General features: G+C 46.2%; 3 protein-coding genes and 3 non-coding genes across 11 annotated transcripts; 5 read left to right on the top strand and 1 right to left on the bottom strand.

Moving 5' to 3' along the window:
- The first annotated feature begins 33,477 nt into the window (after positions 1-33,477).
- On the top strand, positions 33,478-58,374 carry DDX27 (DEAD-box helicase 27). Its single transcript, XM_008014525.3, has 21 exons — positions 33,478-33,650; positions 36,429-36,575; positions 38,073-38,132; positions 38,373-38,538; positions 40,383-40,426; positions 40,547-40,633; positions 41,863-41,968; positions 43,825-43,998; positions 45,293-45,443; positions 48,102-48,201; positions 48,364-48,505; positions 49,733-49,886; positions 50,642-50,723; positions 50,826-51,003; positions 53,476-53,582; positions 53,763-53,865; positions 56,498-56,592; positions 56,688-56,811; positions 57,201-57,288; positions 57,928-58,002; positions 58,125-58,374. Exons 1-21 carry the CDS (start codon positions 33,558-33,560, stop codon positions 58,141-58,143), a joined length of 2,295 nt encoding a protein of 764 aa, XP_008012716.3. The 5' UTR covers positions 33,478-33,557; the 3' UTR covers positions 58,144-58,374.
- A 1,825-nt stretch (positions 58,375-60,199) lies between these two features.
- On the bottom strand, positions 60,200-92,409 carry ZNFX1 (zinc finger NFX1-type containing 1). 5 transcript variants are annotated; one of them, XM_037982653.2, is made up of 14 exons: positions 92,304-92,409; positions 90,090-90,190; positions 84,265-86,073; positions 80,889-81,020; positions 79,485-79,633; positions 77,890-78,039; positions 75,064-75,178; positions 71,689-71,936; positions 70,089-70,228; positions 69,075-69,229; positions 68,248-68,393; positions 66,975-67,085; positions 65,784-65,879; positions 60,200-64,006 (listed from the first exon to the last, which is right to left on the bottom strand). In XM_037982653.2, the coding sequence occupies exons 2-14, from the start codon at positions 90,148-90,150 to the stop codon at positions 61,562-61,564; spliced, it is 5,757 nt and encodes a 1,918-aa protein (XP_037838581.1). In that variant the 5' UTR covers positions 90,151-90,190; positions 92,304-92,409; the 3' UTR covers positions 60,200-61,561. The 5 variants fall into 5 exon arrangements, with proteins under 5 accessions (XP_037838581.1, XP_037838577.1, XP_037838580.1 ...); XM_037982649.2 differs by having other exon boundaries at positions 90,090-90,198; positions 92,304-92,404; XM_037982652.2 differs by having other exon boundaries at positions 90,090-90,238; positions 92,304-92,384.
- Positions 92,410-92,460: 51 nt separating this feature from the next.
- LOC103244571 (uncharacterized) lies at positions 92,461-102,447 on the top strand. 2 transcript variants are annotated; one of them, XM_037982655.2, is made up of 4 exons: positions 92,461-92,998; positions 93,390-93,494; positions 94,725-94,810; positions 102,228-102,447. In XM_037982655.2, exons 1-3 carry the CDS (start codon positions 92,610-92,612, stop codon positions 94,765-94,767), a joined length of 537 nt encoding a protein of 178 aa, XP_037838583.2. In that variant the 5' UTR covers positions 92,461-92,609; the 3' UTR covers positions 94,768-94,810; positions 102,228-102,447. The 2 variants fall into 2 exon arrangements, with proteins under 2 accessions (XP_037838583.2, XP_037838584.2); XM_037982656.2 differs by lacking the exon at positions 94,725-94,810.
- LOC119618691 (small nucleolar SNORD12/SNORD106) lies at positions 93,222-93,312 on the top strand. The gene has a single exon (XR_005235061.1). It is a non-coding gene; the product is annotated as a small nucleolar SNORD12/SNORD106 (small nucleolar RNA).
- On the top strand, positions 94,558-94,648 carry LOC119618689 (small nucleolar SNORD12/SNORD106). Its single transcript, XR_005235059.1, has one exon. It is a non-coding gene; the product is annotated as a small nucleolar SNORD12/SNORD106 (small nucleolar RNA).
- Positions 94,925-95,014, top strand: LOC119618690 (small nucleolar SNORD12/SNORD106). The gene has a single exon (XR_005235060.1). It is a non-coding gene; the product is annotated as a small nucleolar SNORD12/SNORD106 (small nucleolar RNA).
- Positions 102,448-127,995: the final 25,548 nt, after the last annotated feature.

The raw sequence follows: 127,995 nt of genomic DNA, 5'->3' as shown, positions 1-127,995 counted from the left end.
GAGATGGGGTTTCGCCATGTTGGCCAGGCTGGTCTCAAACTCCTGACCTCAGGTGATCCAACCTCCTCGGCCTCCCAAAGTGCTAGAATTACAATCTTGAGCCACAGCACTGGGCCTATAATTTTTTTTTTTTTTTTTTCCCAGTCAGAATCTTGTTCTGTTGTCCAGTCTGGATAGCTCGATCTTGGCTCACTGCAGCCTCAAACACCTAGGTTGAAGCAAACTTCCTGCCTCAACCTCCCAGGTAGCTGGGAATACAGGTGCACACCACCACCGCCAAGTCATTTTTTTTTTATTCTTATAAGAGATGGGGGGCTCACTATGTTGCTCAGGCTGGTCTCTAACTCCTGGCCTCAGGAAATCCTCTGGCCTCAATCTACCAAAAGTGCTGGAATTATAAGCGTGAGCTACTGTGCCCAGCCATATCTGGAATATATTAAGAACTCTTGAGGCTGGGCACGGTGGCTCAAGCCTGTAATCCCAGCACTTTGGGAGGCCGAGATGGGTGGATCACGAGGTCAGGAGATCGAGACCATCCTGGCTAACCCGGTGAAACCCCATCTCTACTAAAAAATACAAAAAACTAGCCGGGCGAGGTGGTGGGCGCCTGTAGTCCCAGCTACTCGGGAGGCTGAGGCAGGAGAATGGCCGTAAACCCGGGAGGCGGAGCTTGCAGTGAGCTGAGATCCGGCCACTGCACCCCAGCCTGGGCGACAGAGCAAGACTCCGTCTCAAAAAAAAAAAAAAAAAAAAGAACTCTTACAGCTTAGCAATAAAAACAAATGGGCAAAAGATCTGTACAGACATTTTGACAAATAAGTTTATAAAAGTATATGAGTGGCAAATAAGCATATGAAAAGATGTCATTAGGAAATGCAAATAAAACACACATATACATACATGTGGGAGATACCATTACACATTTATTAGAATGGCTAAAATTAAAAATAAAAATAGGCCAGGTGCGGTGGCTCACAACTGTAATCCCAGCACTTTGGGAGACCGACGTGGGCAGATTATGAGGTCAGGAGTTCGAAACCAGCCTGATCAACCTGGTGAAACCCCGTCTCTACTAAAAATAGAAAAATTAGCTGGGTGTGGTAGTGTGCGCCTGTAATCCCAGTTTACTCGGGAGCCTGAGTCAGGAGAATGACTTGAACCTGGGAGGTGGAGCTTGTAGTGAGCTGAGATCATGCACTGCACTCCAGCCTGGGCAACAAGACCATCTTACAAATAAAAAAAATAATGAAATAATAAATAAAAATAAAAATGGGATGGGTGTGGTGGCTCATGCCTGTAATCCCAGCACTTTGGTAGCCCAACACAGGCAGATCACTTGAGGTCACGATTTCAAGACCAGCCTGACCAACATGGTAAAACCCCATCTCTACTAAAAATACAAAAATGGCCAGGCGCCATGGCTCCCACCTGTAATTTCAGCACTTTGGGAGGCCAAGGCAGGCAGATCACAAGGTCAGGAGATCGAGAACATCCTGGCTAACACTGTGAAACCTTGTCTCTACTAAAAATACAAAAAATTAGCCGGGCATGGTGGCATGTGCCTGTAGTCCCCGCTACTTGGGAGGCTGAGGCAGGAAAATCGCTTGAACCCAGGAGACAGAGGTTGCAGTGAGCCAAGATAATGCCACTGCACTCCAGCCTGGGTGACAGAACAAGATGAGACTCCATCACCCCCAACAACAACAACAACAACAAAAATACAAAAATTAGTTGGGCGTGGTGGCGGGCACCTGTAATCCCAGCCACATGGAAGGCTGAGGCGGGAGAATCACTTGAACCTGGGGGGCAGAGGTTGCAGTGAGCTGAGATCATGCCACTGCACTCCAGCCTAGGCAAGAGAGAGAGACTCTATCTCAAAACAAAACAAAACAAAACAGACAACACCAAATAGGAGAATGCAGAGCAACTGGAACTTTTTGGACTAAAAGTGCATACCACCATGACTGGCTGATTTTTTAAAATTTTTTATTTATTTTATTTTATTTTGAGATGGAGTCTTGCTCTGTTGCCAGGCTGAATTGCAGTGGTGCGATCTCAGCTCACTGCAACCTCTGCCTCCTGGGTTCAAGTGATTCTCCTGCCTCAGCTTCCCGAGTAGCTGGGACTACAGGCATGCGCCACCACGCCCAGCTAAGTTTTGTATTATTGGTAGAGATGGGGTTTCACCATGTTAGCCGGGATGGTCTTGATCTCTTGACCTTGTGATCCGCCCACCTCGGCCTCCCAACGTGCTGGGATTACAGGCCTGAGCCACTGCGCCCAATCATGTTTTTTTAATCTTTATTTTTATTTTATTTTTTTCTTTTACTTACTTACTTTTTTGAGACAGAGTCTTGCTCTGTTACCCAGGCTGGAATGCAGTGGTGCGATCTTAGCTCACTGCAACTTCTGCCTCCCAGGTTCAAGTGATTCTCCTGCTTCGGACTCCCAAGTAGCTGGGATTACAGGCACCTGCCACCACGCCTGGCTAATTTTTTTATTTTTTAGTAGAGATGGGGTTTCACCATGTTGGCCAGGCTGGTCTTGAACTCCTGACCTCAGGTGATCCGCCCACCTCGGCTTCCCAAAGTGTTGGGATTACAGGTGTCAGCCACTGCGCCTGGCCATATTTTTTATATTTCGTAGAGATGGGATCTCACTATATTGCCCAGGTTGGTCTGCAACATGTGGCCTCAAGAGATCCTCCCACTTTGGCCTCCCAAAGTGTTGGGGTTACAAGTGTGAACTGCTGCACCCAGCCAGGAACTCTTATTCATTGCTGATGGGAATGCAAAATGGTACAGCCACCTGGTATGACAGTTTGGCAGTTTCTTACAAAGCTTAACATATTCTTGTCATACAACCCAGCAGTCCCAGTCCTAGATGTTTACACGACTTAATTAAAAATTTACTTCACGGCCAGCGCGGTGGCTCAAGCCTGTCATCCCAGCACTTTGGGAGGCCAAGACGGGCGGATCACGAGGCCAGGAGATCGAGACCATCCTGGCTAACCTGGTGAAACCCCGTCTCCACTAAAAAATACAAAAAACTACCTGGGCAAGGTGGCAGGCGCCTGTAGTCCCAGCTACTGGGGAGGCTGAGGCAGGAGAATGGCATGAACCCAGGAGGCGGAGCTTGCAGTAAGCTGAGATCCGGCCACTGCACTCCAGCCTGGGCAATAGAGCAAGACTCCATCTCAAAAAAAAAAAACAAAAAAACTTACATTCACACTAAAATTTTACACTCATGTTTATAGTAGCTTAATTCATAACAGCCAAAACCTGGAGACAACCAAACTGTCCTTCAACATATGACTGGACGAACAAACTGGTACATTTGTACAATGGAATCCAACTCAGTAATAATAAAGAACAGGAGCTGTGTCCATGAAACAATATGGATGAGCCTTAATTGCATCTCTCCAGGTGGAAAAAAATTAGACCCAAAAGCCCCCATATTGTTTGCTTCCATTTCTATGACATTCTGGAAAAGGTAAAATTATAGGGGCGGAAAATACATCAGGCCCGATGCAGTGGTACTTTGGCAAGCCCAGGAGGAAGGATCACTTGAGCCCAGGAGTTTGAGGCTAGCCTGGGCAATATAGTGAGATGCTCTCTCTACCAAAAAACCCTCAAAAATTAGCCAGGTATGGTGGTGCACTCCTACAGTCTCAGCTGCTCAGGAGACTGAGGCAGGAGGATCGCTTAAGCCCAGGAGATTGAAGCTGCAGTGAGCCGTGATCATGCCACTGCACTCTGCACTTCAGCCTGGGCACAGAGTAAGACCCAGTCTCAAAAAAAAAAAAAAAAAAAAAAAAAAAACAGAAAAGAAAAGAAAAGAAAATAGATCAGTGAGATCAGTGGTTGTCAAGGGCTGGGGAAGGGAAAGGAAGTTGATTGAACTGTTCTCTATGCTACTAAAATGATAGGTACATGACTGCATATTTCAAAACCTTTATGCAGTAACCTTTAGTGTACACAAATATTTAAGAATCAACAAGGATATCTGAGGATACGAGGATGGAATGAAAATTGTGACAAACTAATGTCACTGATGAGGAAGGGAGGAAAAAACCATCACTGACTTAATTAACTTTGGAAAATGTGTTTTGACTGACTAAGGCAAAAGCCAAAAGAACTGCACATTGACACTGTACTCTAGTTGGTAAATTTGTCTCTCACAAAAATGGGGAATATTGGCCTGGGTGTGGTGGCTAATGCCTGTAATTGCAGCACTTTGGGAAGCTGAGGCAGGAAGATCACCTGAGATCAAGAGTTCAAGACCACCCTGGCCAATATGGCAAAACCCCATCTCTACTAAAAATACAAAAATTAGCCGGGCATGGGGGCAGGCGCCTGTAATTCCAACTACTCAGGAGGCTGAGGCAGTAGAATTGCTTGAATCCGGGAGGCAGAGGTTGCAGTAAGTCGAGATAACACCACTGCACTCCAGCCTGGGCAACAGGGCAATACTCTGTCTCAAAAAACAAAAACAAAACCAAAAACAGTTGGTGGGGGGAGGACATTAAAATATCGTGAACTGAATGAAGACAAAATTACATGTCAGAAATTTGGGGATGCAGCTAAAGAAATACTTAGAGAGGGCCAGGCCCAGTGGCTCACGCCTGTAATCTCAGCACTTTGGGAGGCGGAGGCTGGCATATCACAAGGTCAGGAGATCAAGACCATACTGGCTAACATGGTGAAACCCCATCTCTACTAAAAATACAAAAAATTAGCCGGGTGTGGTGGCAGGCGCCTGTACTCCCAGCTACTCGGGAGGTTGAGGCAGGAGGATGGCGTGAACTCAGGATGTGGAGCTTGCAGTAAGCCGAGATGGCACCACTGCACTCCAGACTGGGTGACAGAGCGAGACTCCGTCTCAAAAAAAAAAAAAGAAAGAAATACTTAGAGGGAAAGTTGTAGCATTAAATGCTTGCATTAGAAAATAAGAAATGCCTCAAATCAGTAATCTAATTTTCTACCTTAAGAAACTAGAATAGGCTGGGACAAGGGGCATGATGGCTCACACTGTAATCCCAGCAGTTTAGGAGGCCGAGACAGGCGGATCTCTTTTTTTTTTTTTTTTTTGAGACGGAGTCTTGCTCTGTCGCCCAGGCTGGAGTGCAGTGGCCAGATCTCGGCTCACTGCAAGCTCCGCCTCCCGGGTTCACGCCATTCTCCTGCCTCAGCCTCCCGAGTAGCTGGGACTACAGGCACCCGCCACCTCGCCCGGCTAGTTTTTTGTAATATTTAGTAGAGACGGGGTTTCACCGTGTTAGCCAGGATGGTCTCGATCTCCTGACCTCGTGATCCACCCGTCTCCGCCTCCCAAAGTGCTGGGATTACAGGCTTGAGCCACCGCGCCCGGCCCAGGCGGATCTCTTGAGGTCAGGAGTTCGAGACCAGCCTGGCCAACATGGTAAAACTCCGTCTCTACTATAAAACATAAAAATTTGCCGGGCTTGGTGGTGCACGCCTGTAATCCCAGCTACTGGGGAGGCCGAGGCAGGAGACTTGCTTGAACCCGGGAGGTGGAGGTTGCAGTGAGCAAGATATACCACTGCACTCTAGCCTGGGTGACAGAGTAAGACTCTATCTCAAAAAATAAAAAAATAGAATAGGCTAAAAGTGGTGGCTCACGCCTGTAATTCTAGCACTTTGGTAGGCTGAGGCAGGAGGATCGCTTTAGCTCAATAGTTCAAGACCAGTCTCAACAACATAGGGAAACCCCCGTCTCTACAAAAAAAAAAAAAAAAAAAAAGAAGAAGAAGAAGAAGAAGGAGGAGGCCAGGCTCCGTGGCTCACGCCTATAGTCCCAGCACTTCTGGGAGGCTGAGGAGGGTAGATTGCTTGAGGCCAGGAGTTTCAGACCAGCCTGGCCAACATGGTGAAATCCTGTCTCTACTAAAAATACAAAAATTAGCCAGTATGGTGGTGCTCCTGCCTGTAGCCCCAACTACTCGGGAGGCTGAGGCATGAGAATCGCTTGAACCCAGGAGGTAGAGATTGCAGTGAGCTGAGATCACGCCACTGCACTCCAGCCTGGATGACAGAGGGATGCTCTGTCTCAAAAAACAAAAAAAAGGAAAAAGAAATTAGAATAAGATCAAATTAAACCCAAAGTAAGTATAAGAAAATAAATAATAAAAGACAAGAGTACATATCAATGAGGGGCGGGCACAGTGGCTCACGCCTGTAATCCCAACACTTTAGGAGCCTGAGGAGGGCAGATCACCTGAGGTCAGGAGTTTGAGACCAGCCTGGCCAACGTGGTGAAACTCCATCTCTACCAAAAATACAAAAATTACCCAGGCGTGATGGTGCATGCCTTTAGTCCCAGCTACTAGGGAGGGTAAGGCAGGAAGATCACTTGACCCGGAGAGGCAGAGGTTGCAGTGAACCAAGAACAATAGAGAAAATCTGTGAAATCAAAAGTGATCTCTTTGATGAGGGAAAATCAATAAAATTGATAAGTTTCTAACCAGGATGATCAAAAAAAAAAAAAAGCCAGAATATTTGTGACAGGTCCAGAGCATACATATATGCTTGGTAATGAACATAGCTCCTCTGGATTTTAAGGCGACGATTCAAGAGGAAAGCTTGGGGATGAGAGAAGAAAGAACACTTTCATTGAAATGCCTTTTAGTATTCTTTTAAATATGCACATATAATTACATATGCAATTATTCGGCTGGGCACGGTGGCTCACGTCTGTAATCCCAACACTTTGGGAGGCCGAGATGGGCGGATCATGAGGTCAGGAGTTCAAGACCATCCTGGCCAACATGGTGAAACCCTGTCTCTACTAAAAATACAAAAATCAGCTGGGCATGGTGGTGCGTGCCTGTAATCCCAGCTTCTCGGGAGACTGAGGCAGAAGAATTGCTTGAACCAGGACCCGGGAGGCAGAGGTGGCAGTGAACTGAGATCACGCCACTGCACTCCAGCCTGGGCTACAGAGCAAGACTCCATCTCGGAAAAAAAAAAAAAAAAATCACAAATACAATGCTTTATATATTTATTTATTTATTTATTTATTTTTTTTTTGAGACAGAGTCTCGCTCTGTCTCCCAGGCTGGACTGCAGTGCCCGGATCTCAGCTCACTGCAAGCTCCGCCTCCTGGGTTTACGCCATTCTCCTGCCTCAGCCTCCCGAGTAGCTGGGACTACAGGCGCCCACCACCTCGCCTGGCTAGTTTTTTGTATTTTTTAGTAGAGACGGGGTTTCACCGTGTTAGCCAGGATGGTCTCGATCTCCTGACCTCGTGATCCGCCTGTCTCGGCCTCCCAAAGTGCTGGAATGACAGGCTTGAGCCACCGCACCCGGCCTATATTTTTATTTATTTAATTTATTTTTTTGAGATGGAGTCTCGCTCTGTCACCCAGGATGGAATGCAGTGACACAATCTCAGCTCACTGCAACCTCCACCTCCCTGGTTCAAGAAAATCCCCTGCTTCAACCTCTCGAGTAGCTGGGATTACAGGCCTGTGCCACCACACCTGGCTAATTTTTGTATTTTTAGTAGAGACGCGGTTTTACCGTGTTGGCCAGACTGGTCTCGAACTCCTGACCTCGTGACCCACCGCCTTGGCCTCCCAAGTGCCAGGAAAACAGGCGTGGGCCACCTTGCCTGGCCAGGGGGTAGTAGTTTTAAAAGGTATATTTATCCATTAATTTAATAACTGGTGTTTATTATTTCTATAACACACTTTTTTTATACTAACAGAGTACTGCAAATGAAGGTTTTCTAAAACAATATTGTCTTGTGTATTTACTTTTTTTTTTTTGGACAGTCTTACTCTGTCACTCTGTTACCCAAGCTGGAGTGCGGTGACATGGTCTCTGCTCACTGAAACCTCCCAATCCCAGGCTCAAGCAATCCTCCCACCTCAGCCTCCTGAGTAGCTGGAGCCACGGGCCTGTACTACCACGCCGGACTAATTTTTGTATTTTTTGTTGTGTACTTTAAAATTTTATGTAAATGACATCATGTTATTTGAATTCTTCTAGACTTGCGTTTTTTCTCTTCAACATTACATTCTGAATGGTTCGCCTATATTTATACGCATAGTTCTATTTTGTTCATTTTCAGTGCTGTACAGTATTCCAACAAATGGGTATGTTATTTTATATTTACCTAGGCTTGTTCCGTGGGTCTTAGGTTGGTGTCCTTTGTTGCTATAGTAAACAATGTTGCTGTCAACATTCTTGTATATCTCCTCATGCAATTGGTGGATTTTACATTTTACATATATATACACATATATATACACATATATATATTTTTTTTCTTTCTTTCTTTTTCTTTTGAGATGGAGTCTCACTCAGTCACCCAGGCCGGAGTGCAGTGGCATGATCTTGGCTCACTGCAAACTCCACCTCCCAGGTTCAATGATTCTCCTGCCTTAGTTCCCGGAGTAGCTGGGATTACAGGCGCCCACCACCATGCCTGGCTAATTTTTGTATTTTTAAGTAGAGAGAGGGTTTCCCCATGTTGGCCAGGTTGGTCTTGAACTCCTGACCTCAGATGATCCACCCGCCTCAGCCTCCCAAAGTGCTGGGATTATAAGCATGAGCCACCAAGCCCGGCCCATTTTTTATATTTTTTATTGGCTTCTTCCCAAGGCACCCATGACGTACCTTTTAGTAAGGGCTATCTTACCTGTTGATTTTTTGTAGATCTGCTAATTATAGATATAACTTATGATAACTTTATTCACATCCTTATAGACCTTGGGAAAGTGGGGCGTTACAGTCACTCACTTAGTCACATAGTAGGTAGATGTTACTGAGCCTTAACTATGTCAGGCACTAAGAATACTGAGACAAACAACACAGAAAGGACCTTACTGTCAGGAGGTTACATGAAGAGCCTGTCTCTTTTTTACTCCTGGTCTTTTTTTTTCTTTCTTTCTTTTTTTTTTTTTTTTTTTGAGATGGAGTCTCACTCTGTCACCCAGGCTGGAGTACAGTGGCACAATCTCAGCTCACCGCAACCTCTGCCTCCCAGGTTCAAGCCATTCTCCTGCGTCAGCCTCCTGAGTAGCTGGGATTACAGGCACCCACCACCATGCCTGGCTAATTTTTTTGTATTTTTCGTAGAGACAGGGTTTCGCCATGTTGGCCAGGCTGGTCTCGAACTCCTGACCTCAGGTGATCCATCTGCCTCAACCTCCCAAAGTATTGGGATTACAGGCGTGAGCCACAATGCCCGGCCCACTTGTGGTGTTTTTCTCCACACACTGTCATAAAAAAAATTCACAAGATTTTGTACAGAAATATTATGGGATCAAGGGTAATTGAGGAGAGAAGCAGTGATCATGAGTTCATTTTAGGTCAACGAGATAGCCCCTGTTGGCTTAACTGACCTGGTTATTCCTCAAATTTAATACCAAGTAACCCAATGGGAAAAGCAAATCTCTCGCTATATAATATTTTCATATTATACTCGAGGCAGAAGGCTAAAGGGAATCATTCTCCTCATAATGATGGAGAGTGTTTTGGTCATGCAAAATAGCTTTTGGTGGCCTTGTGCAAGTTACTTCTCATTATGCACACAAGTGCTCTTGTTATATCCACATATAGCGTGGTCTCTAGATAATTTCTATGCTTCATGACAGTTTTTAAAATTAATTTTCTTTTTGAGATGGAGTCTAGCTCTGTCGCCAGGCTGGAGTGCAGTGGCGCCATCTTGACTCACTGCAACCCGCGCCTTCCCCGTTCAAGTGATTCTCCTGCCTCAGCCTCCACAGCTGGGATTACAGGCAAATGCCACCAAGCCTAGCTAATTTTTGTATTTTTAGTAGACATGGGATTTCACCATGCTGGCCAGTATGGTCTGGATATCCTGACCTCGTGATCCGCCCACCTCGGCCTCCCAAAGTGCTGGGATTACAGGGGATTACAGGCGTGAGTCACCGCGCCCGGCCAAAATTAATTTTCTTTTTCTTTCTTTCTTTTTTGTTTTTTGAGATGGAGTTTCACTCTTGTTGCTCAGGCTGGAATGCAACGGTGCACAATCTTGGCTCACGGCAAGCTCCGCCTCCCAGGTTAAAACGATTCTCCTGCCTCAGCCTCCCAGGTAGCTGGGAATACAGGCATGCACTACCACACCCAGCTAATTTTGTATTTTCAGTAGAGATGGGGTTTCTCCATGTTGGTCAGGCTGGTCTCAAACTTCTGACCTCAGGTGATCCGCCTGCCTCAGCCTCCCAAAGTGTTGGGATTACAGGCACCCGGATCCTCCCCTCCCCTCCCCTCCCCTCCCCTTTTTTGAGGCAGAATCTAGCTCTATCACCCAGGCTGGAGTGCAACTGCATGATCTCGGCTCACTGTAATCTTCGCCTCCCGGGTTCAAGCGATTCTTGTGCCTCAGCCCCTCAAGCAGCTGGGACTACAGGCACTCACCACCACACCCAGCTGATTTTTTTGGTATTTTTAGTAAGTACGGGGTTTCACCATGCTGGCTAGGCTGGTCTGGAACTCCCGATCTCAAGAGATCCACCCACCTCGGCCTCCCAAAGCGCTGGGATTACAGGCGTGAGCCACCGCACCCGGCCAAAATTAATTTTCTTAATCAAAGTAATATGTGTCCATAGTTTAGAGAATCAAATAATTTTAAGAAGCTTATCATAAAAAACAATGTCCACTCAACTCTTCCTCTTAGCATCTTCCGTTTTTTTTTTTTTTTTTTTTTTTTTTTTGAGACTGAGTCTTGCTCTGTCGCCCAGGCTGGAGTGCAGTGGTGTGAAATTGGACCACCGCGCCTAGCCATCTTCCGTATTTTTTGAGACAGGGTCTCACTCTGTCACCCGGGCTGGAGTGCAGTGGCATGGTCATGGTTCACTGTAGCCTTGACCTCCTGGGCTCAAGTGATCTGCCAAAAGTACTGGGATTATAGGCATTAGCTACCATGCCTGGCCAACATAGCAAGACCCTGCCTCTATTTTTAAAAAAAATAAATATTTCAAATGAAATTTTTAAAATATATATTTTTTGAGACAGAGTCTGGCTCTGTCACCAGGCTGGAGTGCAGTGGCATGGTCTCAGCTCACTGAAATCTCTGCCTCCCGGGTTCAAGCGATTCTCCTGCCTCAGCTTCCCAAGTAACTGGGATTAAAGGCACAAGCCACCACACCCAGTTAATTTTTGTATTTTTAGTAGAGACGGGGTTTCACCATGTTGGCCAGGATAGTCTTGATCTCCTGACCTTGTGATCCACCCGCCTTGGCCTTCCAAAGTGCCTGGATTACAGGTGTGAACCACCACACCTGGCCAAAAAAAATAATTTTTAAAAAATTAGCTAGGCATGGTGGTGCATGTGCCTGTAGTCCAAGCTACTTAGGAAGCTGAGGTGGGAGGATCACTTAAGCCCTAGAATTTGAGCCTGTAGCCAGCTATGATTATATCACTGCATTCCAGCCTAGGCGACCAAGTGAGACCCTAAAAAAAAAAGAAGTCAAAAGTTCCCTGGGAGAGGAATAGTCCCTTATAAGCACCTACCAAGTCAGAGTGCCCACCCTGCCACTTTTCTCTTACCTCCACTGCCCACTTCTGTCCTGGAGGAGCCAGGGGCCGACTCGTGAGTAGAGGAGGGTTAGTGGAAGGCTTGGGTGGAAGAAATAGGAACAGTCTTCCAGGCAGCCCTCTTTTTCTGTCTTCGTGTGGCCAGTCCAAGCAGGCTGAAGTGGAAGAAGGGAATTTAATTAAATTTAAATGAATTTTGAAGTTTTTTTGTTTGGTTGGTTTGTTTTTGAGATGGAGTCTCGCACCGTTGCCTGGGCTGGAGAGCAGTGGCGCAATCTGCGCTCACTGCAACCTCCGCCTCCCAGGTTCAAGCAATTCTCCTGCCTCACCCTCCTGAGTAGCTGGCATTACAGGCACCTGCCACCACACCTGGGTAATTTTTTGTATTTTTGTTTGTTTGTTTGTTTTTGTTTTTGTTTTTTTTGTTTAGTGGAGACAGGGTTTCACTATGTTGGCCAGGATGGTCTCAAATACCTGACCTCGTGATCTACCCGTCTCGGCCTCCCAAAATGCTGGATTATAGGTGTGAGCCATCACTCCCGGCCCCAAATGGGCTTTTAAATTACTGAACCAAGACTGTTTGGGGGTTGTAAGCGACCAAGATAATTTTATTTTATTTATTTTGAGATGGAGTCTCTCTCTGTCACCCAGGCTGGAGTCCAGTGGCTTGATCTCAGCTCACTGTAACCGCTGCCTCCTGGGTTCAAATGACTCTCCCATCTCAGCCTCCCAAGTAGCTGGGATTACAGGTGTGCACCATCACACCCAGCTAATTTTTTGTTTGTTTGTTTGTTTGTTAGGCTGGAGTGCAGCCATCTCAGCTTACTGCAACCTCCGCTTCCCGGGTTTAAGCAATTCTCCTGCCTCAGCCTTCCAAGTAGCTGGGACTACAGGCATGTGCCACCAAGCCTAGCTAATTTTTGTATTTTTAGTAGAGACGGGGTTTCACTCTGTTGTCCAGGATGGTCTTGACCTTGTGATCTGCCCGCCTTGGTGTCCCAAAGTGCTAGGATTACAGGTGTGAGCCACTGTGTGCGGCCTATTTTTGTTTTGTTTTGTTTTGTTTTTTGTATTTTTAGTGGAGATAGGGTTTCACCAAGTTGGTCAGGCTGGTCTTGAGTTCCTGATCTCAAGTGATCCGCCTGCCTTGGCCTCTCAAAGTGCTGGTATTACAGGCGTAAGCCACTACGCCTGGCCCAAGAAAATTGTATTACCTGAGAGTCACTAAGAAAGCAATGGCTTTGGGAGGCCAAGGCAGGAGGATTGCTTGAGGCTAGGAGTTCAAAACCAACCTGGGCAACATAGTGAGATCCTGTCTCTTTTTTTTTTTTTTTTTGAGATGGAGTCTTGCTCTGTTGCCCAGACTGGAGTGCAGTGGCACGATCTCGGCTCTCTGCAAGCTCTGCCTCCCGGGTTCACACCATTCTCCTGCCTCAGCCTCCCGAGTAGCTGGGACTACAGGCACCCACCACCACGCCTGGCTAATTTTTTTTGTCTTTTTTAAATAGAGACAGGGTTTCACCATGAGGTTAGCTAGGATGGTCTCCATCTCCTGACCTCGTGATCTGCCTTTCTCAGTCTCCCAAAGCGCTGGGATTACAGGCGTGAGCCACTGCGCCCAGCCGATCCTGTCTCTTTATTTTAGAGAAAGTGTCTCACTCTGTCACCCATGCTGGAGTGCAGTGGCGTGATCTCGTCTCACTGCAACCTCTGCCTCCCAGGTTCAAGTGATTCTCCCACCTCAGCCTCCCAAGAAGCTGGAATTACGAGCACATACCGCCCCACCCAGCTAATTTGTGTATTTTTAGAAGAGACGGGTTTCACCATGTTGGTCAGGCTGGTCTCAAACTCCTTGGCTCAGGTGATCTGCCCACCTCGGCCTCCCAAAGTGCTGGGATTACAGGTGTGAGCCACCGTGGCAGGCCCCTGTCTCTATCTAAAAAAAAAAAAAAAAAAAAAGCCATGGGACTTTCCCTAGGTTTCATTCAAGGTATGGGGAAGAACTGGCTTCCCAGAGACAAACTGAACATGCAAAGAATAAACTTGTTTTCTGTCTACACCCTATGCATGAGTCCCACCTGATCAATAAATTGGCTGGACAACATAGTGAAACCGCATCTCTACAGTAAAAAAAAAAAAAAAAAAAAAAAAGAGGAAGGTCAGGCATGGCACCTCCCACCTGTAATCTCACACTTTGCACGAGGCCAAGTTGGGTGGATCACATGAGGTCGGGAGTTCAAGACCAGCCTGACCAACATGGTGAAACCCCGTCACTACTAAAAGTACAAAATTTAGCCGGGCAAGGTGGCAGATGCCTATAATCCCAGTTACTTGAAGGTTGAGGCAGGAGAATCACTTGAACCCAGGAGGCAGAAGTTGCAGTGAGCTGAGATCATACCATTATACTACAGCCTGGGCAACAAGAGCAAAACTCTGTCTCAAAAAATATATATAATAATAATTGGCCAGGTGGCTCATGCCTGTAATCCCAGCACTTTGGGAGGCCGAGGTGGGCAGATCACGAGGTCAGGAGATCGAGACCATCCTAGTCAACATGGTGAAACCCCATATCTACTAAAAATACAAAAAAATTAGCCGGGCGTGGTGGCAGGTCCCTGTAGTCCTAGCTACTCAGGAGGCTGAGGTACGAGAATCCCTTGAACCCAGGAGGCAGAGGTTGCAGAGAGCCGAGATAGTGCCATTGCATTCCAGCCTGGGCGGCAGGGCGAGACTCTGTCTCAAAAAATAATAATAAATAAATAAATAAATAAATAGGCTATGCTTAGTTTTCTGTATACTTATCTCTGATTGGCATGGTTTCCTCTCCAGACCAGTTGGGCAGCTGTGGCATTGTGTCTAGCTTTAACCTCTTTCCTGGGCTGGATCTCCTATTTCCTCAATTCCATGAGTTCCTTTTGCATAGTTTTCTGTCTCATGCTCCACTCACTTCCTGTCGAAGGGGTGGACACTACATATCTGGAAATGTCTTTCTGTTCTCACACTTCATGGATAATTTAGCTGGGTATACAATGCTAGGTTAGAAATCATTGTCCTTCAGGAATGGTGTTCTTTCTCATTCCAGGGGGCAAATGTGTTTCTTAGCTACTTTACACATGGATGGGAAACCAACTTTTTTCTTCCTCCTCTTCTCTCTCTCCTTTTTTTCTTCCTTCTTCTCCTTGTTTCTGGTAGTGGCGGGGGAAAATTCTACATCACTAGGTTTTCAAACTCTAGAGCTGTCAAAAAGCACACAGCTGTTTTCCTAACACAGACTTTATTTACATAGCAGAAAAAGGACTTGGCACTTACACTTTGCATATTGTTTGAATTACTGTTAACAGGGAGAGCAGGCTTATGTAATCATGTCTGGCTTTTCTTGGTAGAAAAACTTGTGCTTGTATCTTCATAAATGGTAAAAATGACTTTTCTATCATCCCCAATACTGCAACTCTTCCTTTTAATTTTTTCTTTTTAGAAATTATATATTGAGATGAATTCACATAATATAAAATTAGCCATTTCACAGTGAACAATTCAGTGACATTTAGTACATTCACAATGTTATGCAACCATAATCTCTATGTAGTTCCAAAACATTTTAATCACTCCAAAAGGAAACCTGCATTCATTAAGCAGTTAGTCCCCATCTCCCAATTCCCTAATCCCCCACATTTCTGGCAACTACCAATCTGCTTCCTGTTTACCTAAATAGGATTTACCTATTCTAAATAATCAATATGAAGGGAATAAAATAATATGTAACTTTTGGTGTCTGGCTTCTTCTACTTAGCATAATGTTTTTGAGGTTCATCCACAATGTTGCATGTATCTCATTTCATTCATTTTTATAACTGAATAATATGCCATTATATGGATATACCCCAAATTGTTTATCCATTCATGTATTACCATGATTGGCTAATTTTTGTAATTTTGTATTTTTTTGTAGAGATGGGGGTCTCATTATGTTGCCCAGGCTCATTTCTCTCTTTTTTTTTTTAGACAGAGTCTTGCTCTGTCACCCAGGCTAGAGTGCCATGGCGCAATCTCGGCTCATTGCAAACTCCATCTCCTGGATTCAAGCAATTCTCCTGCCTCAGCCTCCTGAGTAGCTGGGATTACAGGTGTGTGCCACCACACCCAGCTAATTTTTGTATTTTTAGTAGAGATGGGGTTTCACCATGTTGGTCAGGCTAGTCTCAAACTCCTGACCTTGTGATCCACCCGTCTTGGCCTCCCAAAGTGCCGGGATTACAGGCATGAGCCACTGCACCCGGCCTCAATTTTTTTTTTTGAGACGGAGTCTCGCTCTGTTGCCCAGGCTGGAGTGCAGTGGTCGGATCTCAGCTCACTGCAAGCTCCGCCTCCCGGGTTTACACCATTCTCCTGCCTCAGCCTCCTGAGTAGCTGGGACCACAGGCGCCCGCCACCTCGCCCGGCTAGTTTTTTGTATTTTTTAGTAGAGATGGGGTTTCACCGTGTTAGCCAGGATGGTCTCGATCTCCTGACCTCATGATCCACCCATCTCGGCCTCCCAAAGTGCTGGGATTACAGGCTTGAGCCACCACGCCCGGCCCCGGCCTCAATTTTTAAATTGTAATAGACTCCTTTACTTTTTGAAAATCATGTGTCCATATAAAAAATAAAAATAGCCTGGCATGGTGGCTCACACCTGTAATCCCAGCACTATGGGAGGTCAAGGTGGGCAGATCACCTGAGGTCAGGAGTTCAACACCAGCCTGGTCAACATGGTGAAACTCCATCTCTAGTAAAAATACAAAAACTAGCCCGGCATGGTGGCATGCGCCTGTAATCCCAGCTACTCATTCCGCTCTGACCCTGCTGTCCTCTTCCTACTTCCTTCATGTATTTTGGCATCTGACTCACATAATTCCCTTCCATCCATCATTCTTGTGACCTCAACATTCACACAGACAGCCAATCCAAGACCTGGCCATTCAGTTGTAGGCCGCAATCCTTCCACATTCAATGACTCACGAAAACCCTTCTTCTAGCTCATTAGATCTCCAGTCAATTTTCTTATCTAGGCCAGATACAGTGGCTGATACCTGGAATCCCACCCACTTAGGAGGCTGAGGTGGGAGGATAGCTTAAGCCCAGGAGTATGAGTTCGAGACCAGCCTGGGTGACACGGCAAGACACTGTCTCAAAAAAAAAAAAAAAAAAGAGGGCCAGGTACAGCCGCTTATGCCTGTAATCCCAGCACTTTGGGAGGCCGAGGTGGGCCGATCACGAGGTCAGGAGATCGAGACCATCTTGGCTAACACGGTGACACCCCATCTCCACTAAAAATACAAAAAATTAGCCGGCCGTGGTGGCGGGCGCCTGTAGTCCCAGCTACTCAGGAGGCTGAGGCAGGAGAATGGCGTCAACCCGGGAGGCGGAGCTTGCAGTGAGCTGAGATCGCGCCACTGCACTCCAGCCTGGGCGACAGAGCGAGACTCCGTCTCAAAAAAAATAAAAAATAAATAAATAATAATAATAAATAAATAAAAATAAATTGAGATGGGGTCTCGCTATGTTGACCAGACTGGTCTTGAACTCCTAGCCTCAAGCAGTCCTCCCATCTCAGCCTCCCAAACTACTAGGATTAAAGACATGAGCCACCGCATCCAGTCAATTCATAATACCTGTTCTAAGACTGTAAATGTCAGATATGGTATTTAAAAGTTGGTGCAGCTACAGGAGGAACTGACAACAAGACTTGGAAGAAGGACGTTTATTATATTCACAGGTCCCAGAGAGGGGATCTCTGCATGCCCTGAAGGACAACAGGGGAAGCACCAGATTTTGGTCAGGTGGCAGAAAATAGGAGTAAGGGGGAAAGCCTGAGCCAGACTCTTATTGGGGTTAACTTGGGAATGTCAAAACATCATAAAATACCTTTTTTTTTTTTTTTGGAGACAGGGTCTTACTCCATTACCCAGACTAGAGTGCAGTGGTATGATCTTGGCTCACTGCAGCCTCCAAATTCTGGGCTCAAGTGATCCTCCTGCCTCAGCCTCCCAAGTAGCTAGGACTACAGGAATGCATCACCACCCCTGGCTAATTTTATATATATTTTTTGTAGCGGTGAGGTCTCTCTATGTTGTCCAGGCTAGTGTCAAACTCCTGGCCTCAAATGATCCTCCCTGCTCGGCCTCCCAAAATGTGAGATTAGAGAAATGAGCTGCTGTGTCTGGTGCAGAAAAGAAAAAAAAAACATGACTAATGCAACACCTTCCAGGGAATGGCATTACTCTTTCACATATTCATGTGTTGTCCTGATATTTTCCATTAAATATTAGAAGGATGGCTCATGCTTAGGGACCAGGCAGACAGACATTGCATGAAGCAAGCACATTACATCACAGCTACAGCAGTTGAATGCCTAGATCAAAGAACAGGGATGGTATTACTTAGATTAAATATCCTTCATACTTAAACGAATAGTACAATCCAAGGCAAACAGAGTAGACCTGTGAAGCAAAAGCTTTTGGATGGTGTAGGCATGAACTGGGCTTCTGAAAGGAGCAGCTGGCTTGACAAGTTTTTGTTTTATAAGCCTTAGAAGAACACAAAAGGAAGTAACTACTGGTAGGTGAGCAAAGGAACATCCCTTGGTTTTCATCAGCACTTAGGAGAAAAGAGGGAGAACCATGACTCAGTTACTGTTATGATAAAGTGTTGCCATAATGAGGAGCTCAGGTTTTGGTTTCAGATGAACTTGGGTTCAAATCCTGCATTGACCACTCATTGTTTACTTTGGACAATTCCAAATGCTAATACATAATATTTGTGGAGCATTAAGTATGCATCTGGCACTGTTTTTGCTTTGTTTTGTTCTGTTTTGTTTTGTTTGTTTGTTTTGTAACAGGCATCTCGCTCTGTCACCCAGGCTGGAGTACAGTGGCTTGATCATGGCTTATTTGCAGCCTTAACCTCCTGGGCTCAAGCCATCCTCTCACCTCAGCCTCCTGAGTAGCTGGAACTACAGGCACGAGCCACCACACCTGACTAATTTTTGTATTTTTGGTAGACACAGGGTTTTGCCATGTAGGCCAGACTGGTCTCAAACTTCGGGTCTTACTCCATCTTCCTGCATCAGCCTCCAGAATGGCTGGGACTACAGACATAAGCCACTGCAACTGGCTTAACACGAACCTTCTACATGATACGGCCATCAAAATAAAAATTAATATGATACTTTACTATCATCTAGTCTTTTTTTTTTTTTTTCTTTTTTTTCTTTTTGAGACGGAGTCTCGCTCTGTTGCCCAGGCTGGAGTGCGGTGGCCGGATCTCAGCTCACTGCAAGCTCCGCCTCCCGGGTTTACGCCATTCTCCTGCCTCAGCCTCCTGAGTAGCTGGGACTACAGGCGCCCGCCACGTCGCCCGGCTAGTTTTTTGTATTTTTTTAGTAGAGAGGGGGTTTCACCGTGTTAGCCAGGATGGTCTCGATCTCCTGACCTTGTGATCCGTCCGTTTCGGCCTCCCAAAGTGCTGGGATTACAGGCTTGAGCCACCGCGCCCGGCCTACTATCATCTAGTCTTTAGACTTCTTTCTTCTTATTATTATTTTACTATTATTATTATTTTTGAGATAGAGTCTCACTCTGTTGCCTAGGCTGGAGTGCAGTGGCGTGATCTTGGCTCACTTTAACCTCTGCCTCCTGGGTTCAAGCGATTCTTGTGTCTTAGTCTCCTGAGTAGCTGGGATTGCAGGCGCATGCCACCACACCTGACTCATTTTTGTATTTTTAGTAAAGACAGGGTTTTGCCATGTTGGCCAGGCTGGTCTTGAACTCCTGACCTCAGGTGATCCACCCACTTCGGCCTCCCAAAGTGGTAGGATTACAGGCATAAGCCACCATGCTTAGCCCTTTTTTTTGTTTTAGATAGAAGTTCACTCTATAGTCCAGGCTGAAGTGCAGTGGCACAATGCAGGCTCACTGAAGACTCAACTTCACAGGCTCAAGTCATTCTCCTCTCTCAGCTTCCAAAGTAGCTGGGACTACAGGCATGTGCCACCATGCCTAGCTCTTTTGGGGGGCTGGTCTCAAACTCCTGGGCTCAGGTGATCATCCTGCCTCGGCCTCCCAAAATGCTAGAATTATAGGTATGAGCCACCCTGCCCAGCCAGAACATTTTCATCACCCCAAATACAAACATCATGCCCATGAAGAGTCACTCTGCTTTCTTCTCTCTCCCAAGCCCTTGGCAACCACTAATCCACTTTCTGCTTCTATATATTTGCCTCCTGTACATTTCACATAAACAGAATCATATAGTATGTCACTGGCTTCTTTCACTTAGCACAATGTTTTCCAGGTTCATTTTGTAGCATGTGGCAGCAGTACTTAATTCCTTTTTATTGCTAAATAATATTTCATCGTATGGCTATATATCACATTTTCGTTATCCACTTATCAATTGATGGACATTAGGGTTGTTTCCACTTTTTGCCATGAATATTCATGTACAAGATTTTGTGTGGAGATATATATATATATATTTTTTTTGGAGACTGGGTTTTACTCTGTCACCCAGGCACCCAGGCGCCCGGGCCTGGCCTGATTTTCATATGAAGTAGAAAGTATGGGTCGAGGCCAGGTCTGGTGGCTCACACCTGTAATCTAGGCACTTTGGGAGGCCGCAGCGGGAGGATCACCTGAGGTCAAAAGTTCAAAACCAGCCTGGCCAATAAGGTGAAACCCCTTTTCTACTAAAAAACACACACACACACACACACACAAATCAGCTGGACATGAAGCCGCATGCATGTAGTCCCAGCTACTCAGGAGGCTGAGGCAGGAGAATCATTTGAACCTAGGGGACAGAGATTGCAGTGAGCCAAGATCGAGCCACTTCACTCTAGCCTGGTGAACAGAGTGAGACTCTGTCTCAAAAATAAAATAAAATAGGCCAGGCATGGTGATTCACGCCTGTAATCCCAGCACTTTGTGGGGGCTGAGGCAGGCAGATCACGAGGTCAGGAGTTCAAGACCAGCCTGGCCAAGATGGTGAAATCCTGTCTTTACAAAAAATTCAAAAATTAGCCGAGCACAATGGTGGGCACCTGTAATTTCAGCTACTCAGGAGGCTGAGGCAGAGAATATCTTGAACCCAGGAGTCAGAGGTTGCAGTGAGCTGAGATCGAGCCACTGCACTCCAGCCTGGGCGACAGAGTGAGACTCTGTCTTAAAAAATAAAACACAAAATAAATAAAGTAGGTGTCCTATTTCAATTTTTTTTTTTTTTTTTTTTTGGCACATAGATTTCCAGTTTTCCCAACACCATTTGTTGAAAAGACTGCTCTTTCCCTGTTGAATGGCCTTGGAACCCTTGTTGAAAATCAGTTGACCATATATATATATAAAGGTTAATGTCTATACTCTCTTTTCTGTTTCATTAGTCTATATGTCCGTTTTATGCCAGTACCACACTATTTTGATCATGATATCTTTGTGGTATGTTGTGAAATCAGGAAATATGAGACCTCCAATTTTGTTCCTTCTTTTTCAAGATTATTTTGTTTGTTTGGGGTTCCCTTGAATTTTAGCATAAATTTTAGGATGGATTTTTTTATTTCTAGAAAAAAGAAGTCATTGGAATTTTGAGAGAAATTGCATTGAATTTGTAGATCTCTTTTGGTAGTATAGATATATATATATATATTTCCCAAATACCCAGACTTCAAGGAGAGGGTAATATAGACATCTTAACAATATTAATTGCTCCAACCCATGAACATGAGATGTTTTTCTGTTTATTTATGTCTTTTAAAATTTCTTTCGAAGGCGGGTGGGTGTGGTGGCTCACGCCATAATCCCAGCACTTTGGGAGGCTGAGCTGGGGCAGATCACTTGAGGTCAGGAGTTCGAGACCAGCCTGGCCAACATGGTGAAACTCATCTCTACTAAAAATACAAAAATTAGCAGGATGTGCTCGCTTGATCCAGGAGGTGGAGGTTACAGTGAGCTGAGATCGTGCCACTGCACTCCAGCCTGGGCAAAAGAGAGACTCTGTCTTAAAAAAAAAAAAAAAAAAAGAAAAAATTATTTCATGAACATTTTGTAATTTTTATTGTATAACTCTCTTTCTTCCTTGGTTACATTTAGTCCTAAGTATTTTATTCTTTTTCATGCTATTATAAATGGAATTCCCTTTTCAGGTTGTTCATTGTTAGTGTACGAAAATGTAGCTGATATATGTATGTTCATTTGGTATCCTGCAACTTTACTAAATTCATTTATTAGTTCTAACAGGTAGGGTTTTTTTGGTGGAATCTTAGGGTTTTCTATATATCTAATCATATGATCTGTGAACAGAGAAACAGAGATAATTTTACTTTCTCTGTTTTTTTTTTTTTTTTTTTTTTTTTTTTTTTGAGACAGGTTCTCACTCTGTTGCTCAGGCTAGAGTGCAGTAGCACAATTATGGCTCAATGTAGCCTCAACCTACTGGGTTCAAGTATCCTCCTGCCTCAGCCTCCTGAGTAGCTGGGAGTACAGGTGCTCACCACCACACCCAACTAATTTTTAATTTTTTGTGGAGATGGGGTCTCACTATGTTACCCAGGCTGGTCTCAAACTCCTGAGCTCAAGTGATCCTCCTGCCTAGGCCTCCAAAATTACCGGGATTGCAGGAATGAGCCACCGTGCCTGGGCTAGTTTTACTTCTTTCTTTCCAATCTTAATGCCTTTTCTTTCTTATTTCTCTTTCTCTTTCCTTTCTTTTTTCTTTTCTTTTTTTTTTTTTGGACAGAGTCTCTCTCTGTCACCACCCAGGCTAGAGTGCAAGAGTGCAGTGGTGCGATCTCGGCTCCCTGCAACCCCCGCCTCCCAGGTTCAAGCAATTCTCCTACCTCAGCCTCCCAAGTAGTTGGGACTACAGGCATGTGCCACCACACCTGGCTACTTTTTTGTATTTTTAGTAGAGACGGGGTTTCACCGTGTTAGCCAGGATGGTCTCGATTTCCTGACCTTATGATCCACCTGTTTCGGCCTCCCAAAGTGCTGAGATTACAGGCATGAGCCATTGCGCCCGGCTCTCTTTTCTTTTCTTTTTTTTGAGACAGAGTTTCTCTTTGTCACCCAGGCTGGAGTGCAGTGGCACGATCTCGGCTCACTGCAACCTCCACCTCCTGGGTTCAAGCAAGTCTTGTGCCTCAGCCTCCCGAGTAGCTGGGATTACAGATGTGCACCACCACGCACGGCTATTTTTCGTAAAGACTGGGTTTCACCATATTGGCCAGGCTGGTCTTGAACTCCTGGCCTCATCTGATCCAATCACCTTGGCCTCCCAAAGTGCTGAGATTACAGGAGTGAGCCACTGTGCCTAATTTGCTCTGGCTAGGACTTCCAGTACTGTATTGAAGAGCAGTAGCAAAAGTAAATATCTTTGTTTTGTTCCTGATCTTAGATTTCCTCTAAGGATTTCTTAGAAGGATCTTAGATTTAGAGGAAATCTAAGATCAGGAACAAGACAAGGTTTTGGTTTTGTTTTATTTGTTTTGCATATCCCATCATACTTTGAGCACTTCCTTGCTTTCTGGCCCAACAAGATGTTCCAGAATAATCATGCACTTTTCCTGTCCCAACCCTGGAATTAGTCATTTCTCCAAGTGACTCTGGTTCCTGTTAGTGTAGGATGGTATTTTAAAAGCCAAGATCTAGATGCCAGACAGGTTCATTGCTACTGGGAGTCACTATTTCCAGATCCTCTAAGTAAACATGCCTTCAGTGGTATGCTAGGGAAGCTAGGCAGTGATGTGCTGATAAATGTAATTTATCAGGGAAATGGGCAAGGGGAATTTGTAATGTTTGGTAATGTTTGCTGATTTCTATGGTATAAATACTTGCATCACGGCTAACTCAGACTACCAACATGGCGTCAGTGAACATGACATTGGGGAGACACTCCCATGATGACTCTCTTAAGCAGTATGATCTGATTCCAGCACATCACTGAATGTATTACACACACACACACACACACGCACACAGACACATATTCACACATACGCATTTGCATCTATACTTATTTCCCTATATACTGAAAGCCATAAGTGAGCAGCAATACATCTGATCCCTACCTAACACCACAAAGTTCTTTCCAGTTTTCTCCCTTTTCATATCTTTTCTTAAAAAGTTTTCTGGCCGGGCGCGGTGGCTCAAGCCTGTAATCCCAGCACTTTGGGAGGCCGACATGGGCGGATAATGAGGTCAGGAGATCAAGACCATCCTGGCTAACACAGTGAAACCCCGTCTCTACTAAAAAATACAAAAAAAAAACCTAGCCAGGCAAGGTGGCGGGCGCCTGTAGTCCCAGCTACTCGGGAGGCTGAGGCAGGAGAATGGCGTGGACCCGGGAGGCGGAGCCTGCAGTGAGCCGAGATCCGGCCACTGTACTCCAGCCTGGGCGGCAGAGCAAGACTCCGTCTCAAAAAAAAAAAAAAAAAAAAAAAAAGTTTTTTTATTATCTTTATTTTAAATTTGATTTACTTATTTATTTATTATTTTTTGAGACGGAGTCTCACTCTGTCACCAGGCTACAGTGCAATGGTGTGATCTCAGCTCACTCCAACTTCCGCCTCCCAGGTTCAAGTGATTCTCCTGCCACTGCCCCAGCCTCCCGAGTAGCTGGGATTACAGGTGCGTACCATCACGCCCGGCTAATTTTTTATATTTTTAGTAGAGACAGGGTTTCACTGTGTTAGCCAGGATAGTCTCGATCTCCTGACCCTGTGATCTACCCACCTTAGCCTCCCAAAGTGCTGGGATTATAGGCATGAGCCACCGCGCCCACCTCCTTTTAAATTTTTTAAAGAGACAGGCCGTTAGTTCAGTGGCTCAGTCATACCTGTTGCCCAGGCTGGAGTGCAGTGGCGTAATCATAGCTAACTGTAGCCTCAACTTGCTGGTCTCAAGTGATCCTCCTACCTCAGCCTCCTAAGTAGCTAGGACTACAGGCACATATAACCACACCCGGCTAGCGTGTGTGTGTGTGGCCTGTGTGTGTGTGTGTGTGTAGATGGGATCTCACTGCGTTGCCCAGGCTGGTCTCAAACTCCTGGTCTCAAGTGATCTTCCTGCTTTGGCCTCCCAAGGTGCTGGGATTATAGGTATGAGCCACTGTGGTAGGCCTATGGTAAACTTTTCTTAATGAAAACCTCCTCCTTGTAGAAAAATTTGAAAATAAAGATAAATTTAAAAGAGAAAACAAAATTTCCTTTTATTTAAAAACTTTTAGTACACAAATAATGAATGTTGATTAGAACAAAATTTTTAAATGTGGAATAGTTGGCTGGGCACAGTGACTCACACCTGTAATCCCAGCACTTTAGGAGGCCTAGCTGGGCAGATCACTTGAGGTCAGGAGTTGGAGACCAGCCTGGCCAACATGGTGAAACCCCGTCTCTACTACAAATACAAAAATTAGCCAGCTTGTAATACCAGCTACTCAGGAGGCTGAGGCATAAGAATTGATTGAATTCAGGAGGCAGAGGTTGCAATAAGTCAAGATCACACCACTGCCCTCCAGCCTGGTGACAGAGTGAGACTCCATCTCAAAAAAAAAAAAAAAAAAAAAGAAAAAAAAGATATTACCTTGCCAGGTGTGGTGACTCATACCTGTAATCCCAGCACTTTGGGAGGCGGAGGTAGGTCGATCACCTGAGGTCAGGAGTTTAATACCAGCCTTGCCAACATGGTGAAACCCTGTTTCTACTAAAAATACAAAAAATTAGCTGGGCATGGTGGTGCACACCTGCAATCCCAGTTACTCGGGAGGCTGAGGCAGGTGAATAGCTTGAACCCAGGAGGTGGAGGTTGCAGTCAGCCGAGATTGTGCCACTGCATTCCAGCCTGGGCAACAGAGCTAGACTCCATCACAAAATAAAACCAAACAAAAAGAAGGGCTGGGTGTGATGGCTCACGCCTGTAATCCCAGCACTTTCGGAGGCCAAGATGGATGGATTACCTGAGGGCAGGAACTGGACACTATCCTGGTCAACATGTCGAAACCCCATCTCTGCTAAAAATACAAAAATTAGCTGGGCGTGGTGGCGGGTGCCTGTAATCCCAGATACTAGGGAGGCTGAGGCAGGAGAATTGCTTGAACCCAGGGCGTGGAGGTTGCAGTGAGCCAAGATCGAGCCACTGCACTCCAGTCTGGGTGACAGAGAAAAACTCTTTCTCAAAAAAAAAAAAAAAAAAAAAGAAAAGAAAAAGAAAATAAACCAAAGACAACAACAACAACAAAACAAAATATTACCTCTAATGTCACAACCAGAGATAAGTTCTATTAACATTTTATGGTATATCCAAGCAGACTTTTATATGAATATTTCATTGCTGGAAAAATGGCATTATGCTGCACATATTGTTCTGTTACTTTATGTTTTCATCGAACAGTATGTTGCAAATATATTTACAAGTCAATAAATACACTTTTACAATACCACTGTCAGCTGCTGAGTGTATTTTATTGTATCTAGTCTTTCTTTTCTTTTTTTTTAAAGTGAAGTCAAGTTTACTAAGAAAGTAAATGAACAGACTGTGTGTGGTGGCTTACTCCTGTACCCCAGGAGTGCAGTGGCACAATCTTGGCTCACCGCAACCTCTGCCTCCTGTGTTCAAGCAATTCTCTTGCCTCAGCCTCCCAAGTAGCTGGGATTACAGGGGCATACCACCACGCCCGGCTATTTTTTGTATTTTTAGTAGAGACAGGGTTTCACCATGTTGGTCAGGCTCATGTCAAACTCCTAATCTCGTGATCCACCCACCTCGACCTCCCAAAGTGCTGGGATTACAGACATGAGCCACCGCGCCTGGCCTGCTAATTTTTTTTATTTTTATTTTTTGTGGAGATGGGATCTCACTATGTTGTCTAGGCTGGTCTCAAACTCTTGGGCTCAAGTGATCCTCCTGCCTTGGCTTCCTGCAGTGCTGGGATGACATGTGTGAGCCACTCCACAAGGTCAACAATGCCTTTTAAGGGTGAAGAATTGTTAATCAGGTGAATTTGCCCTGTTTATTTCTATAAAACAAATTATGTGAAGCTTAGTGGCTTCAAATAAACATTTTAATACTATTATCATGATTTTGAGACAGGGTCTCACTCTGTCACCCAGGCTGGAATGCAGTGGTACTACCATAGCTCACTGTAGCCTTGACCTCCTGGGCTCAAGTGATCCTCACACTTCAACTCCCAAGTAGCTAGGACCATAGGCGGGTACCACCACACCTGGCTAATTTATCTGTTTATTTTGTGTAGAGATGGGGTCTCACCATCTTGCTTAGACTGGTCTAGCACTCCTTGGCTCAAGCTATCTACCCACCTAGGCTTTCCAAAGTGTTGGGATTACAGGCGTGAGTCACCACACGGTAAAACAAACATTTTAAAATAAAACAAACACTTATCATCTGTTTTTGTGGGTGAGGAATTCAGAAATAGTGGAGCCGTGTGCAGGATTCTATTCAGTGTCTCTCATGAGGTTGTGGCTAAGATGGCGGCAGGGGCAGGGGCTGCAGTCATCTGAAGGTGTGACTGGGGCTGAGGGATTCCCTTTCAAGGTGGCTTCCTCATGAGGCTGTTAACAGAGGCCTCAGTTTCCTGCTGGCTGTCAGCAGGGGGCCCCAACTCCTCATTACATAGGCCTCTCGTACGTTGTTTGAGTGTCCTTAAGACAAGGCAGCTAACTTCTCCCAGAGCATGTGAGTCAAGAAAGAGAGCAAGGTAAAAGCCAGCTTTTTATGATCTACCCACAGAATTCAAACTCTGCCATATTCTTTAGAAGCAAGTCACTAAGTACAGCAAACACTCAAGAAGATAATTAAGCTCTACCTGTTTTATTTTTTTTTATATTTTATTTTGAGACAGTGTCTTGTTCAATTGCCCAGGTTGAAGTACAGGGACATTATTATGGGTCACTGCAGCCTTGACCTCCTGGGATCAAGTGATCTTCACACATCCGCCTGCTGAGTAGCTGGGACCAGAGGTGCAAGCCACCAAGCTCAGCTAATTTTTTTTTTTTTTTGAGATGGAGTCTCGCTCTGTCACCCAGGCTGGAGTGCAATGGCGCGATCTCAGCTCACTGCAACCTCCGCTTCCCAGGTTCAATAGATTCTCTTGTCTCAGCCTCCCAAGCAGCTGGGATTACAGATGTGCACCACCACACCTGGCTAATTTTGGTATTTTTAGTAGAGATGGGGTTTCACCATGTTGGCTAGCCTGGTCTCGAACTCCTGACCTCAGGTGATCCACTCGCCTCAGCCTCCCAAAGTGCTGGGATTACAGGCCTGAGCCACCGCACCCGGCCTCAGCTAATTTTTTTTTTTTTTTTGAGACGGAGTCTCACTCTGTCTCCCAGGCTGGAGTGCAGTGGCGCAATCTCAGCTCGCTGCAAGCTCCGCTTCCCGGGTTCACGCCATTCTCCTGCCTCAGCTTCCCGAGTAGCTGGGACTACAGGCGCCCACCACAGCGCCCGGCTAATTTTTTGAAGTTATTAGTAGAGACAGGGTTTCACTATGTTAGCCAGGATGGATCAGCTAATTTTTTTGTATTTCTTGTAGAGACGGATTTTGCCATGTTTCCTAGGCTTGTCTCGAACTGCTGGGCTCAAGCGATTCTCCCTCCTTGGTCTCCGAAAGTGCTCAGATTGCAAGCATGAGTCAACGTGCCCGGGCTTAAGTTCCACCCCTTGAAGGGAGAACATCAAATAATCTGCAGACATATTATAATATATCTTGCATAATATGTCTTATATGTCTTGCATAATAGGGCCAGGTGCGGTGGCTCACACCTGTAATCCCAGCACTTTGAGAGGCTGAGACCGGAGGATCACCTGAGGTCAGGAGTTCGAGACCAGCCTGGCCAACATGGCAAAACCACATTTCCACTAAAAATACAAAAATTAGCCGGGCGTAGTGGTGGGCGCCTGTAGTCCCAGCTACTTGGGAGACTGAAGCAAGAGAATCGCTTGAACCCAGGAGGCGGAGGTTGCAGTCAGCCAGGGTTGCACCACTGCACTCCAGCCTGGGCAACAGAGGAAGACTCTGTCTTAAAAAATTAAAATGAAATAAAACTAAGTAGTTTAGAGAAAGGATCCTATGTGGAAGGAGCTCAGATCTCCAAAGAGATGGTGCTGATATCTCAGCCCAGAGGTTCCCATGGCGCTGGGACCCAAACCTTGGAGAAGGAGCCGCTGCTCAGCTGTTGCTGGTGCTCTGCCTGGGTACAGAAAAGCTGGTTCTGTGAGTGTTAAAAAGAAAAACAAACAAAATCCCCCCGCGCTGCCAACTGGAATGAATCGCTGCTTCCAGGGAGAAGTGCTGCTGAAGTGACACAGGAATGCGAAATAGAACAAGACCAAGTTTCCACTTCCTACTCCAGCGCTCCGTTCTCTCTCACACGCGCCCCCCGCTGGCAGATCCTAACAAGGGACTTGACGGCAAAGTACAAACATGGTTCCCGGAGTCCCCGCTCCCCCCCCCCCCCCCCCCCCCCCCCGCGCCCCGGCACAAGAGCCAGATATAGAAGGGTTAGTTTGAAGCTGACAGTACCTTAATAACGGGCACAGCTTATTAATTTGAAAACTATTAGATGAAACTACACAAAGAACCAAGAACAAAAACTTGTGTTCCCCAATACCATTTTGCATCCTTTGTATCCAGAGTTTTTCTTTAGCTGTTGTATATCCTTCCTAACAGTGTCCTTATTTTATAAATAAGCAAACTGGAACAGAGAAGCTAGGAAGTTACCCAAGGCCACATAGTAAGGAGCAGAAGCAGATTTGAATCAAGGCTGTGTGACTCCAAAGCCCATCCTTTTTTTTTTTTCCTTTTAAAATGTACATATATATATTTTTAGGCCAGCAGCAGTGGCTCATGCCTGTAATCCCAGCTACTCAGGAGGCTGAGGCAGGATAGTCGATTGAACCCCGGAGGTGGAGGCTGCAGTGAGCTGAGATCGTGCCACTGCACTCTCACCTTGGCGACAGAATAAGACCCTGTCTCAAAAAAAAAATTAAATAAATACAATAAAATAATATATATATTTTTTTGAGATGGAGTTTCGCTCTTGTGCCCAGACTGGAGTGCAATGGTGTGATCTCAGCTCACCACAACTTCTGCCTCCTGGGTTCAAGTGATTCTCCTGCCTCAGCCTCCTGAGTAGCTGGGATTACAGGCACACACCACCATGCCCAGCTAATTTTTTGTATTTTTAGTACAAACAGAGTTTCACCATGTTGGTCAGGCTGGTCTTAAACTCCTGACCTCAGGTGATCCACCTGCCTCGGCCTCCCAAAGTGCTGGGATTACAGGCGCAAGTCACCGTGCCCAGCTGGCAATATATTTTTTTAATTCACATTTTCCATCACTCTTTCAAAGCCCAATCTTTTAACCACTATGCTATAGTTCCTGTGTACACAAATCATAGCTCCTATTCTATGGACATATCTTTCTGCAACTCCTTTTTCACTCATAATCATGTTTTTGAGATCTATCCATGTTGATAGCTATATTTTTAGTTCTATCATGTAAACTGCTACTCACATTCTAATATTAACCACATTTTATTTATCTACTCTCCTATTAGTGGACATTAGATTTATTTATTTAGAAACAGGGTCTCACTCTGTTGTCCAGGCTGGAGTGCAATGGTGCGATCATAGCTCACCGCAGTCTTGAACTTCTGGGCTCAAGCCTCAGAGGATTCTCCTGTCTCAGCCTTCTGAGTAGCTGGGACTACAGGCATGAGCCACCATGTCTGGCTGATTTTTTTTTTTAAGTGATGGGGTCTGACTATGTTGCCTGGACTGGTCTCAAACTTCTGGCCTCACGTGATCCTCCCACCTCAGGATGAAAATGTTTTAAAATTATACTGTGATGATGACTGCACAACTCTGAATACACTAAAACCATGAAACTGTCCACTTAAAATCAGTGAACTGTATGATACGTAAATTATATCCCAATAAAGCTTTTTAAAAAATTCATTTGAGATGGAGTCTCACTCTGTTACCCAGGCTAGAGTACAGTGGCATGATCTCAGCTCATGGCAACCTCTGCCTCTCAGATTCTAGCGATTCTCCTGCCTCAGCCTCCTGAGTAGCTAGGCACCTGCCACCACCAATTTTTGTATTTTTAGAAGAGATGGGGTTTTATCATGTTGGCCAGGCTGGTCTCGAACTCCTGACCTCAAGTGATCTGCCCACCTTGGGCTCCCAAAGTGCTGGGGTTACAGGCGTGAGCCACTGTGCCCAGCCTAAAGCTTTTTTTTTTTTTTTTTAAGTAAACCTTTTATTAGGATACAGTGAGGCTGATGCATTGGAACGGAGTAGGAGTAGCAAGCTGATAAGGACGAAATTGTTTCTCCCTAAAATTCACACATTGAAGTCCTAACTCCCAGCACCTCCAACTCTAACCATATGTGGAGATAGAGCTTTTAAAAAGGTAAGTAAATTAAAATGAGGTCATTAATGGGGTACTAAGCCAATATAGGGTACTAAGCTCACACCTGTAATCCCAGGACTTCAAGAGGCTGGGATGGGATGGGAGATGGGAGGACCTCTTGAGCCCCAGAGTTCGAGAGTAGCTTGGGCAACATAGCAAGACTCCAATCTCTACAAAAAACTTAAAAAAAATTAGCTAGGCATGGTGTCGTGCACCTATAATCCCAGCTGCTCAGGAGGCTGAGGTGGGAGGATTGCTTAAATCTAGGAGATTGAGGCTGCAGTGAGCTGTGATTGTGCCACTGCATTCCAGCCTGGGTGACAGAGCAAGACCCTGTCACACACACACAAAAAATAAATAAAATAAAATAAAAAAGAAAAGGACTTAGGTCTTATGCACACAGAGAATACCAAGTGAAGACGTAGAGGGAAGATGGCCATCTCCAAGTGGAGGGGGAGCCCTGAGAAAACCAACCCTGCTGATACCTCGATCTCAGACTTCTAGACTACCGAACTGTGAGAAAATACATGTCTATTGTTTAAGCTACCCGAACAAACTAAAATGTTTCTAGGGCCCGCAGGAAGCATAAATGTGTGAAGAGTGTGGTGTTCCCAGGGTGCAGAGAGATCTAGGATGAGAGGATGAGCTGAGAGTGTGGATTCTACTTAAAGCAGCAGGTTCTCAACCGTGATAATCAGGAGACAATTTAGGTTATCACAATGGGTGAGAGGGGTGCCTCTGGCATTTAGTGGGTGCAGGCCAGGGATGCTGCCTACCATCCTACCATGCACAGGGCAGCCCCCACAGCCAAGACGGAGAAATTCCTGATTTAAAGGAATTAAAATTGTTTTGATGTCCCTGATTCTACATTGGTCTTTGATGTTGTGATCCTTAAACTAGGTTTTAAATAAAGGAGTGGTTGGATCTCATTTGCATTTTATTATTACTTTTTTTTGTATTTTGTATTTTAGTAATTTTTTTTGTACTTAGTAGAGATGGGGTTTCACCATGTTGCCCAAGCTCGTCTCAAACTCCTGAGCTCAGACAATCCTCCTACCTTGGCCTCCTTAAGTGCTAGGATTACAGGCATGAGCCACCGCACTTTTTGCATTTTAAAGAATTTGTTCTGGCTGCTTTGAGGAGAAGAAAGTGGAGGGAATAAGTCTAGAAGACCTGTGTGGTAGTTACTGGCCCATTGAGAAAGGAAGGACGGCAGTGAGGGTGGTGGGGAGGTCTCCATGTATTCAATACAACACATATTCATTCAATAAAGGGTCTCGCTCTGTCACCCAGGTTGGAGGGCAGTGGCGCGATCATAGTTCACTGCAGCCTTGACCTGGGCTCAGGGGATCCACCTGCTTCAGCCTCCTGAGGAGCTGGGACTACAGGCGTGTGCCACCATGCCCAACCATGCTCTGTCGCCAGGCTGGAGTGCAGTGGCACGATCTTGGCTCACTGCAACCTCTGCCTCCCAGGTTCAAGCAATTCTCCTGCCTCAGCCTCCCATGAGCTGGGATTACAGGCACGTGCCACCATGCCCAGCTAGTTTTTGTATTTTTAGAGACGGGGTTTCACCATATTGGCCAGGATGGTCCCGATCTCTTGACCCCGTGATCCGCCTGCCTTGGCCTCCCAAAGTGTTGGGATTACAGGCATGAGCCATCGCGCCCAGCCAACATTTTTTTTAATTAAAAAAAAAAAAAAAAAGATATATATATATGAGATGGGTCTTGCCATGTTGCCCAGGGTTGTCTGGAACTCCTGAGCACAAGCCATGCACCCACCTGGCCTCCTAAAGTGCTGTGACTAAAGATGTGAGCCACCTTGTCTGGTCTTGATTTTTATTTTCTTCTGAGATTTTTCTTCCCCTATAATAAACATTAATTTTCATTAAAAAGTTTCGGGCTGGACGCAGTGGCTCATACCTGTAATCCCAGCAGTTTGGGAGGCTGAGGCAGGAGGATTGCTTGAGCCCAGGAGTTCGACACCAGCCTGGGCAACACGGTGAAACTCCGCCGGGCATGGTGGTGGCGCCCGTACTTCCAGCTACTCAGAAGGCTGAGGCGGGAGGATCGCTTAAGCCCGGGAAGTCGAGGTTGCAGTGAGCCGTGATCTCCACTGCACTCCAGCCTGGGGGACAGAGCCAAACTCTGCCTCAAAAAAAAAGAAAAAAAAATTACTTAGAATTTTACCACCGAGAAACAATCACAGCTAACTGCTTATTGTATTTTCTTCTACATTTTTAAAATATAAATATCCACATCTAGAGTTTATAAATGCAGCTTAGACTCTTTCACCCCTTGCACCTTCCTCAAACATTCCCACCATTGAGGCCGGAGACCGTGGAATTTGCTTACATAAAAAAGCCCCTCCCCTTGATGTCGTCATACGAAACTACGCCCCAGATTGCCGCATGCGCACTCTTAAGAGGTCGAAACGGGGCGACGGGCAGGGGCTCTCGAACGGAAGTGACGCATGGTACATGCGCAATGACGACGAGGAGGTTGCGAAAAGTCAATTGCTGGTCCGCACGCTGTGCTCGCTTCCGGAAGTGGCTTCTGCGACAACATGCTTGCGGACCTTGGCTTAATCGGGACCATAGGCGAGGATGACGAGGTGCCGGTGGAGCCCGAGTCTGACTCCGGTGACGAGGAAGAAGAGGTATGAGGACGGTTCTGGTCTTTGGGTTTCCTTGACTGCTTCTCTTCCCCGCGATTCCTCAGGTCCCTGTCCCCGAATCCTCATCATCGCCTGCCAGCCCGGGAAGTTTCCCTAAAAGGATCTTGCCGGGATCTCAAGATCTTCCTCAGTTTTCCGGCGACTAGGTTTTCTCTACGTCCGCCTGCTTCTTTGGCCGTGTCGTTCCCTGTCTCCTTGCTGAACTCAGTATCTATTCACTGAATTGATATTTAACCACGCCCTGTGTAAGAGACATGCAGGTCTCTTACACCTTGTAAGAGGTGAAGTCAGCCCTGGTTCCTGCTCAAGGAGCCGTGGTTAGCTGTCCATTCATATGTTCATCGAGCCAGTGTTTATTGCATACTTATGTGTGCTAGACCTAGTGTTAAGCGTTGGGGACGTAGCAGTGAACAAGGTGAGTGCCACTCTCCTGAAGCGTATGGTGGTGTGGGGGCTTGCAGATATTAAGCAGTATGGCAATTAAAGAGGGATCGGTGTTCTGAAAAGGATGCTTACCCTTCAAACATTCAGCCCAGATGTTGTCCCCTCAGCAGTCTCATCTGTCCGCTTGATACATTTATTCAGATGTCCCATGGCCTCTACAAATTCAACTCCTCCAAAGTTGAACTTGTGTTCGCTCTCATCCTGTTCCCTTCTCAAGCCAGCAACCTTAGAGTTATTCTTGACAGTTTTTTCTTCCTCAGCGCCGCCAGTGCTCTGCAAGCTAGCTCATGAATCTCTCTTAAGCTTCTCCCGCCTCTCTCCATTCACACTGTACCCACCCTAGCTCCGGCCACTACTGTCTCATGCCCGCACACCAGCACACCAGCACACCACCAGTCCAAACACACTTCGTCTTCCTCTCTTTATCTTGAGCACTTCCAGTGTATTCTTCGCTTAGCAGCAGAAGGATCTCTTTGTGATACAGTCACGTTAGAGACCTCCCTTGCTTAAAACTCTCCAGCCTGCTGGTAGAGAGCCCCAGGCCTGTCCACTCTGCGAAGACTCCTCAGGCAGCCTGTGGGTCCCGCACACTGCCCCCATTTCCCTGATGCCCCCTGTGGGCGCGGGCAGCCGCCCAGGCCTACTGGCTGTGGCCCCCTCTCGGCCAGGCCTGGGCTCAGCCCGCGGCGTGGGAGGTCATGGGCCAGTACCCCAGGAGCCGGGCCCCTGCACAGGCACACAGTGCCTGGTCACACCCATGATGCCGGGCTGACCTCCAACCCTACGGACCGCGCCGGGCACCAACTCAGTGTTTGGTGTTTGTCTGTTTGTTTTTCAAGAAGTGATTCAAATTGCTTAAAAAAAACAAAACCAAAAAACAACTCTCCAGGCTGCTTTCATGTGGCTTTTAAGGTCCTTCACGGTCTTGTCCTTTCCACCTTGACTTTCATCTCTCACAGCTCTCCTCTTCACTTCATGACAAACACTCCAGTTTCATTCACCTCTTTTTTTTTTTTTTTTTTTTTTGGGACAGTCTTGCTCGGTTGCCTAGGGTGGAGTGCAGTGGCGCTATCTCCGCTCACTGCAGCCTCCACCTCCCAGGTTCAGGCAATCCTCCTGCCTCAGCCTCCCTAGTAGCTGGGACTACAGGCATGTGCCATCACTCCTGGCTAATTTTTTGTATTTTTAGTAGAGACAGGGTTTCACCATGTTGGCCAAGCTGGTCTCAAACTCCTGACCTCAGCTGATCCTCCTGCGTTGGCCTCCCAAAGTGCTGGGATAACAGTTGTGAGCCACCCTGCCTGGCCCAATACATGGTTATTAACTGTAGTCACCATGCTGTGTATTGGATCCCCAGAACTTGTACGTTGCAGAACTGAAGAGTGTGTACCCTGTGACCAACATCGCTCCATTTCCACCACACCCGAGCCCTTGGCAACCGCCATTCTACTCTCTGTTTCTATGAATTTGACTTTTTTTGTTTCCATATGCATTTTGTAATGAGAAATGCAGTGTTTTGTATATGTTCATTGGGATGAAGTTTTTTAATTGTGCTGTTCAAATTTTTTGTAGACTTACTCATTTTTGGTCTGCTTGATCTATCAGTTGCTGAGAGAGGTGTGACCCTCATTTCTTTCTTCCTTTCTATTTTTTTTTTTTTCTTGAGACCGTATCTTGTTCTGTCACCCAGGCTGGAGTGCAGTGGTGCAATCTTGGCTCACCACAACCTCTGCCTCCTGGGCTTAAGCAATTCTCCTGCCTCAGCCTCCTGAGTAACTGGGATTATAGGCATGCGCTACCACGCCCAGCTAATTTTTCTGTATTATTATTATTTTTTTTGAGATGGAGTCTTACTCTGTTGCTCAGGTAGGAGTGCAATGGTATAGTCTTGGCTCACTGCACCTTCTGCCTCCAGTGTTCAAGCAATTCTCCTGCCTCAGCCTCCTGAGTAGCTGGGACTACCGGTGCGTGCCACCACACCTGGCTAATTTTTGTATTTTTAGTAGAGACGGGGTTTCACCATATTGGCCAGGCTGGTCTTGAGCTCCTGACCTCGCGATCCACCTACCTCGGCCTCCCAAAGTGTTGGGATTACAGGCGTGAGCCACCATACCTGTCTTTTTTGTATTTTTAGTAGAGATTGCATTTCATCATGTTGGTCAGGCTGGTCTTGAACTCCTGACCTCAAATGATCCACATGCCTTGGCTTCTTAATGTGCTGGGATTACAGGTGTGAGCCACTGTGCCTGTCCCCTTCTTCCTTTCTATTGTTCTTTATCTCAGCCCCAAAGTCACTCTGTCTCTTACTCTTCCCAGGGGCCTATTGTGCTGGGCAGACGACAAAAAGCCTTGGGGAAGAACCGCAGTGCTGATTTCAATCCTGACTTTGTTTTCACTGAGAAGGAGGGGACTTATGATGGCAGCTGGGCCCTGGCTGATGTCATGAGCCAACTCAAGAAGAAGGTGAGTCTGACAGTGATGGACAGTTCCAGACCTTGGACTATTAAGATTGGACTGTGGGTTTCAGGGCCTAGTCCTGACCTGACTGACCATCTGTTTACATTCAGCAGATACTAGAACTCCTTTGAAAATAACTGGTTAAAAAAAGAAAAGAAGGCCGGGCGCGGTGGCTCAAGCCTGTAATCCCAGCACTTTGGGAGGCCGAGACGGGTGGATCACGAGGTCAGGAGATCGAGACCATCCTGGCTAATACGGCAAAACCCCGTCTCTACTAAAAATACAAAAAACTAGCTGGGTGAGTTGGCGGGCGCCTGTAATCCCAGCTACTCGGGAGGCTGAGGCAGGAGAATGGCATGAACCCAGGAGGCGGAGCTTGCAGTGAGCTGAGATCTGGCCACTGCACTCCAGCCTGGGCGACAGAGCGAGACTCCGTCTCAAAAAAAAAAAAAAAAAAAAAAAAAAGAAAAGAAAAGAAAAGAAAGTATCTGGTATACTTTTGATGAGATCACAAATGACTCACTGTCTTTTTTTTTTTTTTTTTTTTGAGTCTGCTTGCTGGGGAAGACTCGTCTTGATTAATACCAAATGAAGTATGAGCACTTGCCAGGTGTCTCCTGTGGTCACTGTGCAGTGTCCCTGCCCACACAGCACAGCCAAAGCTACCACAGATGTCATTGTCATCTGCTTGTTTGCCAAGATCCCATGCCTTTCTGTGAATCTGGTTAAACTAGAAGATGCATCCAAGTTATTTACCATTTCATGTGCATCAGAGAGAAAGATTGCCTGTCCAGAACAGTGTAATCCAGGCTTTGCTGGTCCTTATTCTGATTGAAATAAACCAGCATTGCCTTTTCTTTTTTTTGAGACAGAGTCTCTCTCCGTTTCCCAGGCTGGAGTGTAATGGCGCTATCTCGGCTCACTGCAACCTCTGCCTCCTGGCTTTAAGTGATTCTTGTGCCTTAGCCTCCCGAGTCGCTGGGATTACAGGTGCCCACCACCATGCCCAGCTAATTTTTTGTGTTTTTTTTTTGTTTTTGAGATGGAGTCTCACTCTGTCACCCAGGCTAGAGTGCAATGGTGCGATCTTGGCTCACTGCAACCTCTGCCTCCTGGATTCAAGGGATTCTCCTGCCTCAGCCTCCTGAGTAGCTGGGATTACAGGCATGTGCCACCATGTCCAGCTAATTTTGTATTTTTAGTAGAGATGGGGTTTCTCCATGTTGGTCAGGCTGGTCTCGAACTCCCGACCTCAGGTGATCTGCCTGCTTTAGCTTCCCAAAGTGCTGGGATTACAGGCATGAACGACTGTGCTCAGCCTTACCAGCATTGCCTTTTCAAGATCATCTGGAGAGGATTTTAAAATTTTTGTATATATAATATGTATATATATTTTCAGAGAATGTCAACATTTTTTCTTTTTCAAATTAATTATGAAGAATTTGTTCTCTTATTCGATGTTTCAATGAAAATTTCTTTTCACCTCTTTATTTTTATCTGCAGAGGGCAGCCACTACATTAGATGAGAAGATTGAGAAAGTTCGAAAGAAAAGGAAAACAGAGGTGAGAGGAAAAGTGGCTATTTCTCGTTGTTATGCCCCACACTTTACTCTCACCGCGACCCCAGCATCTCTCTGGAAGCCCTTACAGACCGGGGCATGGCTGGGGCAGGCACGCTCTTCTGTGCGTTTGCTGTGCATCAGTACTGAGAATCCCCACAGCCGGAGAGCTTCCTGTTGCTCTACTTAAGTCCTGGATCTGTAGAAGTTTGTCATCACCCTCGCTTTAATTTTTTTTTCCCAGGTTAAAGAAGCCAAGTCTGGGAAGTTGGAGAAGGAGAAAGAAACAAAGGAGGGCTCTGAACCAAAAGAGCAGGAAGACCTTCAAGGGAATGATGAGGAAGGCTCAGAAGATGAAGCCTCAGAGACCGACTACTCATCAGCTGATGAGAACATCCTTACCAAAGCAGGTAGACGTTACGGCGGAGGTGTCAGCAACGGGGACAGGAGATCAGAAGGCATCCTCCTTTATTTTGTAGGGTTTCCTTCACTCTTCTGCACAGTTTAAGATATTCTGCCTACTACATTGAACTCCATTGAACTCCTTTCTGTTTTTTTTTTTTTTTTTTAAGAGATGTTGGCTGGGCACGGTGGCTCATGCCTGTAACCCCAGCACTTTGGGAGGCCGAGATGGGTGTATCGCTTGAAGCCAGGAGTTTGAGACTAGCCTGGGCAACATGGTAAAACCCCGTCTCTACTAAAAATACAAAAATTAGCTTGATGTGGTGGCATGGACCTGTAATCCCAGCCACTCAGGTGGCTGAGGCATGAGAATCACTTGAACCTGGGAGGTGGAGATTTCAGTGAGCCGAGATTGTCCCATTGTCCTTAAGTCTGGGCCACAGAATGAGACCCTGTCTCAAAAAACAAAACAAAGCAAAACAAAAGAGATGTGGTCTCACTCCATCCACAGGCTGGAGTGCAGTGGTGCCATCATACCTCACTGGAAGGCTTGAATTCACTGGCTCAAGTGATCCTCCTGCCTTAGCTGCCCAAGTAGCTGGGCCTACAGGTGCACGCCCCTGCACCTGGCTAATTTTTTTTCATAGGGATGGGCTCTTGCTTTGTTGTTCAGGCTAGTCTCAAACTTCTAGGCTCAAGCAGTCCTCCCGCCTTGACCTCCAAAAGTGCTGGGATTACAGGAGTGATGAGCCACTGTGCCCGCTGAATCCTTTCTTTTAGGTTCTCTTTTCTCTTGGGATTTTGTTTGGGTTGTTGTGCTTTGTGGGTAGTTTACTCTTTTTCCATTTAGCCCCGTGCGGCTGCCGGATGCCTCTGTGATACAAACTCATTTGGGGTGACATACTCAGATGGGTCCAGCCACATAGTGGGTGCTCAATATGTTTTTTTTTTTTTTCTTTGAGATGGAATCTCACTCTGTCACCCAGGCTGGAGTGCAGTGGTATAATTTTGGCTCACTGCAACCTCTGCCTCCCGGGTGCAAGCAATTCTCCTGTCTTAGCCTCCCAAGTAGCTGGGACTACAGGCACACACCACCACACCTGGCTAATTTTTGTGTTTTTACTAGAGATGGGGTTTCACCATATTGGTCAGGCTGGTCCTGAACTCCTGACCTCAGGTGATCCATCTGCCTCGGCCTCCCAAAGTGCTGGGATTTTAGGCGTGAGCCACCGCTTCTGCCCTCACTAAGTATTTCTTGCAGAAATGTGTGCTAAAGCATCATAATACAGTGTAGTGGTCGAGAGCCTGGTCTCTGTACCAGAGTCACTGGGTTAGCTTTCTCTCTGACTTTATTTTATTTTTTTATTTTTTTATTTTTTTTTTTGAGGCGGAGTTTTGCTCTCTCGCCCAGGCTGGAGTGCAGTGGCCGGATCTCAGCTCACTGCAAGCTCCGCCTCCCGGGTTCACGCCATTCTCCTGCCTCGAGACTCCCGAGTAGCTGGGACTACAGGCGCCCGCCACCTCGCCCGGCTAGATTTTTGTATTTTTTAGTAGAGACGGGGTTTCACCGGGTTAGCCAGGATGGTCTTGATCTCCTGACCTTGTGATCCGCCCGTCTTGGCCTCCCAAAGTGCTGGGATTACAGGCTTGAGCCACCGCGCCCGGCCTCTCTCTGACTTTAGGCAAATTACTTCATCATGCTGCCACAAAGTGTCCTCATCTGTGAAATGAGGTTGATGATGGTCACCCCCCAGAGGCTGATGTGTGGTATTGGCACTTAGGACAGTGTCCAGCACAATGCAAGTGCTTTGTAAGTCTGAGTCGTGGTCATCAGCTAAGTTTTTCTCCATAGATACACTCAAAGTAAAGGATCGGAAGAAGAAGAAGAAAGGACAGGTGAGCTTGGGGCTGCAAGACAGGGTGCAGCTCGCTGGCAATCCGAAAGGAGTTTAAGGTCATTTGGGTTTCTGGGCCCTTTTGTTGAATTCTCATCTCTCTTTTGGTTTTCTGGCGTAGGAAGCAGGAGGATTTTTTGAAGATGCATCTCAGTACGATGAAAACCTCTCGTTCCAGGACATGAACCTTTCCCGCCCTCTTCTGAAGGTAGCAGCTTCTTGTAAAAAATTTTCTTTGCAGAAGCAGGGTCTTGCTATGTTGCCCAGACTGGTCTCAAATTCCTGGCATCAAGCAATCCTCTTGCCTCAGCCTCCCAGAGTGCTGGGGTTTGAGCCACTGCGCCTGGCCAGTAGTGGCTTATTTTGGCAACCATGGGATTATTGCAGCCACCCCTAACTGGACTTTCTGCTTATCTCTTTGCCTTCCTCAACTCTCTTGTCTACACAGTTGCCAGAGAACTCTCTTAAGCAATGAGTTCCATCATGTCCCTCTTCTTCTGTAAGCCCTTCACTACTTTATAGTCTCACTCAGCTTAAAAGCCCAAGTCCTTATATTGACCTACAAGGCTCTGCCCCTTCTGGCCCTCTCTGATGACACCTCTGCACTCATTCTCCTCTGGCCACACTGGCCTCCTTGCTGGCCCTCAAACAGGTCAGGCCTCCTCTTCCTCAGGACCCTTGTACTTGCTGTTCCCTCTGCCTGGAAGCCTCTTCCAGAAACCTTTTTTTTTTTTTTTGAGACGAAGTCTGGCTCTGTCGCCCAGGCTGGGGTGCAGTAGCCAGATCTCAGCTCACTGCAAGCTCTGCCTCCCGGGTTCACGCCATTCTCCTGCCTCAGCCTCCCGAGTAGCTGGAACTACAGGAGCCCGCCACCTCGCCTGGCTAGTTTTTTGTATTTTTTAGTAGAGACGGGGTTTCACCGTGTTAGCCAGGATGGTCTCGATCTACTGACCTCGTGATCTGCCCATCTCGGCCTCCCAAAGTGCTGGGATTACAGGCTTGAGCCACCACGCCTGGCCCTCTTCCAGAAATCTTTTGGGGTGCTCTCTAGCTTCCTTCAGGGTTCAACTCAGTATCCCTTGCTCAGTGACACCTTCCCTGGCAGCCCTACTGTGAACAGCACTCCCCCGCTGCCCCTCTGACCGCTGCATTGTTTTCCGCAGCATATCTCCATATGACATGTGTTTGGTTTTGGTCTGTTTCTACCAGACTGTAAGTTTCCTCAGGGCAGGGTTTTTATTTCTTTTATTTACTGCTGTGTCCCCAGTGTCTAGAACACCACCTCACACGTAGTAGGCGCTCAGTTCAGTGAATGTTTATGGAATGAATGATTGGTGGGGATTGGTGTGGTCCCCACTTGTCTGGAAACCTGCCCTGTTTGCGTCGTGCTGAGACTTCCCCTGCTCAACCCTGTCTGACTCAGTCTTTTTTCCTCAGGCCATTACAGCCATGGGCTTCAAGCAGCCCACCCCGATCCAGAAGGCGTGCATACCTGTGGGTCTGTTGGGGAAGGACATCTGTGCCTGTGCAGCCACTGGGACAGGTGAAAAGGATAGGGACCCGGGGTAGGCGGAAGGGTGTTACAGCCAGGGCTGGGCTCTAGGTTGACTTACCAAAAGGCTGATTTGCTAAATAAATACTCTTGGTTTTTTGAACTATTTTGTTTTTATTTTTTATTTCGTAGAGATAGGGGTCTCACTTTATTGTCCAGGCTGGTCTCGAATTCCTAGGTTCAGGTTCAAGTGATCGATCTTCCCATCTTGGCTTCCCAAAGTGCTGGGATTACAGGCATGAGCCACTGTGCCTGGCCATAAAATTTTTTTAACACACAAAAGATATACTGGTGCAATTGAGAGAGTAAAGGACTTTTAAATTTTTAAGCATTTTATTTTGAAGTATTCGTAAATCAATGGCAAGTTGCAAAAATAGTGTGTAGGGTCTCTCGAATCCTTCATCAGTGGTGACGTGCCACATAACTGTAGGACAAAATCAAAACCAGGAAATTGACACTGATATAACAGTGTTTCCTAGACTGCAGAGCTTATTCAGTTTACTGAAGGATTCATGTTTTGTTTTGAAATGGAGTCTCACTCTGTCACCCAGGCTGGAGTGCAGTAGCACAATCTCGGCTCACTACAACCTCCGCCTCCTGTGTTGAAGTGATTCTCCTGCCTCAGCCTCCTCAGTAGCTGGGTTTACAGGTGCCTGCCACCACACCTGGCTGATTTTTGTATTTTTAGTAGAGACAGAGTTTCACTGTGTTGGCCAGGCTGGTCTCGAATTCCTGACCTCAAGTGATATACCCGCCTCAGCCTCTCAGAGTGCTGGGATTACAGGTATGAGCCACCGTGCCTGGCCTACTGAAGGATTAATTTTGTAAGATAAACAGTGCATGAGAGGATGTCCCGTCTAGTAACGGGCCACAAATTTCAAAGGGTCTGGTGAAGGTCATTTTCATTTAATGCTCTTGCGGTATCCTTGATCTCTGTGACCATGGCTTCCTGGCCCTGTCATGTCAGAGGACTAAAGTTTTTTTTTGAGACAGAGTCTTGCTCTGTTGCCCAGGCTGGAGTGCAGTGGTGCAATCTTGGCTCACTGCAACTCCACCTCCCGGGTTCAAGTGATTCTTCTACCTCAGCCTCCTGAGATGCTGGGATTACAGGTACACACCACCATGCCCAGCTAATTTTTGTATTTTTAGTAGAGATGGGGTTTTACCATCTTGGCCAGGCTGTCTTGAACTCCTGACCTCGTGATCCACCTGCCTCAGCCTCCCAAAGTGCTGGGATTATAGGCATGAGCCACTGTGCCCGGCCATATTATTATTATTATTTTTTTGAGGCAGAGTTTTGCTGTTGTCACCCAGGCTAGAGTGCAGTGGCGCATTCTCAGCTCACTGCAACTCTGCCTTCTGGTTTCAAGCGAATCTCCTTCCTCAGCCTCCTGAGTAGCTGGGATTACAGGCGCCTACCACCACGCCTGGCTAATTTTTATGTATTTAGTAGAGATGGCATTTCACCGTATTGGCCAGGCTGTTCTCGAACTCCTGACCTCAGGTGATTTGCCTGCCTTGGCCTCACAAAGTGCTGGGATTACAGGCTCCTGCCACCATGCCCAGCTAAGTTTTTTGTATTTTTAGTAGCATTGGGGCTTCACTATGTTGGTCAGGCTGGTCTTGAACTCCTGACCTCAGGTGATCCGCCTGCCTCGGTGTCCCAAAGTGCTGGGATTACATATGTGAGCCTGACCATATGATTTGAAAGCAGAAAAAATATTCTATGAAAAATTAGTTCCTTTATTTTCCCCGACCAGACGTGGTTTTTCTGTGCTCTGGTGAAAACCTAACCCTGGAGGGAACTGAATGTCTTCTTATTGCTTCCTTGCTGCCCTTTCCTCCAGGTAAAACTGCTGCCTTTGCCCTGCCTGTCTTGGAGCGTCTGATTTACAAACCCCGCCAGGCTCCAGTCACCCGCGTGCTGGTGCTGGTGCCCACCCGAGAGCTGGGCATCCAGGTGCACTCTGTCACCAGACAGCTGGCCCAGTTCTGCAACATCACCACTTGCCTGGCTGTGGGTGAGTTTCTGGCCAAGGGTTGCCAGCCCCTCAGAGACTGTGGTGGGGTGGAGGATGGATGTGCCCTGCCATCTGTTGGTGTTGGTGCCAGGTGCCAGGATAGGCCTTTGTGTTGATTGAATTCACTTAAAACCTGGAAGACATGTTTTTTTGTTTTTTTGGGATGGAGTCTTGGTCTCTCACCCAGGCTGGAGTGCAGCGGCGCGATCTGGGCTCACTGCAAGCTCCTCCTCCCAGTTCACACCATTCTCCTGCCTCAGCCTCCCAAGTAGCTGGGACTACAGGTGCCCGCCACCACGCCCAGCTAATGTTTTATATTTTTAGTAGAGATGGGGTTTCACTGTGTTAGCCAGGATGGTCTCGATCTCCTGACCTTGTGATCCGCCTGCCTTTGTCTCCCAAAGTGCTGGGATTACAGGCCTGAGCCACTGTGCCCAGCCGACGTGTTTTCATAGTGCTTTAGGCAGGTGGGATTTGACTGAAACTTAACCAACCTTGACAGATGAAACCTGACAACTATGAACATTTTTTTCTTGGTACTGAACAAATTTGGAATATAATTTTTGCTTTGTGAGAATAATAAATATTATTTTGAACAGTGTTTTTCCAATGATGTTATATGATAGTGTTATCTAGCCTGCATTTTGTCCTCCTTGTGCAATTGAAGTCAGAAGTGATCTTTGTCTCCCTGTAACAGAGACTTCATCACTTTCCGCAGCTGCTTCTCTTAGTCCTTGGATGTTTCAGCATTCTCTTTTTTTTTTTTTTTTTTTGAGAGGAAGTCTCACTCTGTTGCCCAGGCGGGAATGTAATGGCATGATCTTGGCTCACTGCAACCTCTGCCCCCTGGGTTCAAGCGATTCTCCCACCACTTTCAAGTAGCTGGGATTATAGGCGTGCACCACCATGCCCAACTAATTTACATATTTTTAATAGAGATGGGGTTTCGCCATGTTGGGTGGGCTGGTCTCGAATTCCTGACCCCAGGTGATCCACCTGCCTTGGCCTCCCAAAGTGCTGGGATTACAGGCGTGAGCCACCGCGCCTAGCCCATGCATTCTCTTCTGAAGTGCTTTTGTGTCATCTTCATTGTTGATTTTTGCACTTAGCACAATTTTAATGACATGATCTGTCTTTCCCAGTGTGTTGGGAAATCCATGTGCTTGGGCCTGTTAGTCTTACTTTCTCAGTGGTTTCCTCTGCATCTGGCCTGAGGCCTGGTGAGCGGCTGGTGCTCAGTCAACACCCATGAGCAGCTGACCTGGCCGCCTGGTGGGGCTCTTCCTCTTTGCAGGCGGCTTGGACGTGAAGTCTCAGGAAGCAGCTCTTCGGGCAGCACCTGACATCCTCATCGCCACCCCAGGCCGGCTCATCGATCACCTCCACAACTGCCCTTCCTTCCACCTGAGCAGCATCGAGGTGCTCATCCTGGACGAGGCTGACAGGTGCTCCTCCCAGCGTGGGGCCCAGGGCACTGTGGGGTTCCAAGGCCCACAACCAGGATGTGGACCTGCCACACTGCGTTGTTCTTTGCGGCTCTGGGCCATGGCCTTTGGTGTGCGATACGAGATCAGCCACTGGTGCTGGGGCCTCTGTCCAGCCTTAGCCTGTGTTTTCCTGTTTTTTCTCTTTCTCTCTCTATTATGGTGGTTAAGTGATAAGGCCGGTCAAATGTTGGCCCTGCCACTTCCTAAAGGAGATCTGGAAACATTTAGATTCTCAAAACAAAATTTTTTCTGATTTGTAAATGGGAGATAAGGACATATGCACATCACAGTGTCGAGGAGCTGAGGAGGGAGGAAGAGGAAGGCCAGTGTGGCTCCCACAGGGCCTCTGTGACTGCAGCGGGGACTCCCTCTCCCCCTACCCTGCCCCCCAGCTCTCTGTTCCTCTCTTACATGTGCCGTCTGCTCACCTCTTTGCTCTGGGACTGAACAGAAGGAACTCTTCCTGAACTCTGGACTGAGGCTGGAGGTGGGGCAGGGGAAAGAGCTCTCAAACAGCCCCAGGGCATGCTAAGGTTACAGGCCCTTAAACCGCTTCTGATCCTGACACTCCTCCCTGAATCTTCAGCAGCTTGGGGAATGGCAGCTCCATCCTTCCAGCTGTTCTGAATTCTCTGCGTGTTCTCCTGTTTTCACACCCCACAGCCCGCCTGTCGGCACAGACTGTCCACATGCCTCCACTTTGTGTCTTCTGTGTTTGCCGTTTCCTCAGCCTGGAGCCATTTCCTGCCCCTTCAGGTTTCTGTTCCAGTTGTCACCTTGTTAGTGGGGCCTTTGCTGGCCACCCTGTGATGGTCCTGCCCTAACTTGCTCCTCCCGTCCTGCCTGCATTGTCACTGGGGGTTCATGGAGTGCCACGTCTCCCCTGTCTCCCTAGGATACAGTATTCATGAAGGGGCTACATGCATAGGGGCGTGTCTAGTATATAGCACGCACTCAGTAAATACTTGTTGAATAACCGATTGGCTGACTCCCCCAGAACAAAAGACCCATTCCTAAGGCCTAAAGGATGAAAAGGAGATCATTTTAAGTCAAGGGGACTTGATCTGGTTTAAAGGGGGAGGGAAACTATTCAAGTATGTATCTCAAAAGACCAAAAAAGGCGGAGGAAGTATTTGAGATTTGGAAGATCAGAAGACAGCTCTGTGTGACACCTGGACCTAGACTGCAGCCTGCACTAGGAGAGAAATGCTATAAGGGGTTGGGCTTGCTGAAAATATGGAATCCAAGGAATCTCACAGATTACTATTATATATAAAGAGAAAAAGAATCCTTTACAGTGGAGCGATCTGGCAGACACTATAGCCAATGACCAACCTCACATCCCCGGTTCTGGAACAAACCGGCCGTCAGTGTCTCATGATGGAGCATGAATACAGGGCACAGCTGCGCCCAGCAGTGCTGTCCCCCTGAGAATTTCTCTGAATCCAGTTACTGGGAAATAATTAGATGAATCCAAAGTGCGAGAAGGATGAGGGGCCTTTTCGTTCTTTTTTTTTTTTTTGAGTCAGGGTCTTGCTTTGTCACCCAGGCTGGAGTGCCATGGTGCGAACACTAGCTCATTGCAGCCTCTACTTCCTAGACTCAGGTGATCCTCCCGCCTCAGTCCCCCCACGTAGCTGGGACTACAGGCACACGCCACCATGCCTGGCTTATTTTATATTAAATAAATAGAGACAGGGTCTCACTGTGTTGTCGAGGCTGGTCTTGAACTCCTGGGCTTAAGTGACCCTCCCGCCTCAGCCTCCCAAAGTTCTGGGATTATAGGCATGAGCCACCTTGCCCGGCCCCAGCGCATTTTTGTATTTTTGTGGAGACGGGGTTTTGCCATGCTGCCCAGGCTGAGGGGCTTTTCTAGATGCAAGAAGACTAGAGACGTGGCAGCCAGTTGCAAGGCAGGAACTTTGGTTCTTGTACTAAAACAAAAGGTAACTATAAAATAACACTTGGCCTGGCACGGTGGCTCATGCCTGTAACTTCAGCACTTTGGGAGGCTGAGGCAGGCGGATCACCTGAGGTCGGGAGTTCGAGACCAACCTGACCAACATGGAGAAACCCCATCTCTACTAAAAATACAAAATTAGCTGGGCGTGGTGGTGCATGCCTGTAATCCCTGCTATTCGGGGGGCTGAGGCAGGAGAATTGCTTGAACCTGGGAGGTGGAGGTTGCAGTGAGCCAAGATTGCGCCATTGCACTCCAGCCTGGGCAACAAGAGTGAAACTCCGTCTCAAAAAAAAAAAGACACTTGGAGGCAGCTGAAGGAATGTGAATGTGGCGTGTACTTTAGATATTCACCCACTTGGAAGTCTTGGGCGTGTTGATGAAGTTGTGTTTCTGTAACAGAAGGCCCTGGTCCTTAGGAGTTGTGTGCTGAAATATTTGGGGTCAGGTGTCATGACATCTGCGACTGACTTGCCACAAAAAGACAAAGCAAATGTGGCAAAATGATAATTCTTGGTGAAAAGATAAAATAATAAAATGGATGAGTCCTAAATGTAACCAATGACAACAAACAGCAGCCAGTATGCGATCCTGTGCCCCTCACTGTGACCGAAGGGCACTCTCCCCAATTCTGACATGTCTTTCTTTGCTCCCAGGATGCTGGATGAGTACTTTGAGGAGCAGATGAAGGAGATCATCCGAATGTGTTCCCACCACCGCCAGACCATGCTCTTCTCAGCCACCATGACAGACGAGGTGGGCCGAGGGACTTCTCTGTGGTGGGTGGCAGGTGTGCGCGGAGGGGGCTGTGCAGAGGACCCTGACTGGGGTTGAGGGGGTTTGCCTGGGGTGAGCATTGCTGCCTCCTTCCCCACTACCCGGTTGTGAGCTGAACAAACCCGGCTTTGTGCTTGGCAGGTGAAAGATCTGGCTTCTGTCTCCTTGAAGAATCCTGTCCGGATATTTGTGAACAGCAACACGGATGTGGCTCCCTTCCTGCGGCAGGAGTTCATCCGGATCCGGCCTAATCGGGAAGGAGACCGGGAAGCCATCGTGGCAGGTGGCAGCTGAGGGCGAGCCTGGGCAGGGTGGGCTGGTCAGCTTCCTTGAGCTCACGGTGTCCATGCCGAAGTGTTTGGTTTTTCCCCGGCGCCTCTGCCATCCAGTCTTCCCCAGCACAGAGGCTGCACTGCACTAACGATGATCCGCTGCCTCACTTCTCCACAGGTCCTTCCTCCCTTTGCCTTATCGCCTCACCAATCCTCTCTGTGTCCTGTTCAACTCCCAACCACTTGGCATCAGCTGCGGTTGTACCCATTAGTCCAGACCACTGTTCTCTGTCGCCTGGATTGTTGTGCAGCCTCTTGCTCGAGCTCCCTGCTTCCACTTGGCCCTTTGTGACTGCATTGCAGAGCATTTATGATGATTGCTTGCAGAAGACATTTGTACTTGTTACATCCTCATTTGAACACCCTGCGGTGGCTTCCATTGGTTTTAGACTAAAATCCAAACATCTTAGTGAGTCTTTTAGGACTCTTCGGGCCTGGCCCTTACCTGCCCGGGGTCCCCAGCCATGTAGGCTTACTCATGGCTCCAGCCACATTCGCCTGCTTGCATTTTTCTTTTTTTTCCTTTGAGGCAGAGTCTTGCTGTGTCGCCCAGGCTGGAGTACAATGGCACGATCTTGGCTCAATGCAGTCTTTGCCTCCTGGGTTCAAACGAGTCTCGTGCCTCAGCCTCCCGAGTAGCTGGGATTACAGGCACTTGCCACCACTTCTGGCTAATTTTTGTATTTTTAGTAGAGACAGGGTTTTACCATGTTTGCCAGGCTGGTCTTGCACTCCTGGCCTCAAGTGATCTGTCCTCTTTGGTCTCCTAAAGTGTTGGGATTACAGGCGTGAGCCACTACATCCGGCCGCCTGCTTGCACTTCTCACTATAAGCTCGTTCCTTCCTCTGGGCCTTCATGTTTGCCATTTCCTCTGTCTAGAATCTTCCCCTGGATCTTTCCATGGATCATCTGCCTTGTCATTCAACCTAATGTCACCTCTTCAGAGAGGCCAGCCCTTAGCTGCTTCCCCTCCTCCCTGCACTCTCTCTTACAACATTTTTCACCCCCCAGGAATTGGTTTCTCTGTATCCACCCTGGAATTTGAGTTCCACAGGACAGGGACAATGCCTGTCTATCCAGTGCCAGGCACAGTGACCATACTTTGTGGATGAGGAGGGGGTACATGTTGAGTAAGAGCCTAGAAACAGCTGCCAGCTCAGTCCTCTCTTCCTGCCAGCCTTGTTGACGAGGACCTTCACTGACCATGTGATGCTGTTCACGCAGACCAAGAAGCAGGCCCACCGCATGCACATCCTCCTGGGGCTCATGGGACTGCAGGTGGGCGAGCTCCATGGCAACTTGTCACAGACGCAGCGGCTGGAGGCCCTCCGGTAACATTTGGGGTGGGGACTCAGGCTCCCACCATCCTTCTGGAGCAGAGTAGATAGAGGGAAGAAGAGGACCCTGAGCATTCTATTAGAGCATTAGCAGGGGACACATAGGATGATCTTGGCCTTGAACATTTTAACCCAACCACTGTGAGGTCATGTCTTAGATGCATGTAGAACTCCGACTTCATGGTCAGAGATGACCCTCATGCCCTTGGGTGCTTGTCCCTAGCATGGGAGCTGTTGTGTGGGGCGACAGAGGAAGCCGACTTGGAAAGGCAGCACATGGTCTCTTCTCTGAAGCTTTCTGAGAGTGGTGAACATTCCTGGGTCTAACTGAACAAGATTTAGAGTCAAAGTCAGCAGCCATTACTTGAGCATCTACTTTGCCAGGCACTGTGCTGTGTGCTTTCCACGTGATTTCTTGTTTAATCCTCAGAGAATGGCATCAAGGTGGTTGGCATGGAGGAACCCGTTAGAACTCTCCACCTAACCCTGTTCATCAGAGGGTGCTGAAAGGTGTTTGTTAAAGATAGGCTGATTTAAACTGAGACAATTGCCCATGCTGTTAGCAGACGCAGAACTACGCTTGCTCTGTGTGATGGGTTGTTGAAGGGTGGGTGTAAACATCCCATGTGCTCACATTTAGAATCTATCCCCATTTTAATGCCCTGTTCTGTCCTCTGCTGGCTCAGGCTCTTGTGGAGCATTATTAGGGGAGGGTGTCTGGATGAACAGCTGTTTGTGACTGTTTCTAGGCGTTTTAAGGATGAACAGATTGACATCCTCGTGGCCACTGATGTGGCAGCCCGTGGACTTGATATTGAGGGGGTCAAAACGGTGAGCAGACCCTGTCTTCCTTGGACTTTTGGTGGAAGTCTTTTTGCCTGTTCGCACCCCCCTTCCCTTACCAGGCCTGACTGATGTTCATTTTTGACCTAGGTAATCAACTTCACAATGCCTAATACTATCAAACATTATGTCCACCGGGTGGGGCGAACAGCGCGTGCTGGCAGGGCTGGGCGCTCAGTCTCTCTGGTGGGAGAAGATGAGCGGAAGATGCTGAAGGAGATTGTAAAAGCTGCCAAGGCCCCTGTGAAGGCCAGGATACTTCCCCAAGGTGAGCAGGCAGCCCTGTGGCAGTGCAGAATGGCTTGGGTGGGTGGGGCAAGGGCAGAGTGTAAGGGCTTTGCAGTTCAGAGCCAGATTTGAATTCCAGCCCTGCTGCTTCCTTGCCGAGTGACCATGTACAGGTTTTGCCTCACCTCTCTGAGCTTGCCTCCTGTGTGTAGAAGGGAATTATGACAGAATTGTAAACACAGTGCCCCATTTAGGTGGAAAATTAGGAAGAGAAGGTCGCTTGGGGCAAAATTCTCACTAACCTCCTCTTTCCCTTACTATTGGTGGGGGGAAGAGAGAGATCAGTACTCATTCTTTTTGGGTCCTTTCATTGCTTTTGTTCCTCTGATCTGTGGGGGTCCTATAAAGCACAACCTCTTTCAAGTCTTTTTTAGGTTTGTTTTGTTCTTGAATTCCTAGGCTGAAGCAATCCACCCACCTTCTGCCCCCAAAGTGTTGGGATTACAGTAATGAGCCACCATGCCCAGCCTTAAAAATTTTTAAGTTATAAAAATAATACATATTTAGTCTGAGCATGGTAGCTCTTGCCTTTGTAACCCAAAGTAACCCAGCACTTTGGGAGGCCAAGGCAGGAAGATTGCTAGAGGCCAGGAGTTCAAGACCAACCTAAGCAATGTAGTGAGATGCCTGTCTCTAAAAAAAAAAAAAAAAAAAAAAAAAAAAAAAAAAAAAAAATTAGCTGGGCGTGGTGGTGTGTGCCTGTAGTCCCAGCTTTTCAGGAGGCTGAGGCAGGAGGATCGCTTAAATCCAGGAGGTTGAGGCTGCAGTGAGCTATGATTGCGCCACTGCACTACAGCCTGGGCAAAAGTGCAAGACTGTCTCTAAAAAATGAAATAAAAAGTACATATTGATTGATGGAAATTAGTAAATAAAAAAACAAAAATGTAATTCTGTGTCAAAGAGCTCACCACTGGTAGCATTTAGGTGTATGTCCTTTCAAACCATTTTTCCTTTCTTAAATGTCCCTTTTATTTTTTTCATTTTCATAGTCTTTATTTAATCAGTGACTAGTTATTGAGTCCTGCCGTGGGCCTAGTGCTATTTATTATGTTCTAGGTGCTGGGGATACAGCAGGGAATGAAGCAGGGCTGTCGTTCTGGTGGGAGAAAGAGACAATAAATAAGCTAACAGTAGATGTGATTGAGAACAACAGGAAGAGTGCCTCATTAAGCTGTTAAGGAAAGACCTGCACAGCTGGCATTGGAGCTGAGTCCTGGATGATCGGAATGAGGCAGCCAGGAGAGGTCTGAGGGCAAAGTGCTGAGCTGAGAGAACAAGGGCAAAGGCCGTGAGGTAGGAACGAGCTTAGTGTGTGAGAACAAGAGAAAGGTCAGGAGGCTCAGGCGTGGTGAGCAGGGACACACAGAAGATCGGAGCAGTAGGCAAGGGCCACTCTGAGTTTGGGGGATATGAAGCAGAGAAGGCATACATTACAAACACCATTTCCTATGTCAGTAAATGCACAGCTAAATTATTTTCATCAGCTACATAGTACTAGTAGTCACCCGTATTTTATTTATTTATTTTTGAGATGGAGTCTTGCTCTATCACCAGGCTGGAGTGCAGTGGTGCGATCTCGGCTCATTGCAACCTCCGCATCTCGGGTTCAAGTGATTCTCCTGCCTCAGCCTCCCAAGTAGCTGGGACTATAGGCGTGTGCCATGATGCCCAGCTAATTTTTATATTTTTAGTAGAGACGGGGTTTCACCATGTTGTCCAGCATGGTCTCGATCTCTTGACCTCGTGATCCACCTGCCTTGGCCTCCCAGAGTGCTGGGATTACAGGCTTGAGCCACCGCCTTATTTTTTTTTATTTTAAGATAAGGTCTTGCTTTGTTGCCCAGGTACAGTGGTGCGATCATAGCTTACTGTTGCCTCGAACTCCTGGGTTCAAGCAGTTCTTCTCCTCAGCCTTCTGAGTAGGTGGGACTACAGGTGCGTGCCACCATGATGGCTAATTTTTTTTTTTTTTTAATGGAGTCTCTCTCTGTCGCCCAGGATGGAGTGTAGTGGTGTCGTCTTGGCTCACTGCAACCTCCGCCTCGTGGGTTCAAGCAATTCTCCTGCCTCAGTCTTCTGAGTAGTAGCTGGGATTACAGGTGTGTGCCCCCACACCCAGCTGATTTTTGTATTTTTAATAGAGACCGGGTTTCACAGTGTTGGCCAAGCTGGTCTCGAACTCCTGACCTCAGATGATCCACCTGCCTTGGACTCCCAAAGCGTGCGATTACAGGCGGGAGCCACTGAGCCACTGTGCCTGGCATTTTTTTTTTTTTTTTTTTTTTTTTTTTTTGGTAGAGACACAGTCTGGCCATGTTGCCCGGGCTGGCCTCAACTTCCTGGGCTCAAGCAGTCCTCCCACCTCAGTCTCCCAGAGTGCCGGGTTACAGTTGTGAGCGACCATGCCTGGCCTACCCTTATTTTTAAATCCTTTTTATTTTCTCCCGTTGAGATGTCATCCTCAAATTCCGGGACAAGATTGAGAAAATGGAGAAAGATGTGTATGCAGTTCTGCAGCTAGAGGCGGAGGAGAAAGAGATGCAGCAGTCGGAAGCCCAGGTGAGGCTGCGAGGTGGGATCTTGTTTACGAGGCTGCTCAGTGAGCAAGCTGCTGCATCCCTGCCAGTGCTGCCCTTCTGAAATGTTTCTCCCATCAGAGCCACAGGCATTTGCAGGCTGTGGCTTCCTGTGTTAGTAGATACAGGTTTCACAGCAGGCATCCTTTTGTTATCTCTACAGATCAATACAGCAAAGCGGCTCCTAGAGAAGGGGAAGGAGGCAGTGGTCCAAGAGCCCGAGAGGAACTGGTTCCAGACCAAAGAAGAGAGGAAGAAGGAGAAAAGTAAGTCAGGGAGGTTCTGCAGAAATGTCAATACAGAATTACCCCACAGGACTCAGCAGTTCCATTCCTAGTTCTATACTGGAAAGCAGCGGTCCCCAACCTTTTTGGCACCAAGGACCAGTATTGTGGAAGACAGTGTTTCCACATTTGGCGTGTTGGGGGGTGCATTAGATTCTCATAAGGAGCACACACCCTAGATCCCTCGCATGCGCACTTCACAGTAGCGTTCATGCTCCTATGAGAATCTAATGCTGCTGCTGATCTGACAGGAGGCCGAGCGCAGGTGGCAATGCTTGGTTGCCCAACGCTCACCTCCTGCTGTGCAGCCTGGTTCCTAATAGGCCATGGACTGGAACCGGTACGTCAGCCTGGGGATTGGAGACCACTGTCATAAAGGACTGTAAAGAGGGACTCAAACAGATACTTAGATGCCAGTGTTCTTTGAAGTACTGTTCATAATAGCAAAAAGGTGGAAACAAACTATGTCCATCAACAAGTGAATAGATAAACAAAATTTGGGGTGTGTGTATATATACACACAATGGAATATTATTCAGCCATGAAGTTCTGATACATTCCATAAGGATGAACCTTGAAAATATTAAGCTGAATGAAATGATCCAGACACAAAGGGACAGATACTGTCTGATTCCACTTACCTGAGGTACCTAGCTGGGCAAATTCACAGAGATAGAAGTAGATTATGGATTACTTGGGGCTAGGGGAAGGAGAGTAATAGGAAATTATTAGTGGTTGTAGAGCTTCTGTTTTCGATGATGGCAGTGAGTAGCCTCCTGGTAGGAGTTTTGGAAACAGTTAGTGGTGATGGTTATACAATGTTGTTAATTTAAGTAATGCCACTGAATTGTATACTTAAGATTGGGTAAAATGGCAACCTTTGTTTTATATATGTATATATAACCACAATAAAAATAATTTTTTAAAGGTCAGGATATATTTAATATAGATTTCCTCTCCATCTTCCTTTAAAAAACACCCAAAACACTTATAAGTTCATATTGTTCTATGCCCTGCCATTTCACTTAATTTTGAAGCTTAGAGATATGTTTTATATAGGCCCACACATGGCTGCCCTTTTTGTTTTTTGTTTTGAGACGGAGTCCTGCTCTGTCACCCAGGCTGGAGTGCAGTGGCACAATCTCGGCTCACTGCAAGCTCTGCCTCCTGGGTTCACCCCATTCTCCTGCCTCAGCCTCCCAAGTAGGTGGGACTACAGGTGCCCGCCACCACACCCGGCTAATTTTTTGTATTTTTAGTAGAGACAGGATTTCACCATGTTAGCCAGGATGGTCTCGATCTCCTGACTTTGTGATCCACCTGCCTCCGCCTCCCAAAGTGCTGGGATTACAGGCGTGAGCCACTGCACCTGGCCCCCTATTAGTTTTTTTGAGGCCTCCCAAAGTGCTGGGATTACAGGCGTGAGCTGCCACGCCCGGCCCCCTGTTGGTTTTTTTTTTAATGGCTTCACGTTCCTCCATCATATGAGTAGATTGTTGAGGGACACTGAGGTTGTTTATAATCATTTGCCATCCAGCCTGGGCAACATGGCAAAACCCCATCTCTACTAAAAATAAAAAAATTAGCCAGACATAGTGACACATGCCCGTAGTCTAACTACTTGAGAGGCTGAGGTAGGAGGATCATCTGAGCCTAGGCAGGCCAAGGTTGCAGTGAGCTAAGATTCTGCCACTGCACTGCAGCCTGGGCAGCTGAATGAGACCCCGTCTCAAAAGAAACCACCATCACCAACAACAAAAAACCCAAAACACAATCATTTGTTATTATAAACAACTGATGTAGTGAGTAACCTTGTACATATGCCCTTTTACAATTAAGCAAGTATATATTTGCCTTGCAGGATTCATTCCTAAAAGTGGAATAGTGGGTCAGAGGATATTTGTATTTCTAGTTATGTTAGAGGTTGCAAAATTACCCTCCTAGAGGGTATACCAGCAGTTTTAGAAATACTGTCTATATTTGATGGGACAAAAAAGGGTGTTTATAAGTTAAATTTCTGATAAAAATAGAGTCATAACTGTGTTGGTGGTAAAGTAGTGTAAGTGACCTAAATCTTCATCTTTCATAGCAGGAGGTTTGTAATGAGTATCTTAAATGGATTGAGAAATAGTCAGAAAAGCATGTTATTTAGTGAGATGGAGGTAGTCAGTGGAAGAAGTGCTTGCGGCTTTTTTTTTTTTTTCTTCTTTGGAGGCAGGGTCTTGCTCTGTCGCCCAGGCTGGAGTGCAGTGGCGCGATCTCAGCTCACTGCAGCCTCCTCCCAGGTTCAAGCAATTCTGTCACCCCAGCCTCCTGAGTAGCTGGGATTACAGGGGTACCACCATGCCCGGCTAATTTTTGTATATTTAGTAGAGTCAGGGTTTCACCATGTTAGCCAGGCTGGTCTCAAACTCCTGACCTCAGGTGATCCACCCACCTCAGCCTCCCAAAGTGCTGGGACTACAGGCACAAGCCACTGCACCCGGCCAAGAAGTGCTTGCCACTTTTCATTTTAATTGGCTAACTTACCAATTTAAAACATGTGTACTTCTTATCATAAGCTTAAAAAAAGATAAAATCATCCCTGAAATCTTATGCTTTCTTCTCATCCCAGTTGCCAAAGCTCTGCAGGAATTTGACTTGGCCTTAAGAGGAAAGAAGAAAAGGAAGAAGTTTATGAAGGATGCCAAAAAAAAGGGGGAGATGACAGTGAGTGGCCTCCCTTTTGGAGTTTGGACCCACTCGGTGGGGTGGGTCAGAGTGGCCTGGTGTGTTCCACACTCATACCTCCCCACTCCCCCTAGGCAGAGGAAAGGTCCCAGTTTGAAATCCTCAAGGCGCAGATGTTTGCTGAACGGCTAGCGAAGAGGAATCGCAGAGCCAAGCGGGCCCGAGCAATGCCTGAGGAGGAGCCAGTGAGAGGTCCTGGTAGGTGAATGGGGAGCCCAAAGGAGCTTGTAGGAAGGTTTTCCCTGAAACCTGTGCTTTGGGTCAGGGAGAAAATCTGAGGGATGACGACGATAGCCCACATTATTTGAGTAATTAGTATGTACCAATGTGTACAGCTATCCCTCCATTGGTGTAAGGGGTGCAGTGATCTTGTGGTTGGTAAGAACTAGGATTTGAACGCCAGCTTTTCTGACTCCAGAACCTAAGGCCTTACCAGCTGCTACTTGGAGGATCTGGTGAGGACAGAATGAAGATAGTCTTTGGATGCCAGAGCATCCACTGAACTTGGAATCATTACCTTGAACTTAAGGGGATTTAGGAGCTTGGGCCAAAGACAACCATATGTAACCCATTCTCTCTGTGCACAGCCAAGAAGCAAAAGCAGGGGAAGAAATCTGTATTTGATGAAGAACTCACCAACACAAGCAAGAAGGCCCTGAAACAGTATCGAGCTGGGTAGGATTTTAAGTCATCATGGAGCCCTTGGTATTCTAATGGAAGCTATGAGTCTTCTCCCTCCTTCCCCGTTCCCAGTTCTCACATACCTATAGCTTTATACTATGTAAATTCAAGGGTACCTGTCTGTTCTTCACCCCCCACCCCTCTCAGGGCCACCTGAGGATCCCGAGATGAGACCAGGAGACGGGTGTTCAGTTAGCACTGTTCCTGCCTTGGAGGAGAAATAGTACATTGTTGGGTTCAGAAATGGAGCTTTCCTTCAGGGGAGTGATAACTCTTTCATCTCAAGTTCCATCCTACAGAACCCCAAACAGAGAGTCCTGGCTTGCTCTTAGGCATATGTTGTCCCACGCCACTTTCCCCAGCCCAAGGTTGGGATAGGGGCAGACTAAGCTTCCCAAGTAGTTGTATATACTTAAGAAGGGCCTCTTTCAACCTTGTTTTAAAGTTGGGCCCTGACTTCCAGAAACACACGTTATCAGGTGGAAACACATAAAGGCTTAGAACTTAGGGCCTGAAAATGATGCATCCCAGAGATGCTGCTGCTTCGTGTAGGAGCTGGGTAGGGTGGGGGTGAGACAACACCCATTTGTTCAACAGCTTGCTCATTTCAGCATCTCATCTTCTCTTTCACAGCCCTTCTTTTGAAGAAAGGAAACAGTTGGGCTTGCCCCACCAGAGACGAGGAGGAAACTTTAAATCTAAATCCAGGTGATACTGGCTGTTTTGGAGGGGCATAGGTTATGGCTGTTTGGGATTAGAGATAAAAACCTTTCATGGAAAAGGAGCTTCTCCATCCTCATTCTGGTCTTCACTCTCTGATTTTCTTACAGATACAAGAGGAGGAAGTAGCTGTTGTGGCCTGAAGAAATTCATGGGGGCAGCCCTTAAATCCCTTCCCTGTGGGAAGTCATCCTGGCTGGTCTGTCTTTTCTCCATTTGTTCAAAAAACAAAAAAAAAGTTTGGTGTGGTGGTATGGTATGTAGCTATTTTCCTAAGCATGTCTATCAATCTCCTTTCTTGCTGATTAGCTTTCACATAATGACTATATTAAATGGAAGTATTTTTGGAAGAGAAACCAATCCAAGTATATATCTTATTACTATCTCGTCCTCAATGGCAAAGTGTGCCCACAGTCTACTAGCTTGGTATCACCATATACCATTGGAATGCATCATCTTTATGCTTATAGAGGAACTGGGTATGGAGTGAGGAAATTCTTGGTAGAAGTTCTCTTCTAGCCTGGGGAACATAGCGAGACCCTGTCTCTTAAAAAAAAAAAAAAAAGTTCTCTTCTGTTGATATTCTAGAACTAAGAGCTAAATGATAGCTGAAGATAGCTAAATGATAACTCTTAGTTCTAAAACATCAACAGAAGAGAACTTTAGCATGAATGCCAACCATGCACCAGATATTCTGTGTGCTGAATATAATCCAACTCACTGCACTCCTGTGAGGCAGGCAGTGATATCCTCATTTTCCAATAAACAGAGGCTTGGAAAGACTATAAATTTCCAGAGTTGCACAGCTAGGAATTCAGGTTTTTAACCAACATCTACTTGAACCCACACCCTACCTCTTGCTGCTGTACTGTGGAAATGCTGCTGGAGAAATGGAAGCCCAAAAAGGACAGGAGTCTTGACACCATGAATTAGTTACTTGCTGCAAAAACCAGAGTCTCTTGCCCCCAGGCTAGAGTGCAGTGACACAATCTTGGCTCATTGCAACCTCTACCTCCTGGGTTCAACTGAGTCTCCTGCCTCAGCCTCCGAATACCTGTGATTACAGGCGTCCGCTACCATGCCTGGCTAATTTTTGTATTTTTAGGAGAGACAGGGTTTCACCATGTTGGCCAGGCTGGTCTTGAACTCCTGACCTCAGGTGATTCACCTACCTCGGCCTCCCAAAGTGCTGGGATTACAGGCATGAGCCACCGTACGTGGCCAAAAACCAGTTTTGATCCTGTAAGAATGTCGGTTCTCATCCTTTTCTGACTCAGAATGAGATGTAAGCTGTAGGGCCCCACCTGGGAAAACTGTATAGTTTGTTATAATTTCAGGGAGTACTTAACCACCCTACCCCCAGCTTAAAAATTATAAGTTATCCAGTAGCACATACCCTAGATACTAAAGAGTGTGTTCAAGGCTATTCATTCAGGCTGCACCTAAGTCACCAACAGAGGGTCCAATTCAGAAAATGATGGCACAACTGTGTGATAGTTCAGACTACTGTCAGACTACTGTTTTGTTTCAGACAGTTCAGACTACTGTCTTGCTGGATTTTACAGAAAGTAGGTTATTAAGCTAAAAATCCAAGTGCAGAACTGTGTACTTTTCCTTTTCCTTTTTTTGAACCTTTTTTCTCACTCTTGCCCAAGCTGGAATACAGTGGCTTCACTGCTCACTGCAACCTCGACCTCCCCAGGCTCAGGTGATCCTTCCACCTCAGCCTTTGGAGTAGCTAGGACCACAGGTGTGAGCAAGCACAACTGGCTTATTTTTGTATTTTTTTTGTGGAGATGGTTTCGCCATGTTGCCCAGGCTGGTCTTGAACTCCTGGGCTCAGGCGATCTGCACACTGTGGCCTCCCAAAGTGCTGGGATTACAGATGTGAGCCACCATGCCTGGCCTAAGGGATATGTATTACATGTGCATAAGCTCTCTCTGGGAGGACTCAGGAAGTGCAGGGTTTGCCTCTGGGGAAGGAAACTTCAAGTATACCCTTTGTACAGGTTGAAAAATGTTCTTTTTACCATGGGTAAAAATGATTCATTCACCAGGTAAATAAAAATCCTGTATCACAAAAACAAAATCACAGCCTCATTGTGGACAGTGCCTGCCTTGTCCCTGTCTTCACTGTCTTTGGCTGAGTTGCTTCTGAAAATTGAGGATACACATGGACCACTGATTTTCTCAATCATCGTTTTTAATTGGCTTTATAAGCTAAAGTGCATAGTAAAGACAAAAAAAGGAAATGCATACATAGGAAAGGGACACTTAGAAAGGACCTGAGATACCTAAATGTCTGTTCTAAGGAACACTGGAAGGAGGGAATGCAGATGCAGGCAGCAGGCCTGGGTCTGGCTTCTGGCCTGGGTTTGGAGCCTGCAGAAGCTGCTGGCATGCTAGCCCTACCCAGGCAAAAGCTCCAAGAGGGAGTGTTGGGATGAAGGATCACACTTGGGATAGGTGCTGCTGGTACCAAATGTGACTTTAGCTCCACTCAGGGCCCAGGGTTAACCAGCAGTGCCACCAAACCTGTCAGACAGCAGGTAAAGAAATTTCCACCATCCCAAAGTGCAGGTTACAGGAAAGGGGTCACTCCTTAATGACGACCTGGGCCTGCTGCATAAGGCCCATCTTATGCAGCATGTGGGCTGTCCCATCTTCCCCACTCTCGGTGACTATGTAACTGGGTCAGGGTGAGTTGGTGCAGTCTTTGTCTTATTACATGCCTCCATCTCCTGGAGGCAGGGTGCCCAAGGAGGGCAGGAGGGGTTCTTGTGCTCCTTTTAAGAGATAAGCAGTTCATAAACAACTCTGGGCCTCTGTTTATTATGAGAGTTAGTTTGCAAATTAGGGCCTGGCAATTAGAATCAGTCTGCATCAATGAGCTCATACTCTGTTCCTGGGGAACATAGAATAAACATTTGACCAAGTAAAGACCCAGAGATACCACTAGGTGGCCCTAGGTGGAAGCCCCAAACATATTCCAGGAGTCTGTCCACTAATTTGCAGGAGAGAAGAGGTGAGATTTGTTAACTTTGCTCTCAGTTCTGGAGATAAAGTGCTTACTCTAGCGCAGGGATAAATCTAGAAACAAATGTGGGTGAGCCCTAAAAGTGGATCCTTAAATAGGTGCTAAGACTAAAAAGGATGATTTTTTTTTTGTTTTGTTTTTGAGACAGAGTCTTGCTCTTGTCGCCCAGACTGGAGTGCAATGGCATGATCTCAGCTCACTGCAACCTCTGCCTCTGGGGGTTAAGCGATTCTCCTACCTCAACCTCCCAAGTAGCTGGGATTACAGGCGCCCACCACAACGCCCAGCTAATTTTTGCATTTTTAGTAGACGGAGTTTCACCATGTTGGTCAGGCTGGTCTCGAACTCCTGACCTCGTGATCCGCCTGCCTCAGCCTCCCAAAGTGCTGGGATTACAGGCGTAAGCCACCGCGCCTGGCCTAAAATAAAAAACAAACTTCGGTTCCTTCATAAGGGAGCTGGCCCCAGTCATTCGGTGGCAAGGGCAAAAGGCAGTGGTGTACCATCTTCCTACATCATTCTCTGGATCTCCTCAAAGTTCATCAGGTTGTTGGCCGTGTCAGACCAGGCAGCATGCTGGGCTCCATCCATTTCAGAAGCAAGCTGGTTGCTTCTTTCCAGAGTATGATTTGTGCCACCAATCACTTCCTTACAGTCAGGACACGTGCCCCTTTCCATGGCTCCCCCACAATCGCCAATCACATAGATATGGCCATTGCGGCACTTGAACCAGTGACCACGAGGATAACCTATGGCGCTGACAATCTGCACTCGCTCTTCCTCTGAGATGCCCAGGCCAGAGCAGGGAAGGGTGGCTTTCAGAGCTTCCATCTTTTCCTGTACAAGTTGTTCATCCTCTTGGGTGAACTTACATGTTTTCTCAAGGATATTCTGGACACTATAGACCTCTACTGCTATGCTATCTTTCACCTTCTTCTCTGCTATCTTGTAGCGGGTCAGAAGGTTCACCAGGTACGTGAGCCTCTGGATTTCGCTTCGGAGGTCACTTAGTTCCTGGCTAGTGAAGCTCAAGCGCTTCTTGGCCAGCCACTCATGGACCTGGTCTAGTCGAGTCCTCACTCTTTTCTGTTCTAAGACATGCATCTTTTTCAGGGAATCCCACAGGCTGGCCAGGTGGTCATAGAAGCTGATGTAATTCTCAACCAGACCCAGGTCCTTCACTGACAGATTTTTCTGGGCCAGCTTCTCCTTTATCATCAGGAAGTCTTCAGGAAGCAGCTGGTGGAGGAGGCTCTTCCTCTCCAGCAGGGCCTTAAGCCGTTCCTGGCTGGTTGCTATTTCCCCTGCTGAACCCTGGATCTTTTCCTTGATGATTTCAATCTCTTCTAGCCGCTGTTTTATGCTAGTTCCATACCTCAGGTTTTTGCGGATGGGCACCTGGCAGATAGGGCAGACTTTCAACCTGATGGCGACTTCATCATCCTTCTGTTCATTCATGTAGCGGTCTAGGGCTTGCACCTCAAAGATGTGGCTGCAGTCTTCCAGCTGCACAAAGCGGGCATCAGGCTCATCCTCAAAGCCAAAGAATATTTGAGTGACCTCATCCATGTGGCAGATCCGGCATTTCTTGGGGCATGGCTCCCCACAGAGACCAATGCAGGGGTGGCCACAAACTAGCAGCTTAGTACAAGGCACATAGCATGGGGGTCGGTTGCAGGGCTCAGAGCAGAGTTTGGTGCACTGGTAGTGCTGGCAGCGCCAGACACAGGGTTCCACGCAGGGGCTACACAGCTCCCCACATTTCTTCTTGCACTGGCTGTGGACACAGCGGTTCTGACAGGTCCGTTGGCAGGGTGGGCACTCACCAGTGCATGGTTCCTGGCACTTGTGTGAGCAGATAAGCAGGCGCTTGCAGGGCTGCTGACAGCGTTCATGGAAACGCCCTTCGAAGCAGCTGTGGCAGGAGCCTGGGCAAGGATGCCCACAGTCCAAGATAGTGCCACACTTTGTGGTACACTTGACTGGCAGACCACCATACATGAGGTCTTCCACATGACCACATTTTACCTGCTGACTGTGCCCACACTTGAGTTTTACGGTGACCATTTCTGAACACAACTGCACACAGTCCTCACCACATGGGTGGCTGCATCTGTGCCCACATCTCAGAGACTTGGAGCAAGGCTCCTGGCAGCAGAAATCTGACTCAGGCACGGAACAAGGGACCATTTGTTCATGGCCGCACCGAGGAATGGTTTTGGGCACCTTCACCTGACAAGGCTGACACTCCTGGAAGCAAACAAGGGGACACCGGTGCCCATCCTGACAGATGACCTTCTGGCATGGCTTCATGCACTGGAACTCCTTGTGTGAAGAGTCATAAGGGTGGCAGGCACGGGTGCAGACATGTCCACAGCCCAGGCGGAACTCACAGGGCAGGCTGCAGCCTCCTTCGGGTACTTTTTGGAAGTCAGAAGCTTTGGATACTAAGGTATGGGTATCAGGGTGGTTCTGGCAGCAAAGCCGGAGCATGGGGCCTATTTGATTGTTCTCTCGAAGTGTATGAATGATCTTGCTCCATAGGGGCACCTTGGCCAGCATCTGCATGTTTCCGATGCAGTACATTCCCTTCTTGGCTCGGGACAAGGCCACACAGATGCGGTTGGATATCTGCAGAAAACCCACCTTGCCTTCTTGGTTGCTCCGCACTAGGGAGAGGAGGATGATGTCATTCTCTTCCCCTTGGTATTTGTCCACAACATGGACCCTGACGCCAGCAAATGTCTTGGCAGGCATCAGTTTGCGCAGGCAGAAGAGCTGCCCGGTATAGGTAGTGAGGATGGTGATCTGGGAAGGTAGGTATTCCTGGCACAGGAAGTACTTGCACAGCTCTACCACAAAGTGAGCCTCGTGCTGGTTCTGATGGCTTTTGCCCTCTTGGATTTCCTGTTCAGGAAAGCTGTGTTCCACAAAGAAAAGGTTGGAAGACACCCCCTGACAGGGAAAAGAAGTGACATGTTAAAAGGTTCACTCATGGCACTTGTTTTTTTCTTCCTCTCTTCACATGCACTGGCCACTGACTGCTCCAGAGAGAGACCTTGGAAGGCTTTTTGTACCCTCAACATCACTATCTTTAGTTAGTCACTGTGTGCTTCGGGGCCACAGCAAGTTATGAAAATAAAAGATTATGTCTCTTTCAGTTTTCAAAGTACTTGTTTGATGTTAATATTTAAAACAGCTGGCTGGGTACAGTGGCTAACGCCTATAATCCCAGCACTTTGAGAGGCCAAGGTGGGTGGATCACCTGAGGTCAGGAGTTTGAGACCAGCCTGGCCCACATGGCGAAACCCCGTCCCTACTAAAAATACAAAAATTAGCTGGGCGTGGCAGGGGGTGCCTATAATCCCAGCTATTCAGGAGGCTGAGACGGGAGAATAGTTTGAACCCAGGATGCAGAGATTGCAGTGAGCTGAGATCATGCCACTGCACTCCAGCCTGGGTGACAGAGTGAGACTCCGTCTCAAAAAAAAAAAAAAAAAACAGCCATCCACAACCCAACCATTATAGCTGAGAGAACAAGCAGTGCTGTGATGCTGACAGAGCAGCTAACTTACTGAGCACTCCACTGTGCTGACTGCTTTATATACATTACCTCCTTCCATACAGTAATGGGATATGGCAGGAGCCATTATTCTTATTGTCCAGAAGAACCTGATACTCAGAATTTATTTATTTTTAAAATAGAAACAGTCTTGCTATATTCCCCAGCCTGGTTTTGAACTCTTGGCCTCAGCTGACAATTTTTTTTTTTTTTTTTTGATACAGAGTTTCACTCTTGTTGCATAGGCTGGAGTACAATGGCATGGTCTTGGCTCACCGCAACCTCCACCTCCCAGGTTCAAGCAATCCTCTTGCCTCAGCCTCCCAAATAGTTGGGATTACAGGCACCCACCACCATGCCCAGTTAATTTTTGTATTTTTAGTAGAGACGGGGTTTCACCATGTTGGCCAGGCTAGTCTCAAACTCCTGACCTCAGGTGATCTGCCCATCTTGGCCTCCCAAAGTACTGGGATTATAGGCATGAGCCACCACACCCAGCCAGGCACACGCCACCACATCCAGCTAATTTTTATAGTTTTAGTAGAGACGGGGTTTCACCATGTTGGCCAGGATGGTCTCGATCTCTTGACCTCGTGATTCACCTGCCTTGGCCTCACAAAGTTCTGGGATTACGGGCATTAGCCACCGCGCCTGGCCAGAATTCTTATATAACTTGCTTAAGGTTACATGGCTACTAACAGGCAGAATTGGGATTAAAAACCCCTGGTATTTCAATTTCCTCCCAGTAACCAGCTTTTAAAAAGCTAGCTCTACTCCCTTCTGAAAGGCTTTCTTTTTGAGAGGGAGTCTCTCTCCGCTGCCCAGCCTGGAGTGCAGTGGTGTGGCACGATCTCAGCTCACTGCAACCTCCACCTTGCGGGTTCAAGCAATTCTCCTGCCTCAGCCTTCTGAGTAGCTAGGATTACAAGTGCTTGCCACCGTGCCCGGCTAATTTTTGTATTTTAGTAGAGACAGGGTTTCACCATGTTAGTTAGGCTGGTCTTGAACTCCTGACCTCAAGTGATCTGCCCACCTCGGCCTCCCAAAGTGCTGGGATTACAGGTGTGAGCCACTGCACCCAGCTGCTGAAAAGCTTTTTCATCTTGAGAAAATTACAGCTTTTTTAGGTTGCTGACACCATCCAAGAAAGATCGGATAAGAGAGACTCACCTTAATCTTCTCATAGTTAAGAACAGATGGATGATTCTCCAGATCCTGGTAAATGTGGGGGGTCAAAAGGCGGGCAATTTCAGGGCACATACGGTGCTGAAAAAACACATGCATGTCATTAGAAACATGGGCAGAGCACACACGGACAATTTCTTTAAAAATGAGGTTGCTGTTAGAAAATTTAGGGAGGGCCAGTTGTGATGGCTCGTATCTGTAATCCCATCACTTTGGGAGGCCAAGGCAGGAGGATCACTTGAGCTCAGGAGTTCGAGACCAGCCTGGCAACATAGTCAGCACTCGTCTCTATTTTTCTTTCTTTTTTTTTTTTTTGAGACGTGTCGCCAAGGCTGGGGTGCAGTGGCACAATCTCAGCTCACTGCAACCTCTGCCTCCCAGGTTCTAGTGATTCTCCTGCCTCAGCCTTCCAAAAGCAGCTGGGACTACAGGCATGAGGCACAACACCTGGCTAATTTTTTGTATTTTTAGCAGAGACAGTGTTTCGCCACGTTGGCCAGGCTGGTCACGAACTCCTGACCTCAGGTGATTCGCCCGCCTTGGCCTCCCAAAGTGCTGGGATTACAGGCGTAAGCCACCACACCTGGCCTCTATTTTTTTTTTTTTTTTTTTTGAGATGGAATCTCACTCTATCACCAGGCTGCAGTGCAGTGGCATGATCTCGGCTCACTGCAACCTCTGCCTCCCGGGTTTAAGCGATTCTCCTGCCTCAGCCTCCCGAGTAGCTGGGATTACAGGCGCCCACCACCACACCAGGCTAATTTTTGTATTTTTAGTAGAGACAGGGTTTCACCATGTTGGCCAGGCCGATCTCGAATGCCTGACCTCATGATCGACCTGCCTCGGCCTCCCAAAGTGCTAGGATTACAGGTGTGAGCCACCACACCTGGCCTCTAGTTTTCTTAAAAAAAAAAAAGAAAGGAAAGAAAATCTAGAGATATAGAGATTATCATTTGAAAAAAATAATGAGAAGGCATAACATAAACAGATCCTTTGTCCAACAAAAACTCAACACAGGGTGATCTTGTGGTGTTTTAAAACAGAAAATGTGAGGCTGACAGAGTCATTTCAGTATTACATTATTTTTATTTATATGAGACCTCTTTTCGGGCAACTGGCAGCTTCCCAAGAGCTTTCTCCTGGGCATTTGGTAATAACAGAGGCCCAGCTTCTCACCTGGTAGTTCAGACGGACAAAGGGAATGTTTACTTTCACTAGCCGTTCAAAAAGGGACACCTCAAGGTTGAAGTTCTTGGCCAGATCATACACGTTGGCACTGGGGCGCAGCTGAGAAGAGAAACATGGCTGAAGATTCTCTACTGATAAAATCATTTAACCATCCATACTTCCATCCATCCAACCAACCATCAAATGTTTTTCTTTTTTTTTTTTTTTTTTTTTTTTTGAGACGGAGTCTGGCTCTGTCGCCCAGGCTGGAGTGCAGTGGCCGGATCTCAGCTCACTGCAAGCTCCGCCTCCCAGGTTCACGCCATTCTCCGGCCTCAGCCTCCCGAGTAGCTGGGACTACAGGCGCCCGCCACCTCGCCCGGCTAGTTTTTTGTATTTCTTAGTAGAGACGGGGTTTCACCGTGTTAGCCAGGATGGTCTCGATCTCCTGACCTCGTGATCCGCCCGTCTCGGCCTCCCAAAGTGCTGGGATTACAGGCTTGAGCCACCGCGCCCGGCCCCATCAAATGTTTTTCAAGTGCTATGTGCCAGGTACTCTTCTACATATTCACAGTTTAAGGATTAATAATGACAAGGGTTAAGGATTAGTAGAACTAAAGGTGGTATGACAAAGTGCCCCATGGTAGGTTTTTTCTAGCCAGGCCTCTAAACAGTGACATCTGAGGAGACACTAGCATGGCAGAGGTTGCCAGTTCTTCATTCATTTGAAAAGCAAGATCCATAATGGGGAGCGGAAAGGACACAGAGGAACACCATAAGCAAATGGGATGAAGTCAGAGAAATAAGCTGAAACCTGATCACACAAGCCTTTGTGGGCCACTTTAAGAAGCTTGATTTTTATTCAAGTGCAATGGGAAACCACTGGAGGGTTTTTAGCTGGAAAGTGATATTATCTATCTACCTTCTTTTTTTTTTTTTTTTTAAATTCACTTTGGCTCCTTTATGTAGAGTGCATTAGAGGGTAGCAAAAATGGAAGCAGGGAGACTGAGGAGCATGCTATTATAATACAGTCCACTCGAGAGACCATGGTGGACTAGGTAAATAGCAGAAGGAATGGATGAAATAAATGATGTTGCCACTAAAATATACCCCAAATCTAACAGCACCTGCTCTTAGACTGAATGTGGGAGGTGAAGGCAAGAGGAATCACAAAAAGCTAATAATAAGCTTGAGGACTGTTGAAGCAGAGGCCAGGGTCTTCCTTTATGATCTCACCCCCAAAGAGAGCCAGCCCATCTTCTAGGGGGGCTCCTGTTTTACCTGCTGGTGGTCCCCAATCAGAATGAGGTGCTGGCAAGCTTTGCTCAATGTGGCAATGGTATGGGCCTCAAGGACTTCTGCAGCTTCTTCCACTATGACAATCCTCGGCTCCACCTTCTGTAGGATCTGGCGGTATTTGGCAGCACCTCAAGTGAGGAAAGAAGAGAAAGGCTCCTCTGGGCTGAGGCACAGGACCCACAGGGCCACTGAGCCTCTGGGAATCCGCTTTTGTATCTTCCCTGAACCTGGATCAGTGACAAGTAGTCCTTATAGCATTCTGGGTGGTCTCCAGAACATTAAAGCTGTGTTGGTCACTATTAGAGTTTCAAACCCAGTAGGAGAAAGTGAGTGAATTTCTTATCTTTTCTTGTTTTTTGAGACAAAGTCTCATTCTGTCACCCAGGCTGGAGTGTACAGTGGTGCGATCTTGGCTCACTGCAACCTCCGCCTCCCAGGTTCAAGTGATTCTTGTGCCCCAGCTTCCCGAGTAGCTAGGATTACAGGTGCCCACCACTACGCCTGGCCAGTTTTTGTATTTTTAGTAGAGATGAGATTTCACCATGATGACTAGGCTGATTGCAAACTCACGACCTCAGGTGATCCACCTGCCTTGGCCTCCCAAAGTGCTGGGATTACAGGCGTGAGCCACTGCGCCTGGCGAAAGTGAGTGAATTTCACCAAAAGTTCTCAAAATATGGGTGCTTTCAGTAGCTTTTCATGTTATTTTCCTCTAACCTACCAAAGAAGTTCCTCTTTACCTGTCCTTAGATAATCTGGCACCAGAAGTGAACTCAGATGCAACAGGTAAATTTCTCCAAGTTTCTCACCTGTGGTTGTCATTCCTACAACCTGGGCATCTTTAAGAATGTGCAGGTCTTCCTGGAGTCTCAGCTCAGCCATTCTTTCTGCTGATGTGCGGTACTGGCGTTCATAGCTGAGGATCTTCCGGCGGGTGTCAGCCTGGTACAACTGTAGCCAGAGCCTGGAGAATGGGAAGAACCAAGGAAAGAAAGCCACATGCTCTTTGAGAAGGTGGAAGAACCCCCTTCAGTGTGCCCAGTATATGAAGTGAACCTTGGACCTTTGGAGCATAGTGACAAACAGATATATTCAGGGAACCAAGAATCCAAAATGCCCAACAGAAAGATGTCCAGAGTGGTCAGGAGCTAAGGAAAGGGGTGAGATAAAGAACAAAGGTTAACTATGGGAAGAGAATAAGAGACTTTAAAAACTTTGGGAAGAATTTCTCATAAATTCTCCCAGCTGCAGCATCCCTGCCTAATTTCTCTCCCCTCCTCTAATTCACCATAGAGTGTTTATTTTATTAGTAAAAGTGATGATGTCACTAATCGCTGTAAAACTTTCCAATGGCTTTCTACTACTTTTTTTTTTTTCCCCCTGTAGAGATGAGGTCTCACTATGTTGCCCAGGCTGGTTTTGAACCCTGGGCCTCAAGTGATTCTCTAGCCTCAGCCTCCCAAAGTGCTGGGATTACAGGTGTGAGTCACTGTGCCTGTTACCGCTCTGTTCTTTTCTGAGTTTTTATACCCATTTGTAACTTTTTATTTATGGAATTATGTGATTAATTTGTTACCCTGGATAGACTCCATAGGCTCCATGAAGGTAATAATTAATTTGTTACCCTGGATAGACTCCATAGGCTCCATGAAGGTAGAGCAAAGTGTCTATTCTATCCCATGGCTATATCCCTATCACTCAGCTCAGTGGTTCGTTGAAGGTCTTGGAGGTGGAGAATGTTCCAGGAACAGAAAAGGAAAATGTTCCAGGAACAGAACTTCCTGGGGAAATTACATGGGTTGGCTGGATGTGGAACACAGTACCTATAAAGCTGCCAGCGAGAACTGAGGTCCAGCTGCCAAACATCCTCGATCTCATTGGCCTCGGCTGCAGTCATGGTGTTCAGTTTGCGAAGCTCATCCTTCACTCTTTTTTTCATTTTCTTTTTCTGGTTGCGCTGGGTCTGCAGACATCAATACCAGGCAGGGTACTGTCTGAGCAGAGGCAGGCTTGGTTTTAAGCCCAAGGCAGGGGCCACAGCACAAGAAAAAGGGCTGGCATCCCTGATTAATGTCAAGTGTCTTACATTCTCCCAACAGCTCTTCCACTGTAGAGTGGCTAAACAAGGACTCTGGAGCCAGTTTGCCTGACTTGAAAGCCCTACTCTACCTCTTACTAGGTTGTGGAACCTAAGGTAAATAACCTACCCTCTGTGTCCCTCAGTATCACCTTCTATAAAATGGGAATAATAATAGTATCTCTTTATAGGATTGTTGGCTTGTCAGGAATAAATACATGGAAAGCATTTATACTACTGCTAGCACTAGTTATCATTAAACATCTTTGACCATAGCCTGTTTCTTGTTCCTAAAATGTATGCCATGAAAGTCATGGGGGTGGTATTTTCTTGTTGAATGCTACACAACCAGTGCCCAGCAACTGGTGCTTCACACAGGACTTGGCACAGTGCCTGCTAAAATGGTCCTACTGCCATCGTATCAACACAGTACCTTTAACAAGTGGGTAGAAAGCAGTTTATGAGAAAGTGCTCCCTTCTGGCTGTCACTGAGTCTGAGGCTATGAGCCTTTAGAAGGACTCGCAAGTCAAACAGATGTCACTAAATAAAGATCTCCCTGCTGCTTCAAAATGAAACAAATCAACCTTTCCTGATGCCTCCTGGGAGAGATGCTGAAACCATGCTTCTAAGAATTGAGATCATGACTCTGCTCACCACATATAGTGATACTGAACTGAACTAGGAGATCAGGTGCAAACCCAGCACTCAGGTGAAAACAGCATCCAAAGTTGCCCTTCAAAGTTCTCAAATCATTGGCAAGGTTTACAAATTCTTATTTTGAGTATCTAATCCTCGATCATCGTAGTTATGCATGGCAAATAGTGAGGGCTACTAGGCTCCACCAAAAGGAGCAGAGGGAAAGCTACATGAAGACACCTGGGCATTCATACAATTCTGGCTTTAAGTGTCAAATTCCAGGGTGAATGAAGGAGGAATATTCCATCCAGCCTGGAGGTCTCATTTCATTGCTTACTTTAATCCTCTAAAATCTTAGTACATGTTTACAAACTCATTTGAAATGAGAAGACAACACTCCTGAAGGCATTAAGTGCTGAGGCCGTGTTTGACCTGACTCATATGTGCTACATTCTTCCACAAGTTCTACAAAAGCACTTGACTACCTGCTTCCTGTCTTTCTAAGCTGGCATTTCTTGCCAGAGGCCCTCTGAAGAACTGTAGTATTTATATCCATGGGAATTAGTACACCCATCTTATACTGGGGTAGGCTGTAATACAGATACTTAGTTAATTGCAATGATGAAGTGAATATACTGTATCAGAAGTGGGGGAAAACAAATGGTCAGAACACTCTCAGGCCTGTTTCAACCCAAGGAAGTGAGTTTACCTGCCACTCTCCCGTGGCTTGCTCCTGTCCAGCTGCTGTCCCAGGGCCACAATGGTCTAGCCTCATGGCCAGAAGCATTTTAGCCAACTCCTGGTCTGCCCCACTCTCTTCCTTCTTCCGTCGCTGGGGCCTCACCACCTCTTCCTCCTCAATCACTCGGTCTGCTTGAATCAGGTCAGCTTCCTCTGCGATCTCAATCAGCGAACTCTCCTCCTCCCCTTCTTCCTCCTCATCCCCTTCTGCCTGGGCTAAGAGAAACAGATAGAGATGAAAACTCTTTTTTTTTTTTTTTGAGACGAAGTCTCGCTCTGTTGCCCAGGATGGAGTGTGGTGGTGTGATCTTGGCTCACTGCAACCTCTGTCTCCTGGGTTCAAGTGATTCTCCGGCCTCAGCCTCCCGAGTAGCTGGGATTACAGGCACCCAGCACCACGCCTGGCTAATTTTGGTATTTTTAGTAGAGATGGGGTTTCACCATGTTGGCCAGGCTGGTCTCGAACTCCTGACCTTGTGATCTGCCTGCCTCGGCTTCCCAAAGTGCTGGGATTATAGGCGTGAGCCACTGCGCCTGGCCAGAGATAGAAACTCTTGAAGCTAAGGGACAGAAGAGGGCACCTACACGACCTCAGATGCATGAAGACATTATCAAGGGTTTATGTGATTTTTTTTTTTTTGAGATGGAGTTTCACTCTTGTGGCCCAGGATGGAGTGCAATGGCACAATCTTGGCTCACCACAACCTCCACCTCCCGGCTTCAAGTGATTCTCCTGCCTCAGCCTCCCGAGTAGTTGGGATTACAGGCATGCACGACCATGCCCAGCTAATTTTGAATTTTTAGTAGAGACAGGGTTTCTCCATGTTGGTCAGGCTGGTCTCAAACTCCCGACCTTAGGTGATCTGCCTGCCTCGGCCTCCCAAAGTGCTGGGATTACAGGCGTGAGCCACTGCACTGGGTCCTGTATGATTATTTTTGAGACAAGAAACTAGAAGGAATGAGAGGACAGTTAGGAAAGGCTTAGGTCTCCTTATATACTTTTTGTTACATGTTTTACATTTTAAAAAATCATATGAATGTATGCCTTTTAAAGAAAGGTTTTGGCTGTGTGTGGGGCTTATGCCTGCATCCCAGCACTCTGGGAGGCTGAGGCGGGTGGATCACCTGACGTCAGGAGTTCGAGACCAGCCTGGCCAACACGGTGAAACCCTGTCTCAGCCGGGTGCAGTGGCTCATGCCTGTAATCCCAGCACTTTGGGAGGCCAAGGCGGGCGGATCACGAGGTCAGGAGATCAAGACCATCCTGGCTAACACAGTGAAACCCTGTCTCTACTAAAAATACAAAAAAAAATTAGCCGGGCATGGTGATGGGCACCTGTAGTCCCAGCTACTCGGGAGGCTGAGGCAGGAGAATGGCGTGAATCCGGAGGTGGCGGAGCTTGCAGTGAGTGGAGATCGCGCCACTGTACTCCAGCCTGGGCGACAGAGCGAGACTTGGTCTCAAAAAAAAAAAAAAAAAAAAAAAAAAAACTCTGTCTCTACTAAAAATACAAAAATTAGCCAGTTAGCCAGGTGTGGTGGTGCATGCCTGTAGTTCCAGCTACTTGGGAGGCTGAGGCAGGAGAATCGCTTGAATCCAGGAGGTGGAAGAAGTTGCAGTGAGCCGAGATCATGCCACTGCACTCCAGCCTGGGCAACAGAGCAAGACTCCATCTCAAAAATAAATGAATAAGGCTGGGCGCGGTGGCTCATGCCTGTAATCCCAGCACTTTGGGAGGCTGAGGCGGGCAGATCACCTGAGGTGAGAGCTCAAGACCAGCCTGGCCAACAGGGGGAAACCCCGTCTTTACTAAAAATACAAAATAAGCTGGGCATGGTGACTGTGCCTATAATCCCAGCTACTTGGGAGGCTGAGGCAGCAGAATTGCTCAAACCTGGGAGGCAGAGGTTGCAGTGAGCCAAGATCACGCCTTTACACTCCAGTCTGGGGGACAGAGTGAGACTGTGAGACTTAGTCTCAAAAAAAATAAAATAAAATAAAAATAAAAAAATAAAATAAATAAATACAAAATAAATAAATAAAAGGTTTTACTTATACCAAATACATATACAATGGAGGGCATTCAATGTAAATACGTAATATAAAGGATAATAAAAATATATAAAATGAATACCCACGTACCCTCCACCCAATTTAAGTGGAAAACTGCCAAGTTTTTTGAAGACCTTTGTGAGCCTTCCTAACCCGAATTTTGTATTACTCATTTCCTTTCTAAAAGATAATGTTACCACATTTATACTGTATCAGAGTAACACACTGTCTAGTATATATGTTTCCATAACTTGTCTTTTTTTTTTTTTTTTTTTAGACCATGTCTGTCACTCAGGCTGTAGTATAGCATCGCAGTCCTGGCTCACTGCAGCCTCAACCTCCTGAGCTCAAGCCATCCCCTCGCCTCAGCCACCTATGTAGCTGGGACTACAGGCACGCACCACCACAACCAGCTATTTTTTGGTTTTGTTTTTTTTTTGATAAAGACAGGGTCTCATTATGTTGCCCAGGCTGGTCTCCAACTTCTGGGCTCAAACGATCCTCCTGCCTTGTACTCGCAAAGTGCTGGGATTACAGGCATGGGCCACCATGCCCGGCTAACTTGCCTTTTTCATTCAGCATGTTTTTGAGATTCATATGTGTTACTGTATATGCTGTGATTCATTCCTTTTCACTGTTGTACAGTATTTCATTATCTGAGTTGACTTAATTAATCCATCCATTGAAAAAATGTTGATGAACATTTGAGTTCTGATTTTCTGGTATGATAAAGTGGTTATATAAATTTAAATATCCCCAGCAGCAGTGCACAGAGTTTCCATTGCTTCAAATTCTCATCAACATGGGGTTATATCAAACTTTAATTGTTGCCAGACTGGTGCGTATGTAATAGTATCTCATTGTGGTTTTAATTCCTCTAGTTTTTAATGAGTACTTTTCATATATCTATTGAACAGTAAGATTTCCTATTTTGTGATGTGCCTGTTAGAAGTCTTTTATCTCATTAACCGGGTGTTGTGGCACATGCCTGTAATCCCAGCTACTTGGGAGGCTGAGGCAGGAGAGGAGAATCACTTGAACCCAGGAGGCAGAGGTTGCGGTGAGCCGAGATCACGCCATTGCACTCCAGTCTGAGCAACAAGAGTGAAACTCCATCTCAAAAAAAAAAAATAAAAGTATTTTCTCTTTTCCTTATTTTAAGCTATTTGTCTTTCTCTGACTGACTTATAGCTCTTTATTTATTCTGGGAATTATTTTTAAGTCTCCCTGTTCTGGTATTTACTATATTCTACCTTAAGATTTGATTCTAGCAAGACATGCACTTCTTACCTGTATTCTCAGGTCCTGCTGGAGAAACACTTTGGGTGAAAGAACCGACACCAAGACCTAGCCACTCCAGCATCATGGAATGCTTCCAGTGCTGGAAGCAAATCCATTCACTATCCTAAGGAAAGAAGAATGATCATTTGTGAGGATTCTATGACAACCAATGTGAAGGCAGGGTCTCCTCAAAGAATCAAAAGCAGATTGGGGCATGGTAGCTCATGCCTCTAATCCCAGCAATTTGGAAGGCCAAGGTAGGAGGACTGCCTGAGCCCAGAAATTCAAGACCAGCCTGGGCAATATGGTCTTTAAAAAAAAAAAAAAAAAAAAGGCTGGGCGTGGTGGCTTGCGCCTGTAATCCCAACACTTTCGGAGGCCGAGGCAAGGCAGATCACCTGAGGTCAGGAGTTCGAGACCAGCCTGGCCAACATGGTGAAACCCCGTTTCTATTAAAAATACAAAAATTAGGCTGGGCGCGGTGGCTCACGCCTGTAATCCCAGTACTTTGGGAGGCCGAGGCAGGCGGATCACAAGGTCAGGAGATGGAGACCACAGTGAAACTCCGTCTCTACTAAAAATACAAAAGAAACATTAGCTGGGCAAGGTGGCGGGCGCCTGTAGTCCCAGCTACTCAGGAGGATGAGGCAGGAGAATGGCGTGAACCCGGGAGGCGGAGCTTGCAGTGAGCCGAGATCCCGCCATTGCACTCCAGCCTGAGGGACAGAGTGAGACTCCGTCTCAAAAAAAAAAAAAAAAAAAAAATACAAAAATTAGCCAGGCATAGTGGTGCATGCCTGTAGTCCCAGCTACTCAGGAGGTTGAGGCAGGAGAACTGCTTGAACCCGGGAGGCGGAGGTTGTAGTGAGTGGAGATTGTGCGACTACACTCCGGCCTGGGTGACAAAGCAAGACTCTCTTAAAAAAGCTGGGTGTGATGGCATGTGCATATAATCCCAGTTACTCAGGAGGCTGAGGTGGGAGGACTGCTTGAGCCCAGGAGGCCGAGGCCGCAGTGAGCTATGATTATGCCACTGCCCTCCAGCCTGGGCTCAAGACCCTATCTCAAAAGAAAAAAGAATCAAAAGTAATTCCCTTAAAGTTTATAGGCTGTACTATTCACAACAGCAAAGACATCTAATCAACCTAAATGCCCATCAATAAAGGACTGGATAAAGAAAATGTGGTACATATACACCATGGAATACTATGCAGCCATAAAAAAAGAATGAGATCATGTCCTTTGCAAGGACATGAATGGAGTTTGAGGGCATTATCTTTAGCAAACTAACACAAGAACAGAAAACCAAATACTGCATGTTCTCACTTATAAGTGGGAGTTAAATGATGAGAACACATGGTCGCATAGAGGGGATCAACACACTGGGGCCTATCGAAGGGTGGAGGGTGGGAGGAGGGAAGGGAGCAGGAAAAATAACTGATGAGTACTAGGCTTAATAACTAGGTGACGTACAACAAACTGCCATGACACAAGTTTACCTACGTAACAAACCTGCACATGTACCACTGAATATAAGTTAAAAAAAATTAAAAAAGAAACATTATATCGTTAAAAAACAAAACAAAACAAAACAAAAAAAACAGTTCATAGGCTGCAAACTGGCATCTCCTTGGACAACTGGAACATTTAACATGACTTGCATAGAATTTTAAAAATCAAAGGGCTGGGCATGGTGGCTCATGCCTATAATCCCAGCACTTTGGAAGGCCGAAGTGGGTCACCTGAGGTCAGGAGTTCAAGACAAGCCTGGCCAACGTGGTGAAACCCAGTCTCTACAAAAATTAGCCAGGCATGATGGCAGGTGCCTGTAATCCTAGCTACTCAAGAGGCCGATGCAAGAGAACCGCTTGAAACCAGGAGGCGGAGGTTGTAGTGAGCCAAGATTGCGCCATTGCACTCCAGCCTGGGGTGAGAGAGTGAGATTCTGTCTCGGGGGGGAAGAAAAAAAAAAGAATTTAAAAAAATTTCCAGCCTATTTTGACAAAATCAGGAGCTATGGCAACAAATGGCTGGAGCTGGGTTGCTACCACATCTGTTCCAGTTTGCCACAGTCCTCTCTGCTTCTTAATATTTCAAATCTAGATTGCTTCACTTATTTGTAAGACCTGAATGACCTCTGTAAGCTTTTGGATTTGTAATCCTATAAATCAGCAACCTAATGATAATAAAGCTACCATTTCACTGGGTTCCTGGCCCGCCACTTTACACAGACTGTCTCAGTTATTTCTTACACTATCTTTTGAAGGCAGGCATTATTATCACCCATGTTTGATCACTGAGGATCACATGAGCCCAAGTCACATAGTCAGTCTGCATGACTATATCTATCAACTCCCAAGTTCTCTCTATCTGTGCTAGTTTGCCTCTGGTTATGATTTTGTTCATTTAACAAACACATAGTACAGTTACTAAATTAATAAGTTTACAAATACTACCTTGCTCATCTAAATAATCCTGTAAGAATGAATATCTGTAAGAAATTGCCTTTTTGCAAATCAATATTATAGATATTGGCAATTTCATATGGTTCAACTTAATGCTTATTATTATCCTCATTTTATAAAAGAGGAAACAGCCACAGGAAATTAAGTAACTTGTCCAGAGCCAAGCCCAGATTAAAACCCAGCAGGCTGGTTCCAGAGTTTTGCTCCTGACCAGCATATTCAGCTGCCTCTCATCACAAAAGGTAACTTTGCACATTGTGGCAGCATCAGATTATCAAACAGCTAAAGTTTTGGACTGATGATTCTCCTGGAGACTACCTCAAAGTACTGAGGCCAGAAACATATTTGTGTCCCCCAGGATGACCCCTACCTGCACTGGTCCATTCATGAGACTTTCCCAGTGCTGAGGTGAGATGTACTTCTGCAGGTACTGTTCCCGTAGGACACCGCGCATGGTGCACTCCAGGGTCTTGGCTCCTTCATGAAGCTCTTGCTCTGACTCCTTCATCTGTGTCATGATCTGCCAAGAAGAGAGGGAAAGAAATGATGAGGAAATATCATCATCCCCCAAACTCAGTCCTCGCCTTGAGGGAAAACAAAGCTAAGACAGGACAGTAAGGAGGGAGAATAAATAGACTAGTCAACAAACCAATTTCCCAAGGCACATTATTGTGGTCTTGAAACCAAAGAACTAGTATCGGCCAGGCGTGGTGGCTCATGCCTGTAATCCCAGCACTTTGGGAGGCTGAGGCAGGTGGATCACTTGCGGTCTGGAGTTCAAGACCAGCCTGGCCAACATGGCAAAACACCGTCTCTACTAAAAATGCAAAAATTAGCCGGGCGTGGTGGTGAGCACCTGTAATCCCAGTTACTTGGGAGGCTGAGGCACAAGAATTGCTTGAACCCGGGAGGTAGAGGTTGCAGTGAGCTGAGATGGTGCCACTGCACTTCAGCCTAGGTGACAGAGTGAGACTCCGTCTCAAAAAAAATAAAATAAAATAAATCAAAATCTCTGAAAGATTCCTACCAATCAGTAAAAAAAGAAAACAAGGAATGCAGGTTGAATATCCCTTATCCAAAATTCTTGGGACTAGAAGTGTTTCAGATTTTGGAATATTTGCATTTATACTTACTGGTTGAGCATCCCAAATCTGAAAATCCAAAATGTGAAATAATGTTGGGCAGGGCGCAGTGGCTCACACCTGTAATCCCAGCACTTTGGGAGGCTGATGCGGGCAGATCACCTGACGTCAGGAGTTCGAGACCAACCTGGCCAACATAGTGAAATCCTGTCTCTACTAACAATACAAAAATTAGACAGGTGTGATGGCAGGTGCCTGTAATCCCAGCTACTCAGGAGGCTGAGGCAACAGAATGACTTGAACCCAGGGGGTGAAGGTTGCAGTGAGCTGAGACTGTGCCACTGCACTCCAGCCTGGGCAACTGGGCAAGACCCTGCCTCAAAAAAAAAAAAAAAAGAGAAAAGAAAAAAAATAATGTTGGCATTCAGAAAGTTTTGGATTTTGGATTTTCTGATTTGAGATTTTCAACCTACACAACAGAAAAACAAACAGGCCAAGAATACTGTGGCAGAGACTTCAAGCCTCACAATATTTGTTCTCTCTCTTTTCCTTAGTAATAAGAATCCAGATTTTGATTGGGCACATTGCTGCCCAGCTAAAAGATGACATTTCCCTGGTCAGTTGGCTCTACATAAAGGTGCTGTGGGTGGTATGGGGGAAGGAGCCTTAAGGGAGGGTGGGGATGGGCAGTGTGTCCTTGTCTTTTCTCCATCTTGGATTGTGAAGGCAAAGGTCATACCAAAGGATTAGCAGAATACAATGCTGAAAGGAACCTGGGTCCTCCAGAGCTTTGAGGAGCCTCTACGGCTGCCTACGCAGAAAGCCACTGCTATCTTGTTTAGGTCCCTCTTGTTACCTCAGATATTTCAGAGCTGGGACTTACACTCATGTAGGCCCTTCGGAGGTGCATGGGGAGGTTGCGGCGGAATTCCCGCTTGTTCCTCAGCTCCCTTAGGGTGAACTGCTTCAGGATTTCACTGTTGCTCCTTCCACCCACCCGCACAATGCTGGTCTTCTGACACTTGTAGATGCCTGTGGAGCAAAGTGGAGCACGGCAGAGTTGAAAGGAGCTATGCTAGGTTCTCTCAGGTGAGAGCTGTGTGTATTTGGGATCTAGTCTGGTTCCTTAGAGAACACACTTGTGCTTAAAGGAAATTTACCCCATTAATGAGTGAGAAGGTCCCCGAGAAGATGTGACCTGCAGAGCAGTAAAGTATAGCGCTTAAAGAGTACAAGTTCTGCAATCAGACAACTAGGGATCTAACTCTTAGCTCTACTGCTTATTGCTGTGTAACCTGGGGCAAGTTACTTGAGTCTCAGTTTCTCTGTCTGTGATTTAGAGATGGCAACATCTCCCACATAGGGCTACAGTCTGGATAAATGAAAGAAAATCTTTAAAGCTCCTAGCTAGGGTCCAGCACAAAGCAAGCATCCAGGAGATGTTACATATTTTTCACTCTGCAGATTTACTGATTGTTCATATGTTCTAGGCATGTGCCAAGTTCTGAAGATATAGCAGTAGAAATACAGGCCCAGTTTCTGATTTGTTATCATTTCTTTGTCTCTGGCAAGAAGTTACTCATTAAATAATCAATACGACAGCAATAAATGTAGTGAGTACTGGTAGCAGGGGACATCACCTAGTCTGGGTGGCGTAGGGATCTATTCTTAAGAATCTAATATTTAAACTCAGACTCTAAGAATAAAGATTTATCTAGGTGAAAGAGCAGTATAGAAGAATGAAAAATACAGGAAAAGCATATTTATTCATCCATTAATGTTACTTAGCAGTTTTTGAGTGCCTAATATGTGCCAGGATATGTGAATACAGCAAGAAAAGGACCAATCCTCATCTAGGGTAGAGATACATAAAATAGATTATAAAAAAATAAAAAATGCAAAAGAGACTTCACTTCAGGGCTACAGAAAAAGTCCACCTGAGAAGAGAGATTTAAAGTGGGACTAGAAGAATGAGTAGGGCCAGCCAGGTTGAATAAGCTCAAGATGGAGAGGGAAAAACTATTCCAGGCAAGAGGATGGCATGGGCCAATGGAGGACGTAGAGGCTTTCAAGGAACTGAAGATAACCAGTGTTGCTGGGGTTAGGGAGAACAAGGTTAAGAAGTAGGAGCTGTGGTTCACAGTCCAGCTGGGACAGATCACAAACGGCCATGTAAGTGATGATAAGGACTGTCAACTTTGTTCGAAGAGCAATAGAAAGCTACTGGGTTGCTGATGGTTCAATCATCAACATCTTGATAGAGAGCAAATTTGCCTATAAATATTACCTTCCAGAAACTGGTCCAAAGCATGATTAGTATAACACACAACCAAGATGGGGAACTTCTGGAGGCTAATTTGCCAAACAGACTCGTTGGTTAGGAGGGCCTGAACAATTTTTAGACCCACATAGGTTTTGCCTAGAAAATAAGGAAAAAGGAATTTAATAATTTAGACATTTTCTAAATAAAGTAATTAATTACTTAGAGCAAAATCTTGTTTTTTTAATTTAATACATTAAGATAGTTTAAAATCTAAGAAGCATACATGGTATATTGTGAAAAGTCCCTCTTGTACTCTGTCACCCAGTTTTCTGGGTGGAAGCAATCAATGTTACCAGTTTCTTTTGTAACTTTACAGTGGTAGTATATCCATGTATATACAAACAAATACAAATGTATATTCTTTTTCTAGCCTTCCCCTTTTCTCCTTAAAATAGTAATAGTAACAGACTATTTTCACCATTCTACATCGTTTTTTTTCACTTAACGTATCTTTTTTTTTTGAGACGGAGTCTCGCTCTGTCGCCTAGGCTGGAGCGCAGTGGCCAGATCTCAGCTTACTACAAGCTCCGCCTCCCGGGTTCACGCCATTCTCCTGCCTCAGCCTCCCAAGTAGCTGGGACTACAGGCGCCCGCCACCTCGCCCAGCTAGTTTTTTGTATTTTTTAGTAGAGACGGGGTTTCACCGTGTTAGCCAGGATGGTCTCGATCTCCTGACCTCGTGATCCGCCTGTCTCGGCCTCCCAAAGTGCTGGGATTACAGGATTGAGCCACTGTGACCAGCCACTTAACGTATCTTGAAAAAGGTCGTTCTCTATCAATACACAGGAGAATCTCGTCCTGTCCCCCGTTTTCTTTTTACAGCTGTAAGGTAGTTTTAGTCAGTTTTCTATTGATGACATATATGTTGTTTCCAATCTTGCAGCAAATTCTTTAGAAATACTTTTTATATACATGGTAGATTTGCTTTTGTGATGGGAGGGGAAAACTTGTAGAAATCAACATTGGAATGAGTTACAGGCTCATTAGTAAATAGCAATTCATTAATTAATTAGACTAAAAACTGCTGCATTCTATTTTTTTTTTTTTTTTTGAGATGGAGTTTCACTCTTGTTGCCCAGGTTGGAGTGCAATGGTGTGATCTTGGCTCACCACAACCTCTGCCTCCTGGGCTCAAGCGATTCTCCTGCCTCAGCCTTTCAAGTAGCTGGGACTACAGGCGCGTGCCACCATGCCCAGCTAATTTTTGTATTTTTAGTAGAGACAGGGTTTCACAATGTTGGCCAGGATGGTCTTGATCTCTTGACCCTGTGATCTGCCCGCTTTGGCCTCCCAAAGTGCTGGGATCACAGGCGTGAGCCACCATGCCTGGCCTGCTAAATTCTCACATTGTGTCAGGCTGGTAAGGTAGACACTGTCCTCAAAAATCTCCTGCCTCATTCTCCTGCCTCAGCCTCCTGAGTAGCTGGGACTACAGGCGCCCACCACCTGGCCCGGCTAATTTTTTATATTTTTAGTAGAGATGGGGTTTCACTTTGTTAGCCAGGATGGTCTCGATCTCCTGACCTTGTGATCCACCTGCCTCGGCATCCCAAAGTGCTGAGATTACAGGCGTGAGCCACTGCATCCAGCCAACTGTATAATGGTTTTAGTAATGGTTTCTATTTCACAAGGTTGTGAAGATGCAATTAGTTAACATATGTAAAGCAAGCAAAATGTTGCTTCACATATAGTGCTATTATATATTTGATACTATTTACGTTAAAACAATATAAAATAGAACCAATTATATAAAGCAGAGATCACACATCTCACTACATTTGACCTCTAGCAGTCCTGTATCTATTACTATGCATGACGATGGGTTCCTATTGGAAAATCCCTATAACCAGCTACTTTATAAACAACTTTTATGCCCATTTCGGGAGGAATGTTATTAACTAGACATTCTATTGCAACAAAACCAAAAATGGACAAGTGGTACCTAATTAAACTAAAGAGCTTCTGCACAGCAAAAGAAACTATCAACAGAATAAACAGACAACCTACAGAATGAGAGAAAATATTTGCAAACTCTGCATCCATCTAAGGTCTAATATCTGGAATTAAATAACCCCATTAAAAAATGAGCAAACGACATGAACAGACACTTCTCAAAAGAAGACATACACATGGCCAACAAGCATAAGAAAAAATGTTCAACATCAACATCATTAATTATTAGAGAAATGCAAATCAAAACCACAATGAGATACCATCTCACACTAGTCGGAATGGCTACTATAAAAAGTCAAAAAATAACAGATGCTGGCAAGGTTGCAGAGAAAAGGGAAAGTTTATACACTGCTGGTGGGAATGTACATTAGTGCAGCCACTGTGGAAAGCAGTTTGGAGATTTCTCAAGCAACTTAAAACAGAAATGCCATTTGATATAGCAGTCCCAATATTGGGTATATAACGGGAAGGAATATAAATCATTCTCCCATAAAGACACATGCATATACATGTTCATCATAGCACTATTCACAATAGCAAAGATATAGACTCAACCTAGATGCCCAACAATGGTGGACTGATTAAAGAAAATGTGGCATATATACACCACGAATACTATGCAGCTATGAAAAAGAACAAAATCATGTCCTTTGCAGCAAAGTGGATGGAGTTGGAGGCCATTATCCTAAGCAAATTAAGGAACACAAAACTAAATACCACATGTTCTCACTCATAAGTGGGAGCTAAACATTGAGTACACATGGACACAAAGAAGGGAACAGGCACCAGGGCCTACTTCAGGGTAGGGTGGGAGGAGGGTGAGGATCTAAAAACTACCTATCAAGAGCTGAGTGCAGTGGCTCACACCTGTAATCCCAGCACTTTGGGAGACCAAGGTGGGTGGATTACCTGAGGTCGGGAGTTCAAGATCAGCCTGGCTAACATGGTGAAACCCCATCTCTACTAAAAATACAAAATTAGCTGGGCGTGGTGGCGCATACCTGTAATCCCAGCTACTCAGGAGGCTGAGGCAGGAGAACTGCTTGAACCCAGGAGGCAGAGGTTGCAGTGAGCTGGAATCGTGCCACTGCATGCCAGCCTGGGTGACAGAGTGAGACTCTGTCTCCAAAAACAACAACAACAAAAAACTACCTATCAGGTACTATACTCATTACCTGGATGACAAAATAATCTGTACACCAAACCTCTGCAACACACAATTTACACATGTAACAAACCTGCACAAGTACCCCTAAACCTAAAATAAAAGTTGGAAAATAAAATAAATAAGTAAATAAGAAGACATTCTAGAAATCTAGAGTCAAGGCTCTGTCCCTTGCTTATCTTACAAAGCAGACCTTATGTACTCTGAAACATTTTGTCTTACCTGTTCCAGGAGGTCCTTGAATAATAGCCAGCTCCCTTGTGAGAGCAAACTGCAAGGCTTCCATCTGGGAGTCATCCAGCTTCAGGGCTTCTTTTGAGGGCCACTGGCTAGGATCTAAGACATTAATTCTGGGATGTCTCAAGCCCTCGACATTTCTTAGAAATTCCCCAGTGGCTGAGGGATTCTCTATTAAGGGGGTAAAGTCGTATCTGCCCCCCATTAGCAAGTACCTTGGCTCCTTCACATGAGAGTCACACTCCACGATATTCCTCTGAAAAGGGACATCTTCTTCCTGGACCTCCTGGAGTCCTTCCAGGACATGCCTGTAAGCCTCAAAGTATGCAGTTGTCTCCACCATGAGGAAAGAGTCAGAGGGCTGGACTTCTGCTAGCAGCTGTTGGCTCTGCTCATTGAAGCAGAGCTGGACAATTCCTCGACAGAGATCTTCCTGCTCCCTGTTAGATACGGTGGCAAAAAGAAATGTCTCAAAGTTGTCCTTGGACATGCATACCAAAGACCCATAGAGCAATCGTTTGGAATTCTGCCAGCGAACAAACTTCAGTGGTTTTGTGTCAAACTGCACCTTGTAGACTATGCCTGATGATGAACACATGGGGGTGATAATCCTGGTGTCAAAGTAGATTCGGATGTCATCAAACTTTCTCTTTCTCAGGCCCTGGTCTTCAAAGCTTTGGAGAAGTTCCAAAATGCCTTCCCGTAAAGGTCTGACGAAATCTTCTCGCAGGAGCCGGAAATGGGTATCCAGATAGATAGCAGTGCTGTCATATTTTCCAGAAATGATATTGGGGCGAAGGAAGGGCCTCTCATCCAAGTGCACTTCATTGTAGGTAGGGTAAATGGGCATGGTTCGGTAGCTCTCAACATGGTCTTCTGCCTCAGGCTGCACTAGAGTGTAGGTATCCACTCTCAAAGTGCCCTCTCGCCTCTTTTCCTGCAGATGTTCAATGATAGTCTGTACCTTTTCCAGGTTCTTCTCTGTCTCCTCTTCTATGTCAACACCAGAGGCTCTCAGAGCATTAAGAGAGGTTGGTAGGAGGGAAACCAGCATGGAAGTTTCCTGCACAGAGCTGGCAGGGAAGACACTTACAAGGTCCTGGAGGAGGGAGATGATGTTGCTTATGTGCTCTGGATACTGGTTTCGGATGTCAGGGATGGGTTCAGTGATCATCCCTACCACATAAGCAGGCAGGCAGACTTTGAGAAATTTGGAGTTTTTCAATATGCCCAGTACGTGGAGAACACTCTGACGATCCATTTTGGAGCTGCAAGCCTTCCGAAGAACCTGGCATATGAGCTCAAGGAAGTTAGATTTCATGGAAGAATGAGAAAGGAGCTCTTTCAGCCCTAAACTTGTGGCAAGTGTGATGACCACCTCAGAAGGATCTTTCTGCAGAAGACTTTCTAAGAACTTGTAGCCCAGTTTCTTCGCCTGCTGTGGCTGTTCTGTAGGCTTCTGGTGGGGAGTCCTCCACTGCTGGAAGTTGTCACTGGACCATGGTGGTCTGCGGTTCCTACACTCCTGGTTGCCATTTCTCCACCTGGTGTCATTCTCCTGATCATGTCTTTGGTCTCTAGCTTCGTCACTGGCATGCCCCTCCTGGTTTCTTCTTCCTTGATGTGGGTTCCTGCCCATGGCCCTAAATCTCTCTTCCCTCTGCCAGTAAGCAGCAGGATGGTTGTTGGCCCTAGGATGCCTTCCAGGATGGCTGACTCCTCCTCGGAGAGCACTGGCTGGTGGGTTACTGGCCTGATTTCTAGCTCTTGGTGGTAACTCTCCATCCATAGGGCCTAAACACAATGAAATACTGAGTAACCACAAGAACCAAGTTCTGTTGGAAACCCAACAGAACAACAACGAACATGTTTTCATTTTCCAAAATAACTAAAGAGCTCAGGTTTTATATGATGAGAAAAATGGTTTCTACCAAGTCATATGATAAATGAAAGATAATTATTGTTGCTGTAGAGGTTAGGAAAATATTATTTTTCCAAAAGATGCAAAAGGGAAAAAGAATAAACATTTGTTATTTGGTATGTGTTAGAAAATAAATACATAGGCCGGGCGCGGTGGCTCACGCCTGTAATTCCACCACTTTGGGAGGCTGACGCGGGCGGATCACGAGGTCAGGGTATCGAGACCATCCTGGCTAACATGGTGAAACCCCGTTTCTACTAAAAATACAAAAAAATTAGCTGGGCGTGGTGGCAGGCGCCTGTAGTCCCAGCTACTCGGGAGGCTGAGGCAGGAGAACAGCGTGAACCTGGGAGGCGGAGCTTGCTGTGAGCTGAGATTGCGCCACTGCACTCCAGCCTGGGTGACAGAGCAAGACTCCGCCTCAAAAAAAAAAAAAAGAAAATAAATACATACAGTATGTCTCATTGCTTCTAATCTCATCCCAGTACAAAATAACACTCAGAACATGAGTTTAAAGGCCAAACTGACTTGGTTCAAACGTTGGCCTGGCCACTTCCTTACTATATAACCTTCGCCAAGTTGTATAATTTCTCTAAGTCTCAGTTTCTGCGTTTTTTTTTTTTTTTTTTTTTTTAGACGGAGTCTCGCTCTGTCTCCCAGCCTGCAGTGCAGTGGCGTGATCTCGGCTCACTGCAACCTCTGCCTCCCAGGTTCAAGTGATTCTCCTGCCTCGGCTCCCAATTAGCTAGGATTACAGACGTCCGCCACCGCGCCCGGCTAATTTTTATATTTTTAGTAGAGATGGGGTTTCACTATCTTGGCCAGGCTGGTCTTGAACTCCTGACATTGTGATCCACCCACCTCAACCTCCCAAAGTGCTGGAAGTGCTGGGATTACTGGCATAAGCCACCGTGCCTGGCCGGGTTTTTATAAAGATTAAATGTTTATAAAGTGCTTAGTATAGTACTGGATACATTAAAAACTCTCAATAAATGTTATTACTAGTAGCAGTAATTGGGAATATCCTATTGATTCTAAGGGGGCCACTGGTTCTACCACTAAACAATTATCACAGCCAACAGAGACATCAAGTGAAATATTACAAAGGGAAGTACTACCTGAATGCTGTCCAGCATCAGCAAATGCACTTTGAATGGGAAAGAAAAAGGTGGGGTTTCCTTTACTAAGATGTTTTTGAGCTAACGGACTGTGAAAGAAACTGAAAAATGAAACTCAAGTTTTCTTCCTCTCTGTAGCATGACCTTCACCCTCATAGTACTTACCAATGACCAACCCTTATACAGGAAGCCCAGCATACCCAAGTCCAGTTTTTTTCACTTTCCTTTTTGCTAAAACTGATTCAGGGGCTGACCTAACTTAGCAGAATGACATGGAGATTTTAAAAACAAATAAAATATGACTGTATACAATGATTTGGTTAAAAAGTTATAAAAGCTCTAAATGCATGTTATATTTGAGATGATTATACCATTTCCTGACATCAGATACTAAATCCATTTATGTACACTTTCCCTTGTTTTGCATTTTGTAGAGAATTTTTTTTTTTTTTTTGACAGGGAGTCTGGCTCTGTCACCCAGGCTGGAGTCCAGTGGCACGATCTCGGCTCACTACAACCTCCGCCTCCCAGGTTCACGCCATTCTCCTACCTCAGCCTCCCAAGTAGCTGGGACTACAGGCACCCGCCACCACACCCGGCTAATTTTTTGTATTTTTAGTAGAGATTGGGTTTCACTGTGTTAGCCTGGATGGTCTCAATCTCCTGACCTCATGATCCGCCTGCCTTGGCCTCCCAAAGTGCTGGGATTACAGGTGTGAGCCACCGTGCCCGGCTGAGATTTTAATGTGACAACATAAAGGAATATTCAGTAAAATATAAATGATCTACAACTGAACCCTAAATTTGTACAATTGTTACTCACATATTTACTTTTCAAACTACCCCGAAAATCAGAAGAAAGTACTACTTTTAATATTTTTATCTGATTAGAAGACTCTATGTCATGGAAGAATGGAAAATCGTATCATTTATTCTTTCAGCATTCATGGCTGGGTGTGGTGGCTCATGCCTGTAATCCCAGCACTTTGGGAGGCTAAGGCAGGCAGATAGCTTGAGCTCAGGAGTTTCAGACCAGCCTGGGCAACATGGAGAAACTCTGTCTCTACTAAAAACACAAAAATGAGCCACACGTGATGATGCATGCCTGTGGTCCCAGCTATTTGGGAGGCTGAGGTGGAATGACTGCTTGAGCCCAGGAGGTCGGGGCTGCAGTAAGCCAAGATTGTGCCATGGCAATCCAGCCCAGGCAACAGAGCAAGACCCTGTCTCAAAACAAAAAAACAAACCATTCACGTAGCTCATAAGAGCCCATAGTTCTTCCTCACTTGTTGCACAACTAAAACTCTTTGGAAAACACATTGCAAACTTCCGGAAAAACAGGAATCCATTTGGTTGTTCAGTTTTAGAAAGTGTTGAGCAAGCAGAATAATTCCTTTAGTAGAGTGATGCTCTTGGAACTAATTTAGCTTTGGTGACTAGGATTCATGATCTGCACTATCCAATACAAAGGCATTAGCCACATGTGGCTGCTATGTTTGTGAAATGTAACTACTTTGAATTAAGATGTGTAAAACACACAGGAGATTTTGAAGGCTAGTACCAAAGACTGTTAAGCATTACATTAAAAATTTTTATGTTGATAGTATCTTAAAATGAGTATTTGAAGGAAATAAATATATGTGAATTATTAAAGTATGATAATAAACTATAGTCAATTATTACAATCAAATGATAATATTTTGGTTATACTGGGTTAAATAAGACATTATTAAATTACTAAATTTTATTAAATTGTCATCAAATTTAAAAAATAAATTTCAAGGCCAGGCGCGGTGGCTCACGCCTGTAATGCTAGTACTTTGGGAGGCCGAGGTGGGTGGATCACCTGAGGTTAGGAGTTTGAGACCATCCTGGTCCAACATGGTGAAACCCTGTCTCTACTAACAATACAAAAATTAGCCGGGCATGGTGGCAGGTGCCTGTAATCCCAGCTACTCAGGAGGCTGAGGCAGGAAAATCGCTTAAACCTGGGAGGTGGAGGTTGTAGTGAGCTGAAATCGTGCCACGGCACTCGAGCCTGGGCAACAGAGCAAGACTCCATCTCAAAATAAATAAATAAATAAATAAATAGATAAATAAATTTATTTCATTTTTCTTCTTACGTTTTAAAATGTTTCTAGAAAATAAAAAATTATGCTCTTGGCTTACATTGTTTCTGTTGGATGCTGCTCTACACCAAACATTACTTCCCTTTCTGAAACTCTATCACTGTTTTTGTTACAGTGAACTGCATCCATTCATCAGTTCTCTTAGGAAAAGCGGAGGGTTGGCTATTTTTCAGAGTAATTCACGCTGTAATTAAGAAATAAGTCATTCTTTTTTTTTTGAGACAAGGTCTCTGTCACCCAAGCTGGAGTGCAGGGGCCAGATCACAGTCCAGAGCAACCTCTGCCCTCTGCACCCACCCCTTCCTGAGGTTCAAGGGATCCTCCCACTTCAGCCTCCCCAGTAGCCTAAGTAGCTGGGACTACAGGCACGCAGCACCATGTGGCTAATTTTTATATGTTTTGTAGAGAAAGGCTATTACCATGTTGCTCAGGCTGGTCTCAATCGCCTGGGCTCAAACAATCCTCCTGCCTCAGGCTCCCAAAGTGCTAGGATTATAGACTTTAGCCACTGCATCCAGCTATAGTCATTCTTTACTTGAGAGATGCAGATAATCTTAGGTAGGCCTGCTCATTCATAGAGAGCCTGATTTCCTTTTCTTATTACTAGAATTTCCTTCTCATTAGGTAGGAAACCTTGCTTACCTCTGTGGTTGGTATGGGAATTCCTGGGCCTGGCATCCAGATGCGGCCTTCTCTCCTCCATGTCTGAGTCACCTGAATTCCTCCACGTTACTTTCTGTTATCTGGAAAACTGTACATGTTGAGTTATCAGTGTCCTCGAAACACAGCATCTAGCAGCAAAAACCCCAACATCATCAAGCCAGTCCTTCTGCCTTTGTTAACATTTTAATGATTTGTTAACTAAGGGTTAAATACAGATTTTAATCTAGAGCACAAGTGCTCAACTCTGCAAATGCCCAGTTATGATATAAAATATTAAATTCACAATTTAGCTGATTTCAAGAGATAGAATTCCCCTTTCTTTTACCCTTGCACTTTCTTGGGGTAGAGGGAATGTCATCAATTCCCATTCAAAACTGCTGTTTCGTTTATGCCTTTAGCCAAGTTACTTAATCAGTTGCTAGGTTTCATTTTCCTTTCCTAAGAAGCAGATAATATTGTTGCCAGGGCAAAAAGGAGTACATTTTTGTTAATCCAAAATCATGTAGTCACCACCCTATCTGGCATTTACAAATCTGCCACTTACATAGTACCCAAATAGCTTGCAGTACCCTATAGTTTATAAATAATTAGTGAGCAGTTATCCCCTTAGCCTACTCTTTGGAATGGAGCCAAATGATTAAGCTCTCTGCTCTACTGAATCAAGAGAAAGAAATTACACGTTTCAATAACCAGGAGGCTTGGCAACTACGAGGTGCTGTTTCCTCAGGACCAACTGGAAATCTGATATTCTTTCTTCCTCCTCATTCTTCTACCTTGATGATTTTTGACACTGCTCCTATAAGAGGAAGAGGAAGCCCCTTTAAGGGAACTTCTCAACCCAACTCATACACATTGTGTGGGCTGGGTCTAAGGAAAGAGTGGGTGACTCAGAGTCCTCAGCAAAGGGATTTTTGAGACGGTCTTCACCGAGTTTTAAAATATTCATACTTGGAAACTGTGACTACATTTGGCATTATATGAGGGGCAGCTTTGATCCTCATCTGAAAAAGGAGTCTCTTTTCTTCCCCATGGGAATATCTCTGGTAAGTCCCCTCCCTCATCTTATCAAACCCAGCCCTCCTGGCGCAGGCTCAGTATTTAGAGTTTGTTTGTTTATTTTCAATTCTCTGAGGGGAAAATTCCTTCTTCCCCTTGTTGAAAAATGCTAAAATAGAAACTCCAGAAAATTTAAAGAAACGGAAGAAAAAAAGAAATGTTAAAAAGAAAAGGCAAGGAAAGGAAGGGAGGAGTAGATATGAACAGGAAATGCTGGGATCGAAAACAGACTGAAGTGTTTTTTTGGGGGGTGAATCAAGGCCTAAAGGGCACGGAGAAGAAAATCAGTGATGATCAAGCTGGCCTGGGCTCAGAATGAGAGGGGCTGGTCATCACCAGGGTGGGACGCAGGAGGCTGAGGCCGGAGGCAGAGCTGGGTTTGGGGAAAATCTCCAGGCTCCTGGGGAACCCCACTGTCCCTAATGGAAATGTTATGGGGTCAGGGAGCGCCAAGGCTGTGAGGTGGCGGGGTTATGGGGGCCTCCCGGAGAGGGTGGCAGGGAGCAGCTGGGGGTGCTTGCTGAGGACGGAGGTGGAGGGCAGGGAGCAGGCTGAAGGGGGTGCCGAGGTGCTTTGTAGAAGAGGGGGATTGATAAGGTGACAGGTGGTGAGGCCGGAGGAATGAGGGGGTGCTAGTGGCAGAAGGGAGGGCACAGACAGGGTTGGGGGTAGAGGAGATCGAAGTGTTGAGGGCAGAAGCGGTGATGGTGTCGGGGGTGCTGGGGAGAGCGACGGGCCAGCTGAGAGGGGATGGGGACACTAAAGAGAGTACAGGGGAGCCGAAGGAGCGACGGGGCGCTGAGATGGGCCAGGGGCTGAGTGGGTGACGGGGCGCTGAGTGGGTGATGGAGGTCTGGGTCTGAGGGGGCGACGGGGCGCTGAGAGGCGCTCTGAGTGGGTGCTGAAGCCCCCGGGGGCTAAGGAGGTGACAAGGCTGAGTGGGTGACGGGGGTCTGGGGGTTGAGGGGGCGACGGGGCGCTGAGGGGCCAGGGGCTCTGAGCGGGTGACAGGGGCGCTGAGGGCTTGAGAGGGTGACAGGTCTTCTGGGCAGAAGCAGTGGCGGGGCGGCGCGGGCGCCGGGGGTCGCGGCGGGGCAAGGAAGAGGCAGGGGCAGGGGCAGTTGCGGGGCCACTCACCCGGCTCCGGCGCGTCCTTTCACTGCCGCCGGCGAGTGCTGGGGCTTCGGCCCAGGCAGGTCGGTGGCCCCGCCCGGCGCCGCGCACTTTCGGTTTCCGTTCCCCGCAGACCCAGGGCGGAGCCGGGCGGGCGGCCCAGAGGAGGAAAAGGAGGAGGCGGGGGCCCCGGGTGGAGAGCGCGAGGGCCTGGCCCAGGCACAGCCTGCGCCTCCGCCCTAGAGGAGGGCGTCACCTCAGCTCCCCCGGGCGGCGGAGCCGGCGGGCTCAGGCGGGCGCGGCGGAGGGGAGCGGACCGCAGGGGGCGGGATGACTGCGCCCAGAGCCTTTGCGGGCCTCAGTCGGCCCCAGAGGAAGGGGGACCCGTCGAGCGCTTTGGTGCGTGTGAAGCGCGACATCGCGGGGAAGCAGACGAGCCCGGGTGGCCCAGCGTGTACAGGGAAGGGGGCGGGACTAGATGCGGCCTTGACAACTACTAGAGCGCCTCGGGCTGTGCGGCTCGAGACTACATTTCCCAGGGGGGGCCCGCGCGGAGCGGGCGGAAAAGAGAACGCCTCGGATCCAGTGCGCAGGTGCGAGAGCCATCCTTGGTTATATAAGGGAGGTTTAGGCGCCCATTCGTTCTTTTGCGTCGGGGGCGCTCGGGGTGTCGGGGTTGTATGGCTTACAGCCAGGCTTCATACGCTGTTGTCCTGCCCGTGAGTTCCCGTTTTGTGGGTGGTGAGTGGAAACTCCATGTTCTTCGTTGGAGACCCCTGGTCCTCCCTTCCCTTCTTTGTGCCGTCGTCTCCGCGGCCAGCCCTAATCTGCCTCTCGTGGCTTCTCCGGCTCTGATCCCAAACAGGCCTTAAGGGCGTGGGAGAAATGAGTTTATAGAGCTGGAAAAGCCAGTGCCTTCTGCACGGGCCTGAGAAGCCCTTGGCTGGTGTAAATGATGACTTTTCACTTTTTTCCCCATCAGATCGACAATGCTGACGTCTTATATTTTGCCAGTTAGTTCTGATACATCGGCCTCTAAAGGCTTGGTCTTGAGTTCATTTCTGACCGTGGGAAGATGGCGGTTGACGCCCTTTATTTGTTGGTTCACAGGTTAGAGCAGCCAGCGGGTATAGAATGGATTTTGGAGGAGGGAGTCACCACTGGGCCTCCAAGGAAGCCACGTGCAGACATCTACAACCTTCGATCTCCTGACGAGTAAGACTTTGTCTCCTATGGGCCTACTGTAGAAAACACGTGCTTTGAGAAGCTTTAGCTTCCTGGGAAAAGGTGGGATTTAATAAAGCAGTGTTTATCGAGTACCCGTTAGGTATTTAAAGTGTTCTGACGGCCGGGCTCTGTGGCTCACACCTGTAATCCCAGCACTTGGGGAGGCTGAGGCAGGTGGGTCACCTGAGGTCAAGATTTCGAGACCAGCCTGGCCAACGTGTTGAAACCCCGTCTCTATTAAAAATACAGAAATTAGCTGGGCGTGGTGGTGGGCCCTTGTAATCCCAGCAACTCGGAAAGCTGAGGCAGGAGAGTTGCCTGAACCCGGGCGGCGGAGGTTGTAGTGAGCCGAGATTGCGCCACTGCACTACAGCGGGGGCAACAGAGTGAGACTCCGTCTCAAAAAAAAAAAAAATGTTATGAATGTTTTATTCTGACAACTTAACTATTGGACCTAGGTTTCTGGTGAAGAAACAGGTTTAAGAGAAATGCCTAAAGTGGAAGAACCTTGTTAATGAAAAGGCGTTCAACATTTTAATGCCACTTAAACATCTTTTTGGATTCCATTCTTCCTGTGTGTTGGGCACTTAAATTTCCAAGTGGAGGGGTGATTTATTGACATATTTTGGAAAGCCAAATGTGTTTTTCTGTTGAACTAGCCCCTCAAACCAGTGCCCGACTACATAACTAATATTTTTGCTGGAGTCCAGGAGTGAGGCATTTATAAAGTCTGGGCTTCATGGGAACACATGTGAAGCTTATTGTTCCAGATTGTTCTTTTGTCAGGTAACTTGTGTTAAAATGCAACCTCTTGGCACTCGTTCACTTCCCAACTCAGTAAATGCCGACTACTTCCTCAAGTCTTCCAGCCACGCTGGCTTCTATCATGGGCCTATATACTCAAATAGAGTGGAAGCACCGAAGACGGGTGTTTTGTCTACTAAATTATTGTCAGTTACAGGATACAACACAGTGGTGCTTAAACCCTGCATGCAGATTTGCAGATACCAAACATACCAACTAAATCTTACTCCTCACTCAGGAACTTCCTGCTGGCATATATGATGACTTAGCTTTTTTCCCCGACAGATCGACCATGTTGATCTAACTTTTCTAAGCCAGTTTCTGTCTGATATGCCAGCTTGAGTAGCTCCTTTGTCCCATCTCCCCTGGGCATCTAACTGATGGGAGCTCATTTTTCTGTTTTTTTAATTTCAGGTTTATTGTTGGCCAAAACCAGGCTTTGATTGAACCAGGATGAATGCGGGTGTTGGGAATAGAATATATATATACATATAAAACCGGTAAGTGGTGCCAACATGTCTTCCTTGGCTGAGTAGACATAGGCTCTATGGAGGGGGTTGTAGCTGCTTTTCAGTGTGGGTTTGTCACCCTACTTCCTGTATGACTCAAATGTGGCCTTTGCAGCTGATGATACAGCTTCTTTCCCCATCAGATCGACCCTGTTGATCTCTACACTATTGGCCAGTTTTGTCTGATGCATTGGCCCCAGTAATAACTCATATCTTTGTTTTCTGCTTATCTTTATCAGAGATTATTGCTTGTTCATGGGAATTGGGCTTCTCTTTTTTCCAGCATTCAGATGGCTTATTTTGATCTATTAACTTCCTATAGGTTGGGAGCCACGTGCACCAGTGTGTTGATCTTGGCTTGATTCAGTCAGGTGAGGTTTCTGCTTTCTAGCTGTCAAACCCCACAGCAAAATTTGTCCAACTGGGCCTAACTTCAGGACCCATTTCCAAGTTGGGTGTAAAACTGGAAGAATAAGTCATTAGGACTGACATTGGCCTGTTGGTATTAATAGATCTTTGTTGAAAATAAGAGCTTGGAGTTGCAAAGAAAACGAGCACTGGAACACAAGATTTCTCAGCAAGGCAAATTTACTTCTGCTGGAGGGTGTTGCTAGCATTCCTGGCAAGAGCACACCCAACAAAACAAAAGAGAGGCATTTTTTATCCCTAATGCAAGTAGTCCCTGTTTCTGTGTTCTATCCCCATTGGCCAGAGTCTACAGCACAATCTAAACTAGTCCTGATTGGCTATTTTAAACAGGAGGGGTGTAGGTTACAGCTGTGGGAAGGGCAGGAAACTTGTTTACAGAGCGGGTTGCTAGGAGTGAAGGGGACTTTTCCAAATAAGGAACAGGATACAGGTTGGGATTGGCCGGAGAAGTTGTTTATAGAACGGGTAACTAGGAGCAGGCAGGTATGAGGAAGTTGACCTTAAGAATAAGGAAGAAACCCATTGTATCTAACAATTTCCCCCTTTTGATTTTTATAATTCTTTCTCTTGAGACTTTTTTTTAGCATGTCTTTGTTCCTCTTGGTCCTCAAATTAGAAACTTACCTGAATAAGGCGAGGAAGGATTGAGGAAGATTTTGGTGATAGCTGTTCAAATAAGCTTTTGTATTAATTCTGAGATACAGGGTATGATACAGCCTCCTGCAAGAATGAACTGATGGCAAGAGAGGTGATGATTGAGGACGTAAATCCTTTCCATTTGCCAAACGATTTTTCCATTAAATTCGTGAAGAGGTCGTTTATTCCAGAATTTTTAGCTAGCTTATTGGATAAAGTAGTAAGTCCTTGTGCCTTTGTTATGGTTCCATCAGGAGCAGTATTATTAGGGATAAAAGTACAACGCTGGGTTCCAATCATGACACAAACTTCACCTTTCTCTGCTAGTGTCATGTCTAATGCTGTTGTGTTTTCCCGGGCCATTTGACTGGTGGGCCCTAATTGTTCAGCTATTCCCTTAATAGCATCCCTAGTATAATTAATGAAATGTTGCTGGCTTACTTTTTTTTTTTTTCTTCTTTTTTTGAGTTGGAGTCTCACTGTCGCCCAGGCTGGAGTGCAATGGTGCAGTCTCTGCAACCTCTACCTCCCGGGTTCAAGCTACTCTCCGTCCTCAGCCTCCTGAGTAGCTGGGCTACAGGCGTGTGCCGTCACGCCTGGCTAATTTTTTGTATTTTTAGTAGACATGGGTTGTCACTATGTTGGTCGGGCTGGTCTCAAACTCCTGACCTCGTGATCCACCCGCCTCAGCCTCCTAAAGTGCTGGGATTACAGGCGTGTGCCACTGCTCCCGGCCCAATCTATTTTTATTTAGAGTTAGCCACCAGAACAACATGGATTCAAACCTTGCAGCTATTTGATTTAGGGCCTTAAGTTTATCTGGCACTCCTCGTGGGACTCCAGTGGCATCTATATAAACATGAGAGTCACGAGGGACATACATTGTTCTACGATGTTTTGTTTTTATGTTTTATGTTTTCTGGTTGAAATGCCAGGGTGAAAGGGAGTAGCCAATTGGATTAGAGCACAAGTGCCACTCCAGGTTACTTGGCATAGTATTCAGTAATGGTCCACCACAATACCACCGTACATCTGCTAGGGGATGAATAAGGGACGACTGATTGGTAAGCTCCTGGAAGGGCTTAAGCTCACTGCATCTCCTTAGGTCTCCAAGGAATGCCAAGTTCTCCCCCTGTGAGAGAGACAGGTAAAATTGGCATTGGAAAGAGGGATGCTGGATGACCCTCGGGGGCTGACCTGCAGGGTGTCGGACTTCAGGGGACTTCAGGGAACAGCAGCGAGTTTGGTATAGCTTATTGCCCCAGGCTGTGGGGTCTTGGAAGAGAGCTACCATGCAACTCATGCCTCAGCGGCTGGAGGACCATCTGAGTGGAAAGGGGACAATCTGGGGCTCTGGTTTACCATGTGCATAAGCATAACAATCGCTTTGTTTAGAGAGTGGACAGAATATTTAATCCATTTCACCCAGGCATTTGCATCTTGGTACCCTGTTACAGTTGGTAGAGTTTGCTTTAGATCTTTAACCTCTACAATGGTCACTTTGGTTTTGTCATTGGGTGTTTGTTTAGAAGAAGGGGATGGAGGAGCAATGAAGCGCATTTCGAAAGATCTCATGGGGTCTATCCCTAATGTTGCAGCTCCCATGCAAGGGTCGTGTGAGGATTTAGAATTTATCTTGGAACGGCAGATATACTTTTCTGAGGAGGCCAGCTGCCTCTGGTTTTGGAGATCCCCACAGGGTATGACAAGACAGGCACGTGATGGTTTGAGGTGAGCTTGATCTAGTTACATTAATGGTAAGGTGGCTGACGGTAGAGAGAGGAAAAAAGAAAAGGCAGTATAAGAGGGTTAAAGTTTTCTCAGCTTTAGGTTGGTAGAAATTGGTCCTGGAACAATAGCGCATGACTCTGAAGATGGCGATCCTCTTTTGACTCAGGTATGACGGGTCCACCCCTTTTCGGCGGTTCAGGCTGCTGTTTCAGTTGTTAGGAGTACTAGGTATGGTCCTTTCCAAACTGGCTCAAGTTTTTCCTCCTTCCAGCTTTTGATGTGGATGTGATCTCCAGGCTGGTATTGATGTGCCAGGAACTGTAAAGGTGGCATCTGTGCTAAAAGACCTTTAGTTCTGAGGGAAGAGAAAGTGGAAGATAAAACCAAGTATATAATTTGATCCTTTGTTTCAAAGGTAGGAATGTCAGTAGTAGAGTGTAAATAAGGCAGTCCTCTCATAGAGAGGCCAGTATCTTTCCGAGGGGCAGTCCTGATTTAATTAGGTGAATCTGTAAACCCTTGGGGTAGGACTCTGCATTGGTACTGCTGCTTCCATCCAGAATGAGGATTTTTCTCACTCAAAAGTATGTCTCTTGTCTTCAGCCAAGGGGCATGCCCAGAAGGCATCTTTTAAATCTATTACTCTGAACCATTCTGCTGAGGATGGTGTAAGGATTGGGGACAACAGGGTGGGTAGTCTGGACTGTTTGGTTGATAGCCCAGAGATCTTGTACTAGTCGATATGACCTGTCTGATTTCTTTACAGGTAATATTGGGGTGTTATAGGGGGACATTAGGGTTCAGGGAGTCATCCTGAATGAGACATTCAACTCCAGGCTTTAAGCCCATTCTGCCCTCTAGGGGAATGGGATATTGCCTTTTTCTTACTATTTCCCCTGGGGTCTTTAGCTTTATATGCGTTGGAGTGACTTGAAGTCTTTTCTGATTTTTTTTTTTTTTGAGTTGGAGTCTCGCTCTGTCACCCAAGCTGGAGTGCAATGGTGTGATCTTAAGCTCACTGCAACCTCTGCCTCCTAGGTTCAAGCAATTCTCCTGCCTCAGCTTCCTGAGTAGCTGGGATTACAGGCGCCTGCCACTGCGCCCAGCTAATTTTTGTATTTTTAGTAGAGATGGAGTTTCACCATATTGGCCAGGCTGGTCTCAAACTCCTGACCTCATGATCTGCCCATCTTGGACTCCCAGGTGCTGGTATTTCAAGCGTGAGCCAGCACGCCCAGCCTCCCTAATTTCTTTTTCCTGCCCGTACATCAAGATAAATGTATTTTTCTTCTGTGGTGGTAAGTAGATTTAATGAGATGAGGAATCTCTCTGGGCCAACATGTGAGCCTATACCTAGTTTTAGCATTAAGTCTCTTCCTAATAAGTTAGTTCCAGCCTCAGGGACTAACAGGAATTTAACATGGGCTGATCGAGTTTTGTATTTGACCTCTGTCTTTTTAAGATTTTTGCTTTAAATCTTTTATCCCTGAGATAGAAAGTTCTTCTGAAGAATAGGTGATAGATGGGAGGGAACAGGAGTGAGGTGCAGCTGAATCTGTTAAAAAGGTTGTAAGTTCACATTTGGGTCCCACCTCTAAATTTATCAAGGGCTCTTGGTGGGATGCAGGTAAAAGAGACAGAGCCCCTGACCTCCCTGTTCTTCCTCAAAGGCCGTAAGTGGAATGATATTTTTTCTCTTTTTCCCATTTGGGGCATTTTAAAGTGACCTACTCTTCCACATTTGAAACATTGTTTTCCCCTCTTCCCTGTCCTGCACTGTGACTTCCAGGTTTTATTCCCTTACTCCTTGTATAGAGTTTGGTTGCTGGTGGCCTAGAGGGTTTATAAGTTTTACTTCCTTGTGTCTCCTATTGCAGAGCTCCCTGTTGTAAGGTAAACAGCATGATTTTTGCCTTTTTCTGCTGTTCTTTGTCCCTATTTACATGCTTCTCTAAGAAGTTTGTCTCTGGGACGATCTTTCCAATTCTCTATCTTTTGTAGTTTTTTTAGGGATGTCTGGCCAAATCTTAGCAAAATGCCTTAGCATCCCTTGCCCCAGTGGGTCTTCCATTTCTAAACCTGCATATTGTCTCATCTGTTCTTTAAGCCTATTTAGGAATTCCATGGGTCCTTCACCCATCCCTTGTATGTTGAATGCTCAGGAAATATTCTCAGTTCAGGATACTGACTCCCAAACTCCCCTAACTATCATATCTCTAAGGTCTCTCATTTTCTCGGTGAGCTGCGTTGTTACTCCACTGGGATTTTGGGCTGGGAATTTTTGCCCTGCAGCAGGAACATTTTGACCGGTAGGGTGTTCATGTTCCCAGACTCCCATAGCAACACTATGGATCATAGTTCTTCTAAGAAGGAAATGCCTAAAATGGACATAAGCTTGGCCCAAGCATACAATTGGGGTCCTAAAAATTGATCAATTTGATTTGCTACCTCATAAGGGTCATCTTAACAAGGGCTTGAGTGTTTTTTTAGATTTGGGACTTCTGAGCTGGTTAAGGGGGCATTTATGACGCCGATGCCTCCTCTCCCAAGGGGCACTTCCCTCAAGGGGAAGAGTGTTGGGGCCGATTGGCTATGTTAAACAGGAGGGGTGTGGGTTACAGCAGTGGGAAGAGCAGTTTACAGAGCTGGTTGCTAGGAGTAAGGGGGACTTTTCCAAATAAGGAACAGATGCGGGTTACAGGTTGGAATTGGTGGGAGAAATGTTTACAGAATGGGTAATCAGGAGTGGGAACTATGAGGAAGTTGACCAAAGAACAAGGAAGTTAAACTTTGAAGAGAAACCCATCATACCTAACAGTCTTGTAAGAAAGGATGACAAAGTGATTGAACATTGGGTGGAGCTAATTTTCCTTGGCCAATGCACTTAGATAAGGAGCTCCAAGTTGTATTTAAGTTGGGAGTCAATTTACTTAATTCTTGTGAGGTTCAGGTGTAAGATTCCTCACACTACTGCCCATGAGCCACCTTAGCTCCTTGTTACATGGGCCTGTTAACATGGCAGCTTTGTCAGTGAGCGAACCCGGGAGAGACAGACATAGCAGAGACAGATGTTTGAAGTCTACACCTTCCACCCCCTTTAAAGAGAAAGTAACACCACTCCTTTTCTGTGTCCCTTGGGGACACTGCCTCCATGTCTGGTCACATGGCTGGAATTTATAGCAGATAAGCATACTGTGGTCTGAGACATGATTGTATGCTTTCCTTCTGCTGACCTTTACAATCACTCAATAAATTGCACTAACACAGGGAAGTTCTTTCACCAAATACCTGTGTTGCAAAGCTTGCCATCATAGATGAGTGGCTCGTGATAATTCTCCAACTTTTACATAAAAAAACCAAAACCTCAAAAAGAAATTGTAGTTCATGTCAGTTAGTGATGATTCATCACTAACTGACTATATTTTGTTTATGGAAACAAAATACTAACTGTATTTTGTTTATGGATGTATGAATGTGCATAGTTCACTAAAGTCCAACATTCACGTAATAAGACTTCTTGTATATAAAATGACCCTCTAAGATGTTAAATAGATCCTAAGCCTGGTATAACTTTATTAAAGTATCCTTACTTGCCCCTAAAATGTCTTTAGTACACATTACTTTTGGGTTGTCTCTTGAATGAACACAAAGGTATCCAATTTCTTCTTTTAAGAAAATGGGGTCTCTCCAGCACCCAGGCTGGAGTGCAATGGTGCAGTCATGGCGTACTGCGTCCTTGATCCTCCTGCCTCAGCCTCCCAAGTAGCTGGGACTAAAGGCACGCACTGCCGTGCCTGGCTAATGTTTTACTTTTTTGTAGAGTTGCAGCCTTGCTACGTTTACCCAGGCTGGAGTGTAGTAGCTATTCACAGGCATGATTGCTTGAAACTCAAGGCCTCAAGGGAAACTTCCGCCTCAATATCCTCCGTAGCTGCAACTACAGCCACACACCCCACTGCTCAGCTTCTCATCCTTTAAAAGATTTTTACTGGTAGTGTCCTCATTCTGGGTTTCTGTCTTCTGTGTTTACTGTGACATGAAGTCTTTTTTTTTTTTTTTTTTTTTTTTTTTTGAGACAGAGTCTCGCTGTGTCGCCCAGGCTGGAGTTCAGTGGCCGGATCTCAGCTCACTGCAAGCTCCGCCTCCCGGTTTCACACCATTCTCCTGCCTCAGCCTCCCAAGTAGCTGGGACTACAGGCGCCCGCCACCTCGCCCGGCTAGTTTTTTGTATTTTTTAGTAGACAGGGTTTCACCATGTTAGCCAGGATGGTCTCGATCTCCTGACCTCGTGATCCGCCCATCTCGGCCTCCCAAAGTGCTGGGATTACAGGCTTGAGCCACCGCGCCCGGCCTGACATGAAGTCATTTTTAGATGAAGGTTAAACATTTTGCCAACACAGGTACAATATGGGATTCAATAAAAGTACAGAATTAGTTGTCTTATTAGAGACTGGGAAGTTTCCCTGCTCCTTTTATCAGTACTTTGCTGTACCGATAAAGGGGATGGGCTTGGAGTGACCAGGTCTTAGTCACATACGTATTTTCATACCCTCAACAAGAAGCACTATAGACCAGAATGGAGCATTGATTGTAATCCACCTTCTTTTCTTAGAAACTGGTGAAGGAATATGAGAGGAGTCCTCTGGAAAGAAAAGAACAGACCCTGTGCTTTCATGAAAGTGAAGATCTGGCTGAACCAGTTCCACAAGGTTATTGTATACATAGCCTGGGTTTAAAAGGCTGTGCCCACTTTGAAAAATGTCATTGTTAGACTTTGCTGAAATTTCTAACTGCCTACCTGGATAAAGAAAATAAAATCTTTTAAATCAAAATGCTGTTTGTTTGGCCATTGGAGATAACCATTGAACAGGAATAACAAGTAGTAGTTGGGTATTTGCAGTTTCATTTGGTGTTAGTTTTTTGAGGGGAAAATCACCCTAGTGGGCAGTTGGTTTCTGTGGGCAAAGCATGGCTTTCCACAGGTGTTAAGTGCCTCATGATTGGCTTCTGCATTGGAAACCTAAGAATAAGCAAGCACACTTGGGCCAGAATTCGAACTCCAGGGGCAGAGACGCAGAGGGTCAATACAAAGGTATCTCACTTGTATGCTTACACCTGTGCAAGACTGTATATGTTAAATCGTGGGTATTGGGCCTTAATGGTTGCATGAGATGAGTAAGGATGATTTGGGCTATGGTATTTGTGTTTATAAACTTCATAGAAAATTGCAAATATAGGCTGTATCATTTATCAATGATGATTTTAAGTATCTTAAAATATCACCTCAAAGATGGGACCTCTAAAAAGTTTTTTTTTTTTTTTTTTTGAGGCGGAGTCTCGCTCTGTCTCCCAGGCTGGAGTGCAGTGGAGTGATCTCGACTCACTGCAAGCTCTGCCTCCCAGGTTCACACCATTCTCCTTCCTCAGCCTCCTGAGTAGCTGGGACTACAGTCGCCTGCCGCCACACCTGGCTAATTTTTTTGTATTTTTAGTAGAGATGGGGTTTCACTGTGTTAGCTAGGATGGTCTCCATCTCCTGACCTTGTGATCTGCCCACCTCGGCCTCCCAAAGTGCTGTGATTACAGGCATGAGCCACTGCGCCTGGCCTGGGACCGCTGGATTTCTAAAATGGCTCCTGGTATTGACTCAGAATCCCCTCCCCTTGACTAGGCTGGACCTAGTGTAACTTCTGAGTCTTACTAGCTCTTTTTCTTATTCTCCTTAGCTTGCTCACTTTTTTTTTTTTTTTTTGAGATCTCAGCTCACTGCAATCTCTGCCCCCTGGGTTTAAGCAAATTCTCCTGCCTCACCCTCCCAAGTAGCTTGGATTACCATGCCTGGCTAATTTTTACATAGTTAGTAGAGGGGGTTCACCATTTTGGCCAGGCTGGTCTTGAACTCCTGGACCCCAAGTGATCTGCAGGCCTCTGCCTCCCAAAGTGTTGGGATTACAGGCATGAGCCACCACGCCTGGCCTAGCTTGCTCACTTTTAAATAAGCTGCCATGTTGGGAGAGGCCAATGTAGCAGTCAACTGAGGGTGAACCATTAGTGTGGGAGGAGTAATCCAACAACCATGTAAGTTTGTAAGTACACATGGTGGTTGGATTACTTTCTATAGCGGAGGCTTGATGACTGCCACCCCAGCAGACTTCTCAAAGATGCTTGTGAGAAACCTTGAAACAGGACCCACCCAGATTGTGCGTGGATTTCTGACCTATGGGAAATGTACTTCAAGCCACTAGGTTTTGAGATAACTTGCTACAAAGCAGTAAATTCACAGCTCTGTAATGCCCACTCTAAAGGTCCTGACATGGGCATCTCCATTACCTTAGTCATTATCTAAGTCATCTCCATTACCTAAGTCTACTTCAGTTTCTCTGCACAGCATTTGAAGTGTTTATGTCTGGCCCCAATCTGCATTTTCATACTTAACATGCATTTGACTTAACATGTCCAAAACTAGATGCCTGATGCTTCACTCCCCTAACCCCATTCCCTACAAGTCTGCTTCCTATAATCTTCCCTTCCCAGGTATTGGCAACACCATCAGTCCAGCTGGTCAGGAGCTGTGGAATCAACCTCATGTACCATGTGAATCCCTCAGCAAATCCTATTGGTTCTACCTTCAAAATACGTCTTAAACCCACCCCCTCTTAGCATCTTCTTTGCTACCACCTTGGTACAGACCATCAAACAAGCTTGGAATACCGGTCTCTACTTCAACCTTTGCTCCCTACAGTCAATTCAGATGGAACTAGAGCGATCTGTGAAAACCTGAATTAGGTATGAAGCTCTTTGCTCAGAAACCTCCAGTGTCTCCCCACCTCACACAGTAAAAGCCAAAGTCCATCAGGGCCTACATGACCTTCCCCTTCCCTTAACCTCCCAACTTCATCTCTTCCCTTTCAATCTTAGCCACGTGGGCCCCCTGACTTCTCCATTCCTTTAGGATTATTCCAACCTCAGTATCTTAGCACTTGTTTTTCCCTCTGCCTGGAATGACCAGCTCTAGACCTGCAGAGCTTTGCATGGCTATCTGCCTTGTGTCTTTCAGGCATTTGCTCAAATATCCCCTCTGGGGAACCAATCATCTTCCCTATCACTTTCTATTCCCTTACCTGGTTTTTAATTTTTTTAAATAGAGACTCTATGTTGCTCAGGCTGGTTTCAAACTCCTGGGCTCAAGGGATCCTCCCTATTTGGCCTCCCAAAGTGCTAGAATTACAGGCATGAGCCACCATGCCTGGCCATGTTTTTACCTACTGCCTAACACATACTGCCTATGCATATGCTATATACACACATGTGTATATACATCTGTATATGTGTATGTATAGTGTGTTATACAGCTGGTAAGTGGCAGAGCATGCATTTGATTCTGCCAGTCTGGCTCTTGTATTTCTGGGGTTTTTGTAGACGGAGTCTTGCTCTGTCTCCCAGGCTGGAGTGCAATCTTGGCTCCCTGCAACCTTCGCCTCTTGTGTTCACACAATTCTCCTGTTTCAGCCTCCTGAGTAGCTGGGATTACAGACGCCTGCACAGTGTGTCTTAATTTTTGTATTTTTAGTAGAGGTGGGTTTTCACCATGTTGGCCAGGCTGGTCTCGAACTCTTGTCCTCAAGTGATCCACCTGCCTAGGCCTCCCAAAGTGCTGGGATTACAGGAGTGACCCACTGTGCCTGGCCTGGCACTTGTATTTGTAACCTTTGGCTTAATTGCAGCATGTTACTTAAATGCAGTCTAATGGATACAGGAAGGAGATAATTTCTGGCTCTTAAAAGCTCAAATGCTTTTGCTGGATTTCCGTGTTGATGAGATACCACTGAGGTCAGAAATGGCCCCAAATACCTGCCAGCTAAGGGCCAGCTTCCTGGAGAACTCCCAGCCACACCTATAGTCTCAGCTTTGCTGTTGCTTTTTTGAGCTCCAAGGTAGTTGTAGGCCTCTAATGATCAAACCATTTGCAACCCGTCTCTAGCTTTAGCTCCCACAAGTCCCACCAAACATTTGATGCTTCAGTCTAGTTTTAGCTCTTTGTCTTCTTGACTGAGGAGTCCTTCTATAAGCTTCAGTTTCCTTGTCTGTGAAATGAGGTTTATTGGGGGCTTGCCACGTGCTGATATTGTGCTATTACCTTATTTAATCTATACCCCAACTCTGTTATTGCCCTATTTTATAGATAGGAAAACAGGCTCAGGGAGGTTTGGTGAGTTCATACACCTTGAAGGTGGTTCTTGGAAGCTGGGATGTGAACCAGTACTATCCTAGGCCCCTAATTTGCCAGGGCCTTTGCTTAAGACCCTCACCAACTGCATGGGTAAAAGCACAAGCATGGCCAGGCGCAGTGGCTCACGCCTGTAATCCCAGCACTTTGGGAGGCCAAGGCAGGCAGATCACGAGGTCAAGAGATCGAGACCATCCTGGCCAACATGGTGAAAACCCGTCTCTGCTAAAAATACAAAAATTAGCTGGGCATGGTAGCATGCACCTGTAGTCCCAGCTACTTGGGAGGTTGAGGCAGGGGAATCACTTGAACCCTGAAGGTGGAGGTTACAGTGAGCTGAGATTGTACCACTGCACTGCAGCCTGACAACAGAGTGAGACTCCATCTCAAAACAAAAACAAACAAAAAAACCCACACAAGCATTTCTGGGAAGCTGTGGGAAAAAATAAGAGATTCACAATGTCTTCCAGAATTTTAGCTGAGAGGTGGTGGTATTATATCCCCCATACCTCACTATACGTTTTCTGGGAACAGAGCCGTTTTACAAACGGTTTGGAGCTTGGGCTTATTCCCAGCTCCTGGCAGACAGCAGTAACTTCCCCAGATCTCCTGTCTATAAAGTGGGCATAACATGTCTTTCCTCCTGGAGTTACTGTGAGGATCAAATGAAAATGTGTCCTCTAAATGCTTGGCCACAGGGTTAGGTCAGTAATAGTCATCTTCATCAGAGTGAAAAGGAATAAACTAGTGATTGTGCAACAACTTGGATGAACTCCGGAGACGTGACGCTGAGTGAGGGAAGCCAGCCTCAAATCTCAAATGGTCACATGCTGTGTGATTCCATTTGACATTCTGGAAAAGACAAAGGTATAATGATTGGGAAGAGATGATGGTGTTGCCAGAAGTTAGGATGGGTGGCGGATATGGATGTGAAGGGATCGCACAAGGAAGTCTTTGGGGTATCATGAGTGCGGTAATGGTTACATGAATGTGTACATGTGTTAAGATTCATAGTACTGGGCCAGGCATGGTGGCTTACGTCTGTAATCCCAGCACTTGGGGAGGCCAACCCCTAAGGTGGGTGGATCACCTGAGGTTAGGAATTTGAGACCACCCCAGCCAACATCATGAAACCCCATCTCTACTAAAAATACAAAAATTAGCTGGGCGTGGTGGTGCATGCCTGTAATCCCAGCCACTTGGGAGGCTGAGGCAGGAGAATCGCTTGAACCTGGAAGGTGGAGGCTGCAGTAAGCTGAGATCGCACGATTTCACTCTAGCCTGGGCAATAGAGTGAGACTCCGTCTGAAAACAAAACAAAACAAAAACCCAGATTTATAGAACTGTACAGCAAAATAAAAAATAGTTTTATTGTATGGCAATTTTTTTATTATTTGTTTTTGAGACAGGGTCTTGCTCTGTCACCCAGGCTAGAGTGCAGTGGTACAACCACAGCTCACTGCAGCCTTGACTTCCCAGGCTCAAGCAATCCTCCTACCTCAGCGTCCTGAGTAGCTGGGACTACAGGTGTGTGCTACCACACTCAGCTAATTTTTAAATTTTTTGTAGAGATAGGGGTCTCACTATATTGCTGGAGTTGATCTCGAACTCCTGGCCACAAGCGATCCTCCTGCCTCACCCTCCCAAAGTGCTTTTAAAAATGTTAACAAACATAGTCTCTGGGGTTAGACTTGGGTTCAAATCCTGGATTTGCTATGTATTAGCCATTGGCTCAATCTTCTTTTTCTTTTCTTAGATTTTGCCTGCCTGAGTTCCTCTAGTAGTGGCCATGATTGCCAGAGAAGATAGAGCAGGTCCCTCCCAGGACTTGCAACTCCAGCCTGTGTCTGCAGGGGGTACTGTAGGGACTGATTTCTCCAGCCCATGGCAACAGGCCTTCATCTTGTGCCTGGAAAGAGGGAAGTCCAAGTCAGTCTGGCAGAGATGGTGCAGATGGGCAAGTTTTTCAGACACTGCAGCCAGCACTTCTGGGACCGCAGCAGTGGAGCCTGCAGAGGGCCAGTTCCCCAGGCGTGGGCTATTGCCACTGTCACTTACAGACTCCTCATGTGATAAAAAACCCCTAAACAGATTTATCCACAGTCTCTCCATCCTAACAAGTCAGTGATCAGTTTTCACTTTTCCACGTTCCCTTCTGTCTCCATTATGTTCCCATAGTGGGGCAGCTTCTACCTGCATGGTTGGAGCTTCCCATTTTTAAAGAGGCCAGAAATCCTTTAAAGTTCTTTAAAATGTTTGTAGCCTGTTCCAATTTTATAAACTGTGAAGACTGAGCAACACACATGCATGGGCCTCATATGGCCTGGAGGCCACCAGTTGGAGACCTCTGTAGCTTGTGTCCCTTTCAGCACTGTTCTTGTCATTCCTGAGCTGGGATGCCAGCTGAAACATAGGATGCTCAGTTAAATTTGAATTTCTTTCTTTCTTTTTTTTTTCTTGAAATGGAGTCTCACTCTGTTGCCAGGCTGGAGTGCAGTGGCATGATCTCAGCTCTCTGCAACCTCTGCCTCCCTAGTTCAAGCAATTCTGCCTCAGCCTCCCGAGTAGCTGGGATTACAGGCGCGCACCACCACGTCCAGCTAATTTTTGTATTTTTAGTGGAGACGGGGTTTCACCATGTTGGCCAGAATGGTCTTGATCTCCTAACCTCATGATCCACCCGCCTCGGCCTCCCAAAGTGCTGGGATTACAGGTGTGAACCACCACGCCTGGTCGATGGCATTCATTCTTTAAGATGCAGCCTCCGTGGACCTCATACCTTCTCAGTAATTTCCATATTCTTTGCTGACTTGGGTTTTCCCTCCAAAATTGTCTGGGAGAAATTGAGGTTTGTGGAGTTTCCCAATGGCTAGTTTCCAAACTGGCTTCAAAGCCTGGGCTTGTGGAATTGGCAGGGTCTGCAGCCAGCCTAACCCATCCTTCGGTCACAGCCTCCCATGGTCCTGATATTAATTCATCACAGGTCTGTTTAGAAGGTGGCAGAAACAGACCGTCTTGGACTTATTTATATCTGTGACTTTTTTTTAAAAGACAGAAAAGGAGAAATCTGGATCCTTTCCCTTGTCAGCCTCCTTTAACTAAATGATCTTTTGCTAAAATAGACTGGCCCTACTGTGTGGGTAGGAAGGGTTGAGATGGGAGTGGGCCGAGTGGGCGAGAACTTTTTTTTTTTGCCCTGATATTAAAATGGCAGCATGTGCAGTCTTCTGCCTCTGCCCAGGTTGGCCTGATGTTTTCATAGGGAGAGAGGCCGCTTGTTGAGTGTGGTGGTGTTTATCATAGTGTATGTTAGGCTGCCTGAAACATCCCTCGCTGTCGTACCTTTCAGCCAACTCTAACGTACCTCTCTCAGCCTGATTTCTCCCCACTTGAGTTATAATAACAACAACTACCTTTTAAAAAATTTCCTACTGGGCTTCATGCTAGGTACTTTTCATGTTTTATTTTTATTTATTTAGTTTTTGAGGCAGAGTCTCACTCTGTCCCCCCTGCTGGAGTCCAGTGGTGTGATCGCAGCTCACTGCAGCCTCAAACTCCGGGGCTCAAGCGAGCCTCCTGCCTCAGCCTCCTGAATAGCTGGGACTACAGGCGTGTGCTACCACACCCGGCTAATTTTTCTATTTTTTTGTACAGACAGTGTCTCCCTTTGTTGCCCAGGCTGATCTCTCCTGGGCTCAAGCAATCCTCTTGCCTCAACCTCCCAAAGTATTGGGATTACTGGTGTGAGCCACCATGGTATGTTTTAAATAATTTATTCTTCACCTCAGGTGAGTGAGGTAATATCCCAGTTTTACAGATAAGGAAACAGATTGGGCAGGGGAAGTGACTTGCCTCAGATGCACAATAAATGGCTCTGCCAGTGTCTTCCTTGGCGCCTCCAGATCCCCTTGTCACCCTTGTCCCCTCTGCTCTCTGCTCCATGCTTCTGGAGCATGAACTGCATTAACAGCTCCTTGTCTGGTGGCCTCAAGGTTCCCCAGGAGGCAGGGAGGGTGAGGCTGAGATGTGTGTTCCCCTAAGGCACATGCCTCAGCCTGGCCGCCTCTGTCTAAGGCCACAGGCCCTCAAGTGCTTCCCCACCTGACTTTCCAGGCTCGGGTAACTGCTTCCTGCCCGCCCCGTCAGGTGTAGGGGGTGCTTCATGGGTCAACACTAGCTTATGTGGTTTCCTTATATCCTGGGCACACCTTTGTTATTCTCAGATTACACTCTGCTTGAACTATTCTCTATCCAGCGGGTTGTGACTCTCCAGAGGTGGAGTTGGGATTTGAACCCCAGGACTTCAAAATAAGCTCTGTGCAAATGGCCTCCCAGAGCTGCCTGCTGGTTTCTTCTGCCAGGCCTGGCTTCTCCATTCTGGTTTGGACCACATGGTCTGCTGTCATTTCCACAACAATTGCAGGAAGTTGCCAAATGCGTTCTCTGTGACTGCCAGGCTGATGACCCTGTTTAAAAGCAAAACAACAACAAAAAAAGCAATTTCTTCAATTAAAATTACAAAACAGAAAAAAAAAGATGTCACACTTGGGGGAAGCTGGGTGAAGTGTACTTGATATTCTATATACTATTTTTGCAGTTCTCTGTGAATCAATGTTATTTCCAAATGAAATGTTAAAAAAACTTCATTACTAAATCAGAAAAAATAAACAACAAACAACAACAAAAACCAGAGGAGAATATGTGGTGCACTATTGAGGGAAATATAAAAGGATAAAAACAAGAAAATACTGACACAACTCAGACTCCATTGTTGAACCCTATTTTATTTTATATACTTCTAGGTCTTTTTTTTTTTTTTTTTTTGAAAAGAGCCTCAGCTCACTGCAACCTCTACCTCCCGGGTTCAAGCGATTCTCCTGCTTCAGCCTCCCGAGTAGCTGGGATTACAGGTGCCCGCCACCACGCCTGGCTAATTTTTGTATTTTTAGTAGAGACAGGGTTTCACCATGTTGTTCAGGCTGGTCTCGAACTCCTGATTCAGGTGATACGCCCGCCTCGGCCTCCCAAAGTGCTGGGATTACAGGTGTGAGCCACTGCGTCAGGCCACTTCTAGGTCTTTTTCTACATGTTTATATATACACTATATGTATTTTTTACCAAAGTGGGATCATACCATAATGCTGTTTTTTGTTTGTTTGTTTGTTTTTGTTTTTAAGACAGTCTTACTCTGTTGCCCAGGCTGGAATGCAGTGGTGTGATCTTGGCTCACTGCAACCTCTGCCTCCCAGGTTCAAGTGATTCTCCTGCCTCAGCCTCCCGAGTAGCTGGGACTACAGTTGCCCGCCACCACGCCCAGCTAATTTTTTGTATTTTTAGTAGGGATGGGGTTTCGCTATGTTGGCCACACTAGTCTCGAACTCCCAACCTCAAGTGATCCACCTGCCTTGGCCTCCCATAGTGCTGGGATTACAGGTGTAAGCCACTGTGCCCGGTCTATAATGCTGTTTTGTAACCTCTGTCAGTTAACCATCCATTTTTTCACATCAATAACTTTCCCATTTGTCCACAAAAGTCCTGTACAGCTGGCAGAGGGTATATGTGACTGGAGGCCATTAGGTCCTTCAGGTTCTTCCAACCTAGCACCACGCTTTCTTCCCCTTTACCATAGAAGCTTGTCCTGGAGAACGTCTCACCTTCTGGATTCATCTGAGTGTTGCCTTCTGGGGGTGTCATTTAATTTTTCCTCTGTATCCTGCATCCTCTGTAAATTGGAGAGTCATTCTAAAGTTTTGATAAGATCAAGTTAAATATTTTGGCAAGAAAGCATCATAGATGATGATGCTGTGCACATCAGGTGACATCACATTTTATATTTAATGGACAAATAAAAGTTGTATATATTTATGGTGTACAACACGATGTTTTGAAATATGTGTATGTTGTGGAATGGCTAACTCAGGCCAATTAAAATATGTATTACTTCACTTTTTTTTTTTTTTTTAAAGAGGCAGAGTTTTGCTCTTGTTGCCCAGGCTGGAGTACAGTGGCGCAATCTCAGCTCACTGCTACCTCCGTCTCCCAGGTTTAAGCGAGTCTCCTGCTTCAGCCTCCCAAGTAGCTGGGATTACAGACATCTGCCACCATGCCCGGCTAATTTTTTGTGTTTAGTAGAGACGGGTTTCACCATTTTGCTCAGACTGGTCTCAAACTCCTGACTTCAGGTGATCTGCCCACTTCAGCCTCTCAAAGTGCTGTGATAACAGGCATGATACTTCACATTTTTTTGTGATGAGAACACAAAATCTCTTGAGCAATTTTTAAGTACACAGCGTATTCTTATTGACTATAGTCACCATGATGTACAATAGAGCTCTTGAAGTTATTCCTCCTGTTTAACTGGAATTTTGTACCCTTTGATCAATATCTCCTGAACACAATTTTCTCTGCTTCTCTCCTATGACTTTGACTTTTATGTGTAGATGCCACATAGAGGTGATATCTTCCAGCCTGGGCAACAGAGTGAGATTCTGGTTTTGTTTCTTTCTTTCTTTTTTTTCTTTTTTTGGAGACAGTCTCACTCTGTGGCCCAGGATGATCTCGGCTCACTGCAATTCTGCCTCCTGGGCTCAGATGATCCTCCCACTTCAGCCTCCTGAGTAGCTGGGACTACAGGCATGCACCACTACGCCTGGTTAATTTTTGTATTTTTTTGTAGAGATGGGTTTCGCCAAGTTGCCAAGGCTGATCTTGAACTCCTGGGTTCAAACGATCTCCGCCTGCCTCGGCCTCCCAAAGTGCTGGGATTTCAGGCACGAGCCACCATGCTTGGCTGAGACTGTTTCTAAGACAGTCTCACTCTGTTCCCCAGGCTGGAGTGCAGTGGCGCGATCTCAGCTCACTGCAGCCTCCACTTCCCAGGTTCAAGTGATTCTCCTGCCTCAGCCTCCCGAGCATCTGGGACTACAAGTGCCCACCACCACACCCAGCTAATTTTTGTATTTTTAGTAGAGACGGGGTTTCGCCATGTTAGCCAGGCTGGTCTTCAACTCTCGACCTCAAGTGATCCACCTGCCTCGGCCTCCCAAAGTGTTAGGATTGCAGGCGTGAGCCACTGTGTCCGACCTCACACAGAATTTTAAAAACACATTTTAAAAGTGTATTCAAGGGTTGACATGCAATAAAATTAGCAATTTGTACTGCTTTATCAAGGACATTCCTAAGTGAAACTGGCTGTCTTTTCTTGTTACTGTGGGCTTGTAGAGGTGAAGAATACAGTGATTACTAATAGAATTAGGTGCCACCACTTTGATTCATGCTAAGGAGCTAGCAGCTTTGCCCTCTTTTGTTTTTATACCATTTAATGCAAATGTCACACAGGGGAATGTTAAAAGATAAAGTCTTACTATCATTATGAAAATTCTTTTGACCTTGGACCCCCCTAAAAGGGTCTTAAACACCATACTTTAAGAATTACCAATCTGTTCTATAGACTTCATTCAAATGTTGCCAATTTTCCTACTAATATCCTTGTTATGGTCTAAGATCTAACCCAAGAGCGCATTAAAAAATATATATATATCAACTTTTACTTTAGATTCAGGGGGTACACGTGCAGGATTGTTACAAGGATATATTTCGTGGTGCTGAGGTTTGGGTATGATTGAGCCTGTCATCCAGTTAGCGAGCAAGGTACCTAGTAGGGAGTTTTTCACCCCTTGCCCCGTCCCTCTCTTCCCCCTCTTGTAGTCCCTGGTGTCTAATGTTTCATCTGTATGTGTCCACGTGTACCTAATGTTTAGCTCCCATATATATGTGAGAACATATGGTATTTGCTTTTCTGTTTCTGTGCTAATTCGCTTATGATAGTGGCCTCCAGCTGCATCCATGTTGCTGCAAAGGGTATGATTTCCTTTTTTTTTTTTGAGACGCAGTCTTCCTCTGTCACCACGCTGGAGTGCAGTGGGGTGATCTCGGCTTACTGCAACCTCCGCTTCCCGGGGTCAAGCAATTCTCCTGCCTCAGCCTCCCAAGTAGCTGGAATTACAGGGGTGTGTCACCATACCCGGCTAATTGTGTTTTTAGTAGAGATGAACGTTTACCATGTTGGCCAGGCTGGTCTCGAACTTCTGGCCTCAAGTGATCCACCAACCTCAGCCTCCCAAAGTGCTGGGATTATAGGTGTGAGCCACTGTGCCTGGCCTATAAATCTCTTTAATGTCTGGGAAGCTGAAACACAAGAATTGCTTGAACCCGGGAGGCAGAGGTTGCAGTGAGCTGAGATCACACCACCACACTACAGCCTGGGCAACAGAGTGAGACTCTGTCTCAAAAAGAGAGAGAGCGAGCCTAAGGAGAGAGGACATCTAAATAGAACATGTTTCGACATTAGCTCTTCATGCACACATATGTTCATCACAGCACTGTTCACAATAGCAAAGACATGGAATCAACCTAGGTGCCCATCAGCACTGGAATAAAGAAAATGTGGTACATATACACAACAGAATACTACACAGCCATGAAAAAAGAATGAAATCCCCGGGCACAGTGGTTCATTCCTGTAATCCCAGCACTTTGGGAGGCCGAGGTGGGTGAATCACCTGAGGTCGGGAGTTCCCAGCTACTTGGGAGGCTAAGGCAGGAGAATTGCTTGAACCTGAGAGGCAGAAGTTGCAGTGAGCTGAGATTGCACCACTGCACTCCAGCCTGGGCAACAAAGCAAGACCCTATCTCAAAAAAAAAAAAAAAAGGATGGGAAAGAAAATTACTAGAGGGTTACTTTGATTACAATATTCAGGGAAGGCCTCTCTGAGGATGTGACATGTGAGCCAAGATCTGAAGGATGAATAGGAGCTGGGCACAAGAAAACCTGAAAGGGAAGAGCATTCTGGGAGCAGGGACAGAAAGTGCAAAGGCTCAGAGATGAGAATGAACTTGGCAACACTACACAGAATTGTGTCCAACGTTCTTCTTCAGCCGCTGAAAAACTTGTTCATGATAAATTTGGGCCCCAGACACATACGACAGACATCAGTTAAACACTTATCAGAGCTGGACTCAAAGTAGAATAAAAATGTCAAACACCAGACATTTCCATAAACACTTAGCGTGTTTCGTTTGCTTAGGAGGAATTTTCCTCATCTCTAAATCATGGGGCTCCAGTTTCTCAAACCCTCTGCCAGGAAGGGAAATGGAGCTGGAAAGTGAACCATCAGGGAAAGTTAAGCACCCGGCTCCACCCTGAGCTTTATCATTTATCAGTGGAGACAGCTAGACATTTGGCAGAAAACGGTGAAACTAAGATTTGCCTGTGTGTCTAATGGTTCCATATGCGTTTTGGGTTGGGTGGCATCCAGAAGCAGCTGGAAAAATTCCAGTTGTATCAGGCATTCACCTCTTCTCTCTGACTGTGGCTAGCCACTCAGGAAGTCACATGGGTACCTTACTGCTCCCTGATTTAGCTCTGTCTTTAAAAAAAAAAAATTCTTTTTTTTTTTTTTTGAGATGGAGTCTTGCTCTTGTTGCCCAGGCTGGAGTGCAATGGCGCCATCTTGACTCACTGCAACCTCTGCCTCTCGGGTTCAAGCAATTCTCCTGCCTTAGCCTCCCAAGTAGCTGGGATTACAGGCGCCCACCAGCATGCTCAGCTAATTTTTTGGTAAAGATGGGGTTTCACCACGTTACAGGCGTGAGCCACTGTGCCCAGCCAAAAAAATCTTTCTTAAGATATAAACACACACAAAAGGCAAAAGGAAGGCAACTTGAGGAAGTGGCTAGATCACTATATTGGACTTTACAGAATCTGGGTTCAAGGCCCATTTCACACACTAACTGACTCAGCCCTCTCATTTGTAAAAATTTACACCAGGCCGGGCACGGTGGCTCATGCCTGTAATCCCACCACTTTGGGAGGCCGAGGAGGGTGGATCACAAGGTCAGGAGATCGAGACCATCCTGGCTAACACGTTGAAACCCCGTCTCTACCAAAAATACAAAAAAAAATTAGCCGGGCGCGGTGGTGGGCGCCTGTAGTCCCAGCTACTTGGGAAGCTGAGGCAGGAGAATGGCGTAAACCCGGGAGGCGGAGCTTGCAGTGAGCCGAGATCACGCCACTGCACTCCAGCCTGGGCGACAAAGCGAGACTCCGTCTCAAAAAAAAAAAAAAAAAAAAAAAAAAGGTTACACCAGTTTCTTACGAAGTGGCAGGTACTTTTTAGCTGTGTGACCTTAGGCAAGTGAGTTCACACCTCTGAGCCTTGTCTTAACCTCTGAAAATGGGCATTAATAATATTTATTTGTGGTAGACACTGATGGTTTCTACCCAACAGCTGTTTTCCCCTCTTGGGTCTTTGCTTCCTTCTCCCATGACAGGACCAGATGAGGCCAGACCCTCACCTTCCCAACTTCCTCTGCAGCTGATGAATGCAACCTAGTTCTGGCCAATGAGATGCATGGAAAAATTGGCTAGGGAGCTTCTGTATGTAGTGCCTGTGATTTTTTGTTTTCACGTGGTTAATAATATGATTTCATGCTATTAGTAGATGGGGCCAGGCGTGGTGGCTCATTCCTATAACCCTAGCACTTTGAGAGGCCAAGGCAGGTGAATCACCTGAGGTCAGGAGTTCAAGACCACCCTGGGCAACATTGTGAAACCCTGTTTCTACTAAAAATACAAAAATTAGCGAAGCATGGTGGCACACGCTTGTAATCCCAGCTGCTCAGGAGCTGAGGCAGGAGAATCGCTTGTGTCTGGGAGGTGGAGGTTGCAGTGACCTGAGATCAGGCCACTGCACTCCAGCCTGGGTGACAGAGTGAGACTCTGTCTCAAAAAAAAAAAAAAAAAAAAAGTACGTGGGGCTAAATAGAAAGGCCCAGAAAATCCAAAGCATGTGTGCTGCTGTATAAATTGGAGCAGTGCTTTTGGATGGTTCTCAGCTAAAATGCAGATTCTGGTTCAGTGGGTCTGTGGTGGAGCTTGAGAGATGTGCCTAAGGAGGACCATTTAGGGTTGGCTGATCCACCATTTCAACAAGTTCTTCAAGGGCCCGAGATCTCTCCCACTTTTCTGCCTACCATCCTGGATGGTTGGTGTGTTGTCCCCAGGCTTGTTGCCTGAAGGTTACAAGGTCAAGGACACAATACCAGCGACCACACCCAGACATGACTGAACTTTCAAAGGAAGAGGAGCACGTACCCTTCCAGGCATGTCTATATCAGTGGGGAAATCTTTCCCAGGAGCCCCTTTGTCCAACCCCCATCACTCATCCCAGCCAATGGCTGCCGTGTGGCACAAGCCAGGAGTACCATTTTAATAGAGTCTCTGGGAATGTTGCCCCAGAAGTCGCAGCAGCCTTCTCCTTACATCTCATTAGCCAGATGTGTGTCATGTGCCTCAAGCTTAAGCCAGTCATAGCTAGGGGAGTAGAATGACTGTGATTGGCTCAGGCCAGAAGTCTCAAACTGAAGTGCTGGGACCAGCTGTACCTGCATCACATCGCCTGGGAAGCTTGTTAGAAATACATATTTTGGGCTGGGCGCAGTGGCTCATGCCTGTAATCCCAGCACTTTGGGAGGCCGAGGCGGGCAGATCACAAGGTCTGCTCGAGACCAGCCAGGCCAACACAGTGAAACCCCGTCTCTACTAAAGATAGAAAAGTTAGCCAGGCATGGTGATGCATGCCTGTAGTCTCGGCTACTCGGGAGGCTGAGACAGGAGAATCGCTTGAACCTGGGAGGCGGAGGTTGTGGCAAGCCGAGATCATGTCACTGCACTCCAGCCTGGGCAACAGAGCAAGACTCTGTCTCAAAAAAGAAAAAAAGAAAAAGAAAAAGAAAAAGAAAAAAAGAAATACATATTTTGGGGCTGCACCCCAGACCTACTGAATTAGAAAGTCTAGGGGTGGGGCCCAGCAATGGATTCTAACAAGGGCTCCAGATAATTGTGATACACACTAGAATTGGCCCTGGCTGCGCATTGGAATTATCCAGGGAGCTCTTAAAGCTACTGCTACATAGACATCGGAATGGTGGTTACCTCTGTAGGCTGCACTGGAGTATAGACCCTGAAGTAGTGTGACCAACTTGTGGTTTGCTTGGGAGTTTCCTGGTTTTAGTACTGAAAGTCCTCTGTCCTGGAAAATCCCCTCAATTCTGGGCAAATTGGGATGGTTTGTCACCTTACCTTGATGGAGCAAGAGGGAACTTTCTGGGGTGTTGGAAATGTTCTATCCCATCATCTGGGTGGTGGTTACATGTGTGTACGCATGTGTAAAAAATATCAAGCTGAGCTGGGCACTGCGGCTCGAGCCTGTAATCCCAGCACTTTGGGAGGACAAGGCAGGAGGATTGTTTGAGCTCAGGAGTTTGAGATCAGCCTGCCTGGCAACATGGCAAGACTCCCTCTGTACTAAAAATAAATTTTAAAAAACTTTAGCATTAACCAGGCATGGTGATGTATGCCTGTAGTCCCAGCTACTAGGGAGGCTGAGGCAGGAGGATCGTTTGAGCCCAGGAGGTTGACGCTGCAGTGAGCTATGATCGTGTCACTGTGCTTCAGCTTGGACAACAGAGTGAGACTGTCTAAAAAAAAAAAATCAAGCTATCCATTTAAGGTTTGTGCACCTTACACATGCTACTAAACGTACATCACAACTTAAAAAAATACTGATGTCCAGGTTGTATTCCAGACTGATTAAATCAAAATATGTAGCAGAAGATCCTGGGCACTGATATCATGGAAAACTCTCCAAGTGTTTCTCACGTTCAGCCAGGTTTGTGAATGAGTATGATCAAATCTCCAGCGAGTTAAAGTGAAGGTTCTGATTCAGAAGGTCTGGATGGGCCTGAAATTGGGCATTTCCACTACACTTCCGGGGATGCTGATGCTGGACCATGCTCTAGGGAGCGAGGGCCAGGCCTGGTCAACGTCTACCTTCTCAGGCAGGCAGAGGGGCGCTCCCCTGAAACATCTTGGTGGTCTTAGTGAGGAAGGAAGAAAGTGAGGCTCATGGGGGACTAGCTGTGGGGTAGGCAACTCCCGTGGCATTCAAAGAATTAAAGGTTAGGGTGAGGTTAGAAGCTTACACCTGGGCAGCCACACAAATGCAAAAGTTCAGACATCTGTTCCCAACTCCCTGATGTGCCAGGAGGGCCATGTTTGCCTAGGTCTTGGCTCTCCTTCCTAGCCAGAGTCAGGCCTGAATACCCCAGTGTGCGCTTAGTTTGCTTCTCCTAAGGTTACCCAGGAACCTGCCTTTCTGGAGAAGCCAGTGCCATGTCCAAAGGCGCCCTCCTCCTCTGCCCTGCAGACACCGCAGAGACTGATAACAGGGCTGCCAGCTGGTTTAATTACCCAGATGGGAAGCTGGCAGGCAGGAGCCTAACCCTGAGAGAGATTAATGACTCCATTATCTTCCTAGGCTATCATCCCGTGCGGGCCCCAGTCCGGAATGTAGATATAAGGTATAAATAAAGTCCTTCTTCTGAGGGAGCACAGTTTTCATTGTCTTCAGATGGGAACTTGCCCCCAGAAACCCGTGACTCAAATCCAGGAAGTATCTTTGTTTGGCAGAATGACCTGGTTGGTTTCCGGATATGTGACGGTCTCCTAAAGGCTGGGCTGAGGCTTGCGGGCAAAACCAGTATTGCTTTTTTCCTTAAACTCATAAGTAATACATGCCTGTTGTAAACAACTTAAAGTGACAGCTCTTGTCCCCTTTCCCACTCTTCGAAGGTAATTATTATACTTAACTCTTTGGCGTATAGTCTTCCAAATATATTTCTTTTTCTGTTTGTTTTCTTCTCCAGACAAAGTTTACCCCCAAACTTTATTGGGGTGTAATTAAAGTACAGTACATGGCATATATTTATTTATTTTTTGAGACGGAGTCACTCTGTCACCCAGACTGGAGTACAGTGGCACAATCTTGGCTCACTGCAACCTTCGCCTCCTGGGTTCAGGTGATTCTCCTGACTCAGCCTCCTGAGTAGCTGGGATTACAGGCACCTGCCACCACTCCTGGCTAATTTTTGTATTTTTAGTAGAGACTGGGTTTCACCATGTTGGCCAGGCTGGTCTTGAACTACTGACCTGAAGTGATCAGCCCTCCTCGCTCTCCCAAAGTGTTGGGATTACAGGACTTGAGACACTGTACCTGGATGGTGGCACATATTTAAAGTATATGACTTGATTGGTCTTTAAAATTTTATTATTTTATTATTTGTAGAGATAATAAATCTTCCGTAATAAATAAAACAATCTTCCTTCCTCACTTTGTTGCCTAGGGCTGGTCTGGAACTCCTGGGCTCAAGAAGTCCTCCTGCTTTGGCTTCCCAAGGTGTTAGTATTAAACACATGAACCTCCAAGCCCAGCCCCAATTTAATTACTCTTGACATAGACCCATTAAACCATCTCCCCAACTAGGGTAGAGCACATATCCATCACCCCAAAAGTTTCCATGTGTCCCTTTGTGATTCCTTCCCCCCTGCATCCCCTCCACTACTGAACAACTTCTGTCACTATAAATTAGTTTGCATTTTCTAGATTTTAGGTAAATGGAATCATGCAGCATGCATATATATGCTTTTGCCTGGCTTCTTTCACTCAACATGATTATTTTGAGATTCATCTCTGTTGTAGGAATCAATAATTTGTTGTTGCTTTTTATTGCTGAGTATATCCCATGGTATGGATGTATCACAATTTGTCTATCCATTCATCTGTGGATGGACTTTTTAAGTTGCTTCTAATTTATGGTGATTACAAATAAGGCTGCTGTGAACATTTGTGTACAAATCTTTGTGTGGACAAATATTTTAGTTTCTCTTGGGCAGACACCTAGGAGTGGAATGACTGAGTCACATCACATGGTAGGTACATTTCACTTTTCAAGAAACTACTGAACAGTTTTCCAAAGTGATTTATCTCATTTTGTGTTCCCACCAGCCCCGGGTGAGAGTTTTATGCGCTCCACATCCTCACCAACCCTGTGATGATCACTCTTTCAAATGTTTGCCATTCTAATGAATATGAAGTGGTATCTCGTTATGATTTTAATATGCATTTCCCTAATGCCTAATGCTATTGAGTATCTTTTTATGTGCTTATTGGCCATTTGCGTGTATTATTTTGTGAAGTGTCTGTTGAAAATTTTGTTGCTTTTTCTTTTATTGGGCTGTTTTCTTATTGTTGAGTAGTAAGGGTTCTTTACATATGTTAAACGTCTAAAATGCTACATTTTAATATAGTGGTGTCCTCAAAGTGGGATTGATGAATTTTATCTAATTTTATCATGGTTGGGGAGGAGTTGGGCTCTGGAAGCCCATCCATGGGGAAGGTGAAGTTCAAACTCTAAGATTAAAAACTCTAGATAAAATTTTAAGTCCTGCTGTGGATGGCTGTTGTTTCTTTCTGCCCAGTATTTACACCTTTTCTGATAACAACTCACCCCAATGTTTTCCAGGGAGAATCATTCTTCCACCACTTTTAGTACCTGCAATTTGGGTGAAGCTGACCCTAAACCCTGGCTTCTGGGGAGGGGCATGACCTAGGCCTGGCCAATCAGCATTTTCATCTTCCTGGCTCCAGAATGTGCAGGTAACCCAGATGGATCCAGTGGGATTCAACTTTAGCACTTTTGCTGGAGTGACCCTTCGTATTGGTCTCAGCTTTCTCCTCAGCCACCTCCTTCCTCAGCCACCTCCTCAGAGAAGCCCTCCCTGACTTTCGGAAGGGATGAGGCACCTCTGATGTGCTCACATAGCTCGCTGATCTTTCATGCACAGCACTTATCACAGCTATTAACTAAATATTTGTGTGATTATCTGTGTAATATATTTCTGTCCTTCAGACTGCAAGTTCCATGAAACCGGGGGCCACATCTGTTTTGTTCACTCTTGAGTCCCCAACATTGGTATAGCCTATCTGTATATTTTGAAGGTGAAGATGACAGGATTTGCTGAGGAATTGGATGCATGCTGATGTGATAAAAATAGAAAGTTGAGACTTAATACATACTTATTGAGTGAATGTAGGAAGCTACATTTGTACATGAGAAAACTGAGGTCCAGAGAGGTGAAATGACTCTCCCCAAATCACACAGCAAGTCAGGAGCAGAGCTGGAATGTGAATTCAGGGCTGTCCAACTTCAGAGCTTGTGCTCTTCCTCACCATGCTAAATGCTTCCTTGCAAACTGAACATAACTTTTCCATAACAAACACAGCTTAGGCATGGCAGATACCTCTGAAATAAACTGTGTTAGTTATCTATTGCTTCATAACAAATTACTTCCCAATCTTAGTGGCTTGAAACAACATTTATTAATTCATGATTTCTGTAGGTTGGGATCCAGGTGTGGCTTAGCTAGGTCCTCTGCTTTGGGGCCTCTCATAGGCAACAGTCCAGCCGTTGGGTGGGGCTGCATTCTCATCTTAAGGCTTGACTGGGGAAGGATCTGCTTAGGGAAGGATTTGCTTCCAAGCTCTCCGTCTTTTTCATTGGAGGGATTCCGTTCTAAGGGTTCTTGGTTGAGGTCTATTCCTTGCCACATGGGCCTCTCCCTTGGGCAGCTCACAGCATGCCACCTGGTTTTATCAAAGGAGTGAGTGAGTGGGGAAAAAGTGAGCAGAAAGGAAGTCCTCATGGTATCTTGTAGCCTCATCATGGAAGTGACATTCCATCATGTTTGCCTTATTCTATTCATTGGAAGTGAGTCACTAGGTCCAGCCCACACTTCAGGGAAAGAAATTATATAAGTGAAAACACGGGTGTGAACGCCCAGGTCAGTGGGAATCATCTGAGAAGTCTGCCTACCATTTAAACTAAGTCTCTTTCTCATGCAGCTTAACTTCTGGTCAGGGGAAGTGCACAAAAAGCAAACAAATAAATAAAAACATAACACATTAGATGATGCTAAAATGCAGAAAATCATGTGGAGGAGGTTACACAGGGCTGGGGGCAGGAGGAGACTAAGCATTCTTACTTTATATCAGGTGGTCTGCAGAGACCTCAGAGAGAGGGAGACATCTGAATAGAGAGCTGAAGGAAATGAAACAACAAGCCAAGAGGATACGGGAAAGAGCATTCCAGCAGCAAGAACAGCAAGAGCAAAGGCCCTGGGGCACAAACCTGCCTGAAGTGTTCTAAGAACAGCCAAGGTCAGTGTGGCTCCAGTGATGACAGCAAGAGAGAGAGTACCAAGTCACGGAGTTAGAGAGATGACAGGGCAGCTGAGCATCATGGCTCACACCTGTAATCCCACCACTTTGGGAGGCCGAGGTCAGGAGTTCAAGACCAGCCTGGCCAACATGGTGAAACCTGATCTCTACTGAAAATACAAAAATTAGCCAGGTGTGGTGGCAGGTGCCTGTAGTCTCAGCTACTCGGGAGGCTGAGGCATGAGAATTGCTTGAACCCAAAAGGCAGAGATTACACTGAGTTGAGATCACACCACTACACTCCAGCCTGAGTGACACAGAGAGACTCTGTCTCAAAAAAAGGAAAAAAGTGATAACAGGGCGTCAGGTCATGTAGGCCCTTGCAGTCCCACTGAGTGAGATGAGAAAACATCTGAGCAGAGAAGGGACATGATCTGACTTAAGTTTAATAAAATCCCTGGCTGCTGGTTGGAGGACAGACCTTGGGAGACAAAGGTGGAAGAAAACAAATTATGAGGTTTTTTTTTTTTTTTTTTTTACTTGGTTCAAGTGAGCCAAGATGGCTATTTGAAGAATTTGCTAAGGGTGACAACACAGAGGAATCCAGGCCAACTCCAAGATATTCGACCTGAGCAACTGGAAAGACAGAGCTGCTAGTAGCTGATTTGGGGAAACTTTGTAAGGAGAACATTGACTGAGAGCAAAGGATGAAAGGCCCCTTTATTTCATTTTATTTTATTTTATTTTATTTTACTTTGTGTGTGTGTGTGTGTGTGTTTTGTTTTGTTTTGTTTTGAGACAGGGTCTTGCTCTGTCACCCAGGCTGGAGTGTGGTGGCGCTATCATGGTTCACTGCAGCCTTGACCTCCCAGGCTCAAGAGATTCACCTACCTTAGCCTCCAGAGTAGTTGGGACTATAGATGCATACCACCATGCCTGGTTAATTTTTTAATTTGTTTGTAGGGGCAGGATCTCCCTATGTTGCCCAGGCAGGTCCCAAACTTTTGGCTTGAAGTGATCCTCCCATTTTGGCCTCCCAAAGTGCTGGGATTGCAGGCGTGAGCCACCACGCCTGGCTGAAAGGTGGCTTTGGAACTGCCAAACATCAAGGTCCCTGTGAGATATCCAAGCAGAGATGCCAGGTTGGCAGTTGGAGACTAGAATCTAAACTTCAGGGGAGAAGCCCAGGCTGGGGATGTAAACTCAGAAGTTGTCAGCTTATTAATGTTGAGAGCCATGAGTCTGGATGAAATGGGAGAGAGAGAAGAGGCCCAAGCCTGAGCTTTGGGCACTTGATTAATTCAAAGCCACAAGATGAGGAAGAACCACCTGAAGAGGTTAAGAAGTTGTGGACAGTGAGGTAGGAAGAGAACTAAGAGAAGAAAGTACTGAATGACAAGCAGCATCATGGTAGCTGGCTGTGGGAAATGGCCCACCAAGAACTGCACACTGCAGTTCACACTCTTGCTCGGCCCCAGCCACATTCCTCTGGGCTGGCACCATGGAACCAATAAAAAGCAGCAGAAGTGACAGCCTGGCTTCTGAGGCCAGGTCACAGGAAACCTCACAGTTTCTACCTTAGCGTTTTTGAATGCTGCTCTGGGGTAAGCCAGTTGCCATCAAAGAAGTCTGACTACTCTGAGCCACCATGATGTGAGGAAGCCCAAGCTAACCGTGTGGGAAGCCAAGTATGGAGGGAAAAGATGGCCAACCAGGGCTGTGGTTGTTCCAGCCCTCTCAGCGGAGGCACCAGCCACGAGAGGGAAGAATTTGTTTTAGACATCCAGTCCAATCAAACCTTGCGATGACTTTGGCTACAGCTGCACCAGCATAAGAAACCCCAAGGGAGAAACCCACAGGACCAGGAGAGATAGTGACGCACTGTTGTTTTAAGGCTCTACATTCTGGGGTGGCTCATTCCACAGCAGTAGATAATGGAGACAGGAGTTCATTGCAAAGGGAGACTGACCAGTCCCCTGCCCCCAACAGAGCACAGCCCTCTTCACCCAGACCCATGGAGAGGTGGCTGAGCAGACCTCAGCTGGGCAGCCCTCCACACTCTGAAGGCTCCCCCTTTCCTGCCTTAGTGGGGAGAAGAATAATTTTCTCTTTGTGCCCAGAAAGATGGCAACTGCCTAGTGCCCTGCTGTGCCCAGGGCCCTTACAAAAGGACTGCAGGAGAGATTTTTCTGAGAACTGGGTCACTGGTTACTTAGATGCTTCAAATCTGGCAGAACAGAGAAACATCAGATAAAGGAGACTGGGAACTTAATAGGAAGCCACTGGTCCTTGTCATGGGGACACACCGTGGTTGGGAGTGGCTGCCTACCCTCTCTGGACCCTTATGTCGTAGGGACCTCCTCTCTTCTAGAGAGCTCTCTCTTTCTTTGTAAATGTTTGCAGATCTTTCTTTGTAAACATTTTGGAAGATGCACATTAATCAGGCCGGGCACGATGGCTCAAGCCTTTAATCCCAGCACTTTGGGAGGCCAAGGCGGGCAGATCACTTGAGGTCAGGAGTTCTAGACCAGCCTGGCCAACATGGTGAAACCCCATCTCTACTAAAAATACAAAAATTAGCCGGGCATGGTAGTGGGCACCTGTAATCCCAGGTACTCAGGAGGGTGAGGCAGGAGACTCACTTGAACCCGGGAGGCAGAGGTTGCAGTGAGCTGAGATTGCGCCACTGCACTCCAGCCTGGGTGACGGAGACTCCATCCCCCCAACCCCCACCAAAAAAGTACCTATTAATCGTTGTGTGTGTGTGTGTGTGTGTGTGTTTAAAAGTGTTCCTGGCTAGGCGCGATGGCTCACATCTGTAATCCCAGCACTCTGGGAGTCTGAGGTGGGCAGATCACACGAGGCCAAGAGTTCGAGACCAGCCTGGCAAACATGGTGAAACCGCGTCTCTACAAAAAATAAAAAAATTAGCTGGATGTGGTGGCACATGCCTGTAGTCCCAGCTACTTGAGAGCCTGAAGTGGGAGGATCACCTGAGCCTGGGAGGTCCAGACTGCAGTGAGCTGTGATTGTGCCACTACACTCCAGCCTGAGTGACAGAGTGAGACCCTGTCTCAAACAAAACAAAATGAAACAAAACAAAACAAAACACTCCTTGTTCAGTTCTCCAGAGGCAATTGCTTAACATTTCTTTCACATTTATTGGAATAGGTAATACAAGGCATATGCTAAAAATTTCAAAAGATACAAAAAAGGTAAAGAGATTAAGTCCCCCTCTTTCCATCTCCCCACCCAGCCCCTCTCCCTAAAGCCAACCACTTTTACCAGTATATTACATCTCCTTCCAGAGATATGCTATGCATATATCAGCATATAATATAAACAGCATTAAAAAAATAAAACAGAAAGAGCTGGGAATGGTGGCTCATGCCTGTAATCCCAGCACTTTGGGAGGCTGAGGTGGGTGGATCACCTGAGGTCAGGAGTTCAAGACCAGCCTGACCTACATGGTGAAGCCCTTGTGTCTACTAAAAATACAAAATTAGCCAGGCGTGGTGGCTTATGCCTGTAATCCCACTTACTTGGGAGGCTGAGGCAGGAGAATTGCTTGAACTTAGGAGGCGGAGGTTGCAGTGAGTTGAGGTTATGCCATTGCACTCCAGCCTGGGCAACAAGAGGGAAACACTGTCTCAAAAACAACCACAAAAACAACAATAACAACCACCACCACCACCACCAACCCAGAAAGGGCAACTTGCTACAAATATTGTTCTGCACCTTGCTTTTCCGCTTAACAATATATTTTGGAGGTCTTCCCTATCAGTTGGTAAATAACTGCTTTATTATTTTAGGGGACTGCACAATATTCCACTGTAGGGATGGACCATAATTCGTGTAACCAGCCCCTACTGAGGGACATTGAGGTTGATGCCAACCTTTTGATATTACAGTGAAACAGCAAATAATCTTGTACTTATGTTTTCTTGCACATGTATGCCTCTCTCAGTAAAGATTATTGAATCAAAAGATGTGTGCTTTGTCGTTTTAAAAATTTTTATTTACTCATTTATTTTTGAGACAGGGTCTCGCTGTGTCACCCAGGCTGGATTGCGGTGGCACGATTATGACTCACTGTAGCTTGACTTCCTAGGCTGAAGTGATCCTCCCATCTCAGCCTCCTGAGTAGCTGGAACCACAGGGTGTGCCACTTTGCCTGGGTAATATTTAAATTTTATTTTTAGTAGAGACAGGGTCTTCCTATGTTGCCCAGGCTGGTCTCAAACGTCTGGGCTCAAGCAATCCTCCCGCCTCAGCCTCCCAAAGTACTGGGATTATAGGCTGTGCTTTTGTGATTTTAATAGATATTGACAAAATGAGACTACACTGATGTTCTCGTTTGCAGACTTCATACTTAAGTGCCCCTTTCTCTACACCTTCCCCAATTCTATCTGAATAAAAATCAACATTTTAAAATCTCTGCTGTAGAATTGATAAGAAATATATTTATGTACTTTTACATTTGAAATATATTGTTAGAACGTTGAGCATCTTCATACGCTTAATTGTCAAGGCAACCACTTCTAGCCTTTGTAGCGATTTTTTCTAGTTGTTTATTTCCATAGAGCTAAGTAACGCTTGAATGTAGCCATTCATTGATTTATCAGCTTTAGACGTTATTTATTGATTTTTGCTCCAATATGTGAGGATTTAGCTCACTTACAGTGTCATCTTTGCACCTCCCCTATCTTTCTACCCTTCCTTCCTTCTCTCTTTTTTATTTTTCTTTTTATTTTTTGAGACAGAGTCTCGTTTGTTGCCCGGGCCAGAGTACAGTGGCACAATCTTGGTTCACTGCAACCTCCACCTTCCAGGTTCAAGCAATTCTCCTACCACAGCCTCCCAAGTAGTTGGGATTACAGGCGCTCGCTGCCACGCCCAGCTAATTTTTGTATTTTTAGTAGAGATGGGGTTTCACCACATTGGCCAGGCTGGTCTTGAACTCCTGACCTCAGGTGATACACCTGCCTCGGCCTCCAAAAGTGCTGGGATTACAGGCGTGAGCCACGTTGCCTGGT

Source organism: Chlorocebus sabaeus, chromosome 2, assembly GCF_047675955.1.
Source record: "Chlorocebus sabaeus isolate Y175 chromosome 2, mChlSab1.0.hap1, whole genome shotgun sequence".
NCBI classification, from domain to species: Eukaryota; Metazoa; Chordata; class Mammalia; order Primates; family Cercopithecidae; genus Chlorocebus; species Chlorocebus sabaeus.
This window is presented reverse-complemented; position numbering and strand designations above follow the sequence as displayed.

What these genes read in the sequence shown, in the direction of transcription:
- LOC103244571 (XM_037982655.2), top strand. Translation starts at nt 92,610, where the DNA reads ATGACTGCGCCCAGAGCCTTTGCGGGCCTCAGTCGGCCCCAGAGGAAG. An exon ending in CATACGCTGTTGTCCTGCCC is followed by an intron (nt 92,999 to 93,389) that starts GTGAGTTCCCGT and finishes GTTGGTTCACAG; the next exon opens with GTTAGAGCAGCCAGCGGGTA. An exon ending in AACCTTCGATCTCCTGACGA is followed by an intron (nt 93,495 to 94,724) that starts GTAAGACTTTGT and finishes TTTTAATTTCAG; the next exon opens with GTTTATTGTTGGCCAAAACC.
- ZNFX1 (XM_037982653.2), bottom strand. Translation starts at nt 90,150, where the DNA reads ATGGAGGAGAGAAGGCCGCATCTGGATGCCAGGCCCAGGAATTCCCAT. An exon ending in TCAAGGACCTCCTGGAACAG is followed by an intron (nt 81,021 to 84,264) that starts GTAAGACAAAAT and finishes CTTATTTTCTAG; the next exon opens with GCAAAACCTATGTGGGTCTA. An exon ending in TTTGGACCAGTTTCTGGAAG is followed by an intron (nt 79,634 to 80,888) that starts GTAATATTTATA and finishes TTTGCTCCACAG; the next exon opens with GCATCTACAAGTGTCAGAAG.
- DDX27 (XM_008014525.3), top strand. Translation starts at nt 33,558, where the DNA reads ATGCTTGCGGACCTTGGCTTAATCGGGACCATAGGCGAGGATGACGAG. An exon ending in CACCACTTGCCTGGCTGTGG is followed by an intron (nt 43,999 to 45,292) that starts GTGAGTTTCTGG and finishes TCCTCTTTGCAG; the next exon opens with GCGGCTTGGACGTGAAGTCT. An exon ending in CTGAAACAGTATCGAGCTGG is followed by an intron (nt 57,289 to 57,927) that starts GTAGGATTTTAA and finishes TCTCTTTCACAG; the next exon opens with CCCTTCTTTTGAAGAAAGGA.